Genomic DNA, 144,179 nt, shown 5'->3' on the forward strand with positions numbered 1-144,179 from the left:
GGAAGGAAGGGAGGGAGGGAGGGAGGGAGGAAGGAAGGAAGGAAGGAAGGAAGGAAGGAAGGGAGGGAGGGAGGGAGGGAGGGAGGAAGGAAGGAAGGGAGGAAGGAAGGAAGGAAGGAAGGAAGGAAGGGAAGGAACAGAAGAAAGAGAAGAAAGTTCTGACCAGTCTGACCAATTTCCTCAGCTCTGCTCCAGCTCTGCCTCTTTCTGTTCTACCCTTCCTGTTCTACCTGTTCAGCAAGCTCCTCCCACTACATGTTACTTAGACTTCTATGTGATTTAAGCAGGTCACATGGGCCTATTAATATATAAGATCTTCAAATTAAGCAAACAAAAATATATATATATATATATATATATATATATATATATATATATATATATATATAAACAATACAGCACCCAGTCAGTTGGGTAACTCAGCTTGTCCTCTCCTCCTCCTCTTCAAAGGAAGGTTTATTTTGATGGCCAAAAGCTCCCCAGTTAACTTGGGGTTTACTGCCTAGATTCCTCTTTAAGAAGTCAGAACTTAACTTCTTTAAGAAGTTCTCTTTGACTAGCAATCCTGAGGGTCTTCCTCTCTGTTTGATTTTTTTTTTTCTAATTAAAGGGGCCATCCCTTGACTGGCTTCTTAAAGATGCCTAGTCACCAAATGAGAATTACCTCACTCAAAGTGAGAACCTCAAAAGGCCTTAGCCTAAAAGGGCCAGGGTCTCCCATCGCATCCTGGCCCGTCTCCAGTCATCCTGAGGAATATCAGGTCACTGGACCCAGATGGCTCTCAAGGAGAAAGTGAGGCTGGTGACCTTGCACAGCCCTCACTCACTCAAAACAAAGTCAACTGTAAATCATATCATCATTTTCCTGTCATGGTTCTCTTCGAAAATGAAGGACAAACACAAAATGAGACAGAGTAATTTTATTACTTTTGCTTTCCTTCGTAGTTTTGTGTGTTTCTGTGGTTTATGATATTTGCACATAGAATAATATGCTTAGTCTTTTTTTTCCCCAAGGAGCACAACTGCCTTCCTTTAATTGCAGTCTTTTTTTTTCCACTGATGATTAGACTGAGGATGATAGGGTATGTTATCTTGGTTTGCATCTTAAGCTGCTTTGATTTTTGCAGTTACTGGTTGGTGAATAAACTTATGCTAACTGAATTTCCTTTACTTTATATCTGAATGTTGCTTGCACAATTTGTTGTCATTGGAATTGTTAAATTTACTGTTTCTCAGAAATTGAAACACAGGGCTCCTTTTTTCTCCCTGAATGCATCCTGTGGAATATATTTTTATTTTCAGAATATATTCTTGTATTATTTTTTTCATTATAACATTTAGGCTTTTTGACTTCTCATGTTCTTCTGTGAGACCTGCGATCCTAAAGCTGTCTTTACATATATCTTTGAGAGCAATGCTGTTTGCTTAGAAATTGTGATCTTTTATCCTTATTACTTTTTGCTTTTCTTTTCAGATTTCAAATACAAATGTACATTGAAGGACAGTCTGTTGTCCTTGTCTTGTCCTTGCCCTTGCCACTGTAGATTCAAGTTTTCCCATTTCCTCATTATCCTAACTTTGCTATATAGAACATACATACTATTTATTCTAAATTTTTCTCTCAAAGTTTTGGTTTGTCTTAGGTGTCCAAGTCAGCTACGCTTAGTCCTTCAGTCCTCTCCCAGGTCCACTCCTGACTCAGTACTTCATCTGGTTCTCATGAAGATGCCTAATCCTCTTCATTCCCACTGCCTTTAAAGCTCTCTTTTAGGTGGTGTTTTCCCCTATTTGAATATAATCTCCCAAAGGGCAGGGAAAGTCTTTGCTTTAAAGTCTTTGACCCAGGATTTATCATAGTAACGAGCACTTTAGTAAGTACTTCGACAAAATATCTATCAATCCAGCCTTCGTGGGGACTCCCTTAATCAATGCCATGGTGATTTTTCTGCAATTTATAATCTTAGAAAACTGTCTGGGTCACTTGTGGCCCAGTGATTTCTTCAAGGTCATACAACCAGTATGTGTCAGAGGTGGGATTCAAATCTAGGTTTTCCTGACCCTAATGCTGGCTTCCTATCTACTACACCACAGGGTTTCTCATAAACTGTATAATTTTTATTCCAAGATATGCTCTCTAATAAGTAAAGGACATAAAAATTTCTTAAGTTCATTTTATCTCTTTTAGACAGAAGGAAAATCTGCATTTCACAACACAAGTAGAAACCAAGCATGGCACACAAGTTAAACATGCTTTCAATGTTCATAGAATTCTTCACAAGATGAACTAGTTGTTTCATGGCAGCATTACACTCACCCCTACCCCAGGAATCTGTACAAAATAGCTCATTTACAATGTCCATGTTGTGGCTTCTCCTGGGGAAGTTCTGCTTTAACTTAAACTTGTTCTCCTTTTTCTGCTCATCTGCTAGGAAGTTTTGTAATAGAAATGGTGACAATCCTTATTCACACTGGAACATATGATAACCCCACATCTCCAACCTTTTCACACAAGAAAGAAGCAATGATTTGCTTACCTCCCTCTGTACCTGTTTAAGCTATTTCTTGATAAAAATATTACTTCCTTTTTTTGTGTTCAGGTTAACTTTTTCAAGCTTTCAGGGACTCCTGGTTCTACCATATGGTGAACAAATTTGTGTTCACACTATATATTTTTATTTTTTAGGTTTCAAGTATATACATATATACACACACACACACACACACACACATATATCTTATTAGTATAAATTCTAATAAGATGAAATAGAATTCATTTTATTGTTTATAACATACCTACAAGCATAGGAAATGATACTTTGAATAGCTAATCATCTGAAAAACTTTATTATTCTTAATGAGTGATAAGATATCAATTTATAAATATACTTAGTATTTCCAAGACAACAAACTTAATAAAAACAACACTCAACACATTGGTGCAAATCAAGATTTTAATTTTTATTTTATTGAACTTCTGCTTTAAATATTTACTGTGTTTCTGTGTGTTTGAGGGTAGGTTTTGTTTTTTTTGGGTTTTTTTGGTATAGCAGAACATGAAATCATTAGTGAGTTGTAGCTACATTTCTTTCCAAAACAAGTTAATTCTAACAAAGTCCATTTAGTCCACTTTTCCATTTATGTATTATTTCTGTAAGTTTTTTCCTTTATACTCTGTCCAGAATCTTGAGCAAGATGATGAAAATTTTAAAATTAAACCTATTCAAATGCAGACAAAAAAAACCAGTCTACTGTAAGGCTGACAAACTTATTTTTTTAATATAAATTTGTTCAGATAAACCAGGCACAGAAAAGTTTGTATACACAATATGCAAAGCCATTTATCAAGCCTCTTCCAAACTAGTCATCTTATACATCCATAATTAAACATTCATTCTGGAAATTTTTAACACATAGAGAAACTGATAATCTCTCCATCAGACTTCAAAAAGGCTTAAAAGGCAGCGAGGCTCTCAACTGCAATGGGGAACTGTAATTATTTTAACTTCAGCTATGCAAGAAAATAGTATTTTACCTGTTTCCTTTCCACTACGTTCAAAGGTTGAAATAACAGTGAAGAATAAGCTACTCCAGAGGAACCTAGAACATTCTCAAGGAAAACAGGTGCTATGGTGAAGCATTAGTATCCAAAATCTCACATTCATTACTTAATATACCCTAACATGTGGCTATCATCAAACTCTGGCCATTAGTAGTAGACTGAGAAAGCGATGGTTAGGGTCCTTATCTCAAACATATCAATTTTGTGCTAAAAATAAGCATACCAAGAAACATTTGGCAAATTTTTCTAAACTAACAATCATAAATTCTCAAATGGAAGATATCTTTCTTAATGTCACTTTTTATATTTTCATTACTTATCCTTCCCCTTATTTGCAAATCTGACTTAAAGTAAATAATTCTACTTAAACTTAACATGGTTAACTGTTTACCATTCGTTTTTTAAAAATATTAAAAACACAATTCCGAAATCTCCTTTTGATTACACGTTATACTTAAAATCATTGCTTTGGAAAAAATTAAACTCTTGTCTTATTCCAGAATGAACTGTTGATGTTATGAGAATTCTTTCCCTCAGCCTATTTTCTACTATAAAGATTAAGAGTATGAAGTATGCATATCTAATCTGTAATAGATTAGTATCCATGCTTGTTCCACATAGGTACGGCAATAGGTCCCTGAGGTGCCCTTTCAACAACGACAAACTCATCAGGGTTGCCATATGCCTCATAGTGGATCAACAAGTCTTGTATTGCACGTTCCTCAACCTAAAGGGGGAAAAAAAGAGGAAAAAATTAAACTCTTGTTTAAAATTGTGGAGGTTAAGGAGAAAGATGGCTATTGCCAACTCTGTGACAGTCACTTTAAAAAAAATGGAGTGCTAAAAATTTATAAGACTGTAAGCTTTTTGAGGACCAGTTATATCTAGTTGTTCTCTTTTCTGCACGTTACCTTGCATATAATAATCACTTCGTGAATTAAGTTGAAAGTGTTTTCATTAGAGGAAAAGAAGAAACCTCCTCATGCTTTAAAGTTTTTAAGTTATATATCCCAAATGCCGTCCCATTAGTATTTACACTCTGGGACCATTTAATTTTGTTCTTCCATGTTTTTCCACTTTTAATCCGGCAGACTCATGATCTGAGGGATTGCTTCTGCCTACAAAACAATCATTTCCTAAAGAATTAATAGTTAAGCTTTAGCCTGTTCCCTTACCTGGATCAGGGCCAATGGTTTTTCTCGAATCCTGTTAAGAGCTGCCTCCTGCTGCAGCTCTTCCTCCACAATAGCTGCAAAAGTGACAGGGGCATTCACAGGGGAGGCAGTCAGTGATGAGGACAGCCAAGGACTGCAAGAGAAAAACTGTTGTGAATTTTCATTTATCATTCAAAGCCAAGTCATAAAATATGCTCCTGAGGGACAGGCAACTTGATACAGGTCTCAAAGCCAGAGAAACCTGAGTTCAAGTTTTCTACCTGATACACACTAGCTGTGGGACCCTGGGGAATTCACTTAACCTCTCAGTGCATTTGAGAACTCTAAAACTCTTAGCTATAAAGAAGGTGCTAATAACCTAAACTGGAAGAGGGAGTTTCCACATTAAGCATTTCCCAGTACCCATGAAATCACAGTACATGATGATGATGATGATAACGATAATAGCAGCTAGTATTGACATAGCATTCTAAGGTTTGCAGGGCAGCTGGGAGGTGCAATGGATAGAGTGCTTCCTGAAGTCAGGAAGACTTATCTTTGTGAGTTCCAATCCGGCCTCAGACACTTACTAGCTTTGTGACCTTGGGCAAGTCATTTAACCCTGTTTACCTCAGTTCCTCATCTGTACAATGATTTAGAGAAGGAAATGACAAACTCCGATATCTTTGTCAAGAAAATCCCAAATGGGATCATGAAGAGTCAGACACAACTGAAAAACAACTAAGGTTTGTAAAGCAACAGGTCCAGTCCCTAGCCTTATGGACATACACTATTCTTTATCAGTGTTTTATTAATACTACTTTTAAACTATTTTCACAAAATAAACAAGTTGGCACAGAATTTTTTTTTAACAGCTTTAAAAGTGATGAGGTAGGAGACAGGAAAGGAGAACTAAGTGGCAACTATCATTCTATTCATGACTAAACAGGAATGGACTATATGGTGATCAGTCAGGAAAAGGAACTTAAGAGAAATCGTCAAACAAGACAGTATTTCTCAAGTCAGTAATCACCTTTTTTTATCCCCTCCTATTAGAATCTCTTTGCTATGGTTAATTAGCATCCCAACTTGGGAGGATCTAAAAAGCAATTAGAATCAGTTAATTCAACCTTACTTTGGACTCTCTAGCAATGGCAAATCTGAAGCATGGTCACCTTCAGGGCCTGGGTTACTTTGTGTTGAGTATCTGCAAAACAAATACCAAAAGCAGTTATAAAAATAATCTGGCACTGAATACTGACAAATACATAGGAGAAATTCTAAATAAATAAGAAAGGGAACAAATCACTAAAATAAGCTCCAGAGAATCAAAGATCTATAGAGTTAAAAGAATATGTAATACTACCTTCTCATTTCATAAAGAGACTGAGGCCCAACATATTCATATGGAATGACATGTCTAATATGTAAAGTTATGTAGTGGCAGAGCTATGACAATGACCAAAGAGGTATATTTATACTATACAACCCTGACTTATTGAAATTTGAGTGAGAAAGCCAACAAAAGAACACACATACATATCACCTATAAATATAAAAATAGTATTGAAGGCTCTGCAGAAAATGGTTAGTCTTAAAGCACTTTGGGGTTTTTTTTCCTAATACTACTTACATGCATAGTAACATAATACATTTCTACTTCATTCATCATGACACAAAAATGGCACTAAGTTCTTAGCATCATAGATATACGGCTGGAAGAGACCTTGGAGGTCATCTAGTCCAACTTCTTCATTTTACAGATGAGAAAATTAAGGCCCCAAAAGCCCCCTGTTTATGATCACATAGGTATGTACTAAGTGGTAGTCTTCTGCCTCCAAATACAATGTTTTTTTCTTTTGCACCAATTGCTTCCAAGATAATAACCAAAGAGAAGAAAGCTATGGCACGTCTTCTAATAATGACAACGATGTTAATAATATTAACAGCTGGCATTTATACAGTACTTTAAGGTTTGCAAAGCTTTTTACATAATTTACCTCTTTTGCTTCTCTCAACAATCTTGAGATATTATCAGTCTTTTGCAGATGAGGAAGCTGAAGCAGACAGAAAAGTTATATGCCCAATGATATAGCTAGTAAGTGTCTGAGACTGGATTTGAACGAGAATCTTCCTGACTCCAAGTCTCATTCTCATCCACTGTGCCACCTAGCTGCCTCCAGCTGGAAATATTCCCAGTTACAAGTATGGTAATGCCCTGTGTATCTATTCTTTGAGGACCAACCTAAGCTCAGAAAAATACATTACCATCAGGTAGTTTTTTGAACCATCTACTAATTCTGAGGAGGGGCTGTAGCCTAAATTAATAGAAAAAACAACCACCCTGATGAAATCACAAGTCTTTAAAAGCAACAGAATTATTCACAAGGCTACTCTTTTACTACAGTGATCTAGTATGTGCTCAACTGTCTCAGATCACAATCCTTTCATGCTCTCATCTGGTTTTGATCATGTTTCCCAAGTTCTCTACATAGCATGATTTTCATAGTATTCTATTCTCAATATGTTGTTGTTCAGTTGTATCCAACTCTTTTGTGACCCCATTTGGGGTTTTCTTGGCAAAGATACTGAAGTCATTTGCCATTTACTTCTCAAGCTCATTTTATAGATGAAGAAACTTAGGTAAACAGGGTTAAGTTACCTGCCCAGGGTCACACAGCTAGTAAATGTCCACATTTAAGTCAGCAAAAGGAGTCTTCCTGACTCTAGGTCTGGTATTCTATCCACTGGAACACCTAGCTGCTTCCTCTGTCAACATATATGACAAGATAAAAAAACCCAATCTGTATTTTAATAATATTCTTCCTACTATTCCTGCACCTATGTATATACCATGTAACTATTTAAAACAGCTCACAGTGATTAAATACCCAAAAGATGTATAACATTGTATTAGGTTCTACTACAACAGCAAAGAGTACAAATTTATTTTCTAAAGTTGGAAAAGTTATTAAATAAGTAGTCACATAAAAGAAAATAATTAGTAGCCTTAAGACTATAGTATACTCTAGTAATCAATTACAGAACAAGTATTTTGTCCCAGTTCCACTTAAATTAAAATTCTTAGATGTAATGTTATTTATTCAATTAAGAAAACTTCCAGGGATAGTACTTAAAACAATATAAAATTTTAAGCCAAAGTAAAATATAAACAATAAATTTATATGCAACACTAAAATCTGTTCAGAGAAATCCAATTATTCACCATATTAAAAGCCATTATGAAAGCTTATTTCTTTTATCAGCAATGCAATTCTAACATTAAATAACATGAATTTTTTGTTGTGTAAACAATTAAGACTGAGAAACCATTTTCCTTGTACTGGATGGAACCTTGTGCTGTTCGAGACTGTTGAGCCTACAAATGCAATTTGATAGATCTAAGAGACTTATGGTAAGGAGGGATGGGGAAGGTGGGAAGATCCAAAAGAAATTAGACCTAAATATTTAAAATCTCAAAGAATTAAAAGCATTAAGCCTTTTGTTTTGTTTTTTGCCCAAAGGAGAAGAAACTATTTTTTTCACAGAGTAGACACTCAAGTATTTATTGATTAAACCATGACCACCAAATGGTTATTAAATTCATTTATAACTCTAAGAGTTCTCCATTTTAAGAAAGATTTAGGTGATATGTAAGAAAGTATTCTGTGAAATTAGTACATTAGCATATTACAGAGGAAAGAAAATTTTACTTCTCCAGAAATCTTCAAAAAACAAAAAAGTAAAATAAAGCTATGGTGTTATGAGTGGATTTGATGACTTTTGGTGGTCCTTCCAGATGTAGGGGATATAGTGGACATGAATTCAAATCCCACCTCTGCTACCTGTATAACCTTAAAGTAATTTTAACTTCTCTGGGACTCTGCTTCCTCATTCGCATAGATCTAGGTGGTCTCTAAGGTCCCCAAGATCTAGAATCCAATGCACACATTTTATTACCAACTCAAGAACTCTCAATATCTCAAGTCACTGTTTAAAAAAAAAAAAACCCAACACATTTCTCCACAGCATGAAATGGACATACAATTTCAGCTACGCACAGCAAAATATTCATTTGGGGGGGCCTCAGATTCCAAAAATAGACACCTTAATGGATCCAATGAACAATCATTTATTAAGGGCCTATGCACCAGGCACCTAGGGATATAAAGACAAAAGTGAAACAATCTCTCTCTACATAAAGCATATGCAAAATAATGGTCCCATGTAGGAGGGGGCAGTTAAGCCATGCTTTAAAGGAAACTAGAAGTTCTAGGAAAGATAAGGATGAAATTCCTTTGAGGCACGGCAGACAACCTGCCAAAAGCATAAAGATGGGAGATGAAGTCTCCTGGGTGAGAAACAGCAAGAAGGCCAATTTAATTGAAAAGCAAAGTAGGTGAGAGGAAGTAATGCATAATAAGGCTGGAAATATATGCTGGACCCACAGTTTAAATGCCGAATTGAGGAGTTCACATGATGTTTGTTCAACTATGATTTTTGGAAGGTATAATTTGAAAGGCAAATATCAAAACGTTCCATTTAATTAGACAACCAATAAAACTCAGCTTTCAACAAGTTTATATTAACCAAGAAGTTGTACTCTGAAAACTAATCACTTCAGTACTTCTCTGGAATTCAGTTTCCTCATCTGTAAAATGAATGCATCAGAATAGATGTTGCCTAAGGTCCCTTCTAGTTTGAAATATAACAAATATGACTATGACTGGATTGCTAAAATATCTCGTATTTATTATAAATGTTACTTACATGTCAGAACAAAGCTGTATTTTATTGTATTCTATTATTTGAAAACTTGCCTAACATTTTTACTTTTAAGTATAGAGACATTATCCCTCCACATGTATCTGTACGGGAAATGTCTGGAGACAATATTCAACAGTGAGAATGAGGAGGAAAAGAAAACACTCGGGAACTGTTTTCAGAGAGAATTTTCTTAAAAATTAGAATGAAAATGTTCATTTTTAGAAGAACAGGCTCATCTCGCTTCTAAATATAACATTTTCAAAAGAGAAAGATGTGAAAGCTCTTCAAATTACTGCAGAACATAAAATAAAAATTCTTGAGTGGAAAATGCAAATTATTATTCTATTACCTTACAGATTTTAAAGCTTGAGAATCTTCAATTCCTTTAAAGCAAACTTTTTTCACATGATTTCTTGGAGTGGGATTTGTAACAGATTTTTTTTCTTCCAGTAAGAGATCCCAAAATGACTTGGATGAAGTTGAATTGAGAGAAGATGTCCTGTGACAGAAGGCACACAAACATGCCGAGTTATTTTTTTAAACTACTTCAGTGAAAACACAGGGGAATATGTTCCAACAATAGTAGAATGTGAACATTCATGTTAATATTGACATTTCATAGTTAAGCATTTTCAAAAAGTGATTCCATGATTTTGTACTAAATAATAAGTTCAAAGGAATGTCTTAACTTCTAAAAAGTCAGTGAGTCAATAAACATTTATTAAATATCTAGTATGTTCTGGGTACTGTGCTAAGCACTGGGGCCACAAAGAAATGAAGAAAAAAAGAGCTAGACATCATATTTAGGGATATAAAAGGATTAGGAGATCAAGTGTAAAGATAAACTAAAGCAATGGGAAAGCAATTCAGCAAAACCTCCAGCAAGCCGGAATTCAACATTCCAGTATAACTCGTCTTTGGAAGAAGGAGAAAAAAAAGTGTTTTTATGACTTTATAAAGGCAGGAACAAATGGATGCAAGCAAGAAAAGCCAAAGACTACAGCAGATGTGTTTTGCTAAGTTATTTCACCACAATGAAGATAAACAGACATAAACAGAAATAAAATGTAAACAGATCATTACACATATGCTTGTACATGTTACATGTACACGCATATTATATAATTGCATGTGTGCACATATACATCCCTATATTTCATTCATTATTTCTTTTGATATCCTTTTTGTTTCTCAAAATATATTTTTTATCAAGTTCTATAAAGAACCCTTTTGATAGTTTGGAATAGTATTAAAATTATAAATTGAGTTTGGTAATTTTGTCTTTGATAGTTTTTAAAAGTATCAGTATGCCATGCTGAAGGCAGCTGAGGGACAGAGCAGTGAATAAGTGATGCTTACAATGATGACTAAGTCATCAAGAGTCAACTTATATTCAGTATATTCTGTATAAGAAGTAAAATATATATATGTGTATACTTCAGAAATATTTTCATCAGAAGTAGTTACAATTTAGAAAACTTTCCTGTAAAAAATGAATCATTCTAAGAATTCTACATAGTTTTATTGTAGTTGTCAGCATTTATTAAATACAAAAAATCAACCTCTACTTATCTATCAAGTACTTCATTTTACCAATTAGGGTATGAAAGGCTTTGAGTTCACAAGCAAACAGTATTTAAACAAACAAACAAAAAAAACTTATTCTGCCTGAAAGAAAAGTAACCATGTATTTATAGGAAAATCTGAAGTGATGAAAGGACTGATTACAACCAGTTTACCCTCTCATTTCCTTGGACCTAAACTAAGGAAATTCTTTAACTGTTCTGCACATATGGATTCACCTTCTCTACTCTCTATATTTCTTAGCACTTATCTTATTGTCCTTTCTTATAATCCCTTGCTATATAGGATGTCCCTAAAGTCTTAGTGCAGTTTTATGGTTAAAGAGGCACTAAGATTTTAAAGACATTTCATACAGTCAAAAATAGAGATTACAAATGCAGAATGTGTTCTGTGATAATGATTGTGGGGGTTTTTTAACTAGAATTATTCTGTAGGAAACATAATAAAAAGTTATCTAAATAAAGGACATTTTGTAAATGTTAACCACATAAAATCCCCAAAATGTGAAATCCAGTCATGGACTAAGTTGTGGACTAAGGTTAAATTCATAAATTACTTGAAAAGCTTTACAAAAGAACTCCTCTGAAGTACCAATTCCCCTTTGATTAATTTTATGATTAAGTGAAAGTGAGGCATGGATTTTCACCTAATTCCAATATAATCACCAAACCACACTCCCACATAAGAAATATAAAAGATGTAAAATAAGAAAAGTAATGAAAATAATAATGATCTATACTTGTCTTGACTATATTATCATTTAAGTCCATAGAGTCAATTTGTGATCAACTGTCAAGTCACACCTCCCTTTCATTTAATAAGGAAATCCTTTAAAGAATGTACAGAATTTCATGATGTCTTTGAAGGAAAAATTAAGTAGTAAGTAGGTTGTCCTAAATACAGAGAATGGATTCTATGAAAATTCAGTGTTTAAATAGTGAAGAACTGAACTGAATTGTCTGAAAGGCTTAGAACTACATTTGTCAACCGATACAAAAATGTGTTTTGTTCTTTAAGGTATTCTTAAATTGTCATCTTTCGTAAGTAATCTGGGACAGCCTGATGAACAGCTCTGAAGCTATGAATTTAGATAATAGCTCAGTTATCCAAAGCTTTAAGTTTTATAAAGCATTTTACATATATTATCTTACTTGATTACCAAAACAACCCTGGCAGGCAAGCATTTATTGATAGATGAGACATTATGCACTTTGAAGAGCCTATGTAGATAATATTATTTTTGAAGCAGCATGTGGAAAAAAAAAGATTTAGTAGTTGTTTTAGATTGATGAGGCATTGTTTAAGTGAAGGCACAATGATTAACGAAAAAGAGAACTATGGACTTTGATAAGTAAAATGTAGGTTGACATACAGCTTATAAGGACTTCTCTATTCCATTTTTAAAGTCTTTTTTATTAGGGTCCAAAAAACCTTACAAAATTATTTCTCACCTGAGATCTCTAATTCATCCTGATTTTCTGTTAATGAATTACATTACAGTACAAGAACAGATATGGATTAAGTAGGCAACCAGATGTCTTAGCTTTCAGTTAAATTTTTTTTAAGTTCTTACCCCCAAAAAGAAGAGTGGTCAAAAAGTGAAGTCTTGATAATTTGATCACAGATAGAGGCATGTGTGCCAGCTCCAGCCACAACCCAGATCTGACCTCCAATATCATAGGTACACTATAGATTTCCAATCTGTTCCTTTAAATGCCAATGACCCTTACTCTTGCTGCCCTATTTCAACTACCTTTTTCTTTGCTACAAATCAGGAAATTTTACTTTGAACATGCAATTTTTCCTCTGCATTTCTTTTTCTACTATGAAATCTGGGTATCCTAATTGTTTGTGAATTTATTTCAATATGAAATTACTGTTTGTCCATGCTTTAAATCCTCTGTGTTTAAAATACAAACTAAAAACTCTTAAGGAAAAGGTAGAATATTATCCCCGATGACTATCTGAGGGGTCATAAGAACTCTTAGACCTCTTAAAGTACATCTGATACAAATTTTATCTACCTTCAAAGATCCCAACTGTACTTTTATTTTATCGTTAGGTCTTCACAGACAAAGAACAAACAAACAAACAAAAACAAAAAACTGGAGATTTCTTTCAACAGAAAAAGATAAGCAGGGTACAAAGTATACAGTGTCTTCAGTTAACCAGGAGTAAGTGCCAGTAGTTTCCCCACCCTTTTGGCAGATGTAACTGCCAGTAAAGCTGCTGAATTTCCAAGACAAGTATCTCATTTCCATGGAGTACAAAAACTTCATAGCTATGCGCATAAAAGCACTCTACTGCCAAATTTCTCCTAACAGTATTTTGGGGATTTGTGGTCAATGATGATACTGCTCTTTGCTTTTATACAGAACTTCTCTAAGTCACCTCAATTTAATAAGAGAACACAATACATGTTTGCTAATACAAAATGCCTCAAGTCTCACTAGTGGTCCCCATTTTAGGTACTCCTGCACTCTGCTGTCAAAGTGATCTTCCTAAAGGATATCCTCTTAATTCAATACCTTATAGTGGTTCTCTATTACCTCCAGGATGAAATATAAGATCCTGTTTGGCTTTTAAAGCCCTTTAGTAATCTGGTCATCTCCTGCTTTCAGTCTTTTTGTTTTTAACTCCTCAGCATGCACTCTGCAGTCCAGTAACACTGATCTTTCTGTTCCTCACACAAGACGTTCTACCTGCTAACTCGGAACATTTTCACTGGCTGTCGCTCAGGTTCAGAACTCTCTCTCCTCCTCTGTCTCCCCATTTTCTTGACCTTTCATACCTCAGCTAAAAATGCCACCTTTTGCAAGAAGGTTTTCCTAATTTCCCTTCACCCTAAGGCCTTTCTCCTGAGATTCTCTCCAATTTACTGTGTATGTACACATGTGTATGTAGTATTATTTGTATATATCTGTTTGGCATGCTGTCTTCTCCATTAGATTGTGGGCTTCGTTAAAGCAGGGATTATTTTTGCCTTTCTTTGTAATCCCAGCACTTAGCACAGGGGCTGACACATAGTAGGCATTTAATAATGATTGTTGTCTTAAGAAATAAATGTTAAATTAGTTCAATTTTTCTTTCATCAATCATGAAAGCATTTTCACTGATACTTTACTTTCCTAACTCTTGGGCTACCACTATTTTCCATCTTAGCAGCCAATGAATTTTATGGAAGAACATTTACAGGCATCTGTAACCACACAAAAATTAAACAGGGCTCTATTCCCTAGCAAAAGTGGCACTGGAATTTTCACTTAGAGGAAAAGGCTAGATATAAAAAAATGACAAATTCCACAGTGACAGATAATATGGAAGAACATTTTGAAAGAATACAGTTTCCTCTTAAAAAAAAGTTGTTAAATCTTAAATGCCAATTTGTAAGAATAAAAGAGAGATGTCAAGTCAAGTTCACTAATCCCAGTGCTGCTTTGTTCAGATTAAAATGTAACTGAAAATAGTTAACAAAATAAAAATATACTGCAACACAAATAATGTTAATTTGTGGTTTTCCAAACAGCTTGGAAAAATTCATTTACAACTACCATAAAATAAATAAAAACCCACCTTGGTATACATTACAATGCAAATTACTTTTTAAACTAAAAGGTCAAAACAGTTAGGCATTTGTTCTCCAAACAGATGCAAAATAACTCATAATTCTTCAGTATGGTAACCATTAATTTTTATTCCATGGCATGGTACCTGGCACACCATGTGTCCTTAATATTAATAAACTCATTCATTTATTCACTTAAAAAGTCTTGGTGCAAAGCAACAATCATCAACAACAGTTGGTACTAATTAAAAAATAAATATGTGAGTGGAACAGAATAAGGAAGAAGAATCAGAAATAATTAAACTCTAACCCAGTGTTTGACAAACTCATGGACATAAATTATATAGGAAAGGATTCTATTATAAACTACTGGAAACACTGGGAAGCATTCTAGCAGAAATCAGACTCAGGACAATCAGCATCTCACGCCATATTTCACAGTAAATTCAAAATGGATGTGACCTAAATATTAAAGATCATATGGCTATAAAAAATAAAAGAAAACAATCATGTATCTTTCATAGTTATGAGAAGAGGAATTCTTAATAGTGGAGAGAGATAATTACAAAGGATAAAATATTTAAGTTTGATTACATTAAATTGAAAAGCTTTTGCACAAACAAAATTAACATATCAAGGATAAGTGAGGTAGTCAACCGGGGAAAAAAAATCTTTGTATCAGGTATTTGATACAAGTTTAATATCCAAAATAAATAAGCAAGAAACTGAAATATTTAAGACCAAAAACCATTCCTCAATAGGTCAAAGGATATGAACAGTTCTCAAGAGAATTATAAACTTATTAACAAAAATATGAAAAAATGCTCCAAATCACTAATAAGAGAAATGCAAATTAAAACGACCTTGAGGTTTCACTTCACAATTAGAAAATTGGCAGATAATAATTAAAGATAGGAATAGTCAGTGTTGGAGGTTTTATGGAGAGACAGGCACACTAGGACACTGATATACCATTCTGGAAAGACATCTGGAATTTTGCAAATAAAGTGACTAAAATATCCACACCCTTTGACCCAATATGAAGCACACAAGCCAAGAAGTTCAATAACAAAAAGAAAGGCTCCATCTATACTAACAGCTTTTTAGCAGCAGTTTTTGTAGTATCAAAGTATTGGGAAAAAAGTAAATGTCTCATCAACTGTGGAATGGCAAAATCAACTGCGGTACATGAAGGTAACAGAATATTGCTATAAGTGATGAATATTATGAATACAGAGAGGCAAGGAAAGACTGATACAAAATGAAATAAAGTAAACAGAAACAGGAAAACTTTAGACTCAATGATTCTAACAATATCAAGAAGTACACAATAATAGAAATTGAATGTTGGGAAATTATCAACAAGAAGCTTAGTTTCAAAGATACAATAAGACATCTCTTCCCATTCATCTACAAAAACAGGAGTTCAAATTCATAGGTATAAAACATTGACTTCGAGATCAGATTTTTTTCAATGGACTAATCAATTTTCTTGAATTTTTCTCTCTCTACCCATCCATCCTTTAGGAATCTAGGTGACACAGAGGGTAATGTGCTAACACCAGAGTCAGGAAAAACTGACTCAAATCCAGCCTTTGACACAATGTGTGATCCTGGGCAAGTCACTTACCTGCTGTTTGCCTCACTTTCATGGGGATGTAACAAAGGGATAAAATAGCTACTTCCCAAGGTTGTTGTGTAAATAATTTTTGTAAACAACTTTGCAAATCTTAAAGCATTGTATAAATTTTATATGCATGTGTATATGCATATATATGTATATATGTGTATATATATTTTAACATACATATATAAATATAATTATATATAAACACATATAGGTGAAAATGTAGGCTATGTAAAAATGAAAACTATCAACAAAAATCTACTAAAAATAAAAAAAACTCAAGTATATGTGAGAAATATCTTAGGGAGATTCAGTCTCCCCTACCCTTCTTCCAAAGTCCTGACTTTAAGTCCAGTTTTTGCAAGGAATTTAATTAATCTAGGATGGGGAAGTTCATTACGTTCTATTCAGGCCCAATGGAGTATACATTCTTTGGACTGCTAACCTAAAGTTATGGGTGGTCTGGTACAGAGATACTTTCCCTACCCAAGAGATACTCAGCCCTTCATTTTAATATAGCCCACCTCCAATCACGTTAACCAGTTAGATTTTATTGCTGTTTGATGGACCAAATACTGTTTTGAAGGATACATAAAAACTGTGAGTTGGCTGCCATGACTGGTTTAAGAGAAAAGGCCAAATAACCATCTTTTTATTAATAACCAACTGGCTTTATTAATAAAATTATTAAATTACCCAAAAACTATGTCTCTTGAACCTTTTTAAACACCACATACAAAAACATAGTAGTATATTATTAACCTTATATATCCTTCTGAATCTAATTAACATGCTAATATTAAAGTAATTAAGCTCCTTTGTCTGATGTTTATACATACCCATTTTCTAGTTTATTATAAATTACTCCTCTTTCGAAATCCTTTAGTTCAATCTAACTGGGCTTCTTCTTGATGTTCTTCATTCATGATATATCATCTCCCATCACTGAAACTTTGTACAGGCTGTCTCCCATGCCTGGAAGGCCTCTTCATCAACAACTGTTAGAATCTCTCTCACTTCCTTCAAAGACCAGCTGAAGCACCTGGGGACCTTTGTGATCCCTTCCAGCAACTACTGTTCCCTTCACTTTCATTACTTTAAAAATCTATGTGGTTTATGCTTAAAACATGTGCATATTGTTTCTTCTTTTACAATAAAAGGCAGGAACTGCTTCATTTTTGTCTTAATTTTCCCAGAACCTAGTACAATGGCTAACTTAACACAGTAAGGGCTTACCTAAGTGGAGTTCAACTCCCATCACTAGTAGTTTTTAAATCTCTACTAGCAAAATAAAAAACATAAAATTACTAATTTCCTTGATAAAATCATTTTCAAAAACTGAAAAAATAGAGGATGAATTTCAATCACAGTGATATACTAAGAAATAAAACATTAAAGAAGCATACATTAATAAACACTATTTAAATATGTGAATGAGAAAAATACCTTGCAAAGAGATATATAGATGTGCTTATTTTAATGTAAAAGAACATACCAGGCATTCTCTGGTTTTGTGGCTTTTGCAGATATAGAAGGAGTGGTCATGACTGTAGTTTCCACACTATTCATTCCTGGGTTGTTCTCCTTGGCAGCCATGGCAATCATTTTTCTTTGCTTTTGAGAAAGCTTAATCCCATGAGAAGTAGTTTTGCTACAAATTAAATCAAACACCAGGAAGAAAAATGCTATTTCTAATATTTAAAAGAGGCTGAACATGATCAGTAGAATTCTACTCTAGTTCGGCAAGATTTTACTGATGTAAAATTAAAACGTTGAAGATAAAGTGAAGGTAAAAATCTTTTATAGGATTAAAGAGTAACTATGTAGTATCTCTATTACTAATGCTTCTATACCTTTAGATATGAAGGTGATTCACTATTCACAATCACTAAATCTTTAGTATCGCTGATTAAACTAATCAAAATGCTGATTTTAAAGAAAAGATATATGTTATATTTTTCAGAATATAGACTAAAACCATCAATTCAACTCACTCAAGATAACATACAAAAACAGCCATCAGGAAATCATTTTATGTATGCTGAATAACTTAGAACGAGCTAGAGAATAAAGGTCAGAAAAAGGAGAAGACAAACTAATTGATCTTCCTAATTTCGAGTAGAACTAAATATTGATACAAATGCACTAGTTCTCATTTTCTATACAACAAAACATAAAGGAAAATGATAGCTGAATTGTTAGTGAAGCAAATAACTAAATAAAGAAGGCTAAAAATCACACGGTAACTAGATGCAGTCAATTACATTAATATTATGAGCACATTAAAAAAAAAAACTACTTTGATTTTCTTAAAGAGACAGCACTGCAAAGTAGGTAGAGTTCTGAGCTTGCAGTCAGGAAAGTCTAGTGTTAAATCCTGCCTGACCCTTGCTAATTGTATGAGACCAGAAAAGTCACTTGACCTCCATGTGCTTCAGCAAACCTTTAAGGACTTATCCTTTAAGCCACAGATCTGCCCTAATTAACAAGTTCCCACATTCTACATGAATGAAACAAGATCACACATAGGCTCATTAATTTAAAATTAGAAGGGGCATGAAAAACTACCTAGTCTAGTCCTACTTTTGTGCTTTTGCACAACAGTCATTAATCAGTGATGTTGAAAAATGTCATAGTACCACACTGCCTTAAGAAATGAAAATTTTTTTAAATTCAAAATACCTCTAATTATAAAATATAAATGAAAAGTATAAAAAATTATCATTATATAAATCTAAAGTACTGCCTTTTCTGTGACATTTTCTTCTTTTATTTACATTGTTTCCTAACTGACCTTGAATTTGTCTTTGGTGTAGTTCCACATTTTTGCATATTTTCTTCAATTTCCATGATGGTTCTAAGATCCATGGCAGGAGGGCTGACCGGGCTGAATGACATAAAAAGGTTACCTTTCAAGACACTCATTTTCACTTACATTCCAGTTTCTAACCTTCACAGAAATTGTCTAAATCATATATAAGATCGGTAATCAGATGTATAATTTATGTCTACTTCCTCAATTATGGGAAACCTCAAATAGAATGTTTCAGATAAAACCTTTCTTTATATATGTATATATAAATAACACAACAAAAATACTTTCAAAGTCATTACCATGTTAAATGACATAATTAAAATGTAACTTATTTTTTAAATAGTAGTTAAGGAAAGAAAAGATTGCTAAGTTTTCTTGGTCAAATGGCATGCCACACAGGAATTCACATTAAATTTTTATTGGTTAAGATAAAAAAGGACCTTGAAGAGCATTTCCTTTCTTTTCCATTTTAAGTTTTAATAAGCAGAATTATTTATATTAATGCAAAACACATAACATTAAGTAAAAATGGACCCTTAAATAAACTTGAATATTCTCTCAATAGTAGTCAAAATCTACTAGTGGGTTGTTAGATAATAGAAAACTAGTTCAATCATCTTTATAGATTCAGAATTTGGGACCTAACAAAATCCCCTATATATCTCTTAGCAAGCAATGTAACTTAACCACTATAATTTTGTTTTATTTGGCTTTCTTTCCTTGTTTAAAAAAAAATCATTGTTAGTATCAACTAATATTCCTCTAAAAACTTAAGAATCATTCATAACCTACAGATGTGTTAGAACAGTAGCATGGTATAGGAGAAAGTGTCCTAGACTTGGAGAAGAAAAGGGTTCAATCTTTTTAGAACTGGATTCAAATCTCTAACTATATAGCATACTTAAAAAGGTCACTTAACCTCTTTGAATCTGTTTCCTCATCAGCAAACTGGGGATTATACTTGTACTACCTAGTATACAAAGTTGGAAGGAACATACTTTGTAAACTTTCAAACGTAAGGAAGAATGATTATTATTTCCCTTTAGAAAAACATCTACAATTAATTCCAAGAAATATTTATTTCAGAGATAAGAAATACTGCTATTTATGACACAGTGGATTTCAAGGCATTTGGGGTTGAAATCCGTAAAACAAAGAGAACTCCAGACTCAACCTTGCTTGCACTGTAGATTTGAAGACCAACTATTATGAGGATTTTCTTAGATTCTGGCATTTAGAATTAGAACAGGTTTTCAAATCTTGTTTATATATTGTACATGCCCCTATTAATTTCTCAAAACTACAAAGAATTTTCAGAGTTAATCAACAGTCAACTTTAGTGCTCATACCATAGCTCTTTTATTCTGTCATTCTGTTCTTTGTTCCAACAAGCAAATGTGGCTGAAAGTATAATTCTTTTATAAAAAGGACATCACAGAAAAAATATGCAATCAATTTCTCAAAAGCTTCATTAATTTAGTGAAGAAGTATATATAGGGCTTTAAAAATAATACAAAATCTGATGGAGAATCATTTAGTTCCCAAATCTCTAATTTCAAAACTAAAATGAAATAACTAAAACAGAAATATAAATGATGATATCAAATTCCAATCTATTTAAATAAATCATTTTATCAAAATGACAAGTTTTTATTAGTTTTGTGAGATTTTAAAATAATGGATTTCTGCATTACCTTGCAATTTTAAAGATTTAGGTTTTTAGTTGATATTATATTATCTATTAAATATAGTATGTTTCAAGAAAATAAACAACATTCATATGCCATATATTACATATTATAATAAATGTTTGATATTCCACAGCAAGAATCCTTAATCCAGGGTCTATGAACTTAATATTTTAATAACTACATTCTGATACAATTGGTTCCCTTTGCAATCCTATTTTATGCATCTAAAAACATAATTTTGAGAAGAGGCAAACAGGCCTTACAATACTGCGAAAGGTTTCCATGACCCAGAAAAAAAAGTTAAAAATGACTGATCTAGAAAATCATGAGTGAAAATGTAAAGCCAACTATTTTTTGTTTTACAGAAATGTAATCGAACATTACTGTGCTATAAGAAAGAATAAGCATGATGAAAAGAGAAACTTCCAGAAATACCTAAATAAACTAAAGCAAAGGGAAACAGAGTGGGGGTCATGGGGGAGAATGACTACAACAACAGGAATGAAAACAACAACAATAACAAAAAGCCAAAATACAACGTTTAAAAATTACAAAGAACAAGCTTGGCCTCAAAGAAAAGACACGAGAAGACACCTTCCTCTGCTCCTTTGTAAAAATCAGGATCTACAGATAGAGTACATTGAATACAACGTTAAGCTTTTTTTAATGTATTAACTGGTTTTATTTTTTTCTTTTCCTCTTTTTCATTTTTCTTAAAAAAAAATCTGTTATAACAGTTTCTCTCTGGGAGGAAAAAATTTCTTAGGGGAAAATTCAAAGTAATGTAAAAATAAAAGATCAATAAAATGATACATGATTTTGTGTATTTACTTGTACAGACCTATTTATTCTCTATATATGATGGATAAGGTGTCAAAATTGTAAGTGGAGGAAGGCCTGACAATAATCAACTCAGAACTAATAACACAAAACGTAATAATGCACTTAAGTGGCTAAAGGCACACTGTGAAGACTGGTCCTCCATGCCCTCTCTCAACCTTCCTTCCTTAGGAGGAACTGTGGCTACATGCTAAAGACTGATGAATCTGGGAAATAGGACAGCACAGAGAAGGGAAGAATAAAAGGACAATGATTAAGAAGAATTTTAGTACTGCCAACAGTTAAATGGCAACCATAGCTAGATGCGGATTCAAAGATTAAGAGTACCTATATGGAAGCTAACTTCTGTCCTGGTATGAGGGCAAGGAAGGTGCAAATTCTTAAATGCATAATGGGAGCAAAAAATAATCATAAAGTGGAACGTTCAGGACTAATAACTGAATGACAATGAGAGACAGGTAGCAGGGTACCTATGAGAATCACAGGAATGGGGGAGTAAAAAATGGCTTAAAATATACATCATTGGGCAACTCTCCAAACTCTAAAACTATAAGATGCTGGGTAGGGGTCACTGTACAGTTCTTTACCAGGAGCTCCCTACATAGGTGAAACCACAGATTTAATATGTGTTATGTTATTTATATACATACCCACACATACACACATAAAGGCATGTATACATACTTGTATACATGTACATGCCTCTGTGTGCACATATGTTTATAAAATGTATTTGGATGCTAAGTTAGAATCACTGGCCAGCAATATGTGTTATCAATAAATACCTAAGGATGTTTACTGCTTTTACTCTATAGCTAGCCCTCTAAGGTATACAGTGAATCCATAATGTGAAAAAAAGTCTCAGAGGTTGCAATGTTAATAGAATAGGAAGATCTTCCCATCCATTAACAGGCCTATGTGACCACATGTGTACAATCACGGATATCTGGTTGCTTTAAACTCCAGCCCAGCTGTGATACATCCTGAGCCACATGTAACCCATTAGGGGAGAAATCTGCCTAAGAAAGAGCTTGCTTAGGGGGAAGCTTGCTTGTAGGGAAGGCTTTCACCCTTTTTGGTACTACAGTAATTAGACACTGAGTCATGAGGGTCACGATGCCTTCTGGCTCTGAAAATGTATATATATTCTGAGGTTGGTATTTTGCTTTGGGGGTTCACTTATGAGAAGGACCTTTTGATTCCCTGACTGGGACTCTGAGCAGCCATTTGTTAAGAGTGTCTTGTTCCCTGCCCTGCCCCGCCACCTACTCAGAGATTTGTGCTCTCCCATTCAGTTGTGTATGTAGGTGATTGAATTACTTTGTTCAGACAGCAGGAGCCTTGTCTATTGAACTTTGTGCTAATTTCTCTGCTTGTATTTTCTGTCTGTATTTTCTACATGTCCAGGGTGTTAACCTTTCCCCTGAACTAGTGAATGACCTATATATGTTTAATTAAAGAAGGATTGTTAACTCCTTTGAAGCTGTCTTTCCTTTATAAAGCAGATCAAAGAACCTGTGCTAGCAGGCCATCCTGGGTGTGCTGGGGTGCTTGCTACTGCAGAGATAAAAATACAAATCTATTAAAGAGATTTACTGCACATCAAGAAAGATAAGGTCTTAGAAACTGACTACTCTGGAAAATTTTCCATTAAGTTGTATATGCCAAATTAATAAACACATCAAAAGCATCCCACCTGAAAGAGCTGGCAACCCAATTAGAAGAGCTTGCACAGTTGATCTGATTACTGGGAATGGACTGTGGAACAGACATTTTAAGTGCTGGTGATTCTTCATATGGTTTTGCATATTCGCTAGAATGCACAGGGTATGCACCATTAACATATGTTTTAATTTTCATCACCTAAAATTTAAAAAAAGTGAAAGAGCAAAATCTTTTTTAAAAAGTCCATTATACCTTCTAGAAAATCTAGTTGATTTAACCTACTTAAGACATTCAACTATATCTCAAACCTAGTTAGCACATTATTGTACATTATTCACCACCATAAGGTAAATAAGTATGCCTGCATGTAAAAGCCCTCTCAAGGTAAGCATTAAATATAAAACTAATTATATGAAGAACTATTAAGATAAACTCTGGAAGCATAAAACTAAATATGGATGATTTTAGCATTAGAAGAATATAAACTGCTATATGTAAACTTGCTAATATTATTTACTTATGAAGAATTTTAAATCCCCAAGATTGTATAACTGATACTTCAACACAAATCATACATGCCTGTATGTCAAGTTAGTTGTGACTTCCAAGAGATTTTCATTTATATGAAACTTCATGATGCCCTCAACTGCCTTCTAAGTCTCAGAAGTATTCCGACCACTGTAGGAGATTCATGGTCCTCCCCAGAAATTAATCAGGAGAACAGCTACAATCCAGAGCTACACCAAGGGTTCTAATTTTTTGTCCAGTCTCTTTGTGTTGAAATTTTGTTTCTATTTTCCTTACTTTTGTTACAAATGTGCCACTTGAAAAAATTCCCAAACTTGGTTGATGTCTCTCAAAGTAAAATGTTAACTAGCTGAGTTATAAATTAATTTTTTTTCCCAAAACAGTCAAAGAAATTGTTAGGTACTCAGCGCAAGAATTTAAATAAATATTTTATTCTGAAATATGGAATGAATTTAAAATCACAAAGCCTAAAAACTGTAATCGCTGAAAAAATGTAAAAGTAGTTAATAGCATACAAGTATAAGGAAAATGCTATATGTATATAAAAATGTATAAACCATTTTTGCGACCAGCTGTAACTTCATTTAAAGTCAGCTAGGAGTTGACTTTAAAGCTATTAGGATAATGGGATAGCTAAAACAGCTAAATTGTATACCCAGATATTTTGTAGCAAACATGAATACAAAATAGAACAAAAAACCCAAATTGGAAGACTACTAAAAAACAAACCTCAGTTTTATCTGGATGAATTCCTGTTGTGAAATCGGGAGACTGCAAGTCTCTAGGACTACCTATTCCAGCGTAACTACCTTCAGAGTCTGATGTCAGTAGTTCTGGAAGAGATTCTGCAGAGTTGGTTTTATCCAATTTTACCAAGCCTATGGTTTAAAATTTAAAAACATATTTTTAGAAAGGTAAAAATGCATAAAATTTTATTATCTATAAAGTATTCAGATGTGAGGTTCTATTTGATCACAATAATTTTAACTGAAATAAGTTATAATAAAATTCACATACCTTCCTGAATTTCAATGACATATGAAATTTAGACCACAGGATTTGAAATGCTTTTTTTTGGAGTCATATGAGAAACATCAATCATTTACTATTTCCCTTGGAATGTTATTTTCCCCAGCTTCTTTGCTAGTTCAAAACAAATGTTAGGATGATATTCAGGGAGTTTATCACTGGACTGACCACATGCCAATGAGTTTTAAGAGCACAGTTACTCTTGAAAACTATCTACTAAGTCCCCGAGGGGTTGTGATGGAATTAGGAGAAGGAATACTTAGAATTAAAAAATCACAGATACTTAAAAGTATCGAAGAAGTAAAATTTAATATTACTGCACTAAATAATGTACTCATTGTTACACTGACAGAGAACAATGACTCTTCTATCTACAATAGCTTAACACTCACCCATGGCAACCCTGAAAGCATCACTGCTACAATCTGAACCATGTTGCAACATCTCTGCTCCTGTATGTTCAAAAAGCACATAATAAAGATATTATCATTTTTAATAATTTTAATAATTTTTTAAAATTTAATAATTTTGGAAGTTGTAGATTATGTAGATACATAATTATTATGCAGATACATCATCATTTCTATTCTCTGAAGTGGCATTATGTTTTATATATCAAGAACATATCTTATTCCACAACAACAATAAGACAATTTAAAAGGAATGTGATTAAAAAGCCTTGCCACTCACCTGTGGAAGGTGAGCTCTGAATAATATCTGAAAGGTTATAACCCCCAGAGCTGTCTGAACGCTTTCGTGGCTTCTTTTTTGCTTTTGTTTTGGCCTTTTTGAAGAAAGCTTCTCTAAAAAAACAAGTATCAAATGTCTTTAAATATAAAAGGAAACCTAAACCAGAGAGTAGATACGGCAGTTATGATTCTACTTTAATCATGCCATAGAATTCAGGCAAATGTGAAATAAACATGTAAGAACCAAACTTCTAGTCCTAATGAGTTGTACGATCCTGGGCTAATTACTTTGTGTCATAGTTACCCTATTTGCAAAATGAGGATAATGATTACCATATATTACCATATATTACAATATATAACCCCAGACTTATTGAGCATGAAACTGAGAAAATACATGCAAAAATATTTTGCAGAGTTAAAAATACAACACAGATGCAAGATGTATTCCTTCACTTTTGTATTAAATAATTATTTAAATGATGATGTCTAGAACTACTGTATTACACATACAACTAAACTGGAACATAGTATTTTATATCACTAGTCTCTTAGTAATGCCATCTCTGATCCAACACTAATAAAAAAGGGAAAAAATAGAGATAGACAATGCAATTAACTGAGCCAATCTATTTTCTATCATTTGTTACAAAATGACATGACATGAAAAGGTAAAAAAAAAAAAATCTGGCTAAAAAATACAGAAAAACATGCAAAAGCATATGAATTGATGCAAAATGAAGCAAAACTGGGGGGTTAGGGAGAGAAACATACACAGTGACTACAAAAATGTAAATGGAAAGAAAAATCAAGGCAACTGCATGAAGGTCAATAACCAGAAAGTTGGGATGAATCAATGGATCTGAACGAATACACACAGTACAGATCTGTGCTAGAAGGAGTACAAAGAAGGGAAAATTCTAAAAAGAACGGACAAAATCAAAGACAATATTTTCACCATCCAAAAAAGATGACTGATAAAACATCAGTAACTATTTTTCCATATATTTAGTTTCTAAGATTCAAAGTTCTTTATGATAATGATTGTTGCATGCATTGAAAATATCCTAGAAAATGGGAAGTAAAAAAAATAGGATTTTACAAATTAGACTACATATTTACATTAACATAAACTAGGAAATCCTACTGTGCTAATTTACTAAATCCTGACTTTAAAAAATTGACTGTCAAATATGAAGTGAAACATAAAATAGGGAGACGTACATTTAATCAATCAGTTCATCAGCAAGCCATTACTAAGCATAAACTACATGTTGGGCCCACTGCTAAGCCCCAGGGAAATAAAGTTAGGCAAAAATGCAGTCACACCCTCAAGGAACTCATGTACTAATGAGGGAGACAACCTCTAAATAAACAGATGTGTATATGACAGATCTAGAGTAGACGATAACACACCAAAGGAACCACATTTCAGGGAGAAAAAGAAGACAAAAACAATGAGACTTACTGGTAATTGTGTTCCATATTCATTTCTCCTTTCAAAAAAACATCAGCATCTTCTGCCTCCAAGTAGCTGATATCTGGACCATCTTGATATGGTGTTATTACCCTTCTATCCATTGCTGGTATCTGCAGCATAACAGAGATGTTACACAATTTTTTTAAGAGGACCTCTGAACTTTCTCTCTCTATTTAGAAAGACAGATCTTCAAAAGTCTTACCAAATTATATTTATTACAGAATGTACTGAAATTAACAAGAAAAATCTGGGATACCACAAAGTGGTGGTCTACATTTCAAACATAAGGGAAAAATTGTAATTAAAATACTAGTCAAATATAAAGTTATAGGCCTAACATTCCATAAGACAGAAGAATAAAACTTGAACATTCCTGACATACATATTCTCTAGTCTAGGTAAAATAATGTTTTTACCTAATTCTTAGGGGTTAGTCGAACCTTAATTTCTTCATTTCCTTGTAATAACAAAATTATCTTTGAAACTATTAACTTCTACTCATTTAAAAATCAGAGTGCAATTCATTTTTAGTCCTTTAATGGTATATCTTCACCATTTCTTTAGATATGTTCTGATGAGGGTCTAGTAGGGGAGTAGTGTCAGTGAAAAACCCTTCACTTCTTCATATAAAAGTATCCTAAGTATGGGAATTATTTAGAAAAAAATCCATTAGAAAACACACTAACAGACTGTTTCTGTTGCTGATATTTCTGCTCATATTCAGTACAACACAAACCTCACCATTTTTCTGTAGAACACAGAAAGATCCTTCAAAACATCATCACTTAAAACATCCAATGTCCTACAAAATAAGATGGACAGTTTATCTTAGGGCTCATTTCATAAGATATTCCTCTGGCCATTAAAAACAAAAATCTAAAACATTTGTTATTTTTACATAGGCAATGACCCTGAATCAAAAGTAAGACAGCACAGACTGAACAGTTGAAAAGTTCTTTATGTATTGTAAGTACTAGAAAATTATAACACATGAATTTAACATACTTATAGACTTGTAATTTGATATCATTTAAAGAATTCCATCCCCATCTAGGAGAAACTCAATATGACAGTGAAGTATTAAGCATATATGACCACATATGAACCAAACTGGGAATAAAAATTCTGCTTGGTCTTTTCTTTTCTGAGGTTATCTTACACAAACTCCCAGTTTCCACCTCCCATCTGAGGGAGGTTGTGTAAACTGGAACCAATATTTCTGAGGATCCAGTTTGCCTGTAGTCATGAACTCATGTAAAGTTTATTTTTTAAAAAATATAAGGACCAACTTAAAGATAATTATCACAAAGAGAAAACAATAATTATTCTGTATTTTAAAATGCAATGTAGAGAAATGCTATTTAATATGATAATGATTATACAATTTAAAAAGGCTAAATAAGCAAAGCAAATGTGTGCATCTACAAATCCTGTGCATGCACACACATACACTTATTTAACTCAGGGGGGAATATTTGGGTCAAAATAAAACATCACAATTAACAACTGATGTCATGTAAAAGAGTACTGGCTACAGATGAATTCAAGCAATAGCTCTGACACTGAGTGATCACCAACTACATAAATTTAGGAAAATCACTAATTTCTCTGAATTTTGTCATTTTTAAATTAGGATTAGGAAAAAAACTGGCATAGTAGCCAGAAAGTCAGCCTGGGGTCAGCAAAGATCTAGGATCAAGTCTTGCTTCTTAAGAGATATGAGATATTTAACACCAAGCAATGAATTTAATGTTTCTCCTCTCTTTGGGACTTCCCTATTCCTCTTAAGGGCACTATCACTCCTGGCTACCTAAACTGGCAATTTCAATTTCAATTCCTCACTTAATTTCAACTCATGTAGCCAATCTATTACCAGATCTCACCATTTTTCTCTTCACAACATCTCTTGGATGTGTCCCCTTCTCTCCTCTAACAAAGTTACTCTCACGTCATGCCTGGACTATTGCAGTCATGTTCTGGTTGCTCTCCCTTCATTGAGTCTCTTCCCACATCAAATCCATTTTTCATTTAACTGTCAAAGTGATTTTCCTAAAGTCCAGGTCAGATTACATCACACTTTCTCCCACCATGTCCCCGTTCATTGAACTCCAGTTCCACATTACATCCAAGATAAAACATAAAATCCCCTGTTTCATTTTTACAACCAGGACTCTTTCTACCTTTCTAGTCTGATACTTTTCTCTTCTCCACATACCCGACAATCATTCCACACTGGCCTTCTTACTGTTCTCTCACATAATACTCCATTCTACTAACTCCATGCCTTTGCTCTTTATACCCTAGGCCTAGAATACTCTCTCTTTAAACCTCTACCCTCCTGGCTTCCCTGAAGACTCAATTCAAATCTCACCTTCGGCATAAATCCGACCTTTCCCTAGTCACTCCGTCCCCTCCACCACCCCCCCCCCACCCCCCACAACACACACATACTCCTAGGGCCTTCCATCTGAGATCAGCTTTCATTTACATTGTGTATATCCCATATGCATGGTTTTTCGAATTGTCTCCCCCAATGTGCTTTGAGAGGTGGAGACATGAGTTAATGTCTTCCCTTGTAATCCTCAGCTCTTAACACAATCCCTGGCACATAGAGGTCTTAATAAATGCTTTTTGACTGTTGATTTTCTCAGTGTACCAGTCATCTCTCTTAAGAATATATGCTACAGATGATTTTTCTAATCTGTACTGGTAGAAGCATCTATGCAACAAATTCCCTATGCTAACGAAATTCCAGATTAAGGTAAAAAAAAAAATAAAAGGCCAAACGCTACTTGTACCATGAACTTTACTAGGCGGTTGTGAGGCTCTAGTATAATAAATAATATAAAAAAACTTTCTATAGCATCTTAAAGATCAGTTATTACTGTTACTTTTAACTCCCAACTTAACTAGACCCTGAGATCAATAATTTTTAAAATAACTCTATTAACATTTACCATTATATACAAATATCTATTTAACAAGTTACAGAATTCATTTACCATACCTACCTTGCTTCAAGTAAAGCTGCCATATTTAGCCCCATAAACTGTAAACAAGACAGTTTCAGTTGTTCAGCATTATACATTACTGCAAACTCCAATGTCATGGCAGCATTCTTTAGAGTAACTGAAAAAGAAAAGTTATTAAAATTAGCTAAATTGTCATTTCAAGGAACAACATGTACTTAATTCCAAGGATTGCTGAATCCGAGCTCAAAACAATAAAAAATAGGATCAAACTTGTTCACAAAGATAACAAATATAGAAACAGATATACAACACAGTTTTTCAACCAACTCTGCCACAGATTCAAGAGACACGCAAACTGAGATGTTTAGTTACAAGGAAAACAAATGAATAAGAAAAACAATCACATATAATATTAACAAGTCATTTTAATAGTAGTACAGAAAATTTTTGAAAATCTTTTGTCTACCAAATATATTAGAATAATTATAAGTTCAGAAGTTTTAACTTTAACATAAATGTTAACAGTATGTTGCTTATTGACTAATGTAACAATGTAGTCTGTAAAATTACTGAATGAAATGGGTTGGTGAAAATGAGACCACATAGGAGAAATAAATAATTCTCTCAACCTGTATGTAGCATACAAATTAGTATTACTTTTAAGTTGGTATTCACTTTGAGGTTGCATACAGCACCTCTTTTTTTATTTTAGACTCAAAGACCAGAACACAAATATAGAATAGAGAAAAAAACAAAAACATATCATAAGCTTAAATATTGGGACTTAAATACAAAGTGAGAAAGAAAAAAATAGCATGTCATGTACATAGCAGAACATGAGAGGACTTAAAATATGTAACAATTTTCATTTCAAGAAAGCCTGTATGATAAATAATACACATTGTGTTGAGAACTGTAAATCATTTCTTTGCTTCCTTTTAATTTTTCTTTTGCTCTCTGCTGTGCACTTTTTTACTTCGTTCTTTTTTTTCCCCTCCTCTCTCTCTTGTTCTCCCCCAGAAGGCTACCATTAAGTTTGGATATGTTTCTCTATAGCTATAGATATATACATACACATATACACATATACATACATATATAGACATATACTTTCCCAAACAAATTCTGCTCCCAATCTTCATTTTTATGTTTGTGCATATCTCTCATTTCCTATCCCTCCTGACTCTTCTACTTTACTTTTACCTACTACCCTGCCCTCCTATTACTTGCCTACCTCCCCCAAGGATCCCTTCCCTATCTTCCCATTCCCATAAATCCAAACACCCTTCTATACCCCTCTTTTACCGTTTCTTTCAGTAGTCTTGCAATTAGTTTTTCTGTTGTTGTTCTATAGACACACACACACACACACACACACACACTTTACAGGCAGGAAGGGCAACAGTATTTTACAATGAAATGCTTAACTGTATAAAACAACTTCATATGCAAGTCAAAATATAGGAAGTAACTGCTTAAATATTTGTCAAATATCCTTTTCTCTCATTTTAACAAGAACCAAGAGTCTTCTGCTGCATGAAGTTCATGACAGGAAAAAAATACTGCACATCTGATGACTTTTTGGCAAGGTATATACATATTAGGATATTATTTCTGACACTGTTGTACATTTAATTAATAAACTTAAAAATACATATAAATATGTTATTTGATTATTGTCCCAGAAAAGAATTCTTTTTACCAGCTGTTTTGTTTAAGGGTCTTGCCATGATGTCATTGATTATATGGTCACACCAATTCGTAGAATTTGAAAAATGTTACTAAGGTATTCTGACCAAGTTTTTTAATAAGCCAAAAACTGGAAACTAAAAACCAGACAAAACATTATTTCAAATCATTAAGAGAACTACAAATTAAAACAACTCTCAAGTTTCAACTCAACCCATTAACACTAAAAAAAAAAACAAAACCCAGAAATAGTCAATGTTGAAGTAGCATGGAAGGTATAGTAAAATACTGTTGGCATACTGTGAATTGTTCCAACCCTTTTAGAAAACTATTTTAAATTAAGCAAAATAAAGAAGTCTGAGAGTATATAGCATAATAAAAGTAAGTGAGATTGAAACAAAATATTTGCTGAGGCTAATATATTCTGCATCTTAGAATAAAAACTCCTAGAGAGCAGGGCAGTATATATACTCCATATGCAATTAACTACTTAAAAGCTTTCTGAATATGAAATTCTGGCTAAATGACTTTAATTATAAATATATATTATGAAAATATCATTTAAATAACATGTAATGCATTCACTTAAATCCAATAATATATAATGTATAATATATCAAGCAAATCTTTAATGTCAATTTTAAATGAAAAAAAAATTTTGAAGAATTTTAAGTTACCTTACCCTGAAAGCATGCACATGTGTCTGTATGTGTGTGTGTAAGAGAAGAAGAGAGAGAAAGAAAGTTTTCATACATGCTCATGTATACTCCTGTAAATTTAAGGATTTACTAGAATGTGTAGATAAGACTATCAAGTAATAAGACCCCATTTCTACAAGACATACTTAGAAAACTCTTCTGAGTTTTCAGATCAGATAAAAATCAGTTTATAAGTATACAAGAGTTTCAAAAAAGAGCTCAAAATACAGCAAAAAATTAAGCAAAATAAAATATTTATCCTCTTTGGACATATACCCCATGGAAAGCAAAGCTATAAAGTTCCTATAAATGCCAAAATATTCACAGCAGCACTTTTTGTAATAACAAATAACTATAAACAAAGTGAGGGTGGGGGTACTGATTAGGAAATGGCTAAACAAAATGTGGCACACTGATGTAAACAAAATATTTAATGTCTACAATGTAAGTGGAAAGAATAAAACTGGACACTGTATCATCATCATGACCAAGCATGGTCCCAGATAAGTGTTCAGAAAATGTACCTTCCTCCTTTTGTTTGGAGAAAGCAATGTTGAATATGCTATCAGATACTATGTAAAGTTGATTTCATTTTATGAATGGGTTTTATTCACTTTGTTTTAATCTGCTGTAAGGAAAGGTTCTCTAGGTAGGGAACACGGAAGGATGGGTATATTGGATTGATTTAAAAACAAAAGGCATCAACAAAACAAACAACAAAAAATGAAATTTATGCCATGGCTTCAGACACATCATTAAACAAGATAACATAGAAGATACGAGTAGGCTCAGTGGTTACCAGCTAAAACACAGGCTTGCAGGCACAGAATGGTTCTAGTATATCAGCCTGCAAACATGTCAATGGGCATTATCTGGAAAAGCAAAGCAAGAAAGGTTTGTCTAACATTGGAAAACACAAAACTGACTTGCTAAAGAAATCAGTTTTGATGTTAGCCAGAGAAATCGTAATTAATACAGGCAGCCTACATAAAAAAGTATTTGATTAAAGGCTCAGTAATGAAAAAGTCAGAAGGACCTGAGACTCCACAGAAAGGGAATAAAGTTGAAGCAGCCCACTTCAATGTATTGAAAATGGTTTTTGTTTTGTTGTGCAGTTGTGTTCGACTCTTTGTGATCATGGGGGACCATACTGTCTATGGGGTTTTCTTGGCCTAGATACTGGAGTGGTTTGCAATTTCCTTTTCCAGCAGATTAAGGCAAACTGTGGCTAAGTGACTTCTCCAGGGTCACACAGCTAGTAAGTTTCTGAGGTCACATTTGAACTCAGGTCTTCATGACTCTGAGCCCTACACTCTATTCACTCAGTCACCTAGCTGCCTCCATAAAAATGTGACCAAGGTTAAAGGTTCTACTTTCAAATTCTCACATTTCAAGTTTCTAAGTTAGGTTGAAATCACACTAAACCCATTATTCAAGCCTTTTTGAAACTGACAGAAAGTATAGCTCAGTGGATTGAATCCTTCACTTGCAGTTATAGACCTACTTCAAATCTTACATGATAATGGGCAGATCACTTTACCAACAAATAGGGATAATATTTTTACTGCATACCTGACAGGACTATGATTTGCTATGCAAATCTCAAAGATGCATGCAAAATATAAATTACCATAATCTTGTTTAAAAAAAAAAAATCAGACCTATTTCAAGGATACAGGGAATTTACAGTGAGGAAACTCTCTCTATTAAACAATGCAAATAGGCACTTGCTCTGCTACTTATAATATCAGAGTTCCCTTGTGAGAGCTGCACTAAGGGATAAAATGGTTTATCCAGGGCCAAAAGTCAATATATGTCAAAGACAGAATCCAAATTCAGATTTTCTGACTCCAAAGTCAGCTTTCTTGTCCACTACACCATGCTGCTTTTGTAGTGAGGATTATCTCTCTCAAGTTAAAAAATAGCCCACATCAACTTGAAAGCAACAGTACTCACAGAAAAAATACTCACGTTTTTCTGTTATTGCTACTTCACAGATTTCTTTCAATCGAATTATTAGTAGTTGATCAGCCACCACAAGAACATTACAAACAAATTCCACACTTTGAGAGTCTAAATATAAAAAAAAAACCTTTGATCATGTTATTAAAATAACATTGTAAGCTATATAGAATGGAGAAAACAAACCAAAAAACTATTAAGTAACCAAATATAGAAAAGTAGCATATGGTATTATGAGAAGAAAAACATTTTAAAGGTTGCTGTGGCATAAAAGACAATAATAACGCTATTTGTTTATAAGTTTTAAAGTAAGGAACGTCTTATTCTAGATTGATTAACATTTTAATGACTCCTGTAAGTATACTAAAATACCTTGGCATATTAAAAATAATGCCCAAAGTAATCTAATTCTAGCTAACACCAATAGTCTAGTTACTGGGATGCTGAATTAGTTTCCCATAGGCCCAACCTAGTTCTACCAGATATCTCTCATAAAAGTAAACATAATGAGGTCTATAGAGGCACAAAGTTGTTCAAAACAGCTTTTACTATTCCAGGACCACAGGAGACATTCTAGAATACAATGCCTACAGTACTCTCTTTGTTTTCTGATGAAGGAAATGTACTTGTGCCACTTATATATATAATGCTCTTTATACATTCTTCCGTTTGAATATAGTTGTCTATAATATTTTCTGAGTCAATCTTCAATCATCTCTACCCATGGATGGTAGCATGACTGGAAAGCTGGATCACCTCTATCTGAAGCTTAGAGACTCTTAATTAAGGACCTAAGTTTTATAATGAATAAATGTTTGTTGAACTTAATTACTGAATCAAAAGATAGTTAAAATTACCATAACATCTTACCTGAAAAACATTACAATTAACTTATTAGTTAAATGTCTCATTTAGTACAGATATACATTAAATTCTGCAAGACAGATGAGTTCTAGGTTTGCATGAATTACAGACAGTGGCTAAATGGATATGCTGTACATAAAAGTAAAGAATATGAAATATCACAGCAGAAATTTCATCATTCTCTTTGTTTAAAAGAAGATATTTGTTACACAGCAAGTCTTGACCTCATAAATCTAAGAGACAATTTGGTATTCTGTGAACTATTCAAGAACTCATTCTGGAACAGATTTAAGAATGATTAAAATATGACAATTATTGAAGGGACTCTAAAAGAATATGCACTTGAATTGAATTCTATCAAGGAGCCATAACTTCTCAAAGGTTCCCTTTATCTTTTCATGTCTTATCCAGATTTTAAGACTCTAGAAAAAGTTTTTCATCTTGTTGCATTTTGCAACACTATGAAGCAACAAATATAAAATAAGAGTCATGTAAGGGTCATGGTGCAAACATTTCTTAATGGCCCTTATTCTTACAGTGCCATGCTAGATTTACAGATGAATATGGGGGGGGGGGGGGAGGAGCGGCAGTCAAGAAATAAATCAACTATCTCAGAGAGAAGGTTGGGTAGACACAGGTAGCTTCTTCTCATCCTCTTCTCTCACTTCAGCTTCCTTTTGTGTTCTGTCTTCCTCTATTAGATTTTAAGCTCTTTGAGGGCAAGGATTATAGTCTTTTTTCATATTGGTACCCCCAATACTTAACACAGGACCTGGCACATAGTAGGAATTTAACAAATGTTTAATGACTATTTATTGAGGTACTAAGCTGTCACATTTACCTTGGTTGCTCAAATGTATAAAATTTATACTGTTCTGAAAAACACCAAAATCTTCCGCCATAATGGCCAAATAATATTCCTGTATCTTTATGAAAACAGTTGAAACACTTAATTGAAAGTTTATTTCATTTTAATTTAGTTAAATGAATATTAACCAGTAAATTGTTTATAATTATGCCCAAATACATAAAATTCTCTATTTTGTTGTAATACCTTTTATTGCAGGGGCTTCATCGGTATAAAGGTAATCCAAGATAACTTGTAGTACATCAGAATGTATTGGCATTTCCAGAGCAGCACAACTGGAAGCCTAAATAAAGTTTAATACATGCAATTTTTTTTTACATATGTATATACACACACACACACCATATATGTATTGTAATTTGTTTTAAAGTATAGAGATCACAAACTTCCTCAGAGAATCAGGTTTAAATACGTAACACTACAGAAATTATTTCTAAACATGTCAAACATATACCAACGAATAAAAAAATATTACTTTTATAAATCATAAAAAACAAAATACATTATCTACGAACAAGATGGTGCTGACAAAAAGTTAAGTATATCCAAATAATAAAATTTAATTGCATTGTTTTTACTACCAGTTTTAAGTACTAAATGTTAACTATTTTTCATATGCTCATTTTGTTGGTAGAATTCAACAAAAATTTATATTAAATGAATAAAGACTTATGCAAAAGGAAAATAGAGTTGAGTGATATGTCTGAGAAATATTTCAAAAGCTATTTGCATTGTCACACAGCTCACATTAAAGAAAATAATTTTCAAAACGTTTAAAAATCAATCTTTCAAAATAAAACCATGTTTTATATGAGATTAACAAACAAACCAAACTATAATATAATATAAATCCAGTGGATTAGAATATAACACAATAGTTACAAGGGACTGGATTACTGAAGAAGATATGCATATTGTTAAACTTCTTAAAAGTTTATTTACCAGAGAGAGTTTGAATGTTCTGTTAGTATAGAGACATAGACATGGGTATATTTAGAAAATAATTTCTAGGTATAATTAAAGCTGGAAAAAGCATGGTATATGAATGCAATGGAATACTGCTGTTCAGTAAGAAACAATAAAAGACAGTTTCAGAGATATCAGGATAGATTTGCATTAAATATAGCAGAATAAAGTGAGCAGAAGCAGAAAAACTATAAATAATGATGTAAAAACAAACATGATATATATGTTTCTACTTAAAAACATACCTCAATCCATGAGCTACTCAGCATACTATGAAAATATTCTGGGAGAGAAAAACAAAAAATTAATTTAATAATAGCAGTAAAAGTATGCAAGTAGGAGATAAATTATGAAACTGTATACATATATATACATACCAAGCCTAGCACAAAGTACACATCTGTGACAGGGGAATTCTTTCCCATCCACTGACTTCATGGTTACATCACAAAGAAATGAACTGTAAAACAAAATACATATCTGAAGCAAATGGCATTTCTTTGCTTGGAAAAATAAGGCCATTTCTTCATATTAAAAGGTTAAGTCTTTACTAGTTTCAAAAACAGCATTTACTAAGCACTAACAATGTGCCAGGCAGTTTAACCACCAAATAGAACAAAGAAAAAAAAATTCTGTAGCAGTTTTTGTAGTGGCCAAGAACAAGAAGCTAAGATGGTGTCCATCATTTGGGAATAGCTGGAAAAAGTACAGTATATGAATGCAATGGAATACTGTTGTTCAGTAAGAAACACTAAAAGAGAGTTTCAGAGATATCTAGATAGATTTGTATTAAATACAGCAGAATGAAGTGAGCAGAAGCAGAAAAACTGATATAATAATAATGATGATGTAAAAGCAAACAACTTTTAAAAAACTTTAGAACTTTATTCAGCGCCATGACCAACCCTGATTTCACAGGACAGATGATGAAGAATGCTATACACCTCCTGAAAGATAGGTAACGGACTTGATGCAGGACGAAACAGATGTTTGGAAAGAGACACTATGGGAATTGGTTTTGCTTGAATGTGCTTATTTATTACAAGAGATTTGTTTATGTTTATGTTTGTGGTTTTGTTTTGTTTTTTTTTTATGTGGGGAAGGTAGAAAGGAGAAAAGAGAAATGTTTAAGTACTTAATTAAATGCTGGTTGATTTAACTGAGACAATAGCCCCCCAAAAGTATGTAGATACACATAACATATTTGAATAAAACAGGACATTTATAGAGCAGAGTTAGAATTTCAAAGAGAAAATTAGTAAAGTTATATATAAAGACAACCCTTTTATGCAAAGTTTCTACTTCATGAGCCCTGAAGATAAAATAAAATTATTCTAAAGAGTTTCTAATAAGAGAAAATGCAAATGACAGAAAATGGCAACCACCCCCAGTATTTATTAGCTAGTTGGTTATCTGTGTGTACGTGCTGTGGGTGTGTGTATGTGGGTATATAAATGTGTACTAGATAGCTATCATATAAAGATTCATACCATGGAACCTTATAGGTAAAATAGTGCTATGATTTTTCTGGTACTCTCAGTAATAAACACCTTTGAGAAAACTCCCAAGTACGTATGCCTTGAACTGTATTTAGCATACCAGCACATAGTAAGTACTTACTGGATACTGACTGACTGCTGAATTCTACGACATAACTAATAGCATTAGAACTTTTGGTTGAAGCATCAAGTTTCACATCAAGGTCATGAGTGTGACTACTAAAGTAGGAGCCAATTTACATTTCTCTCTTTTGTGGTTACAGAGTACAACATAAAACCAATCAGTATGTCGTCACAGGCACTCAACATTTGGACTCAGACACTTACTAGCTGTGTGTCCCTAGGCAAGTCACTTAACCCTATTTGCCTCAGCTCCTCATCTATAAAATGAACTCAAGAAGGAAATGGCAAACCACTTCAGTATCTCTGCCAAGAAAACTCCAAGTAGGGTCATGAAGAATTGGATACAAATGAAACAACTGAACAACAATATGGTCATAGCAAATGACTAAGACGGGGATTAAAAAATAAGCAGACATATAAGAAATAAACCATATCACAAGTGTTTGTCTTTCTAGACAAGTTAGCATGCATATGTCCTTAAAAATCAATCCTTTTCAAGAACAACACATAGTCATCATACTACTAAAGTTACTTACATTCCAGGATATAAGGAAAGAGAAAAGGAAAAAGGAAGGTAGAAACAGCAACGAGGAAGGATTCCCTCTATCAAAAAAGTGAAGTTCTTCTGTCTTAGTGTATAGTTTTCTGTACTGCACCAACTGCTGCACACCTCCCTCATACCCCCAAGAAAGATGAGTGGCAACATATAAAAAGACAGAACAGGCAAGGTACCCTAAAGTGAAATCTAAGCCCATTTCCTAATTTGAATAACAAAATCAAGGAAAGGAGGGGGAAAAAAAAGCCCTTCAATTTTCCAACTTACCACTGTTTCCGATTTAGTTTTGGTTTATTTCCAGTTTCTACTGTAACAACACTGATTTTTCCATTTTCAAATTTGACTCCATTCAGTCTACAAAATAAGCAAAAATGCCCATGTTGTATAAAAATTCCATCCTGACAACTAAAAAATTTCTAGATAGAATATATTTCTAAACACTAGAAAAAGATAAGAAATCTACACTGTGTCACAGAAGTTGAAGGAGCATTTTGCTTTAGCGGGTTGCATAATAGGACCTAATTTTATAGTCCCTGATTGAAACTTAAGGACAATCAGTTCTAATCTTATCATGATATAGGATCCTACGAAAATCACCCAAGTCTTCTACACCTTTGTTTCTTCATCAGTAAAGATAGTTAAAAGACCGAAGTTCTAATGTCATAGGAACAGGTGATATAAATATACATATACAAGGTCACCCCACAGAGTCTAAGGAGAAAACAAATATCATTAGAAATAGTTTTTCTCATCAATTCCAAATTTGTAGCTTTTTGCTCACCTGATTCTTTCCTAAATTCAATACCATTACAAAATTTAGTTAAGCAACATGGTCAGGCAACTATGATACACCGTTGTAAGAGTAGATCCCAGAAATGATAGAACTGTAGTAATAAAGAAGGGCTAAACATATTAGTTAAAACAACACTTACTATTGCTTCTCTGTCAATAAATAATTTTGAATTTCTAGTCTTTACTGGTGACAAACAATTTCTATTTCAGAATATTTCCAGTCACAAGAATGAATTATAAAATAGCAATGGCTCAGGAGTCAGGAAACTAAGGTTCTAGGACTAGCATTGCCATTAGCATTCTGTGGAGCTTGGTTAAGCTAACATCTCAGGGATTCAAGTTCTTCATCCATAAAATAAGAAGGCTGGCCTGGAAGACCTCTGAGGTTCCTTCCAGCTCTACAGCCTATGTCTTAAGAACCAATGCACATGAGTAAAGTACAAAACTCAAGTTCTTCCCTCAAAAAGTTTACAGTCTAATTTGGGATCCATAATTAAGGCATATAAAAAAAAACTCTATGATCCAATTTTATTTCAATAATGATTGCCTTTTATGAACAGTGGCCATAATGATGATACTGAAACACTAAAGATACTAAAGTTCCTCTTGAAACAAAGACTACTGTGTTTACTACAGTTTTACCATGAAATATTATTTTATTCTAGCTATTTGCAAATAAGCAACATTATATACAGTCAATCTTCCACACTTGTGCATTTAACTTTCGTGACTTCAAGCATTTGAATGATTTTATCAGTAACTTCATTTTCACTTTCACATTGTTAACCACACATATTCATGGCTACACGTGGTACAGAGGAAAAAAAATGAGAGGTGCAATGCACACAAGTTTATTGAATACGACGATGGCTTGGCATGACTGACCACCTGGATAGACATCGAGGCTCAAGGTTAAATGCCAACTTGCCTCTGCTATTCTCCCATACTCTGAAACCCTTAAGGATGTCAAACAGCACAAGTCAGATTATTCCAAGCTGGTGCATCCTTTATGATCTTCAATTCCATCCACCAGCGTTGAGGAACAGTGTCAAATGTGATGTCAAGACTTTTCCAACCACACAAGTCTTCCAAGAGCAGCAACTAAAGTCCCAGCCATCTTTCCCTTGGTTTTCAGAGGGCAGCCAAGGTAGAGAGGTTTATAACAGCATTTTCTTTGCAATACAAAGCCCTTACACAGCCATATGACACAGGGACAGATAAGATTCAGGCTAAAAAAAGTTTTACTTTTAAGAATTTTATTTGCTGTACAGTATTTATGGTACTGTAGATTTCATGTATTATAAAAAATGAATATGTCCGAAAGAAATTTTTTTTAAAATTGAGATGACAACATAAAAAAAGTCACAGAGTACTTGGGAAATTATCAACAAGAAAAATGTTTTGCATGCTAGAAACTGTATTTTGCGTACTGCATTTTATGGGTTATTCCATGGTTACTGTGCTAAGAAAAGGGGTTAATGGAATTAATGTTTTGTTACAAAAATTGTATGCAGAAAAGCATATTTTGAGCAATGCAAAAGATTGCAATTTTTGGTGGAAGAACTTAACCTGTTATTTCCTATAGGTTCAGTGTATCAACATTTACATTTTTTACTTTTGCACTATTTTCTAGGAATATTACCCCTGTGAAAGTTGAGCACTGACTATTTTTATATGGCATATGGTAACTTTCAGTTAGCCAGGTCATTAAAATTAGCATTTCTTTACACTCAAGAAAAGAGAATTTACTTTACTAAAATACTAATTACAAAAGACTCAATTTCAGAAACAAACTCAGAACACAACAAAGTTTCATGATCATAGAAAGGTCTAGGAAAAATGCAAACTACCTCATCTACCTGCTTTTCCTTTAGTGATGCATAATTATCACAAATCTACCTATAAAATATCAAAGAAATAGACATGAAAGGATAGAGAAAGGGAATATAAACAATTATCAGATAACTAAAAAAGTACATAATTTCAAAATAAAAACAAAATGGAAGGGGAGGAGCAAGGAAGAAAGGAAAAGATGCAATGGGAAGAGAATGGGAGTCAGTAAAAAATATCAAAATGTTACCATACCTACAACTCAAACTGCTGACATCAAATTTTTTTGCAACACTTTGCAACATCTTTACAGGATTCACATCTTCACCCACATTTTTGCCCTTTTTAGAATGCTTCATTTTAATTTTTTGTCTTTCATTGACTGTGTGGGCTTGATTACTTCGATAAACTTCCAGTGCTGACTTCTGATTAACATCTTCAGGAAAACTCATTTTATCAAAATTGGAAATTAGAGTATCTTGATATTCTTCTGGCTTTTCCTTATACACCATTTTTGGCTTATAGCCATGAGTTAAAAAATCACAAGTGTCTGTGTAGATGAATTGTAGAAGGTAAGCAAACAAATCAGGGTGAACCTTCTCTATAACAAAGAGATCACATCCTACAGCATCTTCATCTTTGCGGTAAACATCTGGACAATCGACAGAAGTACCATCTGAAGTGAATAGCTTCCTGAAAAATTGTGATCGCATAGCCAAAATATACTTGTGCACAGGGAAAGTTTTATTGCCGACTTGAAACGTTACATCATGGGTATTGTCCATCTCATCTGTTTCCTCCAACAGTGTGCCAAAATCTTCCGCAAAAGATGAGGAAGATACAGTTGGAATTTCATAAAGGCTAATAAACAAAAGAGAGTAATCATTTTCAGAATATGACAAACGAAATTTTGACACTTTTCATATTAGAAAATTTATATCAATTGTATTACATTCAGGAAACTTCCAACTCATCATTTTCTAGAATAATATGGTGCCCAATTCTGACCACTATACTAACCCATTTTCTTTTCTTTATTTTAACATGTTCTATATTCTCAATTTTTTGTCCTCAATTCTTTTCTTTCAAAGTGAAGGGACAAATATGAAGTTCTCTGAAAACAGTATTGACCATTACAACAGGATAATTCCAGAAATAAACTTTTGAAAGAGTATTTGACATGTTCCCCTTAGAAAAAGGCAAAATAAAAATTAAGTTATATTTTTCATCCAATGTCTTCACTGGTATAGCGTTCTCCTAGTGAGAAAATTCCTTTTACCAATGCAAATCAACAACCATTTGACACCCTATAATAGTCTTGCTTGAGCACTGAGAAGTTAAGTGAGTTGAACGAGCAAAAGCTAGTACGTTAGATACGTCTAGCTACAAGACTGGTTTCCTATTCATATGGTCATGCTGCCACAAGAAAGCAATTTAAAATATATTCTAAACATCAGTAAAAGCACAGGACAAAACTGTACACCTGTCACACATAATCTATGTCACACACAATCTATGCTTTCTTTCAGATTTCTTTTTAAATTTATAAGGAGAGAAAAAACAATTCCTGCCTTCAAAGGCATTCCTAGGCTACAGAAGATTAGGATCTCCTACTCCAAGTTGCTGAGAGCATTAATCAGTAACTCAGAAAAGCAGCCACTAGAAAAGACTCAATCAAGGAGTACCAGAATAAGACCCTAGACATGCATGTGTATGTGTACCTGTATGTGTGTGCATGTGTGCATGAGTGCATGACATAACACAATGTACACATGTATAAATACACATATACGTATACTTGGTGCAATATACACAGATGGATAAATGAAATACACGCAAATACATATATAGCCACAGAAACATATACATGTTTGTTACAGGCTGATTGTACATATGTATGTGTGCTCATATACATATGTACATAGCATATGTACACATGCATACACACACACAAAATCAACCTGTAATCATACCCTTCTCTCTGCTCGATCCAACTCCCACCCCAATTTATCCTTCCTCCATAAGCAGCATAAAACCATTTTCTGACCTCTTTTTCCATTCAAGGTTGCCTCTGATGTTTATTTTAACTTTTTAGTATCTTCACAAAAATGATGAGAGTACATGGGATACAGAATGACAATGTGAAACACCTTCCTAGAAATGACTGTCTTTGCCATTATAAGCACTGAAATCTCACTTTCTGGAAGACCTAAGTGCCAAGAATTTTTTGAACATTTTATAACATATTTATGCTAAGATTTTTGGATCCAAATATAGCTGTGGTTTTATGAAAAGCACAATGGATATCAGAAGCCAGAGCTTTTCTTCAGGGTGATGTAACTTTGACCAAGTGACTTACTCTCCCTTGAATCTGTTTCCTCATGTCTATAATGAGGATACTAACATGTATTTTCTATTTCACAGTGCTGTCCCAAGGGAATCATATGACTTCAAACTAAAAGGAAGTTTCAAGGTCACCTATGGCAAAAATTTCCATTTTTTACAGCTAAGGATATCAGAACCCAGGGATGTTAAGTGACTTATCAAGGTCACAGTGCTAGTAAGGGGCAGATTTAGGATTCAAACTTCTAAATCAAAATTCGATGAGAGAGAGCATACATAAAGAACTTAGTAAAACAAAGGATGTTAAAGAATTACAAATTTAGAGTGCCCCAGGTATTTAAATTCTACAGCAATATTTTTTTAAATAGCTTTTTCTATTAGACTATAAACATATGCCAGAATTGTATTTGCTATTCAACAGCAAGCAGTTCATCGATTTATCTTTATGGCCAATAAAATTCTGTTTTCTGTATAACCTCTCTAGTACATAAGTCTCTCAGGAAATTCAATTTAAATGAGAATCACATTATGTATAAAGGGAAAAAATACCATTCTCCTCTCCATGAAGAAAACAAAAGAGAAATAAAACTTTAAATAGCATGTCTACCTTGTCTTAGGGTCTGACTGCAAAACTGCAAAGTTATTTCCACTTGGATCTGTGCTGATACTGACAGCTCTGTGGACAAAAGTAAGTTTCGTAAGCCGAATTCTCTCATACACACTACTTGTGTCATAGACACAAGATCCATCTGATGAAGAATTATGGAGGTTTGACATAACTTCTGTTAAAAACAAAAACAACAAAATTAAATATCCACTGATTAATGATTCAACAAAACAAAATAAGTAGAATGGAAAAAACATTTATTTCTTAAAAAAAACAGCTATACAGTAGCTACGTGTTCTGTATAGTACACATACAGCATTCTACAGAGACTTTTATTTTTGTCATTACCCCTAGCACCTAACATGATGAATGGCACATAGGAGATGCTTAATAAAGGTTTGCTGACGTGAACTAAACATGACACTCCAAAGATCTATGAATTCATTCCCATGGGTACTCCATTCAATCAATCAACAAGCATTTATTAAGCACCTCCTAGATGCCAAGCCTTGAGCTAAGCAACAGGATACAAAAGCAAAATTGAAATACTCCTGGCCCTCAGGCAGCTTATGTTCTTTGGAGGATCAATAAGTTTACATATATGTAAATACAAAACATACATAAGTTGATTGATTTAAGCAAACAGTTCTGGTAGCTAAAGGAATCTGGAAACACTTCATGACAATTACAGTCCTCAAGCTGAGGCTTGGAAGAAAGTGTAGAAATCCTAATCAGGAAGTGGCATTCCAGGCATGACGGACAGCCAGTGCAAAGGCATAGAGAAAGAGAATTGAATTCTACGTGGAGAAATGGTTAAAAGGTCACTCTGGCTGGAATGCAGACTGTGTGAAAGAGAGCAATGTCTATAGTAAGAGTGGAAAGATAGATTGAAGCCGGCTTTTATGACACACAGAATTTATATCTGCTCAGAGATAAAAGGAAATCACTGAAGTTGCTTGAGGAAAGCAAAATTTGAATTTTAAAAAAATCACTTTGGCAACTGTGTGGAATACAGGTGGAGTGGATAGAGACCTGAGGCAAGAAAATAATTTAGGAGACTGTTCTACTAGCTAGGTAAGAGGTGATAAGGATCTGAACTATGATGGCAGTTACATATATAGGGAAGAGGACAGATAAGAGATTATTCTGGAGGTAGAAATAACAAAATAAGGCAACTGACTGAATAGATAGGGCAAGAGACAGTGAATAGTTGGGAATTACACCAATGTGGTAAACCAAGAGATCACATTTTCTCCATGCTTCAGTGGATTATGTCCATTAGTTGCTGTAATGAAAAACATTACTAGGATAGGGGCCAACCTTTGTAAGACAGCCCTCTTGGAACTTAGGTACGTCTTACAAAATAGAAATATAGTCCATCATAAGATATCTTTACTCTAACAGAAACTCCAAGACCATGTACAACACTGCTATAATATTTTTCTTACATTTTATTTAAAATTCAAAAATATATACACATTCAGTTCAGCCTTAGAGCATCTCCATTTCAGAGTTAAATAAAAAACATAATTTTCCTCTTTTTTTAAAAATTAAATATTATTTTTTTTCCCTAATAAGCATCTGCTTATCTCTCTCACCCCCTCCTCCACTGGGAACAAAATAAAAAGAAAACTCCTGCAACCAATACACGTAGTCAAGCGAAGCACATTCTCATTTTGGCCATGTCTTATAATACACATCTCATTCTGCCTATCTAGTCCATCAAGATGTCACAAGATGGGCAGAATTCTAAATTATCAGTCCTCCAGAATCATGATTGATCATTGCATTCATCAGTTCTTAAGTCTTTCAAAATTTTTCATTTTTACAATGTTTTTATAGCATAAATTGTTCTACTCATTCTGCTCACTTCACTCTTGCATCAGTTCAAAGAGAAATTTGAGCAAGTGTCCACCTCCCCTATTCTTTCCTTGACTGTATATATTTCTACTTGTGTGAGATTAGTTCTCTCCTTGTCCCATTCTACCCTTTTTCTTCCCTACTGCATCATTTCCCCCCCCTGCATTTTCTTTCTTTCTAAGATCATCAAAATAACAAAAATCATTCCCAGGCCCTTCAAGTTATTAAATTCCATCCAAGGATCCCTGGTGATATCCCACTTTTTAGGGAAGTTTATATCCTCCCCCCTTTAAAATGCAAACACTTCATTGTTATAGCCTTTTTTTGTAACCACTGGCTTGTATTTACCTTTTTATGTTTTTCTTTACTCCTGTGTTTGTAGTTCAAAGTTCCAATCTTTTCATCAGAAATGCTTGATAGTCTTCTATTTCATTAAAAATCCATTTTTTCCTCCTGTAAGATTATCTGTTTTGCTGGATAAGCTATTCTTTTTTCAACCCTGTATTTTTGCCTTTTGGAATATTGTGTTCCATGCTTTCCACTCCTTTAGAATGGAAGTTGCTAACTCTTCAGTAATTCTTATGTAATTGTGGTTCTTCAGTACTTGAACTATTTCATTCTGGCTGCTTGCAGTATTTTTTTCCTTTGACTTAAAAGCTTTAATTTTTGGCTATGATATTCCTAGGAACTTACATTTTTAGGTTTCTTTCAGGAAGTGACCAATGGATTTTTTCTATTTTTGCTTTGTTGTCTGGCTCTCAGAATATGGGCAATGTTCCTTCACAGTTTTCTTGAAACATATAGCCAGGAACTTTCTTTGTGGTTTTGTTGTTGTTGTTATTGTTTTGGTCACGACTTTAAGGAGGTTCCAGTAATTCTTAAATTCTCTCTTTGATGTATTTTCCAAGTCAGTTGTTAAGAAGCATCTTACATTTTTTTCTATTTTTTCAACCTTTTTGCTTTATTATTTCTTGTAGTCTTCAGAAATTATTAAATTCTGTTTGATCCATTCTAATTTTCAGGAAGACAACTGTTACTTAGATTAGGTTTTATATCTCTTGTGCGAAGTTGTTAATTCTTTTCCAAGTCTTGCCTCCATAGTTCTCATTTCTTTTAAAATATCATTTTCAACTCATTTTTCAACTCTTACGATTTCTTCTAAAAATTCTAATTGATCTTTTGGTAAAGCTGTGTTTTTCCGCTTTGAGATTTGCTTGTAGGTGTTTTTAAGTTATTTTCCTGTTTTGAGCTTATGTCCCTGGGCATCTCCGGCCTGACAATAATTCTTAATCTTTCTGTTTGCTTGTTTAGTCATTCTTCCAGAAATCTGTTCTGGGCAACCCAGAAATGCTGCCCTGAGTGAGAGCATCTAGGAGAACTCTCTGCACTGCTAATGAAGGTGAAGTCTACAATATGCTCTGGGTGATGCCTGGGGTTCTGAGTCCATGTTCTAGGCCCAAGTTACTGTCCTGGACAAGAAGCTGAGTATAAAATCAGAAGATAAGTTCTAGAAGCCCTACACTGTCCAATTATATCAAGACTCTAAGCAATGAGTCCATGATTCCAGGAATCCTGTTCCATAGTTCCTGATTTGGTTATTACATTCATGTAAGTGAAATTTGTGATCTTGGGCTAAGAAGATGACCCTCAGTAGTTTTTCCTTTGATTTCCCCTTAACTATTTGGTTTAGTGTTCTTAGACCATTGCTGGAGTAGCTGTGAGAGAGCTTGGCTGTACTACTTTCTCTTATACTTCACCATCTTGGCTGCAACCACTGGTATAATCTTTGAAAAACCAGTCACCTCCATGCCATATTAAGATATCAAACCAAGACTTTAGAACAATATAAAATAATAATAATGGTAAAACTACATATGGCATTTTGGTGGGTCAACCATGCCTGATCATAAACTGTAGAATGTTACAGATAATTCCAAAAAACATAACAAAATATAATTCACACAGTTTTGAAACCTAAGCAATTCCCTATTTACCTACATCTATTTCATTTTTTTTAAAAAACCACCAGAGAAAAAGGTGGTGACCACAGGAATTCCTTATCCTTCTCTAATACCACCTCTTGGTATTTCCCCTCACCACCTCTCTCCAGATGCTCCAACATTGTACCAGCCTGTCCCATTTTTCCTCACTCTGATACCATTCTTTCCATCTTGAATCAAATCAAGATCAGAGTGGGGTCTGAATAGGCCCGGACAGGTTGTGGCAAGGAGCAAACACAGCAGATGCATTTCTTTTATCCTCTCCACTACTGTTCCCCTTAACCCCAGTAATAGCCCCAACTACATTCCATTCTATCTTCTGATCTCCTACTTAAAGGCCCCATGAGACAAATTAAATGCCCTGAATAGCCTGAGCACTATTAACTCAAAAACTAACCTTCCTTCAGTCTTTCATGTACAAGTACCCACAATTTAATTCTTATTTGTGACTTCCTTTTAGAGTTTTGTTAATTCCCCCATTTACAATTTGAATAGTCATTAGAAAATGTTAGAAGTGCAGTATGTAACATTTCCTAAAGCAGTCCTGAGAAAGTGAAATAAATATACCAATTTCTAAGGCTTGTAAATAATCGATGAGGTAATGTGCCAGAATACCAAGAACTCCTTCTAATGGGAAGCTCTAATCATATGACCCCTTTCCCAACAAACTGACATCCCAGTTCCTGGTCCTTACCACCACCTCTCCTCAAACACATGACAGGTTCTTCTCCATTGAAACACTTTCCCCAAACTTCAGGAACCAGCACTAGTAATCTGGTGCTGGCAGAGTCCCTACTCTCACTTTTGGATAGAGCTAAAGAAAGAATGAATTCTTTATTCCATTGGAAAAGAAGAAGATGTAGATCTGACATACACTGTATGTATTTCCCCCCATGCTTTAGATACATTATTTGTTAATAAAGAAGTTTTATGTCAGTTAGCTTGGGAACCTAACTTCCTAACATTGATTTCATGGGAAAATAAGCTCTAAATACAAAACAATTTAAAAACCAACTTTTAAGACAACACAGTTTCTTAAAGACTGTGTGAATGTTGTATGACTTTTTCAAGGGTACTGATAAGCCTAATTTTACATTTTGAGAATAATTTCAAATTAGTTTGCATTTCCTAACTGCTAAAACCAAAAAAACACATGTACAGAATAATATTGGTATGACAAGTCACTTTACCTTTATTAAGTATATTTAATGAAACGTATAGCCAATTAAAAGCATTCTGCAGATAACTGATAAAGTTGCTTATTTACAAGAGTGCAAACTGACAAAATTATAAAATAATTTTTATTTTCAATTATATTTATTTGAATTTTTTCCAAAAAGGAGTAAACAAAACCCATCTCTACTTTTTCCATAATAAATTAAAGCATTAATAAAAATGTTACGCACAATTGTTTAGTTTAAAAAAAGACTTCTGTTCTTCAAATAATCTGATCTTGAAGAGCACTACGAGAATGGAAGGCAATGTTACTGCTCTGATATACAGAATTTAATAATGTTCAAATACAGGTAAAATTCTACTCTCCTTTTGACTTTCCCTCTAGTCAGAGAACAAAATACCAAACATTTATAGCTTCATGAACTGCTGGTACATTATGATAAGCAAATAAACTGCTTTAGAAAATTAAGTCCCATTGCATATACACAAAAGTGAGGAAAGGAACAATTTCACTAAAAGGTGAAAATGAGGGAAGAAAGTAAGACCACTTGCAAAATGAGAGACATGTATTTTTATGTAAAATAAACTCCTTACACATAAACTGACCTTTCTTTTCAGTATTCTTTTTTCCTTCTTCAAGCCATTTCCCTGTAAATCCTTCACCATCTTGGGTAACAAATAGTATTTCATTTCTATTTAAAGCAATATCAGACATGAAGACCTGGCGACCATAAGCCCATCGACATTGTTTCATGTAGCTGCTAACTGATTTCCAGCAAAACACCTAGAACAAAACCAAAATTCAATTGAAAAACAAAAAAATACATCTGATCAATCAAAAGCTAAATTTTGTAAGAATTAAAGAAAACATCTTTGAAAAACTTTAACTAGAATATTCAAATTTTCATTTTAGAATAAAAGAAATGCAAAAGGAAGGAAGCAAAGAAAGAAGGAGGAAAAGAAGGAGAAAGAGAGAGAGGAAGGAAAGGAGGCTTCTGGGCTTCATTTGCTATCCATCTCACTTCTAGTATCCATAGGTGTGATGACTTCAAAGACTTTTTGTGATAAAAGTAGGCTAAGACAACCCATCAGCAAAGCAAGGAAGTGTGCCCCCAGACTAAAGATAAAATTTTTTCTCTGTGACACCCACATCTGGGCAGAGATTATAGTCCTCTGTATCTGAAAACTTTCAAGATATTAGCAAGGCCCAAGAATCTCTTTGCCTCACCAAACAAATGATTTTGAGCCAGAACACAAAGTGAAGAAGGCAAGGTTCTCAAATCACCCAGCCCTCATTCTAGCTTTCATCAGGTACACTTGTCAGCAGCAGAAACTAGAAAGGTTTCCATCTATGTTTAGATGCTCCTGGCCATATGCCACAAGGTCAAAAACAGAAATAAAGATTCTAAGTATCACCAAATATTCATTAGAGTACTTTTTGTAGCTGCAAAAATAATTGGAAATAAAATAGGTATCCAGGTAGGTGCCATAGGTAGATAGAATTCCAGGTCTGAAGTCAGGAAGACTCTGCTTCCTGAGTTCGAATCTGGCCTCAGACAATGACTAGCTGAGTGACCAACCCTAGGCAAGTCATTCAACCTTGTTTACCTTAGTTTCTTCATCTGTAAAATGAGCTGGACAAGGAAAAAGCAAACCACTCCTGCATCTTTGCCAGGAAAACCCCAAATGGGGTCACAGAGAGTCAGACATGACTAAAACGATTGAACAACAACTTATGTAACTGGGGAATAGTTACTGTCTACATGACTGTCATATAGTTACTGTCAATAGTAACTGTCATACATGAATATATTGGAATACTAGTAAGTCATAAGAAACAATGGATATGAGGAACTCAAACATAGGAAGACAAATTGATTTAAGAGAAGCACAAACAGGCAGACAATGGACACAATAACTATAATAAGCTAATTAATAAACTTTACATACCTGCTGTGTTTAAGCACTGCTGGCAATGGGGAATAATACAAATACAAAAAAAACAGTCTGTCCTCAAGGAGTTGGCATTTTATTGGGAGATACAATATGTACCTATATAAATATATCCCAGGTAATCTGTGATTGAAAAGAAGTACTGAGAGCTGGGTAGAGTGATCAGAAAATAATTCATGCAGCTCTTAACCTGAGCTTTGAAGGAAAATAGGGATTCTAAGAGAATGGAATATATTACAGAAGTAGAGGGCAGGCTGGGTAAAGGCACAAGAACACACGCTATGTAAAGGCAGTCAAAACTGTCAATCTTGGTCCCAGAGAATAAACAATGAAACACATTCATTTCCCTTCTGTTAGTTGAGTGGTGAGTGAAACAATGGGAGTAGGATGTGCATGCACTATCTGGCACATCATTTTGTCAATTGTTTTTGCTTTACTGTTTTTCTTCATAAAAGGTAGAGTTCTATGAGAGAGTCAGGATGAAGGATGGGATACACTGACAAATACCTATGATGCACCCAACCCAAACTATAAATACATCATTTAAAAAGTAAATGAAAAAAAAAAGAGGTAGAGGACTAATTTATCAGGTCTTTTTAAAAAATGTCAAATAACATAAGAATCTTGCTCAAACAAGACCATATTTATTCTTGGATTGCCTTTATACCTTCTTTTGTATCTCACTCTCAGAATATGTTTTATCATGACAGAAAGCAATTTGGCTACAAAATACTGTATTTTTTTCCCTTTTATGAGGCTGACATTTAATAATAAGAGTGCTTATAATTCAGGGATTCTTAAAATTGGATTCATAAGTTTGTTTTTTTTAATATTTTGGCAATTATTTTAATGTAATTGGTTTTCTCTGTAATCCTATGTATTTTATGTATTCAAAAAGAGTATTCTAAGAAGGGGTTCAAAGGGTTCACTAGACTGTTGAAGGGGACCACATCACAAAAAATGGTTATCCGGTCATAATTAGGTAGAATCTTTTTTTTAAACACCCATGGATCATAGCAGACCACATGTCAAAAGGAAGAGAGAAATATAAAGTTTAAAAAAATTAGTATGCACAGAGATAATAGGGATTGTACTCTCCAGACCAATCAGTTTCCAAAACACAATCTATGGAGATCTCAAGGGAAAAAAATCAACTCATTTACAGTAATGGAAGCGGGGGAGAGGAAACTATGGTTAAATCTATATTCAAAAGGCAGTTATACGTAGAGTACTAATTGGAGAAAACTTTCCCCTAAATGCAAGAAAAATATAAGCTAAAGAAACATCATCCACCAGACATAAAAAAGAGACTGGAGTGCCATCTACTGTCCAAAATAGACACATAAGATAGCTTAAAAAACTGCAATTAACTACATTAAAGTTGTTCCTTCAAATATTCCATCATTTAGGATTAATTAAATGCATAAAAAAAAACTAATCTTTCTACTACTTTTGCCTTCCTTGAAACATTATTGCAATTTCTAGGTTAATAGGGAATTTTAGACCAAATCATTAGGAATTCATCTTTGTAATGCGCAATCAGTGACACATTAATGTATGCATGACATTATCACACTTGGCTGAAGTTCCAGATAACTCAAGGGGAGGGGGAGGCAGTTTGCAGAACTGTATATACCAAATTCTGAAAAAGAGTGCTAGAAAGGAAAGGTAACATTTTATAACCTTACTCTCATGCCACAAAGCTATTACAGAAAAATGAATCCAGCCCCAGATCATAAAAGAATATAAAATATAAAAGAGGCAACTTGAAAAAAAAAAATCACCTTTTACATACTATATCTAGGTAGCACAATAGGTAGAGTGCCAGGTCTGGAGTCAGGAAGACCCGAGGTCAAATACTGTGTGATGCTGGACAAGTCATTTCACCTCTGTCCTTCTCAGTTTCCTCATCTATACAAATGGGGATAATAATAATAATACCTATCTCCCAGGGCTCTATAGTGGATCAAATTAGATAAGATAGTAACACACAACATGTGTGTGGTACACAGTGTTATATAAATGTTAGGACACCCGAGTTACAGACTGCTGCACAAGGGCTGAACATTCTTCTGAGGTGAAGTGAAGACCTCAGCACTCTACTGTAGAAACAAAAAAAGCACCTTTTCTCCCATACACTACTTCATGGAAAAAAGAAGAGGTTAGTTTATCTACTTATAAGCCAGGGTTTTATTCAGACATCCTCTCTAGGCCTTTTGGTAATTTCAGCTTTTTTCTCAGCAGCTAAAAGAATACCTGGCACACAAAGAAGGTACTTAATATTTATGGGCTGATATTGACTGGTTGCTCTCTTAATGTACTATGCAATAAGAAAACCTTTGAAACACAGGTCCCAGACCCAGGTAAGGTTTATTGTTGGTTTACATGAGAGGGACCAATCCCTAGAATGGACTATGCCAGGAATTAGTATAAATATTAAGTTACACTTCATAATGCTTAGTATATAATCAATAAACATTTGCTTACTGAACTCATTCTTCTCAAGTTAGTTCTCTAGATATATAGTAAATGTATATAGTCCAAATGTAATTCCAAAACCAAATGCAAAAGACTTCTAATTTAAGTGTTATTTTAGCTCATTCCTAACTCTTCTCTCCTTCCCCTCATTAATGGAAATAACAGAACATTCGTCTGAAACTCCATAGGGTTCATTTGAATATAAAACTGAAAAACAAAGTTGTGTATATACCTAAAATATGCCAGTAGGTGGAGCCATAAAGCTAGCATTTCAACTTTTAAAACTCCAGACTATGAAACAGAAGATGATAACCCTAAAATGTGCTTTAGTTCCATCACTGGAGAAAAAAAGGCTATATGAAATTACAGAACAAATCATTCTCCAGTCACCATAAGGTTCTGTGTCATTCATGTAAAATATATGTGTGAATATATAGGAGTGTGTATGTGTGTGCGCATGCATGTGCATGCAAATGCACACACGTTATCTATTTATCAATGGCATTCCCTGTACTGGTTTACAAACATTTTAGCTCAAGAGAACAAAAGTCAATATTCTACCTATTTAAGAAAAAAAATTTTTTTTTTAGTGCACTAATTTCTTTGCACTAATTTTGCGCTAACTTTGCACTAATTCTAAGGGACTAATTTGAATTCTTCACATGGCATGGTATAACGAAACTAAGCTGACTTTAGGTCCTTTCTCTGACACATAACAGCTGACACTGGGCATGTCATTTAATCACTCAGTGCTCTAGGTCAGTGATGTCAAGCACCTAGATCAAGTGTGCCTGAGATTAAAATATACCCGGGAAATATTTAACAAAATAAAACACATAACATTTTAAAATTAAGTCACTGTGTAGCCTTCAAGAATGTACAGAACTGTATACAGATTAGTGGTTCCCTATCTATTTGGGTTTGATGCCACTGCTCTAGGAAACTTTAAAATATAAATCTTAGAAAAGATTTTGACAGAGGACATGCCATCTGGAGATTCTTTAGATCAATAAAATCACAGGTGTAGTCCCTGTACTTATTTCCTATTGATATGCTTGTAGCTCTATATGCATGTATGCATCTGTATGCACATACTGCTCTGGCAGGCCACACCAACCTGGTAACACAAAACAAAGATATAACAATGGCCTGTATGCCTTTCACCAGAAAACTGGCTTAGCTGAGTTCAAAAACACTGAACAAAAGGTTAACCACAAGAGATGAATTTGTTAGGCTAGCACAACTCATGAAGACCTTTTGCTAAGCTATGGAAGTGTTACAATCTACATTAGTAGAACAAATATCTGTGTCTGTGAAATCAAGAAAGTTGTGAAGCACTGAAATAAAATCTATTTACTACATCAAAAGTAAAGAGAAAAAAAAGTCATAGCATCATAGATGTAGAGCTGGAAAAGACCTTAGAACTCACCTGGTACAATTCCCTCACTTTCTGGATAAGGAAGCACTCCCAGAAAGGTTAAGGGATCTATTCAATCTTATATGGGCAGAAAGTAAACGAAGCAAAGACTGAAACTCAGGTCCCTGACTTCAAATCCAGCATTCTTTTTACTGCAACAAACCTGCCATCAAATTTTTGTGTGTGTTTTTTTTTAAGGAGCTACCAATTTATAATTTTTGTAAAAAGGCATGGCAAATGCTGTTTTACATTTATGAAATTATTCTGATTTAGGCAAGACTTCAACACGGTTTTCAGGGAATCACACTCAAAATGCCCACAACTATTTCCACTCCATAAGACAGTAAAGATGCTATTTTTAAATTAGGATTCAACAAAGCAGTACTAAGTAATATAACAGCACTAATAAAAGTTTATCTAGATGGCATAGTTCCCTTCAAATACCACTCCCGTAATTATGCAATATTAAATTCCAAAGTAATTTAGAGAAACAAAATATTTTTAAAAAACCAAATATACACATGCCTAGATATCTTTATCTATATGTTTAGTTATAAAAGAAACTACTTCTATATACACTTACTCTCCCAGCTTCATCCAGTGCAAGAATACAAATTTTTTGACCTCCATTTTCTTTCAGATGCTGAGGATCAACCTTATATTCCATATGTCCCCCACATACAAGAACTTTTTTCAAGTTGAGTTGCCTAAGTGAATGGAATAGTAATAGGTTAGTATTCCCCACAAAAGAAAATGCTTAATTTTAAAGAACTGCCTAGTATAGCAATCAGTAGACACAAAATGAAATGACCCAAAATTGTGAAGTGACCAAAGTTTGGCTTGGTTATATCTGGTCTCCCCTTTCTAAGCCTGATCCTCCTTCCACTGTGCTTCCACCCACCTTACCTGGGCCCTCAACATGTAGTCCCAATGTTTTCCTATTCTCTCTTTCTAATCCTCTACAAAAACCTTCATAAATTAATAAACAAAGACTGATAAAGCTTAATGTACCCATTCGCCTACAATTATCTGCATTTTAACAAAGAAAAAGTCAACTTAATGAAATCATGAAGTACTATACATTCTAGGATCATTCCACAAATAGAGAAGTATTTTTTTTGAATAGATAGAACCATCCTGGTGCCTTTTATCATACACTTCTTCATAAGGTTAGTTTTGAAAAGAGCTAACTAAAATAAAACAACTCTATTGTTGAATTAACTCATTTATTATCCTTCTACTCCTGTGCTTTTCCAGCTACACAGTATCTCAGTGACACAAGCAAAGTTTTTAGATTCAAAAGAGATAAAATGATCTGACCAATATGCTAAAGTAAATTAGTCTTCTTTGTATAAATTCGTCTTCTAATACTCCATAACAATCTTCTGTATTAAAGACACTCTGTATTAAAGATCTCGTTACAACCTGTATTTAGTAAGCAAAGAAAACAAGGATATCCCTATAAGTATTCAGCTACATGGTATGATTTGAGGGATAGTGCACAGATTCTTTATTCCAAAACATCTCCCTATCTGTTATAGTGCCTGAAATCCAACAATTAACAAGCCATTCCTTGTGGCCTCAAAGAGATGCCTAAAGAAGGGTAAATATCCTGTGAAGGTATTTGACCAAAACAGTATGACAATACAAAGCAACTTATTAGGCACCTTGAAAGAGGAGGTAAGAAGGTGGTAAAAAAAAAAAAAAAATCTTTTACTTACTTCACAATTTTACCGCCATTTTTTAACACAAGATACTAAAAATATGAAAAGATACAATAAAGAGACAGCATGGAATAGTGGGCAGAGAGGGCTAGCCTCAGAATCTGGAACACCCAAGTTGTCTCCAACATATATTGGCTATGTGATCATGGAAAACTCATCTACCCTATAAGAGACTCCCAGGGTTAACTAAGATTCTTACTTAAGCCTTACTATGGTGAAATCAAAGGTCCAGAACAAAAAAAAAAAAAAACACAAAAAACAAACCCCAAAACCTCCATTATTCCAGTGTTTATTTTATATCCACAAAAAATTAAGGAAATATAACTGATAAGCCTACATATCTGAGGGCAGTGAAAAATGACACAACCCTAAGAAGAGCACAATGGATACCACAGGCCTACATTTAAAGAATGAAGTGGTAAGCATATGGAGAAAAACTGGAATAATTTCTGACACAAGTACTGCAACTTTGCTTCCTTCTCTTGTCTACATACTTTCTTTGAGGGGAGGAAGAAAGACAGAAGCCTCAGGATATCAAAAGTACTAAAGAGCCATGTGTGCAGGAACTCAAAGTTTGGTAGATGTGGGCTTGCTCTGCACGTGAAATTTTTTTCGTTATGCATATCCCATGTCATCTTGGGAGGTTTTGAGGTTGGTACCTCCTGTGAGCTTCTTCAAGCTTCGAGTCACCTGTGTAAGGGATCCTAAGTCTCAAGAAACAATAAGCAGAAGATGCCTTGCTCCAAAAAACTAAATCTATCACAGAGATAATGTTTCAGTGGGCATCAGGGCAGTTGGGAGACTACTCTAAAGGGGCTCTGGATTTTGGCCGATATTCTTGTGGGAAAAAAAAATGGAAAGATATAGGCTAGACAACAGTATAACTAGGTGGATTCTGAACTCAATGACCCAAGAGCAGTCATTAATAATTTGGAAGATCGGGGTAGTAACCCAGGATTCCCCTTGGTATGCCTTAGGCTACTTAATATTTTTACAATTATTTCATTTCAGGATAACATGCATATCAAAAATATGCTAGGAGAGATAATACATAAGGTAACAGTCAGGATTTAGACTTTGTTTATCAGGACAGAACACTGGTCAAATTTAGCAAAATAGAATTTAAAAGAGATAAATATAAAGTTTTACACTTGGCCTCAAAAAACTCAACTTTACAAGTAAAAACTGGAGGAAGCAAGACAATAGTTCATGTGAAAAAAATCTGGGGATTTTAATGGACTACAAGCTTAACAGAAGGCAAGAACATGATAGGGCAGCCAAAAACTCTTAATAAAATCTTAGGACACATTGAGAGATGTTATATCCAGGAATAAGAAGGTAATTATAGTGCCTGTGTACTTTGCCTGGGTCAAATTATATCTGAAGTATTGTACTCAATTCTATACACCAGTGTGGGAAGGTCAATGGTAAGTTACAGAGCAGCCAAAGAAGAATAATTAGGATGAAAGAATTTAATAAGCTCATTCTACATGAGAGTCTAATGATAAAGATAACCAGCATGGATAAGACTTAAGGAAGAAATGGTATACCTGCCAAGTACAGAAGGGATTTAACACAGAAGTGATATGAAACTTGTTCTACTTTTCCCCAAAATGTAGAAATAAGAGCAAAGGTTGGAAGCTGCATCCTTTTATCATGTGCCAGGTGTCTTCTGCATGTGCCACATCCCCCACACCTTCCTGAACTCTTCAGTCCTGAGTTCAACCTCACCAGGATACCAGAATACCAGAATACCAGCTATTTACTGACCCAGATATCTTAAGCAGAACTTTCTTTCCCCTCACCCCAAGCTCCAAGGTGCCTAACAATGGATACTGACATCACTACCAAGTGGCAACAGGACTTTTTTTCAGGGGAGGGAGGAGGGGGGAGAAGCACAGTGACTCTGATCAATTGATTCTCCCCTCCCACTCCTCCACCATCTACAGAAGACAAATTCCCAGTTCCTGCATCTTTCATCTTTATGATTCAGAGCTGAAATGCACTGAGGTGAATCTTTTTCTTACTCATAACTTTGCCACTATTCTCATCTGTCTATCTTAGCCATGTAGCAGTGCATTCCACATTCCCCTCTACCATTCCATTCCACTATATCCTCTGAAGTCTCATTCTACTGTTGATAAGCTTCCCTTCATTCTAAGTTTCTTCCCTTTATATGCTTGACATTTTCTTGTGCTAATGAAAACGAGGGAGATATTGTATCCCTGGTGATCCCCTCAATCAGTCATCTACTATGTATTAGGCATAGTACTAGGCTCTGGGGTCCTGCTCTCAATGTACTCTACTACTGAGAGTTCCTTCTCTCCTGACTTCTCTCATTGAGTCAGAATATTCTCACTCTCACTCCAGGCTATACCTTTGCAGGTGGGACTCAAGCAAACAATCAACTTTGTGGTTCACTCCACCTGCCTGAATTCCTATTCCAGGTACACTGTTCATTCCCACATATTCTTCAACTGCTTCTCAAGCAATGGAAATATTAATAGTTTCTATGACTCCAAACAAATCTAAATAATAACCAGCTGGAGAATAGAAAATCTATACTAATGCAAGACAGAAAACATGAATTGTGGGGGTAAAAGAAATCATGGTAGATCATCATATAAAACTAGAAGGGACCTCAGAGGCCTTCTAGCACAATTCTCCCACTTCACAGATGAAGAAACTGAAGACCAACAAGGTTAAATAACTTGTCCAAGGTCACACAGCAAATAAGTATCAGATTTAGGATTTGAATATAGATGCTCTAACTCGAAAGCTGGTGTTCTTATTTGCTGTTGACAAGTCAATAAATGGTATGCCTCTCTACCACAAAAAATTAAGAATGATATGGAGATGCATAAATAAGAAAACAATGTAACATTCCAAAAGCTGTAGCCAAAAACAAAAATATCAAAGGCAAAGACTATCCCACTGATGAGTTGTACTTTCTTATTCTTAAAATGCCCATTGTCCACATCAAGCCACTAAAAATAACAAAAACCAGTAGTTGGATATCTGACTTTTCTGCTACTCATCACTCTCAGTGAAACAAAACCCAGAGCATCCATGTGTCACATAAGAAAAGAAGTAGCTATAACTGGGATAGCAGGTTCTAAACAGTTAGCTAGAAACAAAGAGTGGAGGGGCTGGAGTGGGCTTAGTAACAGAGAAGAATGAAATTTGCAAGAAATATATGCCACTTTAAGGAAAAAGTGTTTGAAGTCAGAAACAAAGTAGACTAAAATTTGCTAATGAGGAAGAAAGGGAATCAGTTAGAGACGCAAGGCTTAAATATACTACTCTGGAAAAGGAGATATTATCAACAACCAAATACTGCTTTGATAGATATGGCTTAGATGGAAAATGGTAGCAATGAGGTCACATGTCCGAGGCAAGTGCTACCAAAATACAAGTAAGTGACAAACCTGGCATCAGATAAACCACCTAACCATTCTGGGAGGAATTTCCTGGTCTTTAAGAAGAGGAGATTAGTTAAAATGATCTCTAATATTCTTAAATTCCACATTCCTATGAATATCATTAATGTTATTGATAAACAGAAAAAAATTATTCACCACCTATACCCAAAGAGGCAATCTACAAAGTATTATATCAACATATATGTGTACCACCTCACACACACAGTGTTTTTTCAAAATCAAATTTTAAAATTCCAATTCCTAAAGCAACAGAGAGAAACTAAATGAAAAATTATTTTTTAAACAGGTAAACACATACTTTGAAGCCATCTTCTTGCACTGATAGTCAGCAAGTAAATAAATATCTCCTTTCTTTGTAACACACACTGTGGCACCATCACTTGCAGCAACCAGGGAGACTGTAACATCTTTATGATGCAAAGCTGAGACTTGCCGGGGAGCCATTACACACTTTTCTCCATTAGGATCTAGTAAATATCCTACAGGATTGAACAAATCAAGTATATTACAAAATATCATTTTTAAAGGTTTTAGAATTATTTCAAATTTTAATTTCATGTACTAATAATAAAAGTTTCTCACCTAGCTGTCCACCATTTAGTCCCATAGTATAAACAGCTTCTTTAGTCCATAGCACTGTATGAAACCTGCCTGCAGCCACTCCAATAATTGTTCTCCCTTTCAGATTTTTTGCCTGAATCTATACATAAAAACAAACAATATCTCTGGTAAGCATATGTTCGTTGTTACTTAGCATTTAAGAGTACATAAAATATGAAGTGTCTAATTCATTTAAAAAGTAGTTGAACAGAAAAATTAAGGTTCACTTAACTAAGTAAACCTTAATTTATGTGTAACAAGAAAAAAATGTCATCTCAAAATTTGATTCATTAAGTCTAAATTTTAACATTTATCAGTTTACTTAAGCAATCTGTAACAAGAAAAACAAATATAATGCCCTTACCTAGAAATGTGCTTCCTTTTAATAAATCTGAACTTTAACATTTATCTTATTTTAATCATTTGCAGTCAAACTGATAAGCTTTCATTTTATTCAACATATTTACAAAGGTTTGCTTTATGAACTAATATCTAGTAAAACTGTAAAATTATATAGCATCTACAAAACAGTCAACCATCTTCTGTCCTAAGCTTCTTTTGCTAGTAGAGGCTATTTAAGCAGCAGAACACTAGACTATAATTTAGAAGTTTGTAGGTCTAGAAAGCATTTGATCATTAACAGATTCCATTTACTGATCTATTTGCTACTAATAATAATGCTAATAACATTTATCTAGCACTTAACAGTTTACAAAGTGTTTTATATACATAATCTCATTTGAACCTTTATGATACATAATACAATAAACATTTGTTAAGCAACTACTATGTTCCAGTCACTACTGTGTTCATCCTTCATTGCTGAAGAAGACCATGCCATCAAAGAAATGATGACATGACTTGCACTTAACTTTGTTTTGAATGAGGACTGTGCAGGTCATCAGCCTCACTTCTCCAGAGCCATCTGGATCCAGTGACCAGATATTCATCAGGACGACTGGAGATGACCCAGGATGCTCTGGGAGACCCTGAGTCCTTTAGGCCAAGGTCTCTGTAGGTACTTACTTAACGCCCATTCATTTAAATAGGACTGTTTAAGAAGTAGCCAGGGCATGGCCCCTTTAATAAAGTCAAGAAAAAGAAAGCCATAAGGTTGGGAGGGAAACAGCAACAGTTACTATTGATAATCACTCTAAAGCTAGAAGGGTCCAGAAGAGCCCTTAGGCAGGGTCTCATTGACTTCTCTGCCTCAGAGGGCAGTAGGTTTAAGGTTTTGGGAAAGGAAAAGGCAGGACAGAAAACTGGCCAGTAAAACCAAAGTCAACTAGGCATCTTTTGGCCATCGAAATTTACCTTCCTTTGGAGAGGAGAAGGAAGGGGGAGGGGGGGAGAAGCAGACAGGTATCAAAAAAGAAAAAGAATCAGTCTTTGCCCTAATAGAATTTACACATACACACACACGCACATGTATGCCTCACAAAATCCTCATCTTATAGATGAAGAAGCTAAAACTCAGTGAAATTAAATAACTTGCTCATGGTTTTTAACCCAAGTCTTCCTGACTCTGAATATAGCAATCTAAAAAGACATCCACTCTCTTGATTTAAAAAACAAATAAAAACAAAGTCACATGTAGCACCAACTTTGAAGTCTAACACAGGAAAAGACCAGTACACAAATGTGATATGCAATATATTATTATAAATTGTTAATATCTGCTAATGTTTACACATTGTAAATTATACATTGATGAGCAATACTGAAAGAAAAATAAGCTGCTATTCTAATATCTTTGATTTTTTAATTATTATTGTTGAAAACTAAGGATAATTTTACCTGTCTTGGTACACTGCATCTTGCTGGAGGAGGAGTGATACCCAACTGATGAAAAGTATTTAGACCAAAAGTATAAACACCTCCTTCTTCAGTTAAAACAATAGTATGATCCTTAGCAGCTGCCACTTGGGAGCAGTTATGACCAATCAGTCCTTCTACCAGCCTTGGGACCTAAAATACAAAGGATTATTAAATTTATTATCACATATTTATTCTAGGGCAAAAATGAAATAACTATAGGTGCAATAGCCCAAAATAAAATCCATAAATTGCTCCTTTCTCTATAAAGTAAACGCTCCCTTTCCTCAAGAGAGACACCAGTTTATAAATGAATGGGTGGTGCCTGTTTCTTTAGGAAGAAATCATGCAAGCTATCTAAATGAAACAATTCAACCAATATTTACTAAGCACTTAATATGTACCTAGTATTATCTGTATTAGTTATTTTGCTAAGAACAAAGGGAGATCTCTAGCTGAAGTATTCATTGGTGTGTGAAAACAATGGGACATCACAGCACTCATAATATTAAGTCCCTTTTCAAACACAGTCAGAGCTCAAAAAATACTGACATACCTAATGACCCTGGACTAACATCCCCACAAAAACCCTGGATCAAGAAGACATAAATAGAAGTACTGTAAACCTATGGATAGTTTCTTTCTATGTCACCTTTCCTCCCATTTAACAACATCTTCTAATGGATGGTAAAATATGCCAAAGGAAAGACTTTTTTTCAAATGACTTTTAAGGAAAAAGAATTTTAATTTTGAAAAATAAATAATAAATTTTATGTGATCGTGTTGACTTAAATTTCATTGGTTATGAAATTAGGCAGCAAAAGATTAAAATTTGAGGTTTAATCAGGAAACAGTAACCTAAATTCTTAAACTGCAACCCTTGACAAAGAAATTTAATACTGTAAAATAAAACCTTATTTAACTGGAATCTTTAGGGGTTGGGATAATATTCACTCTGGGTTAAACAAAAATTTGCTACTGTTTCAAATTCTTGCTGAAAATATAAGATGTATACCATCTCATTTGATGAATAATAAATAACTGAATCATAATAACAATAATTTTCTTAGATCAATAAGGATTTTATGTATTTTTTATTATCATTTTGAATACATGCTATTAAATTGTAGCTATTTATTTTAGTATATTCCTGATGCTATCTGTACATATTATACTTTTTCCTAAAAATGAAGACCCAAATGAAAATATCCTAAAAATTAAAATTTCCAGTTAATCCAGGTCTCATAAAACTGAATAAATTATGTATTAAAATTGCTTTCCAAAATACCAGGCATGTCTGTTCATCTCCATGGCCTAGGCGTCCTCCTTGACCATGACCACAGGTATAAACTTGCCCTTTCTGAGACAGAAAAACTGAATGAAATGTGCAAAGTACCACCTATAGGAGGGGAAAAAGAATTTTATTAATGATCCTATAAATATAACATGCTTCCTCATATTCAAATTCAAAAATATTAAAGACAAAGAACTAGGCACTAGCTTATAAAAGAGCCCAAGTGAAGGGAATTTAAAATCCTCAATCAACAAGCTTTGATTCACCACCTATTTGCAAGGTACTGGGCACACAATGTACATTCTGGTCTCCCCACTTTTTCTCATCTCCTATATTTGATCTGTTGATTTTACTTTCATAATAACTCTCAAATTTATGTCCTCTCCTCTGACACTGCCACCTCCCTAGTACAGACCTTATAACCACATATCTGGATTCCTGCAACAGCTTTTTGATTCATCTCCTTGACTCAAGTCTCTCCCCATTCCAGTAAATCCTCCAGTCAGCTGTCGAAAGCGATCTTCCTAAAGTATAAGTCTTACCATGTCATCCTCCTTTCCACTGCCCCCCTCAACAAACTCCAGTGGCTCGCTATCGTCTCCAGGATCAAATATAAAATGTTCTAGTTAGCATTCAGAGTCCTTCATAACCTAGCTCCCCTCCTTACCTTTCCAGTTTTCTTACTTCCTATTCACCTCATACTCTAATCCAGTGACAGGGGCCTCCTTGCTGTTCCTCAAACACATTCTATTTCCCAACTCTAACCATTTTCCCTGACTGTTCCCCATGCCTAGAACTCTCTCCCTTCTTATCTTTACCTCCTGGCTTCCTTCAAGTACCAGCTAATATAGTAGCTTCAAAGCCTCGATGACTAATTGGCTTAAATAAAACATAATTGAGATCTTGCTAAAAAAAAAAAAATATATTAACATAGGATTGATTTCTTCATGAAAACATTACTCAGCTGTTCAACATTAACCTAAATTAAAAACCTAAATTATCAATCAGATTTAGATGTTGCTTTTTAGGATTCCATAAGTATTAAATATTATATGACAAAATACCTGCTTGATATAAATTCCAGTTCTGGAGAACAGATCCACCAGTTCAGGATGATGCTTACTATTTTGGCTTCCATGACCCAGAGTAAAATTTATGTTATTTCCCCAAGTGTAGACATCTGTGGGATCTAAGATGAAAATGAGTGTTCATTTTACTTTTCTATTTTCAAATAATAAAAATTTACCTTTACTAACATTGATAATTGTAAGCATATTTAACTTCACTAATTTAAATATGTAAAACAAAGCTAAAAGTGGAGAATACGACCATATTTATAAAAATGCTTTCAATATATCTGAATTATTAAATTATTAAGATCATCTGTCATCATACTGTTCCAAATAGAGAAGAACTTAGTCAATATGAAATTCAATAAGAGTTTTACTAAGGAAATTCTCACTTTCAATAGGTTTTCTTTTGTAAATGTGAAACTATACCAGGATTAATATTAGGGCATTATAGTCTTGGTTTGTGATATAAATCTTTAGTCTCAATTTGTGGGGTTGACCAGGTCTTGTGAAAGAATTATGTTTTGGGTTTTTTTTTTATCTGTTTCATTTACAGGGACTGAAGTTTGCATCCCAGATGGTGGTAGTACTTACAATAGTAGAAATATTCTAGTTATCAAAGCAACTATAGTTCAGTGCTAGAGGTAGGGGGTAAAATGGGGAAAGTGGTATCCTTATTTTCATTCTTTTTTGGACAGTTTTCATTCAGTCCCTTCCCTATTTATCAGAAGAAAAGCATACCTGTCCTTTTCTCCTCAATCACTTCCAAAGCAAGAAGAAAACAAATTACGCTGGCATTATGGTCCATATTGGTAGGTGGAGTCATATTCATTCTATCTCTATCTTCTCTCCTTTATGCTAAATTGTTTATTGGTCACATATTCAATTGTTACGTTCCCCTCCCCCCAAGACCAGATCTCACTCTAAATGTACGTCTAAAAGGTAACAAATGCAGAATGGAACAAAACATCATAAAAACCACCAAGAATAATTCTTGTAGATGCTCACATCAAAACCTCAAATACACATTTTCATGAGCATATTGCTAGGAATAAAAGTCACAAACAGGTTCCCCAATAATGTACCTGTCTGGATCTCAATTTCCTCATCTGAAAAATGAGAGAGGGAATCAACTAGGTAACTTTTCAGATCTCTTCCAGCTCTAAATCTATGAAACTATGAAGAACATGTGTTCATAAGAATGTATCTTACCAGTATTCTTGAATACTACATGGGCTGGTCTGTCCTTCATTACAAGATCCAAAGCTGATAAACCTTCTTTATCCTGGATATACAAACTAACACCATGCTAAAGGGGGTAAAAATCTTTTATCAGAGGTTTACCTATAATCAATTTTTTATTCCTTACATAGCAAAGAAGGCAGAATAGCAATCTTGTCCATAAAATACAGATGAAAATAAAGTATGATTCTTTACCTCACACATTTAAAATAAATAACATTCACAAGATCAAAGAAAAATTAAAATAATTAATGTCAATTCTATTAAATTGAACACAAATTTCTTAAGTGCCTACTGTGTGCAAGGAACTGGCTCACACAACAAAAATACAATAGATCATACTCTCAAAGACTGATTCAGTTATTCTCAGTTTAACAAGCAAAAAAAAATTTAGGAAATTTTTATATAAGATATAACAGTTCAAAATACATCTATAAAACTGGGCATCACATCCAACAATCTCTCTGGATCACAGTCAAAAACCAAGAAGTAAGCAAAAAATAGATATGATGAAGTCCATGCCCTAAAATAATAAGCATTTTACTTAAGGAAAAGCCATCAAACCCTCAAGACTTCAAGACACTTCAGGAACTACAACATGCTAACAAATCATGGAGCTCTGATTTCCTCACTGTGAGTACTCTCATCACAAAATGCACAGAATAACTTTTTTAAAATCTAGAAGATTCTTTAAGAGTGGTTGAGGTTGAAACTTAATCACCAACAATCAATCTGGTGAAGAGTTTCTCATGACTTAGCTAAGCTGCTCCTCTGCAGTAGACATACACTCTATCACCAGATCTGACTGGCCTTTTCAGTGTGGTAGGAGCTACCAGAACTTGTGTTCAGAAGGAACAGCCTTCAAGACACCTGGGTCACCTCCATGATATAACAAGGCATCAGAGTAGGACTTTAGTGAACATAATTAGCAGCTATTCATTCTTAATATGCAGAGATTCTAACGAGGATCAAAGGCTGTCTAGTTTTCAAAATCACCAAAAATAAGAATGAGCAAATCAGGATATTGTGGGGAAAGATTGTTCCAGGAAATCAAGCAGAAAGTGAAAAGCTACAGGAGACAATGAGGGAAGACACAGAAAAGCTCAGAAAAATCAAACAAGAATTCAGAAAGCACATTCCAGAACAATTAGCTTAGGTGCCAAAAGCTCTTCATATCTCAATAAGACCCAAGGGTATAACTGTAATACAATACGGTAAAATAATGACTTCATAATGATAATCCTCAATTTTCCATGTAAAGAGTGGGCTACGCACAATACCTCTACTACGGAAACATAAGAAGTTGAGATGGACGCATTTTTACTTATCTGATGTTACTGCAGAGAGTCCTAACAATATACTGACAAATTTTCACAAAAATGACTTTTTAAAACTTCAACACTACAGCATAGGTAATGTGAAACATAAATGAAAGCAGAAATTTTATTTTACTATTTAAATGTTCCAAGACTAAATGTAAATTAAGTTTGCTAGTTGATCTCAACTAACTAAATTAAGTGATGAAAGTAGCTATTACGAATAATTATCTAGCATAAACATATAACTGAATGGACCATTAAACAAAAAAAACTTTCAATTCTAACTAGTCTCAACTTAAGAACTGTTTCTACTTAGTCTAATCAGTAAATAAAAATCCACACATTTCATTTAATAGCTACTATTAACTCTTTTTAAAAAAAAAAAAAGGCTTACTTTATGCTTTTTAAAAAAATTGTCATTTGCTCAATTCACCCAAAGTTTGGTCTATAAAAAAAGTACAAAAGATATAAAGTAGAGAAACCACAGAAAAGCTTTGTTGTTCAACCGTGTCCAATTCTTTTGTGACCTTGTACAGGTGCTCTCTTGGCAAAAATGATGCCACTTCCTTCGCCAGTAGATTAAGGTAAACAAAGGTTAAGTGACTTGCCCAGGGTCACTTAGCTAGGTAGTGTCTGAGGATGAATTTGAACTCAGGTCCAGCACTCTATCCACTATGACACTTAGATGCCTATAGAAAAGCATGAAAGGTCGGAAATTAAGAATAAAATTCAACAAGTACTTATCTATATCTATGTGAGGACCACATAATGACCCAGAAAACCACAAATTAACCTTATCTATATTGTATTATATTTTTATTTATTTGATTATTCATTTCCCAATTACATTTTAGTCTGCAAAACAACCTCACTCTAGCGCTTTGTGGGCCCAGATTTTGAGCTGACACCACTACTGTAAGAAAACCTAAAGGAAAGAACAATTTCAGCCATGGGAATAGGGTTGGGAAAGGCTTTCAAGGAGGGCTTTATGGATGTGATCATATTACTTCCTTTAAGAAAGAAAAAAATTTCTATAGCAAGGATAAGGGGAATGTGCATTCCAGGCATGGGTCTATACATGTTAATAGAAAAGCTGACAAAATAAGTGAGGAACATTTAATAGTCTACTTTGGCTGGAACAAAAGAATTCAAAAGGGAAGTGATATAAAATGAAGCTAAAAAGGAAAAGAATCTCAAATACTGCACTGAAGAGTCTGTATCCTTAAAATAGGGAAAATACTAGAGGGATTTTGTACTCCTGACAACAGGAAGCCACTGAAGGTTTTTGACATGGATCTGGGAAAACAATGGGCAGAGGAAAGCCAGGTAGACTACAGTACACTAGAAGAAAAGTGACAAAGGTCTAACCCAGGGTGGTAGCAGTTTAAGTACAAAAAAGAGGATGATCTAGAAAAATAATGCAGAGGGAAACTTGATGGGACTTGGCAAAACAAGACACCTGAAAAGTGAGAACAATTCTTTGGAGGAATTGAGGCCTTGAATGAAAAGGATTGAAATACTCAGGAAGGAGGGTAAAAAGAGTCAAATATGATTGTTAGATCTAAGCTGAGTTTCTTCCAAAAAATTAATTTTGGCAACAGGATATGAGAGGTTCAAGAAAGAGTCAAAGATGACTCAGATTTTTGAGCCTGGACGACAAGAGTAGTGTTGTTACAAATAGAATTAGGAAAGCTAGGAAGAAGGGCAGTTTTAAGTGGCTATGGGGAGTGTAGGGGTAAAGATGACTTCTCTTTTTGATATGTTAAGTGATGATGAGACAGCCAGGTGGAAATAGGCTGTAGTCTGTCTAGAGTTCAGAGGCATCCTTTTCTGTAAGGCTTCCTAAAATAAACATACAAAATTTTCTTAAGCTATGAATAAAATTTCAAAATTACAACGGATTTAGGCTATTAGTGTGTGTGTACATATATGTACACACACACACACACACAATACATGGGAAAGCTTCTCACTTAACACTTTTTGTTCTGCTAATTAGATTATAATAGTTTGTACAGGAAGATAATTACAATTTTCCAATAAGGAACATTTCCTACTTATGTCTATTTAATCCAACTTATAATGGCAACATTAGCACCATTAATTGTCCAGAAAGTTTTGTTTTTTTAAGAGAAGGAATGGAAAAATTTTATTATCTTGACACAGATGTTGTGATGAGAATTCATGTTCCACAAGGACCAACCCTTGGCTGAAACTCTCCCCTGGAAAGAGATTTGCTGAAATCTGAGTAAGAAATTTCTATATATTTATGTTTCTTTGTACAAAATAGCATCCATGAAAACAAACTCTGAATTGATAGTGTAAGAATTTCCCAATATCTAATTAGGGTTATGTATTTCTTATTTTAAAACAGGTCAAGCTAAAACTCAAGCCTATTCTGCTATTCCTTATACAAACTACCAATACTTTTTTTTTTAAACAATTAAGAGGCAACTTTTATTGATACTATAGCTAGGTTTCTCAAGCTATAAAGTACCATATTAGCAGTACTACTGTCTCTAATCATTTAACAATTTTTATATATAAAATTCACCCTGAAATATCTTAGTTACTCCCAACTCCTGCCTATTACTACCTACCTACCAACTCATGCAAATGAGTTCATGTATTCACCATCACCCCTCACTTCTCTACCAGAAAACTCTCCAAGTAGGAAATAATTCAACAACAGGCACATACCTAGACTTCCTCAATGTATAAGCAAAGCAAATAGCCTTAGAACTTCCCCTTCAAGGAAGAGAATTTTCCTTTCCACAGCTTGAGGAACCCAAATCATACATCTAAGAAACAATTTGATGATCTTTAAAATAAAACTATTCCTCATCTCATAAGGTTGTATTTAAGCTTTTTTTTTTTTTATTTTGGAATGCTATAAAAATGTGAGTTATTCAAGACCTACAAATTGTGACTACCAACTTTAATTGTGTTAACTGTTAAATGGCAAAGTTTTATTCCTAAACACTTCTTTTTATTGCCTTACTGTCAAATACAATGAAAATAATAGTGGTTTTAAAACTTAAGAGCTATTCTGTTTTCAGATAGCTTTTAAAAAATATTTATTAACAATTTATTTTGATATTATAAAAATATGTCCTAGTCAAAAATAATCTGTGATATTTTACAATTATTCTTTTTTCTATAAACAATGATCTATAAATTAAAAGCTACTTAAAATATTAATACTATAATTAATGAAAATTTATCAAGATATATAACACACAAGCATTTTAAAAAATAATTCTAATTCAAATTATGGCACTAACCTTCAAGAGTGACCAAACACAATCAATATGTCCATAAAAAATGCTTCTATGCAAAGCTGTCCATCCCGACTCCTTGTCTCTCACCAAGAGATCCACTCCTTTTGTCTCTGCAAGCCAATCCAACACTCCTTTCTTCCCACATGATGAAACAAGGTGAAGAACATTCCTTCCAAAGGCATCCTTGATAGTTGCAGCATTGTAACAGTAAGTAGAAAGAAAGGCCTTAATCTGGCCTTCGTTCCCCCTTGTTACTACAGAAAGGATATCCAAAGCATGCTTCAGGGATCGACATTTTAAAGTACAGTCTGGCATAGAAGAACTCATCCTACTCTTTTTTTCACACTGTTTATTCTTTCTTCAGAAGATCAGTTCTTTAAAACTAGTCTTATTTATTTTTATTTAAATTAAAAAGAGAGAGCCAAAGCATACATATGCTTTTTAGGTTGAACTATGCTGGGGACAGATTATATTCCCAGAATTCAAATTCATTTCCTCAGGACAATAGTACAAAACTATGAATCGTTGTGCAATTTATTTTGGCACTTAAAAAAATTTAAGTATAAATATCTATAAAGTTTATATCAAATGCATATTACTAAAAATAAAAAATTCTCCACTGTTCATAAATTATTTCAGGAGTCAAGCACCAAGAGGGAGTGGGGAGGGGAAATCCCCCTCCACACTATCTAAAATCCTTTCAAATATCCATAATTGCAAGGGAGACCTGTAAGAGAAAAACAGGGAAATAAGGTATAAATTTTTTAATGATACTAAATTCATTAAATTATTAATAAAAGAAGTATTGTTAAAAATTGTAAAACTATCAACGTCAAGTGAACAGTTTTAAGGAAAGTTATAGCATTATTTTTCTCTAATGGTTTACATAGTTTTGACCCTAAAGAGACAAAAGCAGTAAAGTTAAGATGCTCTTATTCAATAGCCATATTAAGGATCACTCCAATCTAGGCAAACACTATAAAGGAAACTCTCATCCAAAGAAGAATGTGAATAGCCTAGGTAGAAGAGAGATGGATACTTCTCTTTGCTATTTTAAACTTTTGTGTTACTGCTTCTAGCAGGTAAACTCTCATTAGCTGAATTGTTATTAAGTCAAATTCTACTCAACAAAGCTATTTCCAAGTCACAGAATCTTAATTACATAATTTTAAAACATGGGAAATACTATTTACTATCCATCTGAAATGCTGATGTCACAAGATACCAATCTTCAAATCCCTCACTCCATGCAGAAATTCTAATATCAAGCATATTATAATTCTAAAGAATCAAAAGCAGACAATTTTATCACTATCACTCAACATAGGATTATTTACCCTTCCTTCAGTAAACTCTATTTCCTCAATATTTTTGCCTTATACATGAACTTCAGATTATATACTAATGATTAGAACACTTCTAATGCCCACTGTTTTTTTAAAGGTTTATCAATAATATTAATTACAAATTAGTGTCTCAAGGAAAATCCAAGTATTTAAATACCTACATTAAGTCAGTTATGTTTCATACCCAAAACACTCATTCATTTTTCCTCACTTTGAAAAGCATACAACTTTAGTATTGAAAGTGTACTCCTAAGAAAGAGGTCAAACATATGTTAACACAATACATGTGAAATAATTTCCTATACTCATTAGAAAAAGAACTAAAATATTCTAGACCTGTATTTTTATATCCCCCCAACAACTGAAAATGAGAAAATCCCTTAAGAATCTCTCCATTTCAAACATTAAAATATACATATGGCATAATGGATAAGTCAATACACTGGAGATCAGAAGACCTGGCTTCTCTCATTTCTACCACTGAGTAATTGTATGACCTTAGGCAAATCATTTGTCCTCTTGGGAATTTCAGCTTCCTAATCTTCAAATAAGAGGGTTGGACAATGATTCTTAAAATTCATTAGAGCTCCTCTCTTCCTTTTAAGATGCAGCTCAGACACCATCTTCTGTATGAAGCCTCTGCTGATTTTCCCCAGCTATTAATGTCCTCCCTCCCATAGTATCTTGTATGTGTGTATATGCATTTATTAACTTTATATCTTTACTCTCCCTCCCTCCCTCCCTCTCTCTCTCTCTCTCTCTCTCTCTCTCTCTCTCTCTCTCTCTCTCTCTCTCTCTCTCTCCCCTGATTTTCCAGACCACTCTGTTGGCTCATCCTCCATATCATACCCTCAAACTTAAGGTACTGTCTTAGGCTCTCTGTCTTCTTCCTCCACATGTTTTCTCTTGGCAAGGTCATTCCTTAGCTCCCATGGATTTAACTATCATATCCCAGATGACTATGTCCAGTTCTGGTATTTCTCCTCAGCTTCAGTCCCACATCATCACCTTCCTATTATATATTTCAAACCATGTCCCAGAGTCATATTAAATTCAATGTCCAAAATCAAACTCATAGTCTTTTCCCCTAAACCCTCCTTTCTTCTAAACTTTCTTATTTTCTGTCAGATACTACATCATCCTTCCAGTATCTCAGGTTCATCAATTAGCATTACCCTTGACTCCTCACTCTCCCCTACTGCATATATCAATCAATAAACGTTTACTAAGCATCTACTTTGTGCCAAACACTATACCAAGAACATGCAATCATCTGCCAGCTCCTTCATAACATGCCTTTTGTCCAGTCCCTGCTCTCTACTTACCCAACTAGCACCAAACTTCAGGCCCTCATCATCTAGTCTAGATTATTGCAATAGAATTCCTTTTGGTCTCCCTCCCTGTTCTAAGCCACCCTATACACTACTGCCAAAGTATTTTTCCTAAAAAACTGATGTAATCATGTGACTCCCCTACTCAGATCAATTCTAATGACATCCTATTGCCTCTAAGATCACATATAAACTCTTCTGTTCAGTCTTTAAAATCTTACACAGCTTAGCTCCAATTTATCTTTCCAGACTCACTGAACATTTCCTGTACTCCAAAACTCAGCGATCTAAACAGGATGAGTTCAAATCCAGTTCCATACACATACTAGCTTCATATATGAAGTGACTTACTAGGCCAGTCACTTAATTTCTGTCTATCTCAGCTTCTTCAACTGTAAAATGGGGATAACAGCATCATCCCTCAGAATTGTTGTGAGGATCAAATGAAATAGTACAGTGTTTGATAAATGGCTGTTCCTGCCCCTCTCTTCTCTGTTCTTCACACAGACACTCCATCTCTCATCTCCGTGCTTTTGCAGTGGCTGTCCCACATGCTTGGAATGCACTCCCTCCTTACCTTCTCTTTAGTGTTCCTTTATTTTCTTAAAGATGCAGCTCAATTATCTTTTTTATATGAAATCTTTCCTGATTCTTCCAACCACTAGTGCTTGCACTCCCAAACTACCTTGCATTTAACTACTTTGCATATACAGCATTTTGTATTCATTTAATATGTACTTGTCTTCCTCTGCTTGCCAGCAGAGATTAATTCATCCTTCGACCTTATAACCAAAGTGCCTAGCACAATGCCTGCTCATAAAAGACCTATTTAATAAATACTTGCTGATTGACTGAAAATTCATATTGGTCTATTTACAACTTTATGCAAAAGTTAATTCGAAAAATTTTATTCTTAAATTTCTGGACTTATCCATTTTAAAAATAATAATATTCAACTAAAGCCAGGGCTTAAAAGACGCTACTACTTGCTACTCATGTCACCTTAGGAAAAAAATCACAATCTCTCTGGACCTCGACTAGATTACCTCTAATTTTCTTCAGCTCTAAATTCTATTATCTTATGACCTTCATCACATTTTTTCTTACCTAAACTTAACAGCCCTTCATTCTCTGCACATATCTAGACTATCACTTATAGACCCAGAATGGTTACGAATAGATCTCTGATCTCTGGAGTAAATTACTCATCAGGGATGACAATATGACAGATATATTTCACAAATGCAATACATGCCTCTAGATAAATTTTCACAACAAAAACATGTTGCAAATATCCACCTTTCCAAAGCAAATAAAATGGTAAAACACTAATTTTATTTTACTACTGGGATTGGGAGGGGAAAAACCCTCCAAAATGATGAAAGTGTTCATTTAATTGTTTTACTACCTTTATTTTAAAAAAAGAAAGAACTTTCTCTAAGATTTAACTACAGATCTTAACATTCATAAGCTGATAAAAATGTTTGGTAATAATGTCCAAATATGACCTAATCATTAAGAAGCTGATTTATTAAATTCAATGATTCCCCATTTAACAAAATCCTCGGATTTTTTTTCAAGCTAAATGATCCTCTAGCACCTTCTTCCCTGAACTTTGAAAAAGCATAGTATAATACAAACTGCACTGTACAATGAGTCAGAGAACCTGGCTTTAAATTATTACTCTGCTGCTTACAATCAGTGTGACCTTGGGCAAATCACTTAACCTATCTGGCCCTGTTTTCTCATTCTTAAAATGAGTTTAGACTAGAACATGATCTCTAAATTCAATTCAACAAGTACTGTTCACACAAAGTGCATACACTCTACAAGGTGGAACAAAATGTAAACATAAGAAATATAAACTACATAGAAAGCAAATATAAAGCAATTTAAGAGGGAGGGAAACACTAAGAGGAGAGGGGAGGTAAGAGGGAATTGTTTCAGGAAATCAGAAAGGGCCTTAAGAAGGCACTTGAGCTGCAACTTGAAGGACACTAGGGTTTCCAAGAGGCAGAAATGAGAAGAGATGGGAGAGCTTGTACAAAGGGACAGAGAATAGTAAGACATTCTGTTTGACAGAAACACAAGATGCATGTGAAGGAGTGCTTGTAAACTCAGTCTAGGCCAAGGGTTCTTCACATTTTTTTGTGTGCCTTTTGGCACTCTGATAAAGCCTATGGACCACTTCTCAAAATAATCCTTTTAATGAAAAAAATACTTTAGATTAGAATGGAAGCAAAAAATTAGTGAAAATAAAGATAGAATTTTTCCATCCAAGTTCACAAGACACTCTTGAAATCTATCTATGGAACCTTTAGGTAAATAACAGCTGGTTCAGAAGGACAGGTTGAAACCATATTCTGAATGCCAAAAGGGATTTTATATTTTATCCCAGAACTGGAAATCACTGAAGTTCTTAAGCAGAGGAGTGTTTATTAGACCTGTGCTCTAGGAATATCAATTTGGAAGTTATATGGAAGACAGAGAAGAGAGAGTCAGAGACTTGACGTAGGAAGACCAAATAGGAAGCTATTGAAATAGTCTAGGCAAAGGTGATGGAAGCCTGAAATAAGATGACTTTGAATGACCATACTCTCTTAATTTCCAAATCTGATTATTTTTTCTCAGTCCTCATTCTTCTTGACTTTTATTCTATATTTAATATTTGCTGACTACCCTTCCCTCCTAGATACTTTGCCTTTCTAGCTTTTCATGACATTACCCTCTCTTGGCTTTCCTCCTACCTGATTTCTCCTTTTTAGGCTCCTATACGGGATCTTCATGCATATGATAACTTCCAACTGTGGATATTCTTCCAAGGCCCCTTTTCTTTTCTCCCCCTCCATGAGTGGTTCCTAACCTTTTGGTTGTGTAACAAAATACATAAAATATGCTATATCAAATTACAAAACCAATTATGCTCAAATATAGTTGTGAAAATATTTTTTAAAAATTCACAAATTCCCGATTAAGAATCAGTGTTCTATACTCCATCTCAATGCCTCTTCAGTTCCCATAGGTTTAATTAACATCTCTATGAAGATGATTCACAGATCTATAGCTGCAGCCCTAATCCCTAACCTTCAGTCCCCACATCACAAACAGCTTTCTGGACATCTTGAATTGGATGTCCCATGTAAAACTCAACAGGTCCAAAGGGAACTCATCTTTCTCTTCTAACCCGCTTCCCCTCAAAAATGTCACCATTCTTTTAGTATCTCAAGATTGGTAACCTTGATATTTACTCCCATTGTTTCCTCACTCTCCTTCACGCCATCTGTGCAATCACTTGCCAAATCTTGACATTTCTATCTTCACAACATTTTTCACATACATCTTTTCAGACAGCTATCACATTAGTTAAATCTTTCATCACTTCTGACCCGAAATATTGCAACTGCCTCCCAACTGGTCTTCCTATGTCAAGTCAACCCACTTCAATTCATCCTCCAAATAGCTGCCAAAATAATTCTCCTTAACCACAGATATGACTCCCCTTACTCAAACTCTAGTGGCTCCCTACTGACTGTCAGATAAAATATAAACTTCTGTTTATCTTTTAGACCTGGTCCCTTCTACCTTTCTGATATTTTTACACACTCTATGATCTAGGGCCTATTTGTTATTTTCTTTGCATACACTATCCCTCAACTCCATGTCTTTTCCCTGGCCCTCTCCACATATCTGACTCATCAAATACCTCTTACTTTAAGGCAGCTCTAACATCACCATCTACATAAAGCCTTTTTTCCTTCAAAAGTTAGCACCCTCCCTTGTGAACCACCTTTTATTCAACTACTTTGTTTTGTTTTTATTCTCTTTATATGTCCTGTCTATATACCATCTATTTGACACCCCCCCCCCCCATTAGAATTTCAGTTGCTCAAGAGCAAGGATTGTTTCATTATTTGTATTTGTATCTGATTGATGGTACCATAGTATCTGGCACATAGAGGCACTTAAAAAATGCCTGCTGATTGAAAGGAAGTATAGGGATGTAAGAGATATTATTGGTCAATAACGGGATGCAGACTCAACAGCAAAAGTGAAAGGGATCTAGTGCCTGGAAGACAGACATAAGTTCTAGAACATGAGCAACCTATTCTCAGGTCTTTCCTTAACAGTTTTCTCTTTTGCCTGTAAGTTCAGTCTCTTGTATCTTTAAAGGAAAAAAAACAACTTTGTTTTAACCTACTGCTCTATGTAACTATTATCCAATTTGCCTTCTTCCTTCTATGACTTGAGTATTTAAATTGGTCTGCATTTTTAATGATCCTTTTTCTGACACTGTAACGTGGGTTCTACCTATATACTCACCTTACTGAAACTAGAGACTGTGTCAAACTCCCTTGGCCAGAAAAACTCCTGAGTGGTGCTGGAACCAGACCTTGGTCTGATTCCATGGAATTAGGAAACATTTAACCAAATGAATGAAAATACAATACAACATAGATAATGTTGATTTGTGGTTTTCTAAGTCTACCTACCTTCAAGGATCCTCTATTTCAATATGACTCATTGCTCCATTAGTTTAACAGTAAGAACATTTCCTTACTTTTCCCTCTACAATTTCTCTGCTGCAATTTCCACTGTTGTCTATCATATCCTGGTTAATAGAGTTTAATCAATGTAACATACTGCAAAACTGCTGATGCCTGCATAATACACTTTCCCTTATACCGTCTTGGTTCTATTTCTGATCCATCCTATTTTCTATTTGACGGGCTCCTCTCCCTCCCACACTCCAAGTCTGGAGCTTTCTTCAAGGCTCAGTTATTGGCCTTCTAACGTAGTCTCTACACCCTTTCCTGTGGATACCTCCACTTACTCATAAGGCAAATAAATCTTTGTCTTCAGCCTTGTCCTTTATTTCAAACTACAATCCCATTTCTTAAACTGCCTGGACACTTCCACTTGTTGGTCTCATTATCTAAAACTCAAAATGTCTAAGGATAGCCTTATAAATAGTATCATCTCTCACTCCTACACCAGTCAGTACTTTAGTCTGTTTTCTTCATATCAGGTACCAAGTTCAATTAATAATTCCTTCCCAATGCTGTTCAAATTGTGTCTACTCTACCTTTCTATTCTCACAGAAATCACCCTTTATCACCTAAATCTATGCAGTTTCAAGAGCCTCTTGTCTCCCAGTTTCCAGTGTCCTCAAATTACAATTCATTAAGCATATCAAGGCCAAACTAAACCTCCTGATTTCCTTAAAACACTGCTTGATCCTATCACCTCTTCTCTAAAACCTAAAAATTATAGTCCAAACTCCTTAGCATGATATTTATGGCACTATACAATATGTTCTCAACTCAATATATTTTCCAACTCAATATCTTAATACACACAAAGAACAAACTTTCACTCTGGCCAAGCCAGTTTACTACCAGTCCCCAAAACATGCCTTCCATAGTTCTACTCCCAAGTCTCTATTTTTCCATGGTTACCAGTGTAATGCTTTCCTTACTCCTCTTCACCTACTTAATTTGCATCCATACTCCAAAGCCAAATTCAAGGACTATGTACTTTATGAATCCTTCCCTGATCACTAAAGACAAAGTAATTTCTCCCTCTTCTGAAATTTCATCTCAGTAGTATACATACATATTACATAGTATACATACATATTACATAGTATACATACATATTACATAGTATACATATATATAAGATATATTATAAATATAATACTTATATATTGCCTTGCGTCTCAAGTAAATTTAAAGGGAGACTGAGATAGATTCAGAGCAAGATTTTATTAACAGTGATGTGTTTAACTGTTTTCAAAGTTGATCACACTGGCAACCTCAGCATAGCCAGCTCCCTCCGAGGAGAAGACCCTCTTTACTAACACACGAAGAAGGGGTCTTGGCAGAAATGAAAAAAGGGTGATAGGATGTAGGGTTGGGGCAAGAGCATTATAATTGGCTCAACTGAGAAAGATGGGCTGGCATTCAGGTAAGGTTAATCTCTGGTCTAACAATTAAGGAATGTTAATTGTTTTATGGAACCCATCTGTATTTTGTCATCTTTGCTAGAGGCTGGTGTCTTCTTGCAGATAAAAAGATACAGAGATAAAAAGATAAAAACTCCTTTAACCATACAAAGACAGAAAAGGACTCATGACAAATCTTTTGAGGATGTTAATTTTGTGGGGCTAGACAGATATACCCAGGGGAATACCAGCATGAGAGAGAACTTTTCTATCAAACTAACTTTAGCTAAATTCTTGAGTTCAACTTCAAGATAGAAATGTGGCTTAAGTAATCACACAAAATAGGGCAGTAATACAGAAGAGTATCGATTACAGAGTGGAACCACATATAAAATGATACAGAATCAATTTAATTTCTCCAACTGTATTGGTATCTGTTTACATACTTATCTTTTTCCCAACCAGAAGCTAAATTCCCTAGGGTCTTAAGATCAGGAACTCTCATGGGGTTTTTCCCCCAACAGTCCCTAAGACTGTATATTATGCACAGCATAATATAGCAGGTGCTATATTTAGCAGGTGCTAAATAAATGACAAAGGATGACAAAAAAGTTCCATAAATCCAAAATGTTATGTAGGTTTGTACCTGAGGCAACATGGCATATGGGAAAGAGTGTTGGATTTATTCTATATGGACCTATACTCTGTGGCTTACTATATTCAGTGACCTCAAACAAGTCATTTAACCTCTTAGGGCCTCCATTTCCTCATGTGTAAAATGAAAGATTAATTTTAAAAATTATCTCTATGGTCTCTACAAGTTCTAAATCTGTTAGTTAACTTAGATAATCTCTAAGAAGCCTTTCAGTTCTAACATTCTATGCTTCTTAAGTGAAATGACATCATGAATGAAATACTTAAATGACTAGCCAGAACCAAAAACAATCTTTTTTACAGCACTAAAACTGTTATTCACATAAGGTTACAAAACTTATCCTTTATTATGTTAAAAAAAATTGTTCTGAGATTTTTCTCTCTTTACTATTTTGTCAAAAGTTTCATTGCATTGGACAGAGCAAATTTATTCCAATCCTCTACCATTACAATGTTATTACTGTTCAAGTATTTTAGACTCTGTGACCTCATTTGGGGTTTTCTCGGTAAAGACACTGATTTGCCATTTCCTTCTCCAGCTTACTTTACAGATGAAAAAAGTGAGGCAAACAGGTTAAGTGACTTGCCCATGATCACACACAGCTAGTGGCTACAGCTGGATTTTAACTCAGGTCTTCCAGACTGCAGGTCTGAGGCTCTATCCACTGTGCCACCTAGCTGCCCTACCAGCACAATGCCCACATTCTAATTTGGATAATTTTTCCCAAGTTACTTTTAGAGGGAACTTCATTGGATATGGCAACTAATTTCTTCCCTATAAACAGCTATAAAATTTGACATTTATTCAAATTATTTTCAAAACAATGCTGGCTTAGTTTCTAATTCTACCTGTTCTGTACCTAAAAGCTTCTTACTCTTTTCAAAATGTTTATTTCCACAACTTTATGCAAAGGAATATATACACAATGTAAGTAATTTCAACCAACACTTCTTCCAAACTGCTTGACGAAAGCGATAAGCTTCTCTGCTCCTCTATAGAATGTGGTATAAAGGCCAAAGCAAATTTTAGTTTCCAAGACGTTTACGATAAATTCAAAAAAAACTTCTCAACTAAAAAGAGACTAACTAAAACAAAAATTTTAAACATTTGGGGCTTCACTACCAACAACAAAAAGGCTTCTGAATTTGCACTCCACTCGACAGCAGGGTAGAAACACAGCACATGAATAAAGCAGCTGGGGGGGGGGGGGGCCCAAGATAGATGGGATTTGTAGTCCGGTGTAAAGGCGTACCCATTTTATTTTGCTGCCACTCAAATTTTTAAAAGCATTAATTTGTGAATTAAAAAAATGACACTTAAATCCTTCCTCAATCACTGCTCCGGGTAAAAAGAGAGAAAAGGTTTGTCCCGCTGCCGGAGTAGCAAGGAACTTTTAAAATGAGACTGGTTTGAAAATGAGTGTGAAGTTCCCCTTTCCGCATTTTATCCACCACACTCAAGCGCAAGGAGACTGTTTCCTCCAAGCGTGATCACTGCCAGAATAAAAACAAAAAACCCTAGCGCTCCACTCTCCGGCTTCGGAGTTGGAGCGCAGATGACACCCCAAGCACCAGCACTTTGGGAGAGCCACGTCACGTGACAGGCACGGTCCGCTTCGAGGGGGACGCTGGTCAGACAACAAGCGAGGGCGCAGGGATCAGGAGGAGGTGGCCCAATCCAAAGGTCGGCCTCAGACCGCAGCATCCGCGGGGGCAGGTGGTGCCACCACCACGTAACCCAGCTGACCATTCATCGGCAGAGGGCCTGGCGCAGGCCCCCCCCAGCCGGGTGCTTAGATAAACACCCTGGGATGGGGCCTAACGCTTCCCCCCCTACACACACACACGCACACACGCGCAGCTCGGCCTGGGGGGGCGGGGTGGGCTTCCCTACAGGGCTCAGGCTCTCCTCCCCGCCCCCTGGCCGCCCCTCACCAGTCGCTAGATAAAACAGCGCCGGCGGTCTCCACGGGGTCTGCGCTCGGCGGACTGGGCACTCATCCTCAGTGACAACAGCCGGGGAACGCGAGGAGCGCCAGCTAAGCCGGTTCCCAGTGCCCTGTCCGGAGGGTCCGGCGGTGGCCAACGGCGATGACCCTCAAACCTCAACGGGAGCCGACGAGGCGCTGCTGGACCGGAGGAGAGAGGGAGATGGTGTAAAGTGGGTGGGACCCACCCTGGAACAAGACGGGCGCCGATTGGCTGCGGCTCACAGATGCCTCTTGGGGATTGGCTGAGCGGCTGCCAGGGTTCCCCGGGCCGCGGCCGTTTCCTTTACCCCTCGCTTCCTCTGAAAGTCCACCTTGTGCCCCTCCCCCATAGGACTCCCTCTGCCTCTGACTGACCCTGACCCTGACACCGGCTCGGAGGGTGGGAGGGACTTAGGGGAGTGCCACGTAAGTTGGGGCCCAAGCGGCCCTAGAGGGACCGGCTCCTTCGGGACCGCGCGCCCCGTGGGGTTGTGCCCAGGACCAAGCCGCCCCGCCCTCTGACACAACCCCCGGGGTCGGCGGCTCCACTCCTCCGCTACTGGAGCCGCGGGTGTGGACGCTGACCCGAATCGGGCTCGGGAGGGGGAGGGGCGGGCGCCCACGTGGCGGGGGATGGGCCTCTTCCACCCTCCCGGGAGCTTTTGCGCCACCTGAGCCCCCGCTGCCCGACTGCGCACGGGTCACCCAGGGGCCACGGGCATCATCTTCCTGCCCTGTCACCGTGCCCGTCTCTGGGCACTGAAATGCCACCTGGCTAAGCCATGTGTCATTCCCCGGTTTGACCTGTCACGAGTGGTGACCGCCTCCTCGGAGGCGGGATTTGGACGGGCCCTTCCATGCCCAGTGTGCTGCCACGTTAGGACTTGCTGCTGTGCCGAACCCCAGAACCGGAGGAGACCCCCGAGGCCGTGTAGACCAACCCCGCCTCTTTTTGCGGATGAGGAAACGGAGTTCTTTAACACTTGTTTGCTAATGTAATCACTGCCCAAGCTGCCATGGAAAAGGTCAGAGGCAGAATCTGAACCAAAGCCGTCCAGCGCCAGCGCCCAGAGATAGGGCTTTGTCGTGCCAGCCCTTGCCATTCAAGGTTTGGTTTCCCCTCCGCTAGCATCTCACGTTGAGGGCTTGAGAAAGGAGGAAAAACGCCTAGGAACATCTAGAGATAATGGCTTCCATACATTTCTCACCTTTGTTTTCTTTGCTGCTTTTTTTCTAATTGGGACCATTCGATACCTGAACTAGGGTAGTGACTGTGTGAAGAGGAAGAAGGGGATGTGTATCTATGTCTAGCTACATACATATGTATGTTTATATATGAGAAATATGTTCACAAGTTAGGAAGAGATAGCATGCAAAATGAAAGATGTAGGGATCATAGTTTGATATTAAAAGAAAACTTCATTAATTGCCTGATACACACCTGAATCCCTGACTGTCTGATTACCTCCCTGTGCTTCCTTGGGGAAATCACTCTTTCTTTCTGGACTTTACTTGCCTCATCTGTAAAATGAGAGGTTTGGAACCACTTTATTCACCTTTTGCAATCTGACTTCTAACTTCATCACCCCAACGTTCAGCTGAAATTGCTTTCTCCAGAATCACCAGTGATCTCTTACTTGCCAAATCTAATGACCTTTTCTCAGTCGTTTTCATTTTTAAAATCTGCTACACTATTGATCACCCCCTGAGTACTCTTTCCTCTAGTTTGTTCTGGTTTGTTTTTTTTTAAAGTAACTTTGCTGTCTTTCCTGATTCAACTTCCTATATGACTTCTCTTCAATTTTCCACTAGACTGTTCTGGGCTCCCTTCTTGTCACTCTCCGTTCTGTACTCTCATTTGGTGATCTCATCAGCTCCCATACGTTAAATTATCATCTCTACGTAAATGATTCTGAGGTCTATATATCCAGCCCAAGTTTTTCTTCTGGTCCTAAATTTCCAGCTGCCTTTTGGACGTGTCAAACTGAAGTCCAAAACAGAAATCATTATCTTTCCCCTCCAAATTCTCATCTCTTTTAAACTTTCCTACTACTGCCAAAGGAACTAGGCTCGCAAACTTGAAGTCATCTTTATCTCCTCATTCACTCTTACTCCACATATCCAATCTGCTGTCAAGGTTTGTCATTTCTACCTTGATGACATTTCTTATATATGCCCCCTTCTTTCCATTCACACAGCCACCATCCTAGTTCATGCCTTCATCATCTCTAGCCTGGACTACTGCAGTACCTTCTAATTGGTCTGCAATAACTTTTGTCCTATTCCAATCTATCCTCAACTACCAAACTGATTTTTAAGTGTAGGTATGATTGTGTCATTCTCTACTCAGTCAGCTGCAGAGACTTTCTGCTACCCCCAGGATCAGATATAAAGTCCTCTGTTTGGTATTTAAAGAGGTGCTCCTGCCTCCCTAGTCCTCTTACCCTTTATTCCCCTCCACCTGCCCCACAGTCCAACCACATTGGCCTATTTGCTGCTTCTAGCACACATAACATATTCTGTCTTTTTGCTTTTATTCTCGTCGACTCCTGTGCCTGGAATTTACTCCCTTCTATTAGTTTCCCTGGCTACCTTCAAGACTTATCTCAAATTCAGTCTTCTGCAGGAGGCTTTTCAAAAACCATCATCTGCTAGTGCTTTCTCCTCTGAGATTGACTTCTATCTACTGTGTAATGTTGTTTATGTATCTAATTATTTTACATGCCTGCTCCATTTGAATGTGAGCTCCTTGAGGACAGAGAGAATTTTTACCTTTGTTTGTGTCCCCAGCATGCCACACAATGCCTGAAACGTAGTAAGTATATATAATAAATGTTTATTGGAAGGGAAGGGAATAGGCATTTATGAAGCACCTACTATGTGCCAAACACTGTGCTACACACTTTGGAAATATCTCATTTATTTGATCCTCACAACTCTGTGAGGTAAGTGTTCTTATTATCCCCATTTTACAGTTTTGAAACTGAGGCAGACAGTTGTGAAGTGACAAACTGAGGCAGATGGTTGTGAAGTGACTTGCTTAGTCACAGAGCTGGTAAGTAATTTGATTTGAATTCAGCTTGTTGGCTAAGTATCTCAGTGCCTACTATATACAGGTACCATATTAATTGCTTGCCCTCAGAAAGTGTCTGTTCTACTTATGACCTCTATAATCCAGTGTAGCCCTGAATCTATAATGTTATGATAAAAGCAGTAACTACTTTAAAGAAATTCTGCATACTAGTTGTCAATTAAGTGCATTACATTTCAATTCAATAAATATTTATTGAACTTCTAGAACGAGATTAGGTTTGAAGGAGAATACAGAAGTAGTAGGTGAACTAAATCTTCCCCCAGAGGAGTTTACAGTCTTTTAGAAGAGAGAAGATTTTATGCATTTGAGAAACAGCACAGTGTATAATTCACAATAATGCACAATAATAGCATAGTACTTAATTCAGGATAATCACAAGCTAAAAATGCATGATAAAAGCAATTAAGTGATCAAGAAGAAGAGAAGTATACATAATACATAGAACTATCAAGTTACATTTCAAAAGAAGTGGGATTTGAAATGGATCTTGACTCATTGAACTTCCATGAAGAATAGAAAGGAAGAGAGGATTCCAGGTGGGGGAAATAATTAAAAGCAAAAAAAGATGTATTGTTACAGAAACTATGTAAGCCAAATGATCTAGTCAGTGAGAATATAGCTATAAAAATGAGGCAGTTCTTTCCCTCGAGTTCCTTCTTGGGGGCAGGGGTACAATAAGGAGGTAGAGAGGGGAAAGAATAGCACGTATACAGATATGTGAATACAGAATATATAATTGTTACAATAAGCAACTACTTCTGGGCTTAAACAGCTGAGAAACTATACCCCTTCTCTGTACCCAACAGAATGGACCCTCTCAACCCTGAACAAAGGCATACAGTCCAATTGGGTTCTGTCATAGGGGAGCCTGGCATTACACCCTTAAGTTAATTAAATCCCAACCCAAGCACCATGGGATAAATTATTTAAGGCTTAGATTTTAGTTCAAATCTACATCTCCTCAAAAAGCTGAGAATTAAAAAGATTGTCAAAATATGTAATATGAACCAGGTTTGAGATAGGCATTTATTTTCTGCACACCCATGAAAAATGAAGTCACTAAAGACTGCGCATTGGCAAAACTACTTTGAAAAGGATTCGGTAACTTCATCTATACCTACAATCTCATGGGAGACTGACATTTAAGCCTCATTAGAACATAAAACAATCTGTGGCCCTAGTGAATGGCCATAGCCACATTTTGCCTTTTCTCTGTCCAAACAACTCCTAGTCATACTACTGCTAGTAGTCACCTCTGATGAAAAAATTCACTGCCACCAGTCAGCTAGACTGTCAGACCACTCAAAACCATGAGGTCATCTCCAAGTCTAGACATATCCAGATAGAGATTGTTGCTCAGTCACCTACTCAGAAAAGAAGACTTAAAATGGATAATAAAAAGGCAAGGAGCCCAGATACAAGCTTGGCCAGTGAGGTCCCACTATTCTAGCTAGTATGTAAAAAATTCCTTCTTGCTGGGGTATGAAAGGAACAAGCGAACCCCCACCCCAAACTGGAAATCTCAGAATTACATGATTCTACTTGGAGAAAAGGAAAAGAAAGAAGAAAAAGCCACAAGCTGATTCTCTTTAACTGAGCCAGTACTTTGTCCTTCTCCTACTATCATGAGAGTTTTCTGCTGCATCATGCCAAAGTCAAGCAATAAACATTTATTAAATACCTAGTATGTGTCAGACACTGTGCTCAGCTCTCAAGATAGAATTACAAATAAAAAAAAAGGCAATCCCTGTCTTCCAGAAGCTAACAGGCTGACAGGGGAAGACAGCACACAACAAGAAACTGGAAAAATGGGGAGGGCAGAGTGCAGAAGAAAAATCATACAGGATCATGATGAAGAAAGTCCACAAGTAGTGTATCTAGAGGAAATGAGGAGTGACTGTCTTTGGCCCTTAAGTGGAAGTTTTGGAGCTCATGAATTTTCCCTCAGATCAGAAGGACAGATGGTACTCATGAAATGTGAATATCAAAGTAGTTTTGATTTTTCAATATGATGAGATTTTCCAATGATGAGTTTATTGGGCTATGATGGCATCATAGAGAAGTTCATAAGAAGTTCACCTGGTAGGAAATGAGGAGAGGACTGTCCTTAGGCACCTCCTTGAATGGAGGTTTTGATGGTCATGACTCTACCTTCAGAAAGTGACAAGCCTTTTAAGCACTGAGGTACCAAGTGGTCAGAAACATCCAGAAAGTTCATCATCCCTACAGTCCCTAAGTCCTTGACCAATCAGAACCAGGAAGTGTAACCCTGAACATACTTCATGGAATGGCAGTGGTTACATCATCATCATCATCATCATCATCATCATCATCATCACTAACATATATTTAGCTATTTAAGATTTCCAAAGTGGTTTACATAAATAATTCTCATTTGATAGCAAATTAAAAACACAGTGCTTTGGAGCAAGTGACGGACAGCTGGGGAAGTCAGGAAAGTCCTCTGCAACAAAGTGACTGGAGCTTAACCTTGAAGGAAACTAGGGGTTCTAAGAAGCAGAGGGGTTCTAAGAACAGAAAAGAGAGAGCTTTGCACTTATGGGAAATAGACTGTACAAAGACAAGGAGGTAGCATATAAATTGCTGTGTACAAGTAGGTTAGTTTAGAGTGGGATATTTCAGCCTCTTGGAATGATAGGCTGGAGCTGAGTTGTAAATAATGTTAAATGTCAAAGAAGGTTGTATTTTGAGACAAGGCAACGGGAAGTCATCAAAGCTTCTTTAGTAAGTGTTACATGGTCATACCTGTACTTTAAGAATATCACTTTGGCATCTATGGAGAGGATGGATTGAAAAGGGGAGACTGGCTGCAGAAAGACTAGGAAGCTCTTGTAACACTCCCATCCAAGAGATGATGACTACTGTACCATGGGAATTATGGTATGACTAGAGAGAAGGAGATAGATATGAGAGATGTTAAAAATACAAGAATTAGAAACTGTTTGGATATGAGCATCAGAAATAAATATCTACAATAAAATTTCCTGTCTCTTGAAAGCATTTATCTGAATTTTTAGTTAACTGTAATTTTTACCAAATTCGTTCGTCAATAACAATTTTTCATACTTAAGGATAATACTAAGGACCTACCATTCACACGCAGAATGTGCACTTTGAATCATTAAAATAGCCATTTCAGAAAGCTTTCTATGGGGTAACAAGTATGTTTGCATTAGAGTATCCATGTGGAGGTTGTTGCTCAGTCAACTACTCAGAAAAGAAGACAACCTGCAAAAAGAACCTGAAAAGATGGGGAGGGTAGAATGTATAAGGTACCCAGTCCAGGAGCACAATGAAGTCCACAAGCAGTGTAGCCTGAAGGAAATTAGGAGAGAAAGTTTAGAATTCAGGGATCTGCCCTCAGATCAGAGGGGCACAAAGTTGTTGTTTGTCTGATGATGCCATGACTTGCAAGTGAATTGGATTAAGTGAGGGAGGACTGTGCAAGGTCACCAGACTCACTTTCTCCTCCAGAGCTGTCTGGGTCCAGTACCAAGATACAGATCAGGAAAACTGGAGATGGTTCCTGGCAGAAGGTACTGATGAGATGTGAGTAGCAAGGTTGATTTGATTTTGTATGTTGACAAGTGGGAAGGAAGGAAAAAAAATAGAATTCAAGGACTGTGATTACAGGTACCTATACAGCACTTCTACCTGATAATTGCAGGTGAAATTATAGTTTCTTCACATTGAAGAAAGTGTACTTTCAGGTATAGCCACAATTCAACTCAACAAATATTTATTCAGACCCTCTGGTATGATGGCCTGGATTAGGCACTGTAGGGAATATTAAAAAGCCTAAGAATAGAGGTGATAGCTCAGATGTTTAAATAGATATGGAGAATGTAAGAGAGAAAAATATAACCATGCTTAACGCCAACACTTTAGGAGTGAGTGGGAAGAAAAAGGGGAGCCAGCAAGAGAAGGAAAATGATGGGAAAGGTAGGTAGGAGAACATGAAAATGCTGTGTCATGGAAACCAAGAAAATTATTTCAAAGTTAGCAATGCCAAATGAAGCATAGAGGTTAAAAAGAAGAGAAAAAAACTTTGGATTCTACCACTTGGAAGATATTGTTGACTTTGAGAGGATAATTCTAGTAGAGTGGCAGGAAAGGAGACAATATTGCAATGAATTGAAGTACACACTTTTGAAACATTTAGCCATGTGTGGCCTCTGAGATCTGAATCCATAATTCTGTGAAAAGATTAAGATAACAGAGAAACGTGTGAATATGTATTTAAGGATGGGAAGGAAGACCTGAACATATATATATTTTTTTGATTTACAGCATTTGTGTGCCTATATTCTTTTTTTTTTTTTTGGTTTGTTTTTTATTTTATTTTTCATTTTTAACACAGTTCACATCACATAAAACAATTCCAACTTTTGGTCAGGTGATACTTCTTTTTAAAGCATTTACAATATAGAACATAAAAGAATATTTTTTAAACATTAACCAACTGAGACACAAATAAGATTTATGTGTGCTAACTTCACAAGCCCTTGACCTAATCATCTCCATAGTATTACTAAGAATTAAAGGACCCTAACTTATTGTTGTTGGTCTAAAGTCCTAAGCCTAATAGCTTAATTTTAGACTTAACCTTGAATGTTCCCCTACCAACAATCTATAATTTAACAGATCTGGTATTAAGCTTACAATCCTTTTGACTATAGGAAATTGCCACTAAGAGTAGGGACATTGCTGGGAACCAATATCTCCTCAATTTCATGTCAGTTCCAGGTAGGAGTAGATTGTCAACTTGCATTCAGTTGGGCTTAAAGTCTGCCAGGTGTCAGTGGGGAAATCGAGTCAGGAGAATCCTACTTCAGCCCAGGCTAAACAGCTGCTCTCCCACCCTTCCCATGAGATCACCTTTTTCAGTTCATGCCAGCATCTCACAGGCTTACTGGCATCATAGATTGGAGGCTCAGACCACCTTTCCTGCTATCCATATCTGGAGTTAGACTCAGAAGAACAGTCATTTAATAGTCCCAGAGCATATTAAAATAGCTAGTTCCAATAACCAGGTTTCAAATATGACCATAATTTCACTTTGGCTAAGGAACATCTTTTGAGGCAAGTCTTAAGTGGCTTACATGCCTTTCTATACATGTTCTAATTCCTGATCAAATAACAATCACAAAATCAAATTTACCATTAAAACCTTAACTTTTCCATCAATGCCAAATTTTACCCGAGGTTACCTGCCTCTAGGATAAAATTCTTCTCGCTAAACTAAAGATGTCTTTGCTTTATCCTCAGTAATTCATTCAGTCAATTGTTTTAATACTAATTGCTTTTATATCACTTTGTAACATGTCCAATTTTTCTCCCCATCACTCCCCTCCTCCTGCTTCCTAATAACCTTGCATTCTAATTACTCCTTCCCTCAATGTACCCTCCCTTCTATCATACCCCACCCTTCCCTTATCCCCATCTTATCTCTTTTCTTGTAGGACAAGATAAATTTCTATACCCCATTCCCTGTATTTCTTATTTCCCAGTTATATGCAATAAAAATTCTCAACATTCATTACTAATACTATGAATTCCAACTTCTCTCCCTCCCTCCCTCCCTACCCATCCCCACTGAGAAGGCAAGCAATTCAATACAGACTAAATATGTGTTGTTTTGCAAAAGACTTCACTAATAATCATGTTGTATAATACTAACTATATTGCCCTCTATTTTTTTATGTTTTATTTTTTTATTCCCTCATTTGACCTTGTTCCTTCCCAAAAGTGTTTATTTCTAGTTACTCCCTTCTGCCATTTTCCCTCCCTTCTATCATTCCCCTCACCCCACTTGTTGCCTCCTCCCCTACTTTCCTGTAGTGTAGGATAGATTTTCATATCAAATTTAGTGAGCATATTATTCCCTCCAGCCATATGTGGAGAGAGTAGCTTCACTTTTCCCCTCTCCCCTTCTCCCTTTTCTCCATCATTGAACAAGATTTTTCTTATCTCTTTTATGAGTTATAGCCTGCCCAATTCCATTTCTCCCTTTCTCCTCCCAGTATTTTCCTCCCTCACCCCTTAATTTTTATTTTGTTGCATGTGTAGATATCATCTCTTCTAATTCAACACAACCTGTACTCTGTGTGTGTGTATGTGTCTATGTGTGTGTGTGTGTGTACGTACAATCCCTCCACCTACCCAAATACTGAGAAAAGATTCAAGAGTTATAAATTTTTTTTTTCCATGTAGGAATGTAAACAATTCAGCTTTAGAAAATCTTTTATGATTTCTCTTTCCTGTTTACCTCTTCATGCTTCTCTTGATTCATGTGTTGGAAAGTCAAATTTTCTATACAGTTCTGGTCTTTTCATCAATATGAATGCTTCAAAGTCCTCTATATCATTGAATGACCTTTTATTCCCTTGAAGTATTATATTCAGTTTTGCTGGGTAGGTGATTCTTTGTTTTAATCCCAGTTCCTTTGACTTCTGCAATATCCTATTCCAAGCCCTTCAATCCCTTAATGGTGAAGCTGCCAGATCCTGTGCTATCCTGATCTTATTTCAACAAAAGTTGTTTCTTTCTAATTGCTTGCAATATTTTCCTCCTTGATCTGGGAACTCTGAAATTTGGCCACAATATTCCTAGGAGTTTCTCTTTTCATGTCCCTTTCAGGAGGTGATCGGTGGATTCTTTCAATATTTATTTTGCCCTTTGGTTCTAGAATATCAGGCACTTTTCCTTGATAATTTCATGGAAGATGATGTTGAGGCTCTTTTTTTGATCATGGCTTTTAGGTAGTCCCATAATTTTTAAATTGTTTCTCCTGGATCTGTTTTCCAGATCAGTTGTTTTTCCAGTGAGATGTTTCACATTATCTTCTATTTTTTCAAACTTGGTTTTGTTTTTTAACTGCTTGGTTTATCTCATATTCATTCATTTCCCTGAACTCAATTCTGTCTTTCAATGAAGTATTTTGTTCAGTGAGCTTTTGAACCTTCTCCTCCATTTGGCTAATTCTGCTTTTTAAAGCCTCCTTCTCCTCATTGGCTTTTTGGAACTCTTTTTCCAATTGAGTTAGCCTCTTTTTAAAGCTGTTATTTTCCTCGGCATTTTTTTGGTTCTCCTTTAGTAAGCTGCTAACTCGTTTTTCAAGCTCTTCTATTGCCTGAACCCAATTTAAGTTCCCTTTGGAGGCCCTAGAGGCAGGAGCGTTGACTTCCTCTGACAGTATGCCTTGTTCTTCCTCATCTGAAAGGATGGGAGGAGACACCTGTTCACCAAGAAAATAACCTTCTATGGTCTTATTTTTTTTCCCTTTTGGGGGCATTTTCCCAGCCAGTTACTTGACTTCTGAGTTTCCTCTGCACAGCCACCTTGCCTCCAGTTCTGGGGGCTGAGATTCAGATGAGCTGCTCTAATCCCCCAGAGGTTTTAGGCGGGGACAGGGCCTCTATTCAGTGTGAGATTAAGATCAGTTGATCACGTGGGGGCAGGGCCACCACACAGAGCTCATTTCCCTCAGGGGCTTTACAATGGGGCCTTCAACAATGGATGTGAGCTGCCACCTGCCTTGGGAGCCCCTGTCTACTGCTTCCACCTGAGGAGGCCTGAGTTATGGGGACACCCTGCTCCCTTCTCAGCCAGCCAAAAAAACCTTCTCACTGACCTATAGCGCCTGTGGGTTGAAGGATCTGCACTGCTGCTGGAGATTCTGTCCCTGAAGCCTACTCGGTCCTGCTCCTCCTGGTGCCACATGGCCAAGGCTAGGCTGGGCTCTGCTCTGTGTCTGGTGCGACAGACCTTTCCTGTTGGTCTTTCAGGCCACTGTAGGCTAAAAATCTTCTCCATTCTCTTATTCTGTGGCTTCTGCTGCTCTAGAATTTGTTGAGTCCTTCTTTACAGGTATTTTATGGGCTGTGGGCGAAGAGCTAGTGTATGTACATCTTTCTACTCCGCCATCTTAGTTCTGCCCCTGTGAACATATTTTTAGGTAGAAGGGAAGACACCAGTTCCAAGACAGAGGCAATCATTAATGGAACAAGTAAACTAGAGATGGGATTAAAGACACTACTCCTTGGTGGTATCATACAATGCATATATGCCCCAGAAAGACAGCAGATAAGTTGTCTTAGTACCTTTCAGCAGAGAGCTTCCAATCATCAAAACTCAATTCTTTGAGAATTAGTTTTCAAATTAACAAATCATCTGTAAGAGAAAATATAGTTCAATTTCTAGTCCAATATAAATCTATATTATTCAATTTAATTTCACAAAATGTATTTAAATACTATGTGAAGCACACTATGGTAGGTACTGAGGATTCAGAGGAGGAAAAGGATATAGATCCTGCTCTTAAGGAGATTACAGTCTAATAGGTGATGAGACATGCCAGGCCTAGAGGCCTGTGTGGGCTACCCGAGTCTACTTACCTCACCTCCGAGGTCTTCGGTTGGCCAAAACCGGATGCTCATATGAGAGAAAGGACGTTCCAGAGTCGAACAAGGGTTGAGCTTTATTTCAGGGTCTAGTTACAAGTGCAGGGAGATCTTCCTTAGGAGGAAGAGGGGGAGATTTCCTAAGGAGGCTAGGATCTTAAGGGATTGGAAGTAGAAGTACAAGCGGGGAGAGAGGGGGAGGGGAGAGAGGAAAGAAGAAAGCGGAGCCTACTGTCTTCTTGGCTCCTTACGTGCTAAGAGAGCTTTCAGGCTTCCTCAATCCTACTTAACCTTTAGCCACACAGTTTGCATCTCAATACCGTGCTGTTAGATAACAATAGTGTGCCCAGATCCGGGACGACCTCGAGGGCAGGGAGACTCCACCCATCACGTATCTCCCGGGGAGAGGCGGAAATACCCGAGCTAGCCGAGCTAGTTCAGTCTGACCTTCTTGAATCCCCCGCTGTTCATGGAGGGCCTCATAAGACTCTAAGATTTAGAAGTCCCACTTTTACCCGCCCGAGACCGTCCACATGGATTTGAACTTCCAATCCCAACAGAGACATATCTAAATAACTGTAATACAAGTAAAAATGTGAGAAGTACATACATTAACTCATCGATTTGTGATTTCATTAGTGTTGATAAGATTTAACCCCCTGTATAACTTTACAAATGGTCCTTAAGAGTTACTATTGGTTTAAAAAAATTAATTACCAACCTGGTGATGAGTCACTGAACTTTTATCTAGGCTGGTCATCAAGTAAGAGTCATATAATCTGTTATTGGGCTCTGTGCTATCCACAGGATAAGTACATTGGAAAGGACAAAGGAAAAGATCAAAAAGAATGAGGGACAACATAGGAAGGAGGTGATCAGGAAGATTTGGCTAAGTGTTACTTTTGAAAGAAGAGATGGATTTCAGCAGTCAAGGAGGGATATGGACAAATTTAGTAGGAGGAATAGCTAACACAATTGTATTGAGGTAGGAGATCACAAGATGAAATCTTAAATGCAGAGAACAAAGTCTGGCTAGAATATCTTTGTTCCACAGTAGTGCAAAGAAATAAAGTACATTCACAAAGCTATTTCTGGGGTGGAGTGTAGAACAGGGAGATTTAGTTGTAATTTCTGCCCTATTATAAATAATGCAAGTGCAAGTCATGCCATCATTATAAATACATAGTCTTTTGTGGACTTGTTAAAATAAGAGACATTTTTAAAGGATATATGCAACTTTCAAGAACATAACAGTAGAAGTAAATATATTGAGTCTGTTTTTTTCAAAAACAATTTGAATAAATATACAACACATAAAGGGGATTAAAATGAAATAAGTATAAAAATAGTTTGTAAAAACAACTGTATCAAAGCAAGATTTGCCTTTCATATTGTAAGTTTTTATTATACATTTGTTACATGAATTAAACTATATCTTCATAGATTGAAATTTTGAAAAGAATATCCAGGGAGTGGTATGTAGAGTTGTTGCTTGGTTCATTTAAGTTATAAATGTCCACATGGGTCTGTCTAGATATAGTTTATAGGAAGGCAAGAATAGATATTTCTAGCATCTCTTCTTCCTACCCTTCTCCAAAGGATGCTTTGATTCCTGCTAAGAAGGAGGTTAGGACTAGAGGTTGTTCACTCTTGCATTCCTCAGAGAGAGGACACTGGTCTAGAAGTATATCTGCTCCCAGAGAGAGGACACTGGTCTAGAAGTATATCTGCTCCCTTAAATATTGTTAGTCTAGATAGACTAGTGAACAATACAGTTACACACCAGAGATGGTTAAAGGTGACTCAAAAAAACCAAAAGGCAAAACATCTACTTATGCCTTTTTTGTACAAACATACCATGAAGAACATAAGAAAAAAAACCCTGAAGTTCCTATCAATTTTGCAGAATTAAGAAGTGTTCAGAAGGATGGAAGAATATACATGGAAAGGAAAAATCCAAGTTTAACAAAATGGCAAAGGCTGTTGGTGATTATAAGCCCAAAGGAAAGTTTTATAGTGCAAAGGGATCATCTAAAGCTTCCTGTAAAAAGGTAGAGGAAGAAGAAGATGAGGAAAATGAGGATGAATAAAACTATATTATTCATCTTAAATACCACAGAGATGAGGAAACACTAAAGCATCTTTATTGATACAGTGTCTACTGCATTTGTAGCATTTAACTTTTAAAATTGGAAACAGATTCTCTAGACATTTTAGCTGGTTCATGTGTCATAGATATAGGTGTTATGAACTCCTTGAAACTCTATCAAAGTTGTACATATTTCCAAATATTTTTAAAATGAAAAGTAAATTTAATGTTTTCCTCTCTGTGCACTTTGCTGTTGCTATAACAAAACATTTTTAAAAGTTACAGGATTTTGTGTGTAATAATTATAGTTATTAGTTAGAAATTCCAGGTTGTAAACTTATACCCTCTGTATATCTGGAGGGGAGGAGGCATGTACATATCTGCATACACCCATATAAACATACACCCACATGTAGGTACACACACATGCATCCCATATATACACACATATATATGGGGTGTGTGTGTTTATATTTACTAGACAAAATCTTCTCATAAATATTTGGGACTCTGACACTTTAGCAAGGGAAAATTAATCAGCATCTTTCATTAGGTGCCATGACCCAAAGCATGCACTGTTAGAGTAGCTTTATACAATGATTGTCCATCTAGCTTAAAGTTGTCATTTTGTATATAGTGAAATAAGAGTCTGTTGCCATTCTTAGATGTGACAGGGGGGTAGGGTTTCAGGTGGCATGAGAAATGGTTTTTTGTTTGTGGTTGTTAAATACTGTAAATGCAGCAATGGAAGTTGACATTCTCTATGAATGCTTGGAACATTTTGTTGATTTTGGGGGTATGTTTAGAATCTTATAATGTTTTCCAAACTAAATAAACAGTTTTAACATTTTAAAAAATTGTTGGTCTAGGGGAAGAACTTTTTAGGTTCAAGCTACACTCCTGATCACTAGTCCTTAATGGGAAAGGAGGGCCCAAACCATATATCGAAAGATTTGCTTCCTCCTAAATGCCAGTTCTACAATGAACACATGCATATCAAATAAATTTATTTATCCAAGTCAATAGCAAAACAAATTGTAGAAAGTATACATATGAGACTATATACCAGATGATATATAGAGTGAATGAGCTCTTCCTTTGGGAGTGAGATAATTCAGCTCAACAAAAAGAGAATCCCAGAGAAGTTCTCATTTTTTCCCAAAAGGGGAAAATTCCCCAAACTCTCTAGTGTAGCAACTTGGGAATAGGGTCATGATAGATTGCCCACTTCTCTATATTTCAGCAGATTCCCATAGTCTCTCTCTTCCTTTAGTGACCCAAAGAGAGGTTCAAAAAGTGTGCCTACTCCCTTGAAGCTGAAAGACCAAAGACCTGGAAGTTTTCTCTCCTGCTGTCATCAATTCCACCTTTTCCTTATGTAGGTACAGGGCATTCAGTAACCAGTCTCCACCAAAGAGAAGAGAATCTCATATAATTAGCGCTTTGAGCCAAGGGTTACAAGTAGTAGCCATCTTTGTAAGAAGAATCTAACTAGTTTGACAATTAAAGTCTCCACTGTACCCAAATAGAGACTGTCATACCTTAAGTCTCACCAGTCCAACTATTCTACATCTCAGATCTTGAGCTATAAAACTTCTTCTCTCTGATCACTGTCTACTGTTCTTTAACCTCTTTCGTTGCCTTTTGGTTCCTAAACCTGTTCTTTATCTTCATCACATCCTCTGGTCCCTCAATCTCTCATTCTCTGAGTCTGTAGCTTTTGTTGTGGCTTTGATTTTCTTATATTGAGTGTTGACCCTATAGTTAAACAGCTCAATAAAGCATTGCTCTCTAGTGTTGAATCCCTTTCTTTTCTCTCCTTCCACCATATATTCTGCTCATCCTTTTCCTGGCTAATAGCCACCATCAATTCTGATTCCAAAGTCACTAAGAAATGCTAGTTAGAAATTCTAAAACAATGCTGACTGGGTGCATTCATGTTAGATACCATTCATGTCATCTAAACTCAATTGGAACAACTGGAACATTCTTTTTTTAATTTTTTAAAAATTTTTGTCTTTTTGTCATATTCCCCAAAGTGGCTCTTCTAAACCTTGTCTTTCCTCAGATTCCCAATACCATTACTACCTCTTTAGTAGAAGACCTTACTTTCTATTTTTGTAAAAAAAAATAATCATCCACTTATGTAAGCATATATTTTTAATTTCATTTTATTTTTTTCACTTAATAAGCATTATGTCCCGTCCTTCTTTGAAAAAAAGTAAAAACCCAAGTAATAAATATGTATAGTCAAATATAGATAATTCTCACATTGGCCTAAAAATATATCTCACTCTGCATGATTAGTCCACAGGAGGTGGGTGCCATTCTTTGCTATCAGTCTTCTGGAATCATGGTTGATCATTACATTGATCAGAGTTCTTTAGGAACACAGGAGCTTTGACCCACTCCATTTCTAATCCAGGCTAACTTGTCCCATCTTTAGCAGCCTGATGGATCCCTCTGTCACTGGGGGCTGGTGTTAGTTGCAGACAGCAAGTCAGCTTTGTCCATTGACTCTCAGAATTCCCAGTCTCAAAAGAACTGTCAGCTTCATCCTCTCCAATAACATGAATTGGGTATGCACCATCATGCTCCACAGAAACTGCATGAAACTTTGAATGAACAGGGTTGCCTGTCTTCTGCCCTGGATGGGGATATATGCAGGGGAATTCAGAGAAGCTCAGATGCTAGCCACCTGAATTTTAGATGAGACAGAAAAAAATTTAATTTCAATTTAACTTCAGATGGGGATCACTCATTCCATGTAAGTTCAACCTTCTTCAGGGCAATTCTAATACATGAGTTATATAATTGGGATTTTTCTGGAATTTTTATGGTTCCCTACAAAGGTAAAAGAATGGTGACACTACAGCTTTGGGGAGTGGGGGCAGGTTCGGAAAAAACTGTAGATAGGCAAGATATAGCGCCTGAGGTGAGCTTTAAAGGAGACCAAGATCATAAGAGGTAGAGATAAAGACAGAGTGCATTTCAAGCACGTACAAAAGCACAAAGATGGGAGATACAATGTCCTATACAAAGAATCGCACGCATAGGCCAATTTGGCTGGAACATATAGGGCATTAAGTAGAGAAATGTAAATTGGAATCAGATTATGAAGGGCCGGGAATGTTTGTGTTTTTATCCTAGAAGCAATAGAGAACCACCTAAGCTTCTTGGGCAAGAGAATACCATAGACCATTTGGAGGTTGGATTAACAGAGGAAAGAGAGTTAAGGCAGGGAGACCATTTAGGAGGTTATTGTAATAGTCCAGATAAGAAGTTTTGAGGCCCAGAACTAGGGTGATTGTAGTAAGAGAGGAGAAAAGAGTAGGGATGAGAGAGATGTGGACACAGAGTTGAAAATACGTAAAGTGGCTATGGCTGGGAAAGGTTAGAAGTAAACTTTACTAAGAAAGATACTCATTGGGAAAGGTGACCCTCACCATCATATGAAAGAAGTGACCTTCATTTGTTGCACCTGGGCCTCTTAATATGCCCCACCTCCCACCCCCAGTGACTACTCCCAGGTTCTTGGTGCTGAAGAGGGTAATCACTTATTTCAGACCACAGCTAATAAGCCACCATTTCTGCTATCTTCCTCAATCAAGCCAGAAAAAATCATGTGACATCATATTAAAGCGAGAAGAATTTTCTTAGAATGAAAGCTAAAATAATGAGTTAAATCAAGTACACAACAGGGGAAAATGCTGGATTTAGGATCAGAGGTCTAGTTTGGGATCCCAGTTCTATTATTAAATACCTGTGTGACCTTGTGAACCTCTCTGGTCTTTGGTTTCTTTGGTACATTTTACAGATGTAAAAAGATGTTCTTTGACTATGTAAGCTCTGAAGTTCCTTTCAACTCTAAATCTATGATCCTATAATCTATTTTCAACCCCCATTTCCCAAAGTTTCTCAGTTACCTCCCCCAAATGTTTCCCTAAGTACCCTACTCTCATCTTCTGCCATTCTCCACTCTGCATCTGCTGCCCTGTCTGTTTTCAGTTCCCAGGTTAAACTCATCACTTCTAAACATGCTACCATGCTGCTAACTCAAGGTTTGTTTGACTCATCTCCTACAGCCTCCTCTTCCCTCTCTTTGGAGGGCTGGAAGGTGGAGTATCAGACTCTTCCCAGGACTTTCCTTTATAGGGGTCAGAAACTGGATTGTCAGATCACTCCAGCCTGCATCTGCTACCCTGCCTGGTTTTCACTCGACAGAATAAGATATCCTCTTGGTATTCTGTACTTCCTCCCTGCCCCCTTTCCTGCCTCCTTTTGTATGTTGTCTTCCCTGTTAGATTGTAAGTTCCTTAAAGGTAAGGACTATTTTTCTTGTTATTAATTGTATTTCCAGTGATTAGCACAGTGACTGGCACACATTAGGTACTTAATAAATGTTGATTGGATTGGATTGAATTGGATTGGATTCATACTTGCTTTACCCTTTTGACTCCAGCAGTAGCACATACGAAGTCACTCACAACTGGATATTAAGTTGGTGCCCACAGAAGCCGTTCGGAGATCATTGAATTTTTCAGCATGGCACTTCACGTTAAGGACATTCATGACAGGTTGTCAGTGACAATGTCAGAGAGTATTGCTGTTCACCTGCAACATGGGAACTGGTCAAATATTAAAACCATAAACTTCTAAGAGAGCATCATACTTTGGCACAGCGATCACACAAACAGAACATCAGTCAGGTGCTGATTACCATTTCAACCCCATTACCAGCAACCTTAGATTTCTCCAACCTTTTTTCCTACCATAAGATTCTCGTCCTTAATTAAACCTTTTGAGTTCTATACAGATTTCTGGAAGATAGAGTTCTAAAAGAGAATGTGTATAAGACATATGCCCCTCACTTGTGGTTGCTACTATTGCTTCTTATAACCAAAACAAATGCTAAATGCTTGCTTTCTGCAATCCCTTAAATAGGATGTGTGAAGACTACAAAGAAATATGACAGCATCTCTGCCTAAAGAGCTTATAAACTAGTTCCAGTAGCAATTCATACTTCAGGCTTTAGGATGCCATGTAAGGAGTTAGAAATAACTAGTGTACATTATTATTTTGAGAAGCTGGGTGGTGACGAGAGAGAAAATGCCTGTTCTCCTCCTCACCTCTACCTATTAGAATCCCTTGTTATTGTTATTATTAAGTTGTTCAGGCTTGTCTGACTCTTCATGAGTGAATCACAGCATTGCCAATACTGTCCCTGGGGTTTTCTGGGCAAAGATACTGGAGTGCTTTACAATTTGCTTCTCCAGGGGATTAAGGTAAACAGAGGTTAAGTGACTTGCCCAAGGTCACACAGCTAGGAGTATCTCAGGCTGGATTTGAACTCAGGTCTTCCTGACTCCACACATAGCTATCCACTGAGCCACCTAATTGCCTCCCTAAGAACCCCTAGCTCCCCTCAAAGATTAGCTGAAGTGCCACATACCTCAAGAGGCCTTTTCTGATTCCCCCCATTGTTAGTACCCTTCCTTCCTGCCTACCTCCTATATAACTGTTTATTTCCTCTGTGTCCTAGATATGACCCATGAAAGGCAACATAGTAGATCATAAGCAGGCTGCATTCAGAGTTAGGAACTCCTAAGTTCAAGTCCTGCCTCTAAAATATACTACCTGTGTGACCCGAGAAAAGTTGCTTAACCTCTCAGTGCTCAAGGCAATTTTAAATGTCTAAGTTGCAGAGAAAGTTTCTGTCTGTCATGGTAAGAAAAAATGGTCATCACCATGAGCTCCTTATACCATTGAAATCACAAGTCTGCTTTACAAAAAATCCATACTTAATTACTTATCTGTGAACATGTTATATTCCCCAAGTAAAGATAAGTTCCTTGATATCAGGGACTGTCCCACTATTGTATCATCTCCAGTGTTCAATCCAGTGACTGTTGCAGAGTAGATGCTTCAATCAATCAATCAACATTTATTGAGTGCCTACTATGTTCCAGGCACTGTGTTAAGTTCTGGAGTTACAAAAGGAGACAGATAATCCCTGCTCTCAAGGAGCTTCCATTCCAACATAGGAGACAACATGCAAACAAACATATAAAAACAAGCTATATTCAAAATAAATAAGGAAACAATTACAGAGGGAAGGCACATGAATTAAAGTGTTGGGAAAATTTTCATGTAAAAGATGAGATTCTAGCTGGGAGTTGAAGGAAACCAAGGAAGTTGGTCAACAGAGTTGAAGAGGGAGAACATGCTAAGCATGGAAAACATGAGGAAGAGGAGACAACAACTGAAGGAGCCAGAGAAGATGCCTAGAGCTGAGAAATGGAATGTCTTCTTGTTGGAATAGTCAGAAGGCTGGTGTCCTGGAATAATGTGTAAGAAGACTAGTAATATGGGACGGGAGGAGCTATGTTATGAACTTAATGTCAAACAGCAGATTTGTGTGTGATCTTGGATGTAATATGAAGCCACTAGAGTTTTTTGAGTAGGGTGGTGACATGATCAGACCTGTGCTTTAGGAAAATCACTTTAATGACTGAATGGAGGATGGATTGGAGCAGGAGAGAGACTGGAGGCAGGCAGAATTACCAACAGGCTATTGCAGTAATCTAGGCATGAGGTGATAAGGGCCTGGTGATCATATTAACTTGCTGACTGATTACTTGATATAGAGAGAAGATGGTAACTTGGGGCTGGAAGAGTCTGTGGAAGGTTTCTTTTTGGGCAGTATGAGTGGCTTAAATGTGTTTGTAGGTCAAGGTGAAATAACCAGTGGAAAAGGAGAGACTGAATATGTATTTAAAAAGAGGGCATCAAAGATGCAAGGGGCAAGAAGGGAAATCCTAGGAAGTTCAAGCTTAAAGACCAGTTAACCTTGGAAAGGAGGAAGCACATATGAGAGGAGAGAGTTTCTCTCCTCTGAGAGACAGAGAGAACTGAGTTTCTGGTGGGGAGGAGGCAGAGAAAGGGGGCAGAAAAACATAGAAAAAAAAAGCTGGGGATAAGGATAACAAAATCTACTTCACACTTTTGCCAAATATTACCCTTTTATCCTTTCTCCTCTAGTAGCCAATGACATGATCATGAGACAGCCACCGTTCCTTTCGTAGATACAATTTGTTTATAGCTAAATGGTTCAGACAGGGAAGGATTCTCTGCTGATAGATGGAGGGCCAAATTAGGCTTTTTAATGGTGAGTCACTGGTACCTCTTGGGGCTCCTCAGGCCATAGGACCAATGTCATTCACAACTTTTCTCCTAAGGCAAGGCCAACCTTGCCTTTAACTTTATAGCCATCCATTTACCCGAATTCTCATTACTTGCTGTTTATGGCTGCTGAAAATTAAAATCCACAGGGAGCAGACATGCACTGTAGTTTTATTTGCTAATGTAAGTACTATATGACTCACAGCTTCCTTTCAGGGCAGTCTTAAAGTTAGATAAGACTTTTCCAAATGTTCAACTTTTCTCCCATATAACTTTTTCATTAAGTATAGAGGCACTGAATCAAAACCCAATTGAATCAAAACTGTAGATAATTTAATTGTGAAATTCTAGATCTATTTAGTGTATGAATAATTGGTGCCAAGTGTTTTTCCCCCAAAGGATGCCAAATACTTTGGCATCTCTATGCAATCATTTCTAATTTTAAATATAGTACTTGAAATGATTTCATGCTATTGTTAAGACATCCAATAATTTAAAGAAGTTTTTATTGTGGTATCATCTCAAATAAATATTAACTATTTTGATTTCAAAATAATTTAAAAGCCACCACTCAACAAATAAAGGCTACTTTTCCAAAAGCATTTAAAATATTTTATGTTTACATTTTTCATGGAAACATTTTCTAAGCTATAAAAGTTTATAGTGTGAGTTCCTGGATTTTAGTTTTATCTCAAAGATAACAGCAAAATATCCTCCATATGGTCTTAAAGTTTGTTTGCTTTCTCCCTTTCCTTGCTCTTAAGTGCTGACTCTTTTCTACCTTTGAGCTGATGAAGACCCTCAGGCTTTATGGCTCAGTGTCCTAGTCATCCATGCCCCTGTCCACCATATAGCACCTGCCACAGACATTATCAAGTATTTCCTGGTCTTCCCAAATCCTTCATCTATGCATTCTCCCTACTCAAAATATGCCTGCTGTGGGGCTTATTCCCTCAAGAACTGTTAGGTGACAGCTGCCCTGATAAATCAATCCAGCTAATGCCATAAACATAATTGTCTTATGCTTATTAGGCAACATGTAACATCTAGAGACAATAAATGCCTTAATGCAGTAATAACTCTAATGCATAAATTTTAGGGACTCATTTCAGATACAAAAAGATGTCTGGGGGTTTTGTGGACCATTTCAAATCTCAATATAGAAGCAACCCTTGATGTCACATCCCGTCTTTAGCAAATTGAGTATCAGACTCTGAAATTCAAAATCATCAAATAACTTGTGAATTAAATTTAACATGGCAATAAATTTGGAAACTGAATGGGATCCATGTCTATCACTAAGATTTATTCAGTGACTAAGAACATTATACACTCAAGTTTCAAATCAACTTAAGAATAATTAGACAAATTAAGAGATGCAGTAGTTAGAAACAAAATAGACTTGAAAAAGAAAGAAACAGAAAAAGAATGGATTGGAAGGAAATATGCAAGTAATCATAACTGTGAATGTGAATGGAATGGAATGAGCTAACCCATAAAATGGAAGCAGATAGCGGAATGAATTAGAAACCAGAATCTAATAGTATGTTTTTTGTAAGAGACACACTTGAAACAGAAAGACACATGTAGGGTTAAAATAAAGGGCTGGAACAGAATCTAATATGCTTCAGCTAAAGTTGCTGCTATTTGTCTTTTGTTCTTAACGAGGACCATGACATCAGGGAGGTGATGCCATGACATGCAAGTGAATTGGATTTGAGTGAGGGAGGGCTGTGCAAAGTCATTAGCTTCACTTTCTCTTCCGTAGCCATCTGGGTCCTGTGGACAGTTATGGATCAGGATGACTGGATATGGCCCTGGATTCAGTGGCAGATATTGACCTTTTCAAGATAAGGTCTTTAACAGGTCTCAGTTTGACTGAGGCAATGCCCATTCAGTGATGGAGGCTTAATAAGAGAAGGCAAAGAATAGCCTCTTAAAAAAATGAATAGATCAGAGAAGGGAAAACCCTTGGGGTTTTCGGACAAAATAGAAACAATTGTTATTTACATTTGTTCTGAGTCAATCAGGGCCCAAACAATAACCAAGTAGGGCTTGACCTGAAATTTATTGTTGGCCAATCAAATGCTTTATTTGAAGTAACGAAAAGGCATGGACAGCAATCCTAATCTTTAACAAAGCAAAAGCAAAGATCTAATTAAAAGAGATAATCAGGGAAAGTACATTATGATAAAAGATACCATAAACAATGAAGGAATATCAAAAATTTTTACAGCAAGTTTCTCTAATGAAGACCTCATTTCTCAAATGTATACTGAGTATGGAACCGGGTCAAATTTATAAAAACGAGTCATTTTTCATTTGTTAAATGATTAAAAGACATAAACAGGTAGGGGGCAGCTAGGTGGTGCAGTGGATAGAGCAGCAGGGCAGGAGTCAGGAGGACCTGAGTTCAAATCTCACCTCAGACACTTGACACACACTAGTAGCCATGTGACCTTGGGCAAGTCACTTAACCTGAATTGCCTCATCCTGGGTCATCTCCAGTCATCCTGATGAATATCTGGTCACTGGATTCAGTTGACTCTGGAAGAGAAGTGAGGCTGGTGACCTGCACAGCCCTCCCTCACTCAAAACAAAGTCAAGTGCAAGTCATGTTATCATTTCTCTGATGGCGTGGTCTTCTTTGGCAACGAAGGATGAACACATACATAAAAAGATAATTTTCAGAAGATACCAGACCTATCTATAGTCATGTGAAAAATGCACTAAATCACTATTGGCTAGAGAAATGCAAATTAAAACAACTCTGAGGTACCATGTCACACCTACTAAAAATGACAACTGCTGGAAGGGATGAGGGGAAAATAGGCATATTGGCAAACTACTGATGGAGTAGAGATCCAACCATTCTGGAGAATAATTTGGAGCTATGCCCAAAGGGCTATATACTGTGCATACCCATTGATTCAGCAATACTATTACTAGGTCTGCATCCCAAAGAGTTCAAATAAAAAGGAAAGGGACCTATATTCAAAAAAATATATTTATATCAGTTCTTTTCGTTGTGGCAAAGATTTGGAAATCAAGAGGATGCTCATCAATTAGGAAGTGGCTGAACAAGCTGTAGCATATGATTGTGACAGAATAATATTGTTCTCCAAAAATGACAAGGGCTGTGGTTCAGGAAAAAACATGGCAAGACCTATAAACTGATGCAAAATGAAGTGAGAAAAACTGGGGGTTCATTGTGCACTGTAATAGCAGTGTTGTTATGATAATTAAATGTGAAACACTTGCTACTCTGATCAATACAATGATCCAAGGCAATACAAAAGAACTCATGATGAAAAAATTGCTGTCCACTTCCAGAGAGAGAGCTGATAAACTCTGAGTGCAAATTGAAATATAATTTTCTTTATTTTTCTTGCTTTTTAAAAAAATATGACTGATATGTTATGGAAATATATTTTACATAATTTTACATATATAATTGATTACTGCTTGCCTTTTCAGTTGGAGGAAGGGGAGAAGGAAGAGAATTGAATTCAAAATTTTAAAAGAAAAGAATGTTAAAAGTAATTGTTGTTTCTTGTTCAACCTTCATGACCCTATTTGAAGTTTTCTTAGCAAAGATTTAGCCAGGGTCACACAGCTACTAAGTGTCTGAGGTCAAATTTGAACTCAGGAAATCGAGTTTTCCTGACTCCAGGCTCAGCATTCTGTTCGCTGTACCACCTAGCTGCCCTAAGCACATAAATAAATAATAAATAAATTTCTCCTTAAAGTAATTAATTAATTAAAATGTTTAAGGAAGAATAATCAGGCAAAAAAGAATTACAGTTATATGAACCAAACAGAATTTCCAATGCAGAAAGCTATATTTACAATGAAAAATCCCTGTTTCACATACAGTCTGTTATAAGTGAAACCCCATAGCATGTTTGCAAGCAGCAGCCTGCCAGACAGAAAGGGTCCAAAGGAAGCAAAACATACATGAGAACTCAGAGAAAAGTCAATTATTTTTTTCCCTTATTCAACCCAGAAAGTCACAAAAAAACTGTGAAGAAAATCTAAGGGAATTCATAGTACTAGTTCCACTAGTGACATCTCTTTAACAACTTACTAATAAGCATCAACTCTTCATGTTTAGAAGATTCCTCAGAAGAAAGAATGCTCGCTTCCCCATGTGTGGTACACAAAAGACCCTAGAAGTTTTACAATCAAGAATTATCAGTTTTCAACTAATATTCAGATCTCATAGACCTTTATAAAGTATAAAGGTACCTTCTCCACCCCACCAGACATCTTCTTTACAACAGGGAACAAGGGACTGTTGTTGTTGGAGTGATTTCAGACTCCTTTTATCTATTCTGCTAAAAAAAAATACCACAGTTTTCCATGTGTGTATGGAGAATTTGTTGGTTATGGTTATAGGGAGAGATTTGAGATAATTCAGGAGAAACCCACCTGAAATTCTTTTTCTTTCTTTTCTTTCTTTCTTCCTTTCTTTCTTTCTTTCTTTCTTTCTTTCTTTCTTTCTTTCTTTCTTTCTTTCTTTCTTTCTTTCTTTCTTTCCTTCTCTCTTTCTTTCTTTTCCTTCCTTCCTTCCTTCCTTCCTTCCTTCCTTCCTTCCTTCCTTCCTTCCTTCCTTTCTTTCTCTCTTTGTGTGTGTGTGTCTCTCTCTCTGTCTCTGTCACTTTCTCTGTCTCTCTCTCATCACTCACCCCTTTCTGTCTCTCTTTGGCCCTTTTCTCACAGTAATGCTATGGAAGAATCTTGTTCTGGAACTCAGACCGATGTTACAGTCCTTTCTCTAACTGTGGCATTTTGGACACACTGCTCCACCTCTTCGGGCCATGATTTCTTTAAAAGGGAATTGGACTAGACGATTTCTAACTATTCTTCCAGCTCAAATGCTGTCTAGGTTGATGATTCTAAACCTTCCCATGTGCGTTGTAGTATGACTAGAATTATAGCAGAGAATAGCAGACAGTCATGGCCCCACAATGGGACATTTTCCTCACGTATTTGTATTCCCCACTAGTGATTTGTTAAACATAACTTTTAAAGCACCAAATCAAAGAGCCTTTGCATGGCAGCCACTTAGGTTGCTGGGCTAATAGTTGCAGAAGTGAAGAGAAGCTAGGGAGGAAACCAAGTGCATAAAAAAGGGGTTCTCCTCCTTCATGCCTGAGAAAACCACAGGCCCAGGTCTCCTAAACATGAAAGGAAGGCTGGCATTCAACTTGTTTATTATTTTAGCCATGCAGTTATATGTGATTAGTTTAAGATTATGTGTCCTGTGTTAGCTTACTAAATCAGATATTCATCAAGCCATTGTTCTGTATCATCTTCTGATTACACAATTACCGAATAATTAAATTGGTAAATATTATCTACAGGAAATTATTGTAAATTAAATAATTGCACAAGTGCAATAGCCTACTCAAACAAGTTCTGGCTCTGTCGTAAGCTTGGTCACACTGGAGACAGCTGCAAGGAAAACATAGAGCTCTGTTGTTGCCTGGGTTCTTCAATTAAAATTCATGCTGAGGAGGACTGTTACTTACAAAGAATACTGGATATTAAACTGGGATTTAATTAAAGCAACTTTAATCAATACTGCTGCAATGTAGCTAATCAAATACTAAAATCAATGTTTTACTAATTATTAAATTATTGCATTTAATAAAGAGAGAGGATTTGATGAGATTATTTTTAAACAATAGAGATCCATAAGTCCTAAAGCTCCCCAATATGGAGCTTCATTGAATTTAACAATTGACATTTTGAGTCTGTTATAATCGATCCTTTAAACATCTATGTCTCATTCTTCAGTGGTCAAAGGATAACATTCAACAGCCTGAAAAAATTATGCTGATCTTTTTAATAGGAAATTAGTAATCCTGGGGTGATCTTAACAAAGCTTTTATTGGCTATAGGGATCCATGAAGGTTTCCAATATTAGGTTGTATCCCCCCTCTGACTCCTTTCCCTCTCCCTCCTACTTAACCCTCAGGGTAGCTAGGTAGTGCAGTGGATAGAGCACCAGTGCAGGAGTTGGGAGGACCTGAGTTCAAATCTCACCTCAGACACTTGACACTCACTAGCTATGTGACCTTGGGCAAGTCACTTAATCCCAATTGCCTCATCCTGGGTCATCTCCAGTCATCCTGATGAATATGTGGTCACTGGATTCAGATGGCTCTGGAGGAGAAGTGAGGCTGGTGACCTGTGCAGCCCTCCCTCACTCAAAACAAAGTCAAGTGCAAGTCATGTCATCATTTCTCTGATGGCATAGTCTTCTTTGGCAACAAAGGACAAACACACACTTAACCCTCAGAAGCCACCAGTTCTTTCCATCTTCAATGAAACTTGAAGCTGTCACAGAAGATGGAGATAAAATAGCTTCTGACCAACAATGAGAGAAATTTGATTTCTTTGAGACATACCTGTAGATAATGATAATATGCAAATACTATTTGGATGTTAGTGGCAGATCTAAGGAATTTCATTAAGTAGCATCCAGGAAAAGGTGAGAGGAAAAGACAACATTTTTTTCTATAAAATAAACCCTTGACTAGATGCCCCTGGTTCTCTGGCAAGTTTGCTGCAAAAATTAGCCTCATGAATTAGAAGTAAGAGGTGCAGAGAATGTGGGATCCCAGTTTAATCAAGCTTGGAAAAGCAAGGGAAATGTTTCAGGTACCTGCAAAGGTTTTATTACTGTGTTTCTTCCTAGACTCCATTTTAAACTTATGTGTATATGAATCAGATGTAAGTTTCCTTCCTAAATTAAGAGTTCTAAACCTAAAGTTCATGAGTCTGTGGAGATATTTCAGGGGCCCCATGAACTTGGTTGGGAAAAAATTGCATCTTAATTTTGATTATAATTGGTATCCTTTGTAAACCTATGTATTTTATTCATGTAAAATGATTCTTCTGAAGCTTCACCAGACTGCCAAAGAGTACCATGATGAAAAAATATTAATCACGTCTATTCTAGAGAGACAGGCGAGAGAATGCCTCTTGACTTTATCAGAGAGAATGAGTATTCCTTGAATGAATGAATAAAGTTCTTTAAGAAAAGAAGAAAGAATAAGAAGAGCCTAAAGAAGAAAAGAGGATTCCAAACCTGTGTTGAGAGGGTAGAGGAATGCACCATAGAAAGGGAAAAAGAAGGAATTTTAGAACTTTAGAATTATATTTGAAATTTTCATGGAGGATAATAGTATCTTCCTGTCCTCCATGAAATGATGATGAATGTACACAAGTGTCACTATTACTGGCCACAGGAAGAGGAGCCAAGTCCTGGTGGTTAATGATTCCTTGCTAGAGAAATACTGTGTCTCACTTATAATGGATGGCCTCTCGAGAACTTGTCAAACCACTTCTGCTGATTTTTGAGAGGATGAATGATAACACCAGAAGGAACATAGAAATTATTTCTAGGCACTATAAAGTCCTAGGCAGGAAAATAAAGACTTTAGGAACATAGGTACTCTTTTCATTACTGCCAACTGAAAACTTTAGAAGAAAAAAGAGGTTATAAGCAGTGAACAACTACTTAATGAAATACTGTCAGATAATAGGCTTTGGATTTCCAGACCAGGGATTAGGATACAGAAAAGATAGATACTGAGTCTTGGTCAAGATGGAACATATCTGATAAAAGCCAAGAAAAAGATATTTGCCTGGAGATTCATGTATCTGATCAAGAGAGTTTTAGCCCGAAAATGAAGGGAGAGGGAGAACATTTTTGCCAAATAATGTTATGATCATCCTGTCAAAAATGGAAGTGTTACAGCACAGAGTAAGCTGAGGCAGCCAAGAAACTCCAAGAAAAATGAAAAAGTACTTTTTGAATGTTTGTGGCCCAAGAGCCATGCACCCTTTTCTACAAAAGGACTCCCTCTTTGGAATGGCCTCGGTTAAATCCTCAGGAATCCTGACCCAAAGAAAGGGAATCAAAAAATATTTTACACAGCATATACCCCCATTAAGATATACGCTACTTGAGAGCAGAAACTGTTTCTGAGGGTTATTTTTTGCCTGTCTTTGTTTTCTCAGCTCATAGTGTAATGTCTAGGACTTACTAAACACTTAATGCAAGTGGATCGATTGATTGATTGATTGATTGAAGTATGATCTGTGTCCTCTTGCAGCTCAAAATTTGTCATCCCTTGAAAGTATCAGAACATCTCAAGCACATAGGAGGCCTTGAGTAAATACTGAATTTAGAGAGGTTTTTTTTTAATTCAGAGATCAATGAAACTGGCCTAGACTTCCAGGTTGAGACTCAGACTTCTAGTAGAAAATTAATACTTCATGGAATGTAATTGAAATGAGGAGTTCTATATCTTTTGCCGTCTTTTACCCTGAATACTCAAAATTGATATGTGATTGCATCAGTATGGGTGTTCCCTTCAGTTGATGACAATCACGATTCATTCTTGCCTCCCTTTCTAGGTAGTTCTCATCTAAGTTTTCCCATAAAGGTTTGACACTGGAGAGTCTACTCAAAGTGCTTGGAGACTTATTTTTCTTCTTACATTGAAAGGATACTAGGGGGTGGAGCCAAAATGGCGGAGTAGAAAGACACACATACGTTAGCTCTGAACCCACAGCCCATAAAATATCTGTAAAAAATAACTCCCAACAAATTCTGGAGCAGCAGAAGCCATAGAACAACAGAGCAGACGAGATTTCTGTTCCAGAGAGCCCTGAAAACCTGATGCAAAAGGTCCATCGCGCTGCGAACTCAGAGCTGAGCCCAGCCCTGGCTTGGCTGAGTGGCATGGAGAGGAGCAGATCCAAGCAGGCTTCAGGGACGGAATCTCCAGCGGCTGTGCGGATTCCTCCACCCACGGGCCCCAAAGGTTGGTGAGAGTGTCTTCTCAGCTTGCCGAGAGGGGAGTGGGGTGCCCCCATAACTCAAGCCCCCTCAGGAGGCAGCAGCAGAGGCGGGAGCAGACCAGGGCTCCCCAAGCAGGCAGGAGCCTAGATCCATTGTTGAAGGTCTATGCATAAACCCCTTGAGGGAACTGAGCACTGTGCAGCGGCCCTGCCCCCACCTGAGCACCTGAACTTAATCTCACACTGAATAGCAGCCCCACCCCCGCCCAAAGCCCTAAGGCTGGGAAGCAGCATTTGAATCTCAGACCCCAAGCGCTGGCTGGGCAGATCTGGAGGCAAAGTGGGGGTGAAGAGAATATTCAGAAGTGAAGTCACTGGCTGGGAAAATGCCCAGAAAAGGGGAAAAAAAATAAGACTATAGAAGGTTACTTTCTTGGTGAACAGGTATCTCCTCCCTTCCTTTCTGATGAGGAAGAACAATGCTTACCATCAGGGAAAGACACAGAAGTCAAGGCTTCTGTATCCCAGCCCATCCAGTGGGCTCAGGCCATGGAAGAGCTCAAAAACGATTTTGAAAATCAAGTTAGAGAGGTGGAGGAAAAACTGGGAAGAGAAATGAGAGACATGCAAGTAAAGCATGAAAAGCAGGTCAACACCCTGCTAAAGGAGACCCAAAAAAATGCTGAAGAAAATAACACCTTGAAAAATAGGCTAACTCAATTGGCAAAAGAGGTTCAAAAAGCCAACGAGGAGAAGAATGCTTTCAAAAGCAGAATTAGCCAAATGGAAAAGAAGGTTCAAAAGCTCACTGAAGAAAATAGTTCTTTCAAAATTAGAATGGAACAGATGGAGGCCAATGACTTTATGAGAAACCAAGAAATCACAAAACAAAACCAAAAGAATGAAGAAATGGAAGATAATGTGAAATATCTCATTGGAAAAACAACTGACCTGGAAAATAGATCCAGGAGAGACAATTTAAAAATTGTGGGACTACCTGAAAGCCATGATCAGAAAAAAAGCCTAGACATCATCTTTCATGAAATTATCAAGGAAAACTACCCTGAGATTCTAGAACCAGAGGGCAAAATAAGTAGTCAAGGAATCCACAGATCACCACCTGAAAGAGATCCAAAAAGAGAAACTCCTAGGAACATTGTGGCCAAATTCCAGAGTTCCCAGGTCAAGGAGAAAATATTGCAAGCAGCTAGAAAGAAACAATTCAAATATTGTGGAAATACATTCAGGATAACACAAGATCTAGCAGCTTCTACATTAAGGGATCGAAGGGCATGGAATATGATATTCCAGAAGTCAAAGGAACTAGGACTAAAACCAAGAATCACCTACCCAGCAAAACTGAGTATAATACTTCAGGGGAAAAATTGGTCTTTCAATGAAATTGGGGACTTTCAAGCATTCTTGATGAAAAGACCAGAGCTGAAAAGAAAATTTGACTTTCAAACACAAGAATGAAGAGAAGCATGTAAAGGTAAACAGCAAAAAGAAGTCATAAGGGACTTACTAAAGTTGAACTGTTTACATTCCTACATGGAAAGACAATATTTGTAACTCTTGAAACTTTTCAGTATCTGGGTACTGGGTGGGATTACACACACACACACACATGCACATGCACACGCACACACACATAGAGACAGAGTGCACAGAGTGAATTGAAGAGGATGGGATCATATCTTTAAAAAATGAAATCAAGCAGTGAGAGAGAAATATATTGGGAGGAGAAAGGGAGAAATGGAATGAGGCAAATTATCTCTCATAAAAGAGGCAAGCAAAAGATTTATTAGTGGAAGGAAAAAGAGGGGAGGTGAGAGAAAAACATGAAGTTTACTCTCATCACATTCCATTAAAGGAAGGAATAAAATGCACACTCATTTTGGTATGAAAACCTATCTTACAATACAGGAAAGTTGGGGATAAGGGGATAAGCAGGGTGGGGGGGATGATGGAAGGGAGGGCATGGGGAGAAGGGAGCAATTTGAGGTCGACACTCATGGGGAGGGACAGGATCAAAAGAGAGAATAGAAGTAATGAGGGACAGGATAGGATGGAGGGAAATATAGTTAGTCTTATACAACACGACTATTATGGAAGTCATTTGCAAAACTACACAGATATGGCCTATATTGAATTGCTTGCCTTCCAAAGGGAATGGGTGGTGAGGGAGGGAGGAAGAGAAGTTGGAACTCAAAGTTTTAGGAACAACTGTGGAGTACTGTTCTTGCTACTAGGAAATAAGAAATACAGGTAAAGGGGTATAGAAAGTTATTTGGCCCTACAGGACAAAAGAGAAGATGGAGACAAGGGCAGAGAGGAATGATAGAAGAGAGAGCAGCTTAGTGATAGGGGCAATTAGAATGCTCGGTGTTTTGGGGTGGGGGAGGGGACAAAAGAGAAGAAAATTTGGAACCCAAAATTTTGTGAAAATGAATGTGAAAAGTTAAATAAAAAAAAAATTAAAACCAAAAAAAAAAAAAAAAAAGAAAGGATACCAGTGGCTATTCCTTAATTTTAAAACACGACCAGCTGTTCTTCATTTTCATTCATATATGGCTTTGTTATACCCTTCATTCTAGATTTCTTATGTACCTTTTTTTTGGTTATGTATAGCAGCTTGTTCATCCATGGATGGGCCTCTCAGTTGATCTATAGTTGATCTACAGATGAAGATTGTAACTTAAACCCATACAATAACACCTGCAGAATATAGGTATTGAAAATATTAATAGTAACAATAATTATTCTAGTTTTCATAGTGCTTTTAATCTTTCAAAATGCTTTTACATTGATTATTTTCTTGGCAAAATCATAACAGGATGGGGAACTGGAGGTTAGGATGCAGTGCTAAAGGAAGAAGACTAGGATTTTTAAAAACTAGCTTTAACTGCAAATTAGTGAGCAGAATTACTGTATGAAAGCAGTTATTTCTTCTCAACACTTCCAGGATGAGAATCCTGCAAAGAAACCATGAAGGCCACTGGAAACAGAAAACAGTTGCTAAGCAGGGCCCAGACTGGAGATCAGCTCCTGGGAAATTTTATAATTAAAACAAGCCAGTGTTTTATGATTGCTTTAATTACTTTTTCTTGTCTTGGTGATTATGGGCCACCTATTAAAACTCTGGCTGTTAGCCAAATCCCTGCATTTTTAGCTCTAATAGATAGCTCTAGCTAAACTACCTAGTTCTAGACCATTCCTTGATGATTCAATGGATCGATTTATATAAAATTTGGTTTAAGACATGATTTTATTTACAGTAGTACGCACAATCTAGGCAGATAGATGGCACAATGAATAGAGAGTTTAATTTAGAGTCAGGAAGATCTGAGTTCAAGTCTGGCCTCAGATACCAGTTCTATGACCCTGGGCAAGTCACTTACCCTGTTTGCCTCAGTTTCCTCTTCTGTAAAATGAGGTAGAGAAAGAAATCTCAAACCACTCCACTATTTCTGCCAAGAAAACCCCAAATAGGGTCACAAAGAGTTGGGCATGACGAATGATCCAGTTTTATTTTGAGTATTAATATATCTTACTCATGTCAAAAGAGCTAGGAATTTAGGGTATTTTTTTTTTTTTTGCATTTTGTTTTGTTTTAGAGAAGCAGGTGGTAAGGGAAAGGAGAGGCAAGTCCAAAGAAAATTAAAACATGATGCCAAGTCAGTAATCCCCCAATACTGAAGGAGTTGGTTTTTCATCTTTCTTGGCTCCCTACAGAGCTGATTCAAGCATAAAAGTCTTGCTGACATCAAAAGCAGCTCTGGGCTCAGATAAACACTGCAGGGGTCAAAACACAACAAGAGTTAACTCTTGGCTTTCAAAGTTGGGCCTCAATAACATCAGCACTTATATGGATCATGAATATTTCCTCTGCAGGCTCAGCTTTTAAAAGTTTTTACCACTAGATGACACTATACAAACATTTATTTTCACTTTTCCAAAGTCTCTCCAAAGGAAATTATCTAGGAAGAAAAGTGCTAGGTAAGGAGATTGATTTGGAAATTTTTATTGTTGCTGTTGCTTAGAAATGCGTCCAGCTCCTTAGATCAAAAGACCCAGATTCAGTCATGAACTGGGTTTGCTAAAGTGTTTTCGCTATGTGGGTAACTACAGTTGTGTCAACATGGACCAAAATTAGTTTATATTGCGTAGTTATCCATGCAGTTGTATGGACACAGGGTCCAAAGGAAATAATCCAAAACTGTTAGAATTAGCTGTCTTGTTTTGTACAAGTAATTAAATAATAACAGTGAAGGGTTTGTTTGTAATATAGCAATGGCAGATAGAGGGAATAAGTGAATTTTTTTTAAAGCCACCCTTTTATTTCCATTAAATCCTTTGGTGAATCAATAGATTGTCATTTTAAGTGTTCTTTCAATAATGCTGTAATTTATTCTGTTGTGACATTGTGAGTGTTAAAAAGAGAGAAGACCCATGCTGGGCAAGCACAGAAGGAGATTACAACCGTAAATAACCAGGCAGGTTCTCAAGAGAAGGTTTTATCTTAGGATGTTCTTATTAAGTAACAGAAATATTTGGTTGATTTTCGCACAAAAAAGTAAATGAGAAAAAGAAGCAAGGGAAAAGGAAGAAAATACATAGGTGAAAAAGGAATGCAAAATTTAAATGAAGAGACAAATGATGGATGATAATCATTGCATGTGGAGTTATTGTTCTGGCAAATTTTAAAGAAAAGAATGGAAAAGATAATGGAGGGAGGGGGCAGGGAATGCAAAACAGTTTCAAGGACCAAACTTAAGTGTATTCAAGCCAGGGGATTAGAGTACATCAGGTCCTATCCAGACCAAATGTAGTTTTTGTGACTGTTGGGCCATAGAAGTAACCTGAGTCACCTGCCTCTTCAACCCAAGGAGCCTCTTTCTGATGGAAAGGGGATGCACATCCATTCTAAATAAGTCGGGCCTGGCTATAGAACAGCAGCCTTCTCTAGTTGACGGCTCCATTACTCTAGAAGAGGAAGAATACAGTTGGAGTAGGTGAGAAAGCTGCTTTGAATGAACTCTTTTCTTTTCCTTTAAAAAATGTTTAATAATAGGTAGAACTGGAAAGTTTGCAAAGAATTTCATGTATGCTAACTCATTGGTGCTTAACATCCGTACTTTGGGTGAGGTGCTATTAATATCTCCCTTTTGGAGATAATGAAACTGAGCCTGAGAGTTGCTCAGGGTCACATTGCTAGTAAATATCTGAGGCACGATTTGAACTCAGATCTATCCATTGTAACTCCTAACTGCAGAATTATAATAATAATCACTTTTAGGCTCAAGGAAACTGTACCCACTCCCTCTCACTAAGGAACCAATCTGCTCTGGACTTTGCATGTGGATCAATGGATTCAGTCCTACGGGAACCTGGCCTCTAATGAGAGGTGCTGTATATGGCCTCCTTCAAATTCCATGTCTTCTGGCAAACTAGAGTAAGAGAATGGTCTTCTTTTGTTGATGGTTTTCTTCTTACAGGCAGAAACTTCCCCTGCCACCAATCAGTCCCACACGTTGCATCCACAACCCTCTTCTTGAATTCATGAGGTCAGTTTCAAGTATGGACCTTCCCAAAGATGAACAGAATGACTTGCTCATCCAAGGAAACGCAAAGTGGAAAAGATAAACAGGGATAGATGCTAACTAAAGCTTAGTAAAGTCCACTTTTCACATGAGAATAATCAAAGGGTGGGAAGGAAGAGTACTCCATCATTCCATTCCCTCATGGTGAATTTAATGACAAGAAAGACGTATTTGCCATAAGAGAGAACCAAAGAACAAGATAAAAGTTGTATCTTCTTTACAATTGATGTAGTCCCCTACCCCTTCTTCCTGCCACTACAGTAGACTATAGGGAAGGCCACTCAGTGTTCTTGGTGTTTACCAGATCTTACTAAAAGGTCAAGTCCTTTAGGTGTTAATTTACCACATGGCTAGAAATAGCCAAGGAGCTCATCATCTCTGTGCACTAATGGGATTGCTACCCCTGCTTTTATTTTACTTCAGCCAAAGCTTAATATATTCTGCTCCAGCCTTTTACCTTTACCCTGTGTGTATCCCCTTGTTTCAAATGTGCTTCTTGCAAACAACATATTGTAGGATTATGGTTTTTAAACCTTTTGCTATCTGCCTCCATTTTATGGGAGAGTTCATTCCATTCACATTCACAGTTATGATTACTGCTTCTTTCTCTCCATCCTACCCCCCTCCCCACTGTTTCTGCTTTTATTTCTCCCTTCTCCTTTGACCACTACCTCTCTCAGTCTTCCCTCCTTTGTATCAGTCCCCTTCCCTTTTCTTTCCCTCTTCCCTTACTGCTTCTTCCCTGTCTTCTGATCATCCCTCCCTTTTCTTTCCTCTTTCCCCTCTTATTGTCTGTAGGGCAGGTTAGATTTCTATACTTAACTAAGTATGTTATTCCCTCCTTGAACTAAATCTGATGAGAGTAAAGCTCAAACAATGCTCATCTCCCTCCCTTCTTTCCCTCTTCTCTAATATGTTTTTGTGCCTCTTCATGTGATGTAATTTACCATTTTCTGCCTCTTCCTTTCCTCTTCTCCCTTCACACCCCTTAATTAGGTTTTTTATCATCATATCAGTTAATTTATACCCACATCCTCTATCTATGTATATCCTTTTAAATGTCACAATAAATATACAGTTCTCAAGATTAAGAAGTATCATCCTCCCATATGGGGATGTAAACAGTTTGCCCATATTAAATAACACGTTTTTTTCTTTTTTTTTCCTGTTTACCTTTTCTTGCCTCTCTTGAGTCTTGTATTTGAAGATCAAGTTTTCTATTAAGTCTTTTCAGAGTCTTTTCATCAGGAAGGTGTGGAAATCCCTTATTTCATTGAATGTCCTTCTCCTTGCCTGAAAGATTATCCTCCATTTTGCTGGGTAATTGATCCTTGGTTGTTGTCCAAGCTCCTTTACCTTATGGAATTTCATATTCCAATCCATCCAATCTTTTAATGTAGAAGCTGTGAAGTCCAGTATGATCCTGACTATAGTTCCTCAATATTTGAATTGTTTTTTTCTGGCTACTTGCAATTTTTGTCCTTGCCCTGATAATTCTGGAATTTGGCAACAATATTCCTTGGTGTTTTTAATTTGGGATCTTTTTCAGAAGGTGACTGGTGGATTCTTTTGAAGACTATTTTGCCCTCTGAATCTAGGACCTCAGGGCAGTTTTCCTTGATGATTTCTTGGAAGATACTGTCCAGGTTATTTTTTTTCATCATGGCTTTCTGGTAAACTAAAAATTCTTAGATTTTTCTCTCCTGGATGTATTTTCTAGGTCAGCTGTTTTTCTAATGAGACATTTTACATTTTTTTTCTATTTTTTCATTCTTTAGATTTTGTTTGACTGATTCTTTATACCTCATAGAGTCATGAGTTTCTATTTGCCCAATTCTAATTTTTATCGAATTGTTTTCTTCAGTTAGCTTTTGTACCTCCTTTTCCACTTGTCCAGTTGTTCCTTTTAAGGAGTTATTTTCTCCAGTTAAGTTTTGTATCTCCTTATCCATTTAGCCAATTTTACTTTTTAAGGAGCTGATTGTATTTTTAAAATCATTGGTCAGTTTTTCTTCTACCTCTCTCATTTGGCTTTTAAAATCCTTCTTGATCTCTTCCAAGAATGCTCTTTGGGCTTGAGACCAGTTCATATTCCCTTTTGAGGTTTCAGATGTGGGTATAGTGTGAACACTGTCCTCTTATGAATTTGTATTTTGATCTTCCCTATCTCCATAATAAGATTCTATGTTCTTTACTTTTCTAATTTGCTTCTTGCTCATGGTGATTGCCTTTTTCCTGGCTTTTAAAGTGAATCTCTGCTTTTGGGGCACAGGGAGCTAGGGGCCTGCTTACTGGCTTTGTATGCTGTGACCTCCAGTTTTTTGAAGTAGAAGCTATATAATGCTGCAGCTTACTTAGTGCTAAGCTGGCTGGTGTGTACCAAGGCCAAGGCCAGGTGAAAACTATTTGAGTTTCCCTGGGGTTACACTGAGGCTCATGGCATGAGGAGTGAGGGAGGGGTAGTCTGGCCACTGGAGGTCTCCTCCTCCCCTAGGACTGTGTTAGAGCACAGGCAGGCTCAGCTGGTGAACCACAACTGTGTTGGTGTCTGTCCAGTTCCCTTAGCTGTGCTAAGGCACACCTAGGGTCCTGGTGTTGGCACTTACCAGCTCTACCCTCCTAGCTCAGGATCTCCTTCTGGTCTGCTGAGTTGGGGCTTTCTGGGATGCCTCCACTCCTGCCCTGGTCCCTTTCTGCCACAGCAAGAGTAACCCTTCCTGTCAATCATCCCAGACTCCAGACTAAAAGACTGCTGTACCCCTTCTGCTGCTCCACTCTTCTCAGACTTTTCCTGGAGGAATATTCTGTGGGTTTTTCAAAGTTAACAAGGGAGAGTGAAAGCACCTACAGTTCATTCTGCTATCTTGGCTCCCAGAAGTTCAAGTCAGAATTTTTTAGTCAATAATCATGAATGATAGTATTTCCCCTTCTGTGTTTGATCCTTCCCTGGGTTAGGTATTAGGACTATATTTTTCCCATAAAAGAATTTTAAAAGATACTTCCTTTCTCAATTTTTTGAGAAAAATTTTTGTGGTATTGGTAATTAATGTAAAATTCTTTTCATCTCCTTAATTTCTTTCTTGTTTATTTTATGGATAGATTTATCTATCTTACAGAGAGCTCTATCTTACAGAGAGGGGTAATGAGGTCCCCCACTATTATAGTTGTACTGTCTATTTCCTCATATAATTACTTTAACTTTTACTTTAATAATTAAGATACTATGCTGTTTGGTAGACACACACATATATATTACATATATGTATGTCTAGATACATACATATGTATGTGTTCAGTATTGACTATAATACATCATCAAGTATAATACATCTTTTTTAGCAAACTGCAGTTCCCCTATTTATCTCTTTTAGTAGGTCTATTTTTGCTTTTGCTTTGTCTGAGATCATGATTGCCACCTCTGCCTTTTAAAAAAATTTGGCAGAAGCATAATAGATTCTGCTTTAGTCCCTTATTTTATCTCTATGTGTGTCATTCTGTTTCAAGAATGCTTCTTGTAAACAACGTATTGTTGGATTCTGGTTTCTAATCCGTTTTGCTATCCTATTTCATTTTATGAGTGAATTCATCCCATTTACATTCACAGTTTGGTTTCATTTTAGTGATCTCTTCACTTTCATTCTATGATATTACTCTTTTGGTTCTGCTTTGTGGTTCTATTTTGTTCTGTGTCATTTCATATAAATCTTCCCTTGTTTCTCTGAATCCTTCATAGTTATTATTTTTTGGTGTACATTTATATACTACAACTTAATCAACCATTTCCCAATTGATAGAGACTCATTTCCCCTCCCACTTCACTACTACACAAAAATGTAACTGTGGATATATATGTCAGAATTTCTTTAGCTAACTGAAAGTATTTGTCCAACAGAAAGATCTCTGAGTGAAAAAGTACAAACAGATTAGTCACTATTCTAGAATAATTCTAAATTATTTCCCAGGAGTAGCTCTTTTGACCTTCTAGCTACTCAGTCAACTTTTATTTTCTTACTTTTTATTTTAACCTAGAAATATTGACACTCGTTAAAAAAAAAAATAATCCTGCTACTAAGCCAGAATCCATGTCTCTTAGCAGGAATCCCTTAGGCCAAAGAAAGCTTTTTAAGTAAGAAAAAGGAGAGTCATTGTAAAGCAAACATTAACAGTATAATTTGTTTTAAAAAAAATAGCCTGCTAATTTTTAAAATGATATTATCTACATAGCATATTTCTCTATGATCCATAATCTTAAAAAACTATGCATATCATCTGCAATGCTTCTTATTCATAACAGAGTCTACTAGGTGGTGCAGTGGATAGAGTGCTGGATCTGGAGTCAGGAAGATCTGAGTTCAAATCTGGCCTCAGACACCAGCTGTGTGACCCTGGACACAGTTGCTTAACCCTATTTACCTCAGTTTCTTCATTTTTAAAATGAGCTAGAGAAAGAAATGGCAAACCAAGAGAATTCCAAATGGGGTCACAAAGAGTTGGACATGATTGAAATGACTGAACAATAACAATAATACCAGACCCACTTTTATTTTAGAAGAGTGGACTACTACTCTCACATACTTCATGAATGAAATATCTTGCTAAAAAGGAGAGCCTATGCTTGTGTCAAAACTTAGTGAGAATATTCTCTTAATAATGAAAAAAGAATCAACTGAAGAATGCTGAATTTTACAGATTAGTGGGTTGTATTTATACCCATAATAAAACAAATGAATACTGCATCAGAAAATATCCCTGGTTCATTTATTTTGATAAAAAGTAGTTGTAATAAGTTAGTATTCCTGGTAAACGGGCTGTAGTCTATTTAAAATATAACCATTCAAAACATTATTAATGTGAATTCTCCCAACACATCTCATAATTTTGCTGAGAAATGAGATGTGAACAGCGAATACATCTTGGGCATGGAGGAAGAAAGCAAAAATAGGAGAGACCAGATTGAATTATAGGATTTATGAGTAATAAAACTGAGAAGCGGAGAAGTTCATATATGAACAATAAAAAGAAATATTGAAATTTGGAATTTATCAGCAATGATTTTGTCATTTAATGTTGTATCATGACAAGTTTAAAAATAAACTCAGGTCAATATATAATTTGGATAGTATAAAGACTATATGATTAAAATTTTAATTCATTGTGAAATGTTTTCTATTTAGTAAATTATACAAATTACATTTTTTTTTCTGGAGACTGAATTGGACTTTTTGACTCTTTAGTGAGAGTAGGGACCCTCATAGTCGAGTAGATAGAGGGTTGTTCTTAGAATCAGGAGAACATAGGTTCAAGACACTTGGTACCTGTATGACCTTGGGCAAATCATTTAATTTCGTAGTGTTCTGGGTAGCTAACACAATAAATTACAGAGGAATTGCTAATCTATATCAGTGAAGTTCCATACACTCATGAAATCACAGGGTCAGATTGGGGGAAAAAGTAGTGGCCATGGTCAAACTGCCTTTACCTGGATACATTTTCAGAGTATTATAGGATTAGAGATGAGTTTATGAGAGATATCAAAAATTATTGTTATATACACAGTGCCTGCACTTAGTAGACAATTAATAAATTCTTATGAAATTTAATTTAGTCCAACTCTCTCATTTTAGACATGAAACTCAGTCCCAGAGAGGAAAAAGTTGTCCAAAATTGTAGCACTATAAGTAGCATAGTTGAGATTCAAACCATGGTACTTTCATCATGGTAAATTCTTCATGCAGAAATGTTGAGTGTGGTCTAGTAAAAGAAGGAGAAGTAGAGGGGGTTGGTAGGACAAGGAAATGGTCTTTTTTTGCCTTACCACACTAATGGCTGCCTTGTAAACGGGTGTGCAGTTACAGTCCAGGCCACTCAGATACATAACTGAGATTCAGGTTTAGTAACGTGGAAAATTAATAATCCTTTTCTATACCACTTTCTTTCCATTCTCTTCATGCCCCTTACCTCGCCTTATTCTTCTTATACTGTTATCCAGAAAGCCATCATCACGAATATTATAAACTGATCTAAGATAGAACTTTGAAATAATAACATGTATATTTATCATATTTTCAGGTTTACAAAGGAAATAGAACCATATTCATTAGTCCATACCATATACAAATATAGTTTTTAAAACATTTCGGTTTATCTGTTTTCCTCCATTAATTTGGATTCAGGAGTTAACTGTATTTGTATTAACTCTATAAGGTAATAGATTCAAGAACAAAAAGTAACCTAACTTGCTCCAAGTTTTTCATTTTGCACTGTTTATGTCCACAATATAGATATTCCATGTTTTAAGTTTTAGAGTTAGAAGGCTTTAGTAATATAGAAGAATACATGCCTCCTTCTTTTGTTTAGATTGAATCTGCCTGCACGAACTAAGAATGAGAAAGAATTAACAGCCCTCTCCAGTTATTCTGGTAAAACAAGGCAATTTGCTCTATGCCTGCTGCATTGATGACTAGGTATTTATATATTTGTCTCTTGTGTGTGTATGATTATCTCTATGGGTAATGTAGGCGATGTATGAGTAATGTAGTTCAATTACCAATTAGATATGAAGCAGTATCTGAAAATCTTGCAATGTAATCTAACCTTTGAAATGGAAAATTAAGGTTTGAATAGGGATTCTGGATTTGAAGTAGAATGAATTCCCTCCCCTCTCCCTTCCCCTGCACCCAAAAGTGCATATATAAAGCACCGACAGGGTGTCTTCTTAACCTAGATTCAACCAAAACTTAGTTTGGGAAGACTGATAATGGGTCATTTGGATGAAAAGGACCTGAAAAACTTTCAGGAATTAATATTGCCAACTGATTGAGGAGGTGGAGAGAGGAAATTAAATTGGGATTTCCCACAGAAAAATATAAAAAAATCAGTAAATTGAAATAAATTAAATGTTATGTCTTCATCTGGGAGGCCATATCCTGACTTACAAATACAGAAACAGATGTAGTCTATTAGTTTTGTTTCAGTGTTAGTGAAAAGTGCTCAAGGTTTTTTGTTTGTTTGTTTGAATATTACTCAAAGGTATATTAAATACTGTATTTCCTTCCTTGAAATTTTATGTACACTTCTATTATTGGGTTGATTTTTTTGTAATGCTCCATATTACAAGTTTTTTTGTACTTCAAAAGACTAAAATATTTCCTTTATCAACAACTAAATCTGTGGTACAGTCTTGAGTTATTGGCATTTAGGCTATGTGAGTGTTCAAGTCTTCAGGCCAATCATTTCAGATAAGGTTCATTAGTATCAATGTCAGGGTAAGTGTAAGGTTGATGTCTACAGCTTTAAAATAGTGGCTTGGGAAAATGCAAAAACCTTTGAAAAGAGAAGTAGGACTCAGTGGAAGGATGGAATGAAGAGAGGGAAAGGGACAGGGGTAATGATGGAAAGAAAGACAGGTTTAGTCAAAAAAAACAATCATCTACAAAGAGTTTGAGGAACATGGAAATTATGAACCTTAATCTGGTTATACTTATAGGATCATAGAACCAGAGTCAGAAGAAGCCTTCTAGTCCAATCTCATCATTTTACAAATAAGGAAACTGAGGTCCAGGGAGATTAAATGACCACTCCAAGGACATAAAGGTAGCAAGAAGCAGAGCTTGGATTTTAATTCAGGTCACCTGGTTTCAGAGACAATTTTTCTTCTTACTGTGCCTCCAAAGTTTCTCTTCATTCCCCTACTCCACCCCCACCCCCGACCCTAATTACATCACTAGACACACTCATCTGAGCTATTGTGGGGTCTTTGCATCTTCTAGGGATAGCTTTACGGTCACAAGATTTTGGTTTGGGGGAAAGGAGAGGATTTAGACTTTAAACTTGCATTAAATTTATACAGTTTCATTGGATTTTAATAGTCTTTTTATGTTTTTTGTCTTTTAAATTAGTCATTGAGTTCTGTGCATGCTATAGATCTGTCCTCCCCCAGTAAAACGTAAGCTCCTTGAGGAATGGCATTGTTTTGGAAGTTAGACATTCAATTTTCTGAAAACTAGGCAATAGTTTGGGGTTTCATTTTTCTGGGATATGAAGATCATTTGTGAATTATTCTACCAAGAGAAACTTGTTTTCCTTTGGTGTTTCACATATCCCCTCCCTTTATAGTACATTTTTTTATATCATATCATATTACATATGCTATATCATATGGTTATCATATTATATCATATTGTACTATATTACATCATATCATATCCTATCATGCCATGTTATGTTATATTAATTAGTATACATATGTATACATCTATCTGTATACATATCTATCGATGTTAGTGGACTAAAGAAGCTGAAGGAAAAGTTCCTATTTTTTTCCAAAACCATTTTAGGTTCATAACTCAATATGTAAAGGATATTCATTTTCAGAAATTGCTAAGAGCCTTTCTCCACATTTTTTATTTTTCCAAATATTAGTCATTTTCCTTTTATTACATTAGATACATCTTAGGAACAGGACAAGGAGAAGAAACAGTTGTGTGATGTCGATAGCATGTGACAAAAAAATAGTCTAATTACTTGGGAAATGTTAGAGAATCCAGGGAAGGCATGAGTTTTGTTGGCTGTCCAGAGCTATGAGAGTAAATTTAAACTCCTTAAAATACTTTTGGTCTAGTTCCATATGATATACCTTTAATAAAAGATACGGCTGGTCCTAGACAAAACTGTGAAATTGGGACCCATGTTTTAGTACCTTTTCACCCCCTCCAAATCCCAGGGTCATTATGCTGTCCCCTTGAATACCTTACCTATCTAAGACAGAACTTAATGCTCTCAAATACCTCTCTCTCAGCAGCACATACATTTGCTACTCCCCATTCCTTAGGGTCCTGTTCTCATTTCAGAATAAACTAATCCATGCTAATGTGTGAGCTAGCTCATATATTATCTTCCTCAAATATCATAAAGCTTTAAACCAATTAAGATGCTTAGCATTAAGAATGTACTCATGAGGGAAATAGACAACTGGGAAAAAAATGAGTTCCTCTGGTAAAGGTCTCATATTCAAGATATATAAGGAATTCACTCAAATTTGTAAGGCTAAGAGCCATTCCCCAATAGACAGATGGTCAAAGAATATGAAGTCAATTTTCAAAAGAAGAAAGAGCAGCAATCATATGAAAAAAGTTCTAAATCACTAACAGAGAAATGCAAATTAAAGCAAATTTGATGCTACACTTCATATCTATCAGGCTGGCAAAAATGACAAAAGAAAAAAAATGACAAATGGAAGAGCTGTGGGAAAAACATATACATTACAACACTCTATTGGAATAACTGTGAATTGGTCCAGCTTTTGTGGAAGGCAATTTGGAACAGCTCAGAAAGTTAACAAACTGTGACTACCTTTTGACCCAGATACATCATTATGGAGCATACCCCTAAGAGATCGAAGAAAGGGGAAAAGAACCCATATGTATAAAACATTTTGTAGCAGCTGTTTTCATGGCAGCCTAAGATTTGGAAGCTAAGAGGCTTTCTTTCTATGGGGTAGCAGCTAAACAAATTGTGGTATCTGAATGCAATGGAATACTATTGAGCTTTAAGAAATGATGAAGTGGACAATTTCTGAGAAAACTGGGAAGATGTGAAATGACACAGAGCAAAATGAATAGAACAAGGAGAATAATATATACAGTGACAACAGTATTATAGCAGAAAAAAATAACTTTGAAAGACTTTGGAACTCTGATCAACGAAGTGCAAAACCACTAGTCCAAAAGAACGAAGATGAAATATACCACTCACTTCCTGCCAGAGGTGATGAACTTAAAATGCAAAAAAAAAAAAAAAAAGACATTTAACGTTTGGACGTGATTGATGTGGAATTCTTTTGCTGGACTATGCAACTGTATATAGAGAACTTTGGTTTTTGTTTTTAAATTTGCCCAGTGGGGAGATGGTAGGAGGAACTGATTAATAAAAAATATTTGTTAGTTGAAAAATAAAAATAATAAACTACTTTTAAAAAGGTTTTCATAGAAGCTAGTATTAAGCATCTCAGACACTGCAGTGGTTTCAGGGAGGATAAATTTTTTTATCATTTTTCCTTTTTTTTAACCATTCATATTATATACCATAGCTCAGGGATTATTTCATTTTTACCTTTTCATCCCCAGTAGCTATCCCAGAGCCTGAAACCTTGTAGGTGCTTAATAAATGTTTATTGATTGATTGAAAGATAATTGCCTAAATTGAATTGAATTTCATTTCATTTAGCAAACATTTATTAAGTGCTTGTTAGGTACTAGAGACACAAAGACAGAAACAAAATAGTTCCTATCTTCAAGGGGCTTACATTTTACTGGGGAGATGTAACATATGCACCAGTAAATAAATACAAAGCATAGAACATATCCCTGTCCTGCCAGAGAGGTGATAAACTCAATGTACAGAAAAAGGAATACATTTTTGGACATAGGCAGTGTAGGAATTTATTTTGCTTGTATTTGTTTTACTTGTCATGTATACTTGATATAAACCTTTAGTTTTATTTGGTGGTTTGAGGACAGCAAGATTAGAAGAGGTAGGAGAGAGAAAAAATAAATGTTAATTGAAAATAAAGTAATCAAAGTAATTTCAAGTGGGGGAAGAGTATTACTAATAACTAGGGGATAGATCAGGAAAGGCATGGCATCTAAGCTGAAAGAAGTTAGGGATTCTGTGAAGAAGTGATGATGAAGGACAATTCAAAGTTGGGGAAAATGTAGAAGAGTAGTAGATAAAATGTTATGTATGGGGAACAACTAGTTGGACAGTCTCACTAGCAGGGAGAGTGCATGGAGTATTGTGGAATAAGGCTAGAAAGGTAGATAGGATCTGGATTATGAAGGGCTTTAAAATTCTAGACTGAGGATTTTGTATTTTATCCCAGAGAAGACTTTTCAGTAGGGAGGTGATATAGTCAGATATGTGTTTTTAATAATATCAATTTGGTAGTTGGGTAAAGGATTGATGAAAGTAGAGTGAAAAACACCATTATGCAGTGTGGGTAGGAAACTGGACTTGGAGTCAGAAAGACCTGGGTTCAGATCCTGCTTTGGTCACTTCCTAGTGACCAAACTAGTTGCACACAGTGCAACTTTGGACAATTCATTTAACCTCTCTATTCCTCACTCAGCCAACAAACATTTATTAAATACCTATTATATGCCAGGCACTGTGCTAACCATTTGTAAAATGAGGACTCAATAGTCTCTAAGGATGTTTCCCCTCACTAAATCTATGGTCTCATGATGTTGTTTGTCCTTTTCTAAGAGGAACAATGAGATCATGAGATGATGTCTTGACTTGCTCATGAACTGGATTTCGGTGAAGCAGAGTTGCACAAAGTGATCAGCATCACTTTCTCTTCTAGAGCCCAGGGAAAAGACAAAAATCAAGAGGACTGGCAATGTCCCAGGATGCAGTGGATGACCGTGGTGTCTTCCCTCTCTAAGTTCTAAGCACTCTATATCTGCTTTCATGGCTGTTGGAACAAATTGTTTTCATCTGATCATTTTGCCAGGGGAAGTCTTCATATGCTTGAGGTAGATATCCCACTCACTCACTAACAGGTTTGAGGCCAACCCTCAACCTGGTTTAGCCTGTCTGCTGAGATAGTTTACTGAGGTGTGGCTGCTGTGTATGCTGCAGCTTCTTGAAGCCAAAGGTGAAAATTGGGTGACAGGTGAAGGTGAATGAGCAGTCCCGAAAAGGGCTCAGCAAGCTCTCAGACCAGAGGTGCTAGTCCTCCTTGAATATCCCATACACCTTGGTCTCATGAAACTATAAGAAGAAAGAGAATGGAAGTAGGGAGATCAATTAGGAAGACTATAGTAATTGTCCAGACAAGACATGATGAAAACTTGAACTGTGGTAGAGGTTATCGGAATGAGGAGGAGGCAAAAGATGAAAAATATTGTGAAGGTAGAATTGACAAGATTTAGCTACTGATTGAATATAGAGGCTGAGATAGGAGAGAATCAATGCTTCTGAAGTTTAGTCATCAATCAATTAATAAGGATTTATTTTTTAATTTTTAAAAGAGATTTGTATTATTATTCTTGCTTCTACATCACTGAAATTTTCCCTTGTATCTCTCCCCTGCCATAGAACCATTCTTTATAATAAAAAGTTTTTTTTTAACAAATAAAAAAACTGCAAAAGAAAGAGAAGAAAAAGAGGGAAAAATGGAGCAAAACTAATCAGTACATAAAAACAATATGGCATAATGGACAATCTTTCAAACTTGTTTTAATAAGCATTCAGACTTGATGCCAGAGCCAGATTGCACCTTTCTGGAGGGAAGATCTGGACCAATCCTGTAATGCCTTTTAAGGATACTGAATATTGCTTTATTGCAGGATCTCAGGGACAGGTTGGGGATCTGCATGCTTTCAAGGCTCCCAAAGTATTCTGATCCTGGGCAAAGATTGCTGCTCACCCACACCATCTTATACTCCCCAAGCTCTTCAAGTTCCTGACCTGAGTTTGGGTCTGAACAATGTAGGCTACTGCTGGATTCTGCTATTAGCCAACTGGAAATCTCTGTGGGTTCAGAGTGACAGAATCCTAGGTTCCCTTTTGGTCTGAGATTCCTCTTCTGTTCATTCCTCTCCCAGCTAGATGCTAAAAGTGAGACCTTGCTCTGTACCTGGGTTCTGAGCTATGCCACTGCTGTTGCTAGTTTCTGTGTTTCCTCTTTTATCCATACACATCTCAGGGAACACTACTCCTTTGCACCCAGTTCTCTTCTCAGTTCCCACTGTATCTACGATCTGAAACTGAGTATTGGGGGGAAAAAAGCTCCTGGCTTGTACCTGTTCCCATGGAGTGTCCCAGTATAGATCTGGTGGTTCCCTGGTATGAATATGGGACCTCATCTTGTCCTTGTGCACAACCTCTCCTGGGGCACCGTAGTGCCCTTCAAGCAGGGTGCTTCTCTCTCTGCCCCGTCCCCAATGTCTGCAGACCTCCCTGTTGGTCTCCCTAAGCAAAGCAGGGTTGGACAAATGACTGTGACATTTTCTGAATGTTCCAAACAGAATTTGGCCTGGTACATTTTCTAGATCTGTTTGGGGGAATTTAGGATAGGGAGATCCTCACACTGCTTCCTATCATTCTACCATTTTGACTCTACCAGGTCCAGTCAGCTAATATGCAAACTCCCTGCCATCTGGAAAGGGGCTTTTGGACCATTAGTAACTCAAAGTATTTAGCCTTCCTGGGTATTCTTCATTTCATGAAATATAAGTGAAATAATGTCAAAAAGACCTCAGCTCTCCTTTGGAAGAAAGATGCAATATAAATGCTCATTACTAGTCTTTCTTTCTGTTTGTTATTCTCAGTGTCTATGTGTGTGTGTGTGTGCGCGCACACACACACACACACACACACACACACACACATATATACTGTGCATCTATAATATAGATGTATGTTACACATATACATATAAAATGTGCATACATATGTACACATATGCAAATATGTATGTATATGTATATATGTATATGTTTGTCCTTCATTGCCAAAGAAGACCATGCCATCAGAGAAATAATGACATGACTTGCACTTGACTTTGTTTTTGAGTGAAGGAGGGCTGTGTAGGCCACCAGCCTCACTTCTCCTCCAGAGTCATCTGAATCCAGTGACCAGATATTCATCAGGATGACTGGAGATGACCCAGGATGAGGCAATTGGGGTTAAGTGACTTGCCCAAGGTCACACAGCTAGTGAGTGTCAAGTGTCTGAGGTGAGATCTGAACTCAGGTCCTCCCAACTCCTGCACGGGTGCTCTACCCACCGCACCACCCAGCTGCCCCAACCTTCCAGGGATAGGGGATAACAAAGGCCCAGAGACTAGAGACAGACTGTTATGTATAAGGAGTAATTATATATGTGTGTGTATGTGTGTGTGTATGTGTATGTACGTATAAATTTGTCTGTTTCCAAGAATCCCTCAACATCTTCAGCATAGGTGTATTCTGTACTTGGGAGCACTATTTTTCCAAAGCATTCTAGCTCTTGATCACTTGATCAGTGAAGTCATTTATGTTTTCTCATGCTTTTGTCTCTTGATCACTCCCAGTGCTCACAGAATCACAGAGAATCAGATTTGGAAGCAACCTCAGAGGCCATCAAATCCAGTTGTCTAGGATGGAACTGCCCATACACCTGGCAAATGATCACCCAGTCTTTGCTTAAAGAGCTCCACCAAGGGGAAACTCCTTGATTCTTCCTGATTTAGCCTATACTTCTTTTAGAATAGCTCCTATTTGTTCAAAAGTTTTTCCTCACATTAAGCCTAAGCCTGTCTTTCTTCAACTGCAGCTTATTGCTCCTGGTTCTGTCATCTGGGATCGAAAAGAAAAATCTAATTCTTCTATTTGAAAGGATTCCACATGCTTCAGGACTAGTCATGTCCTCCCTAAGTTTTTTCTAAGCTAAGCTTACCCATTTTCTTTAAGTGATTCTCATATGGCATGGTATCTAAGTCAGTCCATAAGCATTTATTAAGCACCTACTATGAGGCAGCTGGGTGGCTCAATGGATTGAGCAGTGGACCTGTAGTCAGAAAGACCTGCATTCAAATCCCACAGCAGACATTTACTAACTATGTGACCCTGGGCAAGTCATTTAACCTGTTTGCCTTAATCCACTGGAGAAGGAAATAGCATTCTGGTATCTTTGCCAAAGAAAGCCCTTATGGACAATATTGGCATTCTGTAGTCTATGAAATTATGAAGTGTTGGATGTGACTGAACAAATGTTCTAAACTCTAGGGATACAAAAGGAGGCAAAAAGACAGTACCTGCCCTTGGGAATCTCACAATATAATGAGGGAGACAACATGCAAATAATTATGTACAAACAAGGTAAATATGGAATAAACAGGAAATAGTTTACAGATTTTTAGTCTTCATCATCCTGGTTAGCCTTCTCCTTCTATCTAGCCTTCTATACTTAAGATGTATGGTCTCCATCTTGTCAATATCCTTCCTAAAATGGGGTGCCCAGATGCAAACTGATTTATTCCTCTCCAGAATACCATACCTCCTTCCCATTCCTCTTTACAGCTTCCTTTTATGTAAACTCCTTGAGGACAGGAGCTGTCTTTCTTTCTGTTTGTATTCAGTTCCTGGCACAAAACAAAGTTTAGTAAATGCTTATCCACTGACTGACTAGGGCAGAACACAGCAACATCATCAAATTTCCAGCCCTGTACAACTATGCCTCTATTAATTCAACCAAAGATTAGACAAAGTTTTTTGTGCTAACTCAGCTTAAATTTTTAACCCACTAAAACCCCCAAATCTTTTTATAGTAATTTAAGTCTAGCTATGTCACTCCATCTTATACTTGTGAAGTTGAATTTTTTTAATCTGAGAGTAAAACTTTACATTTATGCCTTTGAAATATCAATGAGGGACTCTATGGTGGAAACAGAATAGCTTTTGGAACCAAGGAGACTTGAGATCAAACCCAACCCCTGACATATTGTTATGTCTATCTGACCCTAGAAAAGTCTCTTAATTTTTTTAGTGACTCTGGCTGAACTCTAAGACTATAAATTGCTGACCTCACTTTCCATCGCCACAAAGAGGGCAAAAGGTTCAGCATTTTAGTCTCTTAGCATTACTTCAAAGATATGGTGGACTGCTCTGCATTGGTAGAAGGAAGTTCCCCATCAGGAATTGTCACCAATGAAATCACAAGTCTAGACCAAAAAAATCCATCATATTAAATTTCTACCAATGTTCTAAACTGTCAAAAAAAATTGAGATTTTGGCAGTCATTCAAAGCATTAGCTGTGCTTCTTAGCTTTATATTATCTTCAAAACTGATAAACATGTCATCTATGACTTTATCTAAATCACTGATTTTTTAAAAAATATTAAATAGTACAGAGCTGTATTATTAATGTATTTTTGCTAGTCTTGTGAGGGTTTGCTTGTGGGAAGGCCCGAGCAGAGGTGGAAAGGCTTAGGAATGGCATTTTCCACTGTAGTGCTAATGTATACTGACTTCTTGGTTACTATGATGGACTGGCTTTATGGTATTGGGATTTGGCTTTCTGGAGCCTGAATAAATGTTTTTCTTCTGCCTTCTATATTGAGAGTCTGTTATACTTTGCAATTCAGAAATACTCTGGCATATTCATAGTCACTTTGGTGCTATGAATATTGCCTTGGTGGATATAAGGGCAGAGCACATATCCCTAAGAAACTCCAGTTGATATTGGAAATAAGAAACTTCCAAGTTGGTATTGTCATTAATGACTACTCTTTGAATCTAACTGTGCAACAAATTATAAATGCACATATTGTATTATTATATAAGAGAGGGAAATAAGCATTTACCTAGCACCTATTATGTGCTAGGCACTCTACTAAGCGCTTCACAGATATCATCCCATTTGATTCTCACAACAAACTTCCATGATAGATTCTATTATTACTATTTCCATTTTATAGTAGAGGAAATTGAGGCAAACAAAGTGATTTAACCAGGGTTACACAATGCTAATCAGTGTGCAGGGCCAAATTTGACCCTGCTCCTAGAGCTCTACTATGTCACCTAGCTTTGCTGTAACTCACATTTCTTCATCATGTCCACAAGGATAGCAAGGATAGCTTTGTTACATACTTTATCAAATTATAGATAAGAAGATATTGCTGCAGTTTTCCCCTGATTTGTGAATTTAATAGCCTTATTTAAAAAAAAAAGAAATTGAGATTAGTTCTTGAAGATGCCAGTCTAGCTCTGTGAAATCACCACTTCTTTTTCTAGTTGTTCACTCACTATCCTTTTAATAATACATTCTAGAATTTTGCCAGGAATTGAAGGGATATCATAAGCCATCTAATATTTCATTGTTTGTGTTGTCTTAATTTGCTTTTTTACAATTTTGTATAATATAATTCATTCAGCAAACATTTATTAGTCTTCCCTAGTGTGTTCACCTACAGTCTCTCTCTTTCCTACACACAGGGCCAAAATTACCTTTCCACATTACAGTTCCAACCTCAGAAATTTTATGCTTTTCTCTATTTCTTATCCAAACTCCTCATCCAGTCTCTTCCTTGTATCCAACTATATTTTCCATTACTTAACCAGTGTATGCACTCCATCTTGGCCTAGGTTTGTTCCCACATCATAAACAATACAGATTCCCTCTTGCCTCTACATATTCACCCAGTATATTTTCCCACCCAAATGCCTTCCTCTCTGCCTATCTGAATCTTACACTTCTTTCAGAGCCTAGTTCAATGGTAAAAACACTGGACTGGGAGCCATGAAAAAGTGAATTCTGATGTTGATTTTTATTAAATAAGGTAGAGAGATGTAACAAACATATATTTTAGGGCAAACACTGACAAATTGAAATGGATACAGAAGAGGGTGCACAGAATATTGAGGAGACTTAAAACCATTCCTGAGAAGATCATTTGAAGAAAATGGAGGTGTTTATACTAGAGACGAAAAAGTTAGAGGACTGCATTACCATTATCTTCCAGTAGCTGAAGGCCTATCATTGGGGAAAAGGATTGTATTTGTTTTATGTGGTCCCCGAAGATTAAACAAGGAAAATTAGGGGAAAGCTCTGGGGGGACATTTCCAGTTAATCTAAGAAAGAACTTTAACAAAATCAGAATAATCTCATAAAGCAATGGGTTGCCTTAAGATATGGTGAGATTTCTCCATCTCTGGGTGTTTTCAAATAGAAGTGGAATGACCACTTAATGAGTATATTGTCAAGGAGGTCTTTCACTGGGAAGAAAATTGGATGAGATGGTATGGTCTGGAAATCATGAGACTTAAGTTTGTATTTTGACTGTACTCATTAGCTTAGGTAAGTTACTTAAACTTTATTGACTTTCCACTTCTTCTATAGCCTTCCCATACCAAACCCTACTCTCTCCATCCATCCTTGGCCTCTAACCCCTAGACCACTCAATTCTCTCCTAGTTCATCACCCCTGCATTAGGCACTCTCTCCTCTTTTCCTCATCTTGACCTCTTGGTGAATCAATTCAAGTCTACATTGTCATCTTCTCTTGAGTCCCTGACCCACTTATTGTACCCTTTCAAGCATTAGATCACTCCCACCATCTGCCACCTTTTCTCCTAAACATGTGCTGCTGAAAAAAAGGTGGAGAAAGTCACAACCATTCTGAGTGAGTCCACTACAAGTGTATGTTATATATCCTCAACTGGACCCTCACTGCTCCTAGATAGTCTTACTAGACTTCCCTTATCTCACTATCTGCTATCTCCATGGCAGCTCTTCCAAATCTTTTCATACCTCCTTACACTTCCCATGTTTTTCCTTCCCCCAACAATTCCAGTCAAGAACCACACCCCTATTTTAGATGAAAAAATTGAGACCATTCACTGTGAACTTCCTATTCTCCACTTTTCCTCATCTTATATCATTCAGATGCCTTCTGTCATTTTCCCCTCCTTCACCCATATCTCACACATGTAGGTGACCCTACTCCTTACTAAAGCAAACTCCTCTACCTGGGCAAGCAATCTCATCCCATCCCATCTCCTACAGCAGATCACCTCTTCTGTTATCCTCACTCTACCACTTATTTTCTCTTTCCTTGTCCTTTGGCTCCTTCCCTACTACCTACAAATATGACTACGTCCCCCCACCATTTCCTCAAAACAACCCTCACTGAATCCTTCCATCCTCACTAATTTTCATCCTGTATCTCTTCTTCCCTTTGTGACTAAACTCCTTGAAATGGCCATCTACAATAAGTACTTTTACTTTCTGTCCTCTTAGTCTTTTTTTATTCCCTTACAGTTCAGTTTCTGATTTCATTCAACATGACCATACTTTTTCTGTCTCTGAACCTCATCTTCTACTTTAGAAAATAAGAGGATGCTTCATTTAAAAAAAATAACATAAATGTTTCCTGAGTTCCCTTCTAGGTCTGATATATTATGTGTTCTAAGGACTCTTCTAATTCTGACTTTATGGGTTCTGTATTCCAAAATCCCTGCCTGCTGGAGTTGGTCAGTCAGCTAGTTAAGCAATCTTAGCTGGGAGGTGGAGGGGAAGGGTGCAGGGAGAGGTGAAGGTGGTTCACAATTCTCCATGAGTCTATTATGTAATAGGGACAAGTTAACCAATAATGTCCTTACTCCCATATCCAATGACCTTTTCTCAAAGTTAATTCTTCTTGACTTCTTTGCAGTTTTTGACACTGTTAATCAATTTTCTTTCACTACATCTTTCATCTCTAAGCATTTTCTCTAGCTATTCCCCATACTTGGATTGCTCTCCATCCTCATTTCTACCTTCTGGTTTTCTTCAAGTACCCAACTAAAATCTCATCTTCTACAGGAAAGCTCCCCTAATACCTCTTAATCCTAGTGCTTTCTCTCTTCATTATTTGCCATTTATCCTAAATAAAACCGTTTGTACATATTTGTTTGTTGCCTCCCCCATTATTGTCTGTGGCTATATTGGCTAACTTATTGGCTTATTGGCTAACTAACTCATCTTTTTCGTCTATAACACAACTACACAATCTCTAAGGCCTCTTTTATTTCAAAATCCATGATTCCATATTCACTAGCTACATGACCATAACTTTCCTGTCTCAGAACCTCATCTTTCTACTTTAGAAAATAAGATGATTCTTCATTTAAAAAAAATATAAATGTTTTCTGAGCTCCTTTCCAGGTCAGATGGATTCTATGTTTTCAGGTCCCTCTTGACTCTGACATTATAAGTTCTATATTCCAAGATCCCTGCCTGTTGGAGTTGGCCAGTAAGCTAGTTAGCAATCTTGGTGGGAGGTGGAGAGTAAGGGTAGAGGGAAAGGTGCTGGTGGTTCACAGCTCTCTGTGAGTCATTATTATCTAATAGAGTAAGGGATGGCCCAGCAAAACTGCAATTGTTAACTGAACCTTGATCTAGGCCAGTAGGATTCAGATGAATCAGTCCTCTGAGAGTGAAGTCTACGAATCTCATACTGGCCCAGGAGTTCCTCTGTCTACTCCGCAAAAATCTGGGGGATTCCAGGCACTGTCAAGAACCATGGCAGCTAATCCCAGTTGCTGCTTCCACAAGGAATTTACTGTGCAGAGAACTGAATGTAGCTCCTAGGGCAGCTATTGACTTGAGGGTCTCCTCCAGCTGTCACAGGAGCTCTGAGGTTGCTGGAGTCCCCAGTCAGAGGGTTTACAGTATTGACCTACCATTGTCAGTCACAGACAATTTGTTTTATTAGAATCCATCATTATTGCAGTGAATGTTATGTGTCAGTGATAAAAACAATCACATGGGCTGAGCTGAGGGGGGAGAAATATGTACTTGAAAAAAGGCGGAAAAGACACAAATCATTAGCTGCATGAATATAAATGAAAGATCAGGCCAGGCAGGAACCTAGGCTTCTCTAAAGTGCTAAAATGCAAAGTTAGAGATGAGCATGAAGCCAGGTGAAAGAACTGAAATAAAAGACACTGATGTTCATATTGTAAGAAGGTATGATGGAGAGAATATCAATGAGTTTCTTTTCTAGACTAACATTTCTCCCCAAAATTTGGTCTTTTGTGTTTCTGTCATTCACTGCCCCACCCCATACTTAAATATTATTGATTGCTGAACTCCAGTTTATCCATGCTGATAAAGGGCCACAGGCTCAGAAAGTGGACATCCACTTAACCACCTACAAAGTAAATAAATGTGTTCTGTACTAAGATTAGCTTCTAATTCTCCATAGTTCACACAAAGATGGTAAGGGTAGTTACCCAATAACCTGGGGGAAATAACTAAATGAGTGAGTGGAAACTGATTTCAACATCTGCCTCAGACTACTTACTAGCTGTGTGACCTTGGACAAATCACTTAACCTCTCAGTCTCAGATTCCTCATTTGTAAAATAGGGATATAATAGCATCTATCACATAATTGTTGTGAAGCTCAACAAATGAGATGACATATATAAAGCATTTTGTAAATCTTAAAGTGCTACATAAATACTAGCTATTATTGTTATTATTAGCCTATAGTTGGTAGGGTCTTTTTTGGTTAAAATTCAAATCATTAAGTTTCTTCAGACCTACTCCTAGAGTTCTGTTCCAGCTTCCCTCCACCTCGTCTATATCTTGTTTACATCTAGTTATTTGCATTTTGTGTTTCTCATTAGACTACAAAATTTTGGGCAGTAGGGACTGTTTTCTTTTGCCTTTTTTTTTTTTTTAGCACAATGCCTGGCACCCTGGGGATTTAATAAATGCTTCTTAAACTGACTTGACCTGACCTTTATTATTCATGCTATGGACACCCGCTAATTCTTTATGAAATGAGTTTCATCTTAGCAGCCTGCCTTGGACTCTAATTCTACCCACAGAAGGTGTAACCCTGTAAGTGCATTGCAGCTAAAAGAAATAAATCTTAGTGCCCTTGTCAGTGAGGAATCTATCTACCCTCTATAGCTGCGAAAGTGATCCTAAAACAAAGAACTCAACACAAAAAAACAAACACCAAATAATTTCCCTCTACAACCAAGTCATCATGTTGTAGCATTATTGTAATGCATTCCATCATGAACAAGCTTTTAACATAAGCTATAAAACATGCTCCTCTAGCTTTTCTTTCTGCTGACTTGGCATTCTAGTCAAAGTCTACTTACAGCAACTCAACATGAGCTTCTTTAATTTATGGTGTGAAATCACAGTTGTGACTATCTTTTGTTTATAATTCACACATTGGGCAGTCAATACTTACACCAATATTCCAATGGATTTCTGATCTCATAAATGAAGGTATTTCCACTAATAATTCAGATCACAACCCATCCATGCCCATCCATCCAATGGAATTCTTGTTCATATCCTCCTATAGGTCTGGTAGAGACAGTCCTTCCTGCCTACTGAGGGCCTTCCTCAATCTAGATCTTAACCGAGTTTTGTGACCTTTTTTTAATCTTTCAACAACTGTTCTTCAATATCAATAATTTCCTTTGTAATCCTGTATCTTTTATTCTATGCATTTAAAAACATCTTTCTGAGAAGGGGTAAATAGGCTTCACTAGATTGCCATGATACAAACGAGGCTGGGTCCCTGCTTTAGATCTATCTGTTGATATTTTCATGAGTACCAATGAAGTACACACTCTTGTTCCATGCTCTTACCATATGATTTACCCTTCATTTCTGGTCAAATATTACCCTAATGAGATTCTTTCCATTGCTTCTCTCCTATAATATTTGTTTGTAATTTGTTGTAGTTTACTCATGCCCACTATGCATCTCTCCACTTTGTGTGACTCAGATCTAGAACACATTATTGGAAGAAAATGAATGCTAAAAAGATGGCTCTTTCTTTTAGGAAGAAGTTAGGATACCACCTTTGCATTTGTTGACTACTTTGAGCCAAGATGCAGTCAATAAATATTTTCTCACTCTATGTGATGCCTTCCCCATCTGATTTTTTTTCCACTTATGACCTGGCTTGTTTTTTGTTTTGTTTCATTTTACCATTGATCTGGGAAAATTAGAAAACAAATGGAAAGCAAGGTTAAAGGGTAGATGGCCCCTTCAACAGACAGTTTATATGAGCTCTTTTCTTTTTTTGCTTATTTTTTCTCCAAGGAAGACAATGTGTTTACCAGAATTTGTTTCCTCACATTCTTGCAGATCTATTTTTATAGTATAGTGATATTAACTAAGTGAATTTAGGACTTCTTTTTCAGCCATGACTAATTAAGCAAATTTATTTCTGGTGTTTTTTTTTTTAATGAAAACAGGGTTGAATAAATTGTATTGGGAATCAGTGGTTATAATTAGGTCAATAGTCATATTTTGAAAAAATTTCTATAATTAACTCATGGGATAATAGGATCATACACCCAGAACTATATCTAGTGTTGGACCTTTGAAGCTATCTAGTCCAGCTCCCTCATTTTACAGATGAGGAAACTAAGGCTGAAAAGGTGATTCATTCATTCATTCAGTAAACATTTATTAAGCATCTGCTATGTTCCAGGTACTGTGCTAAGATCTGAAGAAATAAAGAAAGGCAAAAAGACAGCCCCTGCCCTCAAGGAACTTGCAATCTAATGGGTGAGAATAACATACAAAGAAAGATATGCAAAGCAAGCTATACAAGATAAATAGGAAATGATAGATAATGTGATTTGGCCAAGGTCACATAGGGAACAAAGTGGCAGAGCCAGGATTTCATTCTTACCTAATCACTGGTTTCCTCATTCTAGAGTTCTCTTACTAGTTCCTTCTTCTTTCAGTTCCCTACTAAGCATGGAGAGCTTCTTACTCTCTTTCCTCATGATAATTATTGTTCCTATGTTTTCTTGAATCTATGCTGCATACAATTTTATATACTATTCATCTTTTTTTTAGAAAAAATGTTTTATTGGTGCTCTTATTTTTAAAAATCATTTCCTAATAACCACTCTACCATAGAACCCTCCCTTGTAATAAATGGAAATAGTTAAGAACAACTAATGTGTCAACCATGTCAAACAATGGTCAGAACTCTTTGCATCCACAGTCAGCCACTGCTCTATTGAGAGGGGAGAAATAATCATCTTCCCACCTCACCCCAAGAGCTTATAGTAGCCTCTTGGAGCCCTCAACACCAGGCCTTTATTTGTAGTGGGAGCCAGTGGAACAGAGAGCTGATGGTATTGACATTTGTTCTTTGGGATTTTTCCCCATAGTGATTTCTTTTCCCCCTTGCATCATTTGATTCATTTATTATTGTTTTTGAGGTGATGATAAAGAGGATTGGCTTTGGATACCTTTCACTCTGCTGATGTATCTTTGTTCTTTCTTAAAGAAATTGATATATATTTTTTGTATTGATGCATTTTGCATCACCTTCATTTCTAGAAAGATCTCCAAAGCTCATTCCTTGTTACAAATCAATCAATCAAATGGATAAAAAGAATTTATTAAGTACTTACTATGTTCCATGTGTATGAACTCTTCAAGGAAGACTAGTACCTCTGGTGTGAGGGCTTTCTGAGCCCTTTTCAGGGCTGGTCATCCACCTTTCATGTCCACCTGTCACTCAACTCTCACCTACAGCTCCAGAAGAATAGCATGCACAGAAGCCACAATCCAGTAAACTATCCTGGCAAATGGGCTAAATCAGGTTGAGAATAATTAATAGACCTCAAATCCACTGGTAAGTTAGAAGGATATCTACCCCAAGCATATGAAGACTTCCCCTGGCAGAGTGATTTTGTTCCAATGGCCATGAAGACAACTGTAGAGTGCTTAGCTTAGAGCTTGGTCAGACATGGAAGTCACCAAAGTCATCCACTGGATTCCAGGGAATTGCCAGTCCTCTTGACTTTTGTCTTGCCGCGACTATGATGACTCTGGAAGAGAGAGTGAGGCTGACAAATTTGTGTAACCCTGCCTCACCTAGATCCAAATCACTTGCAAGTCAAGATATTACCCCATGATGTCATCAGTCTTTTTCAAAAACAAAGGATGAACAATAATCATGTTCCAGACACTATGAATTAGATAGATAAATGATAGATAGATAGATAGATAGATAGATAGATAGATAGATAGATAGATAAAATAGAAAAAAGCAGGCAGGACAGATGAATAGAAAGACAGAGACAGAGAGTGAGCCAGCTGAATTTTCCCCTTATGAGTTCAGTGAGCCATAGAAAGAATAAATGAATGACACCCTGTGTCAAGCCTTCATGCCCTGCTTTAATTTTCTTTTCTATTAGAACTATGTCTTAATGGAAGGTAGAATGCCAGCATAATTATATCAGCACTTATGCTGAACTTAACATAGACTTTTCCCAGTGCAATCCAAACTATTGCGGTTATGTGAAACCGGCCCTTGGAACTGACTTGGGAAGGCATTGGATATACTGCTATCATGTGTAGGTAAGACATCTATATGATGAAAGAGGAAGGCAAATGCTCCTAAGTTATGGAATAGTAGTGATTCTGTAGTTCATGGCTGAAAATTTTTTGTTTAAAACATTGTGGGGAATAAAACATTAAAATCTGGGCATTTCAGAGACCCTTGATATTTTCTCTTTGATTTCTCAGGAAATGGCTTGAATTCCCTTAGATTTGATATCAAATTTTCCTGGAATTTGAGGCATTAAATAATAAGATATTCTTATCTGAATTGTTTGTGCTAAAATGACAATCTTGCCAAAACAACAACAACAAATTACTTTCTACTATGATAGTTGCCATAGAAGTGTGTGGATGGACAGTTTACATGGCAGGGGTGAAGCTCTGAAGACAAAGAATTTCCTTCTCCGTAGAAGCCAATAAAACTCACCCCTAACATTAAAAAATTACAGACAGTCCCAACAGTGAAAACTACCTTTGAATCAAATTTTCAAGATAATAAAAAAAGTAAGGTCTCACTTATCAAAGGTTTTCCTCTCACCCTTTCAATTCTACCTCAATCCATCCAAGCTATCTTACATTTCTATGTCCTCTGACTTTCTCAGAAAGGTCTTTGTATCATTCACATTTAAGAATACTTTCTTTGTGTGGCAGATTATGTTTGTGGTTTTTTTGTAGTTATCTATGATGTGAAACTGTAGAGCAGAGGAACAAGATATCAGCTAATTCACTTGGCTAGAGTATATATCCTTAGGAGAATACCTGTTTAATTTATGTCTATTCCCCTCAGTGGGCTCATGAGTCAAATGGAGCCAGTCTTAGGATAAGCTAGTCATCTTGATTAAATTAGTTCACTTAGGAATTTTTCTGCCCATCTATGACCTCTATCCTCCTGTGATTTCTCTTGGTCTTTTAGGTCTCAGATTTTGACAACTGTCTCTTTAAAGTGGCCAGTGCCTTACTCTTTAGGCGACTGGAGTAATATTTTCTCTTTAAGAAACAAGAGGGGATATGGCCAACACAAACTAGTCTGAACAATATCATTCACTTTGCTTGGGTTTTCTTTGGCATTCCTGACACTTTTGGCTCATTCAAACATTTTGTTTTTATCCCAGATTCTGCTGTCACCTGAACTATTATGTATTTGATCTTACCTGGACTCTCATTTGTTATCTCCACTGGCCCTGTAATTCTCTCCAATTGATTAGTTTCAACCTTTGGTATTATAAACTGACCATCCTTTTGCTGCCATTACTCCTACTGTCTATTGTCCAGCTCTCTTCCCTATTCGAGGAACAACTTTCCTTATCTTCTAGAGAGCTATTAAATCCTACCTTGCCATTACAATTCCCCTTTTCATCTCCATTTCTTTATTCTCCACTCCCGTTTTTTCCTTAACCTGTCCAAGAGTGACCTTGAA

General features: G+C 36.2%; 1 protein-coding gene across 2 annotated transcripts; it reads right to left on the bottom strand.

Moving 5' to 3' along the window:
* Positions 1-2,937: 2,937 nt before the first annotated feature.
* On the bottom strand, positions 2,938-83,153 carry IBTK (inhibitor of Bruton tyrosine kinase). Of its 2 annotated transcripts, XM_072642677.1 has the most exons (30): positions 82,645-83,153; positions 71,438-72,161; positions 66,805-66,901; positions 65,587-65,711; positions 64,517-64,627; positions 63,211-63,381; positions 61,396-61,513; positions 61,112-61,292; positions 56,230-56,353; positions 50,405-50,582; positions 44,763-44,937; positions 42,068-42,673; positions 39,458-39,544; positions 37,390-37,472; positions 37,258-37,295; positions 36,233-36,329; positions 34,324-34,425; positions 30,005-30,122; positions 27,735-27,795; positions 26,982-27,103; positions 25,515-25,627; positions 25,217-25,276; positions 24,525-24,673; positions 23,299-23,465; positions 19,051-19,143; positions 17,752-17,907; positions 9,830-9,979; positions 5,849-5,920; positions 4,735-4,867; positions 2,938-4,286 (listed from the first exon to the last, which is right to left on the bottom strand). In XM_072642677.1, the coding sequence occupies exons 2-30, from the start codon at positions 71,759-71,761 to the stop codon at positions 4,155-4,157; spliced, it is 4,143 nt and encodes a 1,380-aa protein (XP_072498778.1). In that variant the 5' UTR covers positions 71,762-72,161; positions 82,645-83,153; the 3' UTR covers positions 2,938-4,154. The 2 variants fall into 2 exon arrangements, with proteins under 2 accessions (XP_072498778.1, XP_072498779.1); XM_072642678.1 differs by lacking the exon at positions 66,805-66,901.
* Positions 83,154-144,179: the final 61,026 nt, after the last annotated feature.

This window comes from Notamacropus eugenii, chromosome 2 (genome assembly GCF_028372415.1).
Source record: "Notamacropus eugenii isolate mMacEug1 chromosome 2, mMacEug1.pri_v2, whole genome shotgun sequence".
Taxonomy (NCBI): domain Eukaryota; kingdom Metazoa; phylum Chordata; class Mammalia; order Diprotodontia; family Macropodidae; genus Notamacropus; species Notamacropus eugenii.

Excerpts from the sequence above, each read along its gene's own strand:
- IBTK (XM_072642677.1), bottom strand. The coding sequence starts at position 71,761 with ATGAGTTCTTCTATGCCAGACTGTACTTTAAAATGTCGATCCCTGAAG. Across the intron at positions 56,354-61,111 it reads TGCAAGAAGATGGCTTCAAA|GCAACTCAACTTGAAAAAAG; the intron begins GTATGTGTTTAC and ends CCATTCACTTAG. Across the intron at positions 17,908-19,050 it reads ACACCAAAGACAAATTCAAG|CAAAACTACTTCTCATGGGA; the intron begins GTCAGTTAGGAA and ends TTTAATTTGTAG.